This window comes from Cydia splendana, chromosome 4, assembly GCF_910591565.1.
Source record: "Cydia splendana chromosome 4, ilCydSple1.2, whole genome shotgun sequence".
NCBI classification, from domain to species: domain Eukaryota; kingdom Metazoa; phylum Arthropoda; class Insecta; order Lepidoptera; family Tortricidae; genus Cydia; species Cydia splendana.
This window is the reverse complement of record NC_085963.1, coordinates 22,264,771-22,408,949: the sequence shown is the minus strand read 5'-3', so window position 1 is coordinate 22,408,949 and position 144,179 is coordinate 22,264,771. Positions and strand designations below refer to the sequence as shown.

The 144,179-nt window shown below is 40.0% G+C and overlaps 9 protein-coding genes and 1 long non-coding RNA gene across 11 annotated transcripts in view; 5 read left to right on the top strand and 5 right to left on the bottom strand.

The window, feature by feature from the left end:
• LOC134790235 (uncharacterized) overlaps positions 1 to 12,848 on the bottom strand; it is a 23,866-nt gene extending 11,018 nt beyond the window's left edge. The window contains exons 1-2 of one of the 2 annotated variants that reach the window (XR_010144168.1): positions 12,580 to 12,848; positions 11,334 to 11,520 (exon numbers count right to left, since the gene is read on the bottom strand). This is a non-coding gene — a long non-coding RNA (uncharacterized LOC134790235). Of the gene's footprint in view, positions 1 to 1,318; positions 1,445 to 11,333; positions 11,521 to 12,579 lie in introns of those variants that run through there. The other variant, XR_010144167.1, reaches the window with a different exon arrangement.
• A 22,441-nt stretch (positions 12,849 to 35,289) lies between these two features.
• Positions 35,290 to 60,260, top strand: LOC134790168 (integrator complex subunit 9). Its single transcript, XM_063760981.1, has 10 exons — positions 35,290 to 35,445; positions 36,261 to 36,452; positions 37,456 to 37,658; positions 38,583 to 38,815; positions 39,140 to 39,334; positions 39,785 to 40,011; positions 40,473 to 40,683; positions 41,252 to 41,432; positions 41,926 to 42,200; positions 59,564 to 60,260. The coding sequence occupies exons 1-10, from the start codon at positions 35,437 to 35,439 to the stop codon at positions 59,779 to 59,781; spliced, it is 1,944 nt and encodes a 647-aa protein (XP_063617051.1). The 5' UTR covers positions 35,290 to 35,436; the 3' UTR covers positions 59,782 to 60,260.
• Positions 60,261 to 60,496: 236 nt separating this feature from the next.
• LOC134790232 (leucine carboxyl methyltransferase 1) lies at positions 60,497 to 78,075 on the bottom strand. The gene is made up of 6 exons (XM_063761066.1): positions 77,672 to 78,075; positions 76,318 to 76,501; positions 75,569 to 75,758; positions 72,175 to 72,250; positions 65,732 to 65,872; positions 60,497 to 65,279 (listed from the first exon to the last, which is right to left on the bottom strand). Exons 1-6 carry the CDS (start codon positions 77,891 to 77,893, stop codon positions 65,127 to 65,129), a joined length of 966 nt encoding a protein of 321 aa, XP_063617136.1. The 5' UTR covers positions 77,894 to 78,075; the 3' UTR covers positions 60,497 to 65,126.
• A 693-nt stretch (positions 78,076 to 78,768) lies between these two features.
• On the top strand, positions 78,769 to 83,017 carry LOC134790199 (DNA repair protein complementing XP-A cells homolog). Its single transcript, XM_063761030.1, has 5 exons — positions 78,769 to 78,898; positions 79,224 to 79,440; positions 79,724 to 79,948; positions 80,799 to 80,961; positions 81,837 to 83,017. The coding sequence occupies exons 2-5, from the start codon at positions 79,226 to 79,228 to the stop codon at positions 82,110 to 82,112; spliced, it is 879 nt and encodes a 292-aa protein (XP_063617100.1). The 5' UTR covers positions 78,769 to 78,898; positions 79,224 to 79,225; the 3' UTR covers positions 82,113 to 83,017.
• Positions 83,018 to 84,908: 1,891 nt separating this feature from the next.
• LOC134790218 (zinc finger protein 706-like) lies at positions 84,909 to 87,550 on the bottom strand. Its single transcript, XM_063761053.1, has 3 exons — positions 87,340 to 87,550; positions 87,013 to 87,156; positions 84,909 to 85,167 (listed from the first exon to the last, which is right to left on the bottom strand). The coding sequence occupies exons 2-3, from the start codon at positions 87,154 to 87,156 to the stop codon at positions 85,078 to 85,080; spliced, it is 234 nt and encodes a 77-aa protein (XP_063617123.1). The 5' UTR covers positions 87,340 to 87,550; the 3' UTR covers positions 84,909 to 85,077.
• A 200-nt stretch (positions 87,551 to 87,750) lies between these two features.
• LOC134790112 (probable malonyl-CoA-acyl carrier protein transacylase, mitochondrial) lies at positions 87,751 to 93,738 on the top strand. The gene is made up of 6 exons (XM_063760895.1): positions 87,751 to 87,813; positions 87,933 to 88,272; positions 89,250 to 89,520; positions 90,119 to 90,253; positions 91,897 to 92,124; positions 93,461 to 93,738. Exons 2-6 carry the CDS (start codon positions 87,953 to 87,955, stop codon positions 93,650 to 93,652), a joined length of 1,146 nt encoding a protein of 381 aa, XP_063616965.1. The 5' UTR covers positions 87,751 to 87,813; positions 87,933 to 87,952; the 3' UTR covers positions 93,653 to 93,738.
• Positions 93,739 to 94,558: 820 nt separating this feature from the next.
• On the bottom strand, positions 94,559 to 113,706 carry LOC134790226 (very long-chain specific acyl-CoA dehydrogenase, mitochondrial). Its single transcript, XM_063761060.1, has 12 exons — positions 113,368 to 113,706; positions 108,679 to 108,883; positions 107,690 to 107,839; positions 106,580 to 106,767; positions 105,880 to 106,018; positions 104,026 to 104,184; positions 100,499 to 100,645; positions 99,179 to 99,295; positions 98,222 to 98,390; positions 97,086 to 97,345; positions 96,384 to 96,531; positions 94,559 to 95,674 (listed from the first exon to the last, which is right to left on the bottom strand). Exons 1-12 carry the CDS (start codon positions 113,448 to 113,450, stop codon positions 95,544 to 95,546), a joined length of 1,896 nt encoding a protein of 631 aa, XP_063617130.1. The 5' UTR covers positions 113,451 to 113,706; the 3' UTR covers positions 94,559 to 95,543.
• A 348-nt stretch (positions 113,707 to 114,054) lies between these two features.
• Positions 114,055 to 119,856, top strand: LOC134790185 (protein ABHD1). The gene is made up of 6 exons (XM_063761012.1): positions 114,055 to 114,314; positions 115,602 to 115,775; positions 116,777 to 116,983; positions 117,498 to 117,702; positions 118,659 to 118,942; positions 119,350 to 119,856. The coding sequence occupies exons 1-6, from the start codon at positions 114,210 to 114,212 to the stop codon at positions 119,620 to 119,622; spliced, it is 1,248 nt and encodes a 415-aa protein (XP_063617082.1). The 5' UTR covers positions 114,055 to 114,209; the 3' UTR covers positions 119,623 to 119,856.
• Positions 119,857 to 124,448: 4,592 nt separating this feature from the next.
• Positions 124,449 to 132,593, bottom strand: LOC134790111 (alpha- and gamma-adaptin-binding protein p34-like). The gene is made up of 5 exons (XM_063760894.1): positions 132,428 to 132,593; positions 132,094 to 132,293; positions 130,966 to 131,251; positions 130,501 to 130,623; positions 124,449 to 124,931 (listed from the first exon to the last, which is right to left on the bottom strand). The coding sequence occupies exons 1-5, from the start codon at positions 132,501 to 132,503 to the stop codon at positions 124,834 to 124,836; spliced, it is 783 nt and encodes a 260-aa protein (XP_063616964.1). The 5' UTR covers positions 132,504 to 132,593; the 3' UTR covers positions 124,449 to 124,833.
• Positions 132,594 to 132,881: 288 nt separating this feature from the next.
• On the top strand, positions 132,882 to 134,248 carry LOC134790110 (ubiquitin-conjugating enzyme E2 N). The gene has a single exon (XM_063760892.1). The coding sequence runs from the start codon at positions 133,100 to 133,102 to the stop codon at positions 133,553 to 133,555; it is 456 nt and encodes a 151-aa protein (XP_063616962.1). The 5' UTR covers positions 132,882 to 133,099; the 3' UTR covers positions 133,556 to 134,248.
• The last annotated feature ends 9,931 nt before the right edge of the window (positions 134,249 to 144,179 follow it).

Below are 144,179 nucleotides of genomic sequence, written 5' to 3'. Positions count from 1 at the left end.
AGGCTTTGCCCGTGTGGAATTTGGTCAATGTCTCTTCCTTCGTCTCTCCCCACCCGGGAGGATATAAATAATAAATAATTAAAAGCCTAAGCCCAAACACCTATTAAATACTTGTCATGGACAAGTTCCCTACACACACAATTAGGTTGCTTTGTTTCATCACAGAGTTCCTATGGCCACCTGCTGTCTCCATCATCAGATCAGTTCGACAGTACCATAATATTATTGTATTGTCATCAGAACTACATACAGCTGCCAATTTTCATGACGCTACGATCCTTGGAAGATGGTTAAATTAGTTACCTTAGATTCCATTACATAGTTAGTTACATACAGGTCGACCTAATAAAAGCTTTTAAAAAAAATACTATCATCATTCAGGCCTTTAACATCTTGACAGATGATTTATGCAGCGTCTGTAAGCGAGGAACAATGTCTCTCGTGGCTGTATAAGCCAATGCGGGACCGGCATTTGCGACTGCATTTGTGGCAGTTGAAGCTGGGAGCCATGTCGGCATCATCAGGTGGATTGTGCCTCTTTACGCGTTTTCGGGAAATGTTTCATGAAACCATTCTTTGTCGTGGAAAAAATATACTATAAGTACCTGTATATAAAAGATTTGAAAATCTTTGGACATACCTACTGTACAGTAAATAATAATCGTATTTACTTTATTCCTCTTCAACTCGATACCTCCACCCTTTCCCGAGATAAAGGGTCTTGACATACAGACGGACGGACGGACAGACGGACGGATGGACAGACGGAAAGACAGATAGACACACGGACGGACGGACTCACAGACGGACAGACGGACAGACGGACAGACGGACGGACGGAAAACGAATTGATCCTTAAAGAGTCCCGTTTTTTCCTTTTGAGGTACCGGACCCTAAAAAATTACTTCTGCTTATCATAGCACTCTTCCTTTGGACATACTGTATACCTAGTAAATAATAATACTCGTATTTACTTTATTCCTCTTCAACTCGATACCTCCACCCGTTCCCGAGATCAAGGGTCTTGACAGACGGACGGACGGACGGACGGACGGATACACGGATAGACGGACGGATAGACCCACCGACAGGCGGACGGACAACGAAGTGATACCTAAAGGGTCCCGTTTTTTCATATCTGTAGTTAATGCAAATGCTCTATTTGTCAAAGTAAATAAAATCTCTTCACACGATCAGGGTTTTGGGGGACAAAAACATGGAAATAACTTGGGTGCGCATGTTTTGGATAGATAACGAAATCCTAAAATACAGGCGGATAACACAAACAACCTACACCATATCATATTTAAGCAAATACCTTAATTAGTACATTTTATGTTGTTATGTTACTCTTGCGTAGGTATTTATTCATACTTTAGTAGCTTTCTATAAATAAGATCACTATTTTTTCTCTTGACATGTTTATTTTACTATTCGAAAAACATGACAGCGTCAAATATTTAAAAGTCGAAAAAAGTATATAATTACGTAAAAAGGCTTAAGATAATAGGGGATATTACTGCAATGTTCTGCCGCCAGAGTGCAGCACTACCGACTCAGTAAATTCATAGACTAACTTATACATACTGTGCCTTAATTAAACTGTTTTTGACAAGTTTTCACAGACATTAAAATATGACATTGATGCATCAAGGCGGTTTGTTAACAAGGGCTTACGGGTAAACGCGAAAATCGAAATTTAGTTATCTGCCTCTTTATCGCTCGAATCCTCGAATATGCAAGAGTGATAGAGAGATTAGATAACGAAATTTCGATTTTCTTGTTTCGCGGTAGGCCATGTGATTGACGTGACGTGTGATGTGTCAATGTGGTTTGTTTACTGTATGTGCCACAAAGGTGCCACCTACGCAGAGCTTTGCCTAATATTCCCTATTAAGAAAAAACCGGACAAGTGCGAGTCGGACTCGCCCACCGAGGGTTCCGTACTTTTTAGTATTTCTTGTTATAGCGGCAACAGAAATACATCATCTGTGAAAATTTCAACTGCCTAGCTATCACGGTTCATGAGATACAGCCTGGTGACAGACGGGCGGACGGACGGACAGCGGAGTCTTAGTAAAGGGTCCCGTTTTTACCCTTTGGGTACGGAACCCTAAAAAAAGTAAAACCGACTTCAAGCCTTCATCAGCAGTTCCACTTTATCAAATGGCACTTTGTAACTGTAAATGCTTAGTTATTTAGTTGATGAAAATACAAAACTCGCTGTATGTATGCTTATAAGGTTTGAGGAGTTCCCTCAATCCCTCATGGAACCTATCATCAGACTAAACCTTGATAAAAATGTTCTTTATAAATCTTACGGGCTTAGTAAACTTAACCAAGAGTACAAATCGCCAAAGTGAACTATGCATCGTTAAAGAGTTCCGTTTTAATCATCGTCAGCAGTTCCATTTCGTTAATTGTCACTTTAACTGATATAAATAAAAACTGAATGTAAATACCTACTTGCTTTATTGATGAAAACACAAAAAACGCTATATGTATGCCTATAAGATTCGAAGAGTTCCGTGGATTCCTCATGGATCCCATCATCAGAACTGGGATAAAAACGGGACCAACTTGGAACTATGTATATACTTCCAAACAAAAAACTAATTTTCCAAATCGGTTCACCACCACCAACCGGTTGAACTTGTAACCTAAGTAGAGGTTTACAAAATTAAATATACTTAAGGTCACTGTAGGCAAGACCGGCATATTTTTTTTTCACTTTGGAGTGATCTAGTTCCGTTAATTATTAACCTACATTAACGCTTGTAATCGCATACGATGAAGTATTTAATAACTAGTAGTTCGCCCCGAACTGAGAAATCGCGGTTAACCAAAAATTATATAGCGATTGACTTTGTTGCACCTACTTAGGTACTCGTATAGTGACATAAAATAATAGAAAATAAATGAGGGCGCCAGTTTCTACGTAACTGTCACATTTTTGACGTAAAATGCTTACACATGGCAACAATTTAGTATGGACATTTTTGAGTTCCATTTTATTTAATTTCTACTATTTTATGTCGCACTATAGGCGGCAACTGACAGATTTAAGCAAAGAGTAGTATGTATAATATAGTTGGTCAAGCAGATCTTGTCAGTAGAAAAAGGCGGCAAATTTGAAAAATGTAGGCGCGAAGGGATATCGTCCGATACAAAATTTGAATTTCACGCCTTTTTCTACTGACAAGATTTGCTTGACCATCTATATATAGAACAAAATTTGAAAAATGTAGGCGCGAAGGGATATCGTCTGATACAAAATTTGAATTTCACGCCTTTTTCTACTGACAAGATTTGCTTGACCGTCTATATACAGGGTGACCTTAGCCATTGGACAAACCCTGCTATCCCACGTAGGGTTACTTCTCAGAAATGCTCTAACGGTTATTATTATTTTAATCATGGTCTAATAAAACATGGTCTTCTATTCTCAGAGTGACACGGGCCTACGTCACAATAACATTGCCACTTTATTTCAACATAACATGTTACATGGGTACATCATAGCTATGGTTAATACGTTAAAATATTTCTTTATAATTTTATAATTTTCATTTATAATGTATTTTATCTTAAATTTTACAATAACACGTCAATTTTAATTATTCGTTAGCAATATCTTCCGATTCACGAAAGAAATTTCAGACGTTCGGGTAATTCTGTTTACATTACTGGCAAAACAGGATAGCGCTGTCACATTTGACAATTCGGATCTAGATAACTTCATGCCCTGACCGTCATCCTTGTCGAACGCGTGTTAATTGTTATTAATCATTGGCAGTGCTTTTGGCATTTTTTTTGAAAATGTGCGACAATGATGACATTTGTCAAAAGTCAGAATCTTATTAATGTCATACTTAAATAAAAAAGATAATCAAAACGGTCCAAGAAGGTTTTATACTATTTATTACCTCAGGAGCTATTAACACAGAGGTTGCTCCAAAGTAAAAAAATTGTAATTTGTTAATTTATTCGTAACCGCTACACCGATTGTTATGATACTTTGTATACTGGTTCTATATACCCTGATGCATATGTACATTTCGGCTCTGTCCAATGGCTAGGGACACCCTGTATAGGACAAAGAGACCTTCTCGTGGAACTTTTTTGCATCAATTTTGAAGCGCCATCTGTAATTCTTAACCAGAAACATCAACGTCAATATCAGGGGTGAAGGGGCATAAATAGCGTCTAAGGACCTATGTTGCGAACGTAAAAAACTTCGACTTTGAAGAAAGGCTTCAGGATATTTATTAATACACGAAAACAGGTACTTTTAACTTGACTGTTGATGTAAATAAAATACCTATCATACACGGCTGGAATAACACACAATTGACCACGAAACACAATTGAACGCAGCACAGGTTGTGAATCTACCCGCCCTGATTTTTTCTGAATTTTCTGATAATAAAGTTCTCAGCAACTGTGATGGCGTATGAAAACTTTGTTTCTTTTAACATTGTAAAACTGAAAGTATTTTTATTTATATGAATTATGTCGTAGTACAGACTATAAATACGGTGTTATAATATTTTGAGTTTTATTCGACAAAGTTGTTTTTTTGTGACAATTGCCTCCATGGCAAGTATGGCAACGCGATAAATAATCTGTTCTATCAGATGTTTATTTGTTTGTTTCATGCCCTGGATACAAGACTTTTAAGACGTTCTGACGAAATAAAGTGAAGCCATATTAACAAAAAAAAGTTTAGCGTTAAGTAATATAGATGGCGCTATTTTTTCGAATAAAGGGCTTTGTATACGGCTGTCCCTCCCCTGGACTTAAGTCACCACCATAGAGATAAAAATAAACTGTATCTGTGCTAACCTGAAACATTTCCTGTCAAATGTCAAATACTTATGTTTATTTTATTTTTATCTTGCTAATTATTCCATAATGGTAAATTTAAAAACGATATTATAAAAGTGTAAACCAAGCACTTTCATTTGATACTAAACTCGACCATGTTTCTTGCAATTAAAATGACCAGAATAGCAAGACCTCTTACAAACAGCTTTTTGGCGATCTAAGCTCTTCTAGCTCAATAACCCCTTGATCGGGCCTGCTCATAATTTAATGACTAAAATATAATGCCCTCGACTACACGTTTACCTAATTTCATTTAAATTAGAACAAATTTACTTAAGTTATTGAGTATCAAACTATCTTCTGCCAGTTCAGCTTAAAAACATCGAAATGCCAGGACGTAGCCAGCCGCGTGTTCAAAGTCGAATGTAAGTACTTCGCTTCGCTCGCTCGTTCGATTAATAGTTTAGCTTTAGTGACAGATCATTTCAAACACAAATTAAGCAAAAACAATAGTTTTTTTTTTAATTTGGCGAGTAGACGGACTTCCCGTGCAGTTTAAGGGAAGTCCGTCTAGTAATGATATCAGCCAATCTATGGGTGCGTATATTATGTTCGTAGTCAAATTCCTAAAAGGAACGAATCAAGACAATGAAAAGTGTACTTTAAACTTGTTAATATGGGGTGTAGATTAGAAATAAACACCATTTTTCTAATACAAAGGCAAGTCGCCCATATACTACGAAAATGGGGTGGTAAACTTTTTTTGGCAAATAATTACACGTAGGTAATTATTTTTTTGATTTCCGAAATAAAGGATCAATAGTCATTTAAACTGAATTTCAATCGTTTCTTTTAATTTACTGAGATCAAAATTTAATAAAGTACCTAACACCATGCGAAAAGGATTCAGGCATCAACTCGTCACACCAAAATTTTGTTATAACCTGTCACACCGCCAAAAGCGAAATTATTTGATTCAATTCGTCACAAGTAAATTGAGTTCTCAAAAAAAAGTCACATCATCAGCATCATCACAAAAACGTCAGCGTCAGTCATTAAGTCACATCATAGTTTTGTAGCTATTGGTCACACGGCAAATCTGTTCCTATTCGTCATCCCGTCAAACAGTTCTAACTGGTCACAAGCAGGACTGAAAGGCCGTCGTGCGCAGTGATCGATTCTAACCTATGCCTAACCAGGCCTATGTTTCAACCCTCCCCAATTTATCGATATCGATAAAATACGCAAGCATGTAGCATACTACACTATTTAAGTCTGTTACAGGGCTCGGAAACCGTTCTCAACGCTCAAACCGGTTTCGTTCATTTGCCCGGGAACGAAATGGATTTCGTTTCCGTTTGCGGTTACCGGTTAAAGAACTGTTCTTTTGAAATAACGGTTTACACTAATTACGTTCTCGTTTCGTTCTTGAGGAACGAAATAAACCGGTTAAATTGAAAACGTCGCAGCAAGATAAAATGAGTATTATTATTTGTAACCGGCAGAATATCAGTGCTTTCCTCGAAAAAGCGAAGCGTATCGCTGCGTAGGAATCCTTTTGCGTCCTGCAGTACGCTGTGTGCGCCGAAATATGTGTTTTTTGTTTATTGTTTTTTTATTACTTTTCTACTTATTAATTAATTAGTGCATGTTTGTTACATGTTTTTCCTGTTTGTTAATAAATAATAGTTTCAGATGTTTTATTTTATAATTTTATTTAATATTTTTTTTTATAGCAGCTTTAGAATGATTATATTGATTATAGAAGAAGGTATTATTAATTATTTTTATTATTGATTAAAATCAACCAATTATTTATTTATACAAGAAAACTAATCAGTTTCATATTTGCCACCATCAATTAGCCCATCTGCTTGAAAATTAAAAAAAAAACCGGCCAAGTGCGAGTCAGACTCGCGTTGCAAGGGTTCCGTTCGTACATTAGAAATGTAACATTACACAATTTTTAACAATGTATTTTTTATGTGAAACGTGAGTGAAAAACCCGTAGGGTCGGATCAAAAACGAAGTAATTAAGTCCGACTCACGCTGGACTGCACATTTCTAATAGATTTTCCTGTCATCTAATAGGTAAAGAACTATTTTATGAATTTTTTCAAAAGTTTAGACCCAGTAGTGTCGGAGATAAAGGGAGGAATGGTCAGTTTTTGCCTATTTACTTGAATAACTTCTAAAATGTTTATCCTAAAATTATAAAAAAAATATATTTGGATTCTCACAACTTTTATTTGATACATATCAACACGATTTAGTTTGAACTTTTTTATTTTTAAATTTTCTCATTGACCCCCTAAAAGTGGCCCCCATGTTTAGTTAAGGTATCATAGTGGTTATCCGGGTCAAGGTCCGGGTCCGAGTCCGAGTCCGAGTCCGGGTCCGAGTCCGGGTCTGAGTGCGAGTCCGAGGCCGGGTCCGAGTCCGGGTCCGAGTCCGGGTCCGAGTCCAAGTCCGGGTTCAAGTCCGGGTCCGAGTGCGGTTCCGACTCCGAGTCCGAGTCATGGTCCGGTTCCGAGTCCGGGTCTGAGTTCGGTTCCGAGTCCGGGTTCGTGTCCGGGTCCGAGTCCGGGTCCGAGTTCGGTTCCGAGTCCGAGTCCGGGTCCGAGTCCGAGTCCGGGTCCGAGTTCGGGTCCGAGTCCGGGTCCGAGTCCGATTCCGAGCTCGGGTCTGAGTCCGAGTCCGGGTCCGAGTCCAAGTCCGGGTTCAAGTCCGGGTCCGAGTGCGGTTCCGACTCCGAGTCCGAGTCATGGTCCGGTTCCGAGTCCGGGTCCGAGTTCGGTTCCGAGTCCGGGTTCGTGTCCGGTTCCGAGTCCGGGTCCGAGTTCGGTTCCGAGTCCGAGTCCGGGTCCGAGTCCGGGTCCGAGTCCGAGTTCGGGTCCGAGTCCGGGTCCGAGTCCGGTTCCGAGCTCGGGTCTGAGTCCGAGTCCGAGGCCGGGTCCGAGTCCGGGGTCCGAGTCCGGGTCCGAGTCCAAGTCCGGGTTCAAGTCCGGGTCCGAGTGCGGTTCCGACTCCGAGTCCGAGTCATGGTCCGGTTCCGAGTCCGGGTCCGAGTTCGGTTCCGAGTCCGGGTTCGTGTCCGGGTCCGAGTCCGGGTCCGAGTTCGGTTCCGAGTCCGAGTCCGGGTCCGAGTCCGGGTCCGAGCCCGAGTCCGGGTCCGAGTTCGGGTCCGAGTCCGGGTCCGAGTCCGGTTCCGAGCTCGGGTCTGAGTCCGAGTCCGAGGCCGGGTCCGAGTCCGGGTCCGAGTCCAAGTCCGAGTTCAAGTCCGGGTCCGAGTGCGGTTCCGACTCCGAGTCCGAGTCATGGTCCGGTTCCGGGTCCGTGTCCGGGTCCGAGTCCGGGTCCGAGTCCGGGTCCGGGTCCAAGTCCGGGGTCCGAGTCCGGGTCCGAATCCGGATCCGAGTCCAGGTCCGGGTCCAGGTCCGAACCGGATCCGGGTATGAGTCCGGTTCTGGTTTCGCGTCCGGGTCGCAGTCCAAGTCAAAATCGAAATTCGAAATCACCAAACGTGAACTATGCGTCGTTAAAGAGTTCTGTTCTAGTCATCATCAGCAGTTCCACTTCATCAAATGCGACAGTTTTTAATGAAAATGCTCGATTTTCTGATGTAAATACAAAAATCTCTATACGCATGCCGAGTCCGAGTCCGAGTCCGAGTCCGGGTCCGAGTCCGGGTCTGAGTCCGAGTCCGAGGCCGGGTCCGAGTCCGGGTCCGAGTTCGGTTCCGAGTCCGAGTCCGGGTCCGAGTTCGGGTCCGAGTCCGGGTCCGAGTCCGGTTCCGAGCTCGGGTCTGAGTCCGAGTCCGAGGCCGGGTCCGAGTCCGGGTCCGAGTCCGGGTCCGAGTCCAAGTCCGGGTTCAAGTCCGGGTCCGAGTGCGGTTCCGACTCCGAGTCCGAGTCATGGTCCGGTTCCGAGTCCAGGTCCGAGTTCGGTTCCGAGTCCGGGTTCGTGTCCGGGTCCGAGTCCGGGTCCGAGTTCGGTTCCGAGTCCGAGTCCGGGTCCGAGTCCGGGTCCGAGTCCAAGTCCGGGTCCGAGTTCGGGTCCGAGTCCGGGTCCGGGTCCGAGTCCGGTTCCGAGCTCGGGTCTGAGTCCGAGTCCGGGTCCGAGTCCAAGTCCGGTTTCAAGTCCGGGTCCGAGTGCGGTTCCGACTCCGAGTCCGAGTCATGGTCCGGTTCCGGGTCCGTGTCCGGGTCCGAGTCCGGGTCCGAGTCCGGGTCCGAGTCCGGGTCCGAGTACGGGGTCCGAGTCCGGGTCCGAATCCGGATCCGAGTCCAGGTCCGGGTCCAGGTCCGAACCGGATCCGGGTATGAGTCCGGTTCTGGTTTCGCGTCCGGGTCGCAGTCCAAGTCAAAATCGAAATTCGAAATCACCAAACGTGAACTATGCGTCGTTAAAGAGTTCTGTTCTAGTCATCATCAGCAGTTCCACTTCATCAAATGCGACAGTTTTTAATGAAAATGCTTGATTTTCTGATGTAAATACAAAAATCTCTATACGCATGCCTTTAAGATTTGAAGAGTTCCCTCGATTCCTCATGGATCCCGTCATCAGAACTCGAGCTTGACAAAAATGTGGCTTAAAAACTTAACTTGCTTAACAAACATAACGAAGACGACAAATCGCCAAACGTGAACTATGCGTCGTTGAAGAGTTCCGTTCTGATCATCATCAGCAGTTCCACTTCATCAAATGTCACTTTTTTGGATGTATATGCTTATTTTGTTGATAAAAACCCAAAAATCACTATATGTATGCCCTTAAGATTTGAGGAGTTCCCTCGATTCCTCATGGATCCCATCATCAGAACTGGGTTTTGACAAAAACGGGACCAATCTGTATGCATATACGTACAATCATAAAATAATTTTCAAAATCGGTCCAGTAATTAATAAGTAATGACGGAGATATGGAGTAACAAACATTAAAAAAAACATACAATCGAATTGATAACCTCCTCCTTTGGGATTTGGAACTCGGTTAAAAAGGATTAACAAAATTCAAAATGAATATCTATAGACAATAAATAATTTGCACGCCAGCGTGTCAGCATTGTTTGCTTAATTACGTCCACCAACATTTCATATTCTTTTTAATTTGCATACAAAATGCAAGGAGGAGAGGAGGAGAAGCTGATAATACAATTCAGAGCGTTATATCCTTTCAGACTAGGATTATCAAAAAATGTGTACCCACTTATTTTACTCACAGTTGTCAGAATCGAAATTATCGGTCTCTTCTTCATTGAAAAATGGTTGACTGTCCGGAATATATTTACAACTTTGTGAATCCATTTTAAATGTAACAAAACACCACCAACACCAACAGTCAAAACTCACACGCCCAAAAAGTATAAATAAGAAAAACTGGGCAAGTGCGAGTCGGACTCGCGCACCAAGGGTTCCGTACAATAATGCAAAAAAAAAAAAAACGAAAAAAAAATGCAAAAAAAAACGGTTACCCATTCAAGTACTGACCACGCCCGACGTTGCTTAACTTTGGTCAAAAATCACGTTTGTTGTATGGGAGCCCCATTTAAATCTTTATTTTATTCTGTTTTTAGTATTTGTTGTTATAGCGGCAACAGAAATACATCATCTGTGAAAATTTCAACTGTCTAGCTATCACGGTTCGTGAGATACAGCCTGGTGACAGACAGACGGACGGACGGACGGACGGACGGACGGACGGTCGGACGGACGGACGGACAGCGAAGTCTTAGTAATAGTTTTACCCTTTGGGTACGGAACCCTAAAAATAAACAATTCAGTCAGCAAGCAGCACCGTCAAGTCAACATCGAGATCGAGTACTTAGAGCGGGTAGCCGGATAATGTATTAATATTGTAGACGGCTGAGATTAACCGGTATTATATCGATCCTCGAGAACGAAAACATTTGGTTCTCTCAACTAACCGGTTAGAAGAGAGAACTAAATTTTAAAGTTCGCGTTCCATCAATTAACCGGTTTATTAATGAACGAAATAATATAACGGTTTATGAACGATATTAACCGGTATATCAATACCGGTTCCGAGCCCTGGACTCTGTTATGTTGGTACTATTGTTCTTTGACAGTTCTTTGTCGTACATGTTGGTATGGTTGGAGAACCAAACTCACACACAGACTGACAAAAACTGATTCCAGTCGCTAGTATGGAAGTCCCGTCTCTTAAAACGTAGTGATTAGGTATCTCTTTGATGTTGACGGGCTTGCCTTGTAGACGGACTTGCCCACAGTGACCTTCCCTTCATTATCTTATAGTTTTGAGTAAAATTGCTGTGACATATTATGGACAGACAGACAGATGCATGACGAAACTGTTAGTGTTCCGTTTTTGCCATTATTGCTACGGAACCCTAAACTTACAGTGCTTAGTAAATTTCAACTACCTATTATCGACAAACAAAATATTTTTCCCAATAAGTATGTAGTTTATTTTTTGTAACTGTTAGACAATTCGTGTAATGAGCTTAATAGTAAATATTTACTTACTCTTTTTTTTTACTTTGAGAGCGCACCACCGACATTCTTAGTGGTGAACGTATTCGCTGTGGCCGAAAACGTGTTTGTAGATGATTGATTATCTTAAATCGCTACTTTAAAATTTTGTTACATTCCCACAGCCATCGGAAATTTCTTCTCTTTTATTTAAACTTTAGATTTTCACGCGTTCCTGAAACTGAAAAAATCTGTACACATGAACACTGAAGAACGTGGGATTGATGGAAGAAAATAATGCCAAAACCTGACAAACTGAAATCTAAATTTGTACAATGTAGCAAAATGCATTGGGCACTACAGTTTGTTGATGGCTAACTACCTATATTCCATAATATAAATATCCAGAGAGGAAAATGGGGACTACGTTTGTATGGAGAACCGGTCATCCCCTTTCCTCTTAATAACTTAATATGCTTCGGCACATGATTACACATATTTATATATGTAGGTACGTGCATTGTATTTCCATATCTTCCAAGCGGAAAGCCAGACGGTGCTTGCTGGATATTGGTTTCTGAAATCTTCGAAAGAGTCTTGGGTCATATGGAAATAAAGCTCATTGTATAATATTCTCCTTTTTCTGAACGTGTCCACCAAAGTGGATGTTCGTCCCATTACCTAGAGCATTACCAGAAGCATATAGGTATAAAGGCCAGCGCAAACCGGCGGAGCGCAGCGCAGATCACCGAGGAGGATTTACGCCGCGCAGCGCTCACCGGCGAGGTGAAATCCCCCGCGATATCGCGAGCGCGCACAGCCCAAGCGCTGGCGGCCGGCGCACCAGAGAGCACTTCGGCGCAGGCCGGGAAATGCCGCGGCATGCCGCCGCGTGTACTCTATCACAAGGGATTAGTGACTAATATGCACGAGTTCTCCCCCGTCGTCCCGGCGCTACTCCGGCGCACGCCGCGGGAGGCCTCGGCGCATGCCGGGGGATGCCGCGGCATGCCGGCGCCTACCGCCGCGGTATCCTCTAACGTGCTCCTCGATGCCACGGAGTAACAATCCTCCGTGATGCTCCGAAGTCGGCCTCAAAGCATTTAAATTTATACCTGAAGGTAATTGAAATAGGGAAGAAAATACATTGATAATTTTAAAGTGATCTGCGCTGCGCTCCGCCGGTTTGCGCCTCTACGGGCCCCCAGGTTTCTACGGGCTCTGGTCGTGGTAGGTGCAGCATGCGTGGGCCAGGCAAGCCGAGTGAATTATGTACCTATTTTACCTTAACTTTGTTCACCTGTGTATCCTTTCCAAGATAATCATCTTTTTTAAGATGTAACCCGTATAATTGGTATATCATTTTACGTACAACGTATCAGCATTGCGATACAGCGAGGAAATGCCGCCAGCATCCTGGGTACAATGCCTCAAGGGCCTATTTTAGATTTAAGCTAGTTATTAATTTAGTTTAGTAGTACCACTGTATATATATTGTATGTAAATAAATGATTCTATAATAAATGATACTTTACATATTCAGCATTTTTTTCTTGGATATTAAATTCTTTACTTCGATTGACGTGTTTATTATTTTCGTTACTATGACAGCGTTAATATTAAAAAAAAAAATTATAACGTGAAGGTTGAGTACGCAGGTGATAGTACAGTGACATTAGAACTCACACAAGCAAGAACCACCAACGACGATTTAAATGAATATCATAAACATTTAAATACTAACTTTTTGGCGTTTATCGTGCGTACTTCGTCTTTGCGGAAAAATTACCACAAACAATGGGCCTACCGTGAAACACAAAATTCCAAATTTTGTTAACTGCCTCTCTATCACTCTTGCATATCCGAGCGATAGAGTGGCAGATAAAGAAATTTCGATTTTCGGGTTTCGCCGCAAGCCCTCTGTAAACAAACCGCCTTGATCCATCAATGTTATATAGTTGGTCAAACCAATTTATCAGTCAGTAAGAACCGGGAAAACTATAGTCGTCCTTTTCTTTTGGATGCTAGTACTAGTGTAATGTGTAAGACAAAGATAGTATGATTGTCTCTGTATACGATTGAAATGAGACAGTCCTTTGAAAAAACTATATTTATTCGGAACATCTGTGAAAACTTGATTACTTATGTATGCAAATTTTCAGCTTCATTGAACATCCGGGAAGTGGGTCTTTAGGTTTGATTGTTACAAACAGACAACGGGACGGGTGAAAGTGAAACTACATAAAAACTTGTAAAAATGTGGCTTTTAGTTCAATTTAGTCCAATTTCTATTGGAATTTCTGATGAAAACGTCCTTATTGCACTTGAAGCATAAAGACGTTGCCCTTATTTTATGGAAAGCCACAAATAACAACCAATTCGAGCCTACTAGGTGGCAAAATACGAGTAGGTTAAATACACGAGTCTAATCAAATAAGGATTTAACTATTTAGCCAAATATTCTTTATTGTGTTATCCCGGCATAATTGCCACGGCTCATAAGAGAGAGCCTGGGGTCTACTTGACAACTAATCCCAATAATGGGCGTAGGCACCAGTTTTTACGAAAGCGACTGCCTTCTGACCTTCCAACCCAGAGGGTAAACTAGGCCTTATTGAGATCTAGGCTTTATTGTGCCAAAGTTACCTACTCGTAAGTCTCGTAACACAAACAATAAGTTTCACAGAACAAAATTACTTACATATAGGTACCTAAACAAGTAAACATATTACTTTTCTAATAAAAGGACTGAAGTGTAGTGCTGCGAAGACGGTATTTTAATGATATATGGATATTATACATGGTAAAAGAAGTAGGCATATTTTGCGTGGTCTGACGCACCTGGCCGGTGTTTCCCGATTTTCTGTCAATGTCTGTGAAGACCTTTCTTCACAAAATACCTAAAATGAATAATAAGTAAAGTTTTAAATTAATCTAAAACTCTCCAGTTTGCTATTCATTCAAACTGAGAAAATCCAAATTTCTAAGTCGGTATACGACCGGTGTCTTATATGCCATTGAAAATTCAACATTAATAACAACTAATTAGGCATAGCGTCCAATGTAGAGTATGGCACAGGCACTAGTTCTTACGAATTTTACCTGAATTTATTAATCAAAGGAGCTGATGTAAAAGTGAGTTGGGAAAGTTGGCAGCTAGTCGCCGAAGCTCCGGTTTCCTCGAGATTAGCCCCTAAGCCTGCACCTAACATACCCTGGCTCATGGCTTAGGGCTTTTAGCTTGCTGTTGTGACAATTAAAAATTTTATAAAAGAAAGCTAGTCTAACAACAAAATAAATGCTTATTTTCAGGCATTCTTCACTATCTCTCCCTGCCATCTAACCCAGAGGGGAAAAATATATACCTTATAGTAGCTACTCCGTCTTCCTCGTGATATTTTACTTCACCGAAAAGCAATCGGTTAAGATAGTTACAACAAGTTCATTGTTAATAATAGCCGGGGTTAGGACCCACGACCATTGGTTTACAAATCAAACTTTTTACCTATATCATTTGTAAGTATGTTTATAATAAATCTGTTTTCTTTTTGCCATTTTGGAGTATATGTATTGCTTTATGATATTTGTCAATTATTTTTTTAATCGTAGACAATTGTCACAGTCATGTTCGTTTTCATGATAGATCTACACCCACGCAACCACACGCAACTGCATGTCATGTTCTTGCGGTTTATTTTTATAACGCCAAGATGCTAACTCCATCTTGCGTCCAGTAGAAGAATCAAAATATTGTAGAAAAATAAGAATGCAGTTTACTCTATGCCGTAGGATCCCCTTTTGAATGTCATAAATCCAAATATGGCGGCCATACCCATCGACAAAAAAGTCTAGTGATGATGTGATTTCATTGACAGTTACGATCGCACGCTGTCAAATGCAACAACTTGCGATCCATTGCGATCCTAACTAGAGCTGGGACACGTTGGCAAAATGCGTACCAAAAGTACGTTTCTATGAAAATACCAGTTTTACGTGTACCACCCCAAATAGGCAATTTAAGTGTTTACCGTACTTAAGCGTCTTACAAATAAGGGTTATTTATGCAAATATCGACTTTTCATTAGTAGGGATCCGACGTATCGTGACGTTTTGAGTCAAGGCCATTAATCAAATGACATATTAACAATGTAAAAATTATTTCCATTATTTTTTGATCCAACAGATACCCGTACGACTGTCAGTTAACAAAAAAATATTTTACTTAAAGTAAAGGTAAGAATGGAGGTACGAGGTGTTGGCAACTTCATATTTGTTATATTTTGAAAATTAAAGTCCGTGCTTTTAAATACTCGACAAACAAAAAGTCGTCCATTAAGAAAAACCTGTCCCAAAAACTATTTCAGTACAACGCCCCACCTCTAGTGAGGATATAGTTCACTGACAGATGGCAAGTGTACGCAATTCGACAAGTGACGAATTATCCGCGTCAACTGGATATTCCATCGAAACGTCAAATGTGCCTTCTGGAATTGGCCCCCTGACTTCGGTCAAACTCGGCTCCGCTCGGCTCAGCATTGCTCCGAGCAATTATTAGGGTTGGCACCACTTGACTTCCTTTTGCGTACACGACCACAGATAAGATAATCACTTGATTTTTGACAACCCTAAATAGCCGAAAGGGATAGTGCCATATATTAGAAAGAGACAGCATGATTCGACCCTGAACCGCTGTCAAACTTCGTTTTTGTAGGAAGTTTCCTTTCTGTACGGCAGTACTATTAATTATTCTGTGGTACTACCTAGGGTAGGGGCGGTATCCCGAACGAAAGTAACGAAACAAATCCAACCGTTTATCGAATGACTATAAAAACACTCTGTATCTTTAGGTACTTAAATAAAAGTAAACAAATAATTTGTACGTGTGTTCGGGTAGTTATAACATTTATTGTTTAACCAACCAAATACAAAACGACCTGGATCTGTCACTGAACTGACTGACTTTAACTTTAACCTACATTGTATGAAAATCGAACCACCTTAAGAAGCCAATTGAGGGTAGATTTTGTTTACTCTTTTTTATATGCCTAAAGATACAGACTATAGTATCAGATTTACCCGCAATGTAGACTTGAATATTAGAGTATTTAGTATATTATTAGGTAAAGCTAAGCTGTGGACGTAGTGAAGTTGGCCGCATGCATTACACAATAGACGCGTATCGAGCTGAGACTTGGTTTACACATACATAACTTAAGCAGTTGTCCAGCTATGAATGCAAGTACATGAGCATTTGAGAAGAGAGCGAAGTGAAAGAAAATAATCGTTTATTTCAATTCAGTGATTCATATCGTTGTCAACACATTTGACATATGTACAGCCAGCAAAACTATTAGCTCTTAGCACCCCTGCATACATTTTTGTTGACTGTATCTAAGAAGTGAGCTGGAAACCTCACAACTTAAAACGGAGATGCGGCAGACCTTAAACAAGACAAAACCGGTCCTAGTGGAAAAACAGCAGGAAAAATTGCCTATAAATGCTAAACAGCGGTCATGATTATTATCCTATCCTACTTATACCTGCTACAACTGAGGGATGAAGAGAGATGCAGATATAGAGGCCGTCTAAGATAATTCTGCACACAAAGTGCTTTGGTTGGTGCAAACTTAGCGCAGACGAACTCTATTAAAACTTGATCTAACAAACATTGTTTAAATACCTCATTTAAAGCCTAAATTACGCATCTGGATGACACATTTTACACTGGTTCGACTCGCCAGCACTCAGTAACCGTAGAGAATTACACGACCCTTCTTTTACAGGTGCGGTTTTACTAACCATAGACAAAGGATTAGCGGCTCGGGGCCAGTTACAGATCGAAAGACTATACCTACCTCAGTTAACCTTTATTAGAAACCAGTGTAACTACCCTACTTCTCTAAAACAACCTATTTACAAAAAAGCGGGTGGACCTAATGAAATCTTGCATTATACTGCACTAAAACTAGTCATATTGTACCTTAGTCAAAACTTTAATAAATGACGTCAAATAAAAGACCAACGCCTGCTTTTCATATTCATGTGTGATCACTGTGAGCTCGGCGCTCGTAGCCTCCAGCGCGATGATACAGTATATTAATGATATTACGTTTCGTATGTTAATTCGAGCGACTCGCTTCATTAATATTACAGGCTACGTACTGATGTTTTATACGCGTAATACGACGGGGAATCAAAAGGGAATATGCTGAGAAAATATTGATTTAACTGCGGTGTTTTTAAAACGGATGTGAAGCAACCGTATACAAACAGTAAAAATATTCGGTTTACTGGAACATTTTTGTGGTAAAATGTTACCTACTCATTTTCCGATTTCGTAGCATTTAACTTTGTTTTTAGGGTGGTTTTATCATTTCGCTCCTAAAAAAATCATGTTATTCAAATTTTTCGGCCCAAAATGGCGCTAACAGCAACACATGACACATGAAACAGTGAAGGTAAGTATCAGTTAATTAGTAGAACTAGTAGGTTTCTTTGTAGTAGGTTTTTTGCGACAGCAAAATTGATACATTACCTAGTAATATTACTTATTATCAGAGGTCGGCGAAGGTGAGCTATTTGCCTTATAATATATAAAGTAAATAGATCACCCTCGCCGACCTCTGCTTATTATGGTGGGCGTGTGTGAAATGTAAGAACCTTTTCACATTGTCCGATCGGATATCGGGTATCGGATGATCGTTGAAGAAAAGTCTCCTCCTACTCCTTTGTAGTCGTATCCGATATCCGATATCAGATCGAACAATGTGAAAACGCTCTAAGGGACAAGCCTCAGGATCCTCCTGACTTAGCGCGAAAAATCAATTCCAAATAACTGTGCTTTATGCAAAATATAATGTAGTGCATAATTATTTTCCTTCGTATTTTTACTGAAACGTACGAACGTGTCTTGCTATTTCAGTCAGTCACGGTAGAAAAAATACTGACGCTGATTGAAGTAGCATGACAAATACGAACGTTTCCGATAAAATACGAAGGAAAACAATTATGCACTACATCTGTACTTGTCTCTGTCCCATTGGACTCTGGCAACCGAATTTCTATATCATTGATCGCACAATGTCCAGCGACGCCGACACCACGGCGCTTCCAAGCAATTACGCCTAGATTTACACGCTGCCCGAAATTTAATAACGACCATTAGCCAATCCGGGGATGAAATTATGCAAACAAGTTGTTGTTTATTTGTTTACGGGGGAGTTATGTAAGATGGCGAAGTTCGCCGGATAAGTTTAAATAGAGCCCGGGGCGACAAAAAACAGAATAAGTTAAGAGGGGGCTAACGGAAAATTGTAGTTAGAGCTCCGCACAAATCTGTTCGCGGTGGTCTTATGGGATCACTTTCGGTCTTGAAAATCGGTTAAATGCGTTTTTCTCAGACTGTTTCATGTAGGTACCTAAAATTTGGAACAGTTATTTATATTGAACTTCGAAGGTTCTGCCTGTAACTTCGTCTGCGTGGAATAATGATGACGACTGATAAAAACAATTATAGAATTGTTGTTAAGGCACAGAATAAATAATAGTACTAGGTACAGAAGACTCACTCTCTAACAAAACGCGTCTGTTACGATCAGGACAGATATGGCCGCTAGGTGGCGATAGCGCCACGCGCGGCTTATGGCTAACCACCAAAATTGGTGTGGAACGGATGTACTTGTAGCAAAGCGACGAAATCCCGGAGTGAGCCACGCCTGGTTAAGGACATAGGTCCTCGCCCGAGCCTCAAACTAACTCCGTATCGTGAAAAGGACAGGCAGGCAAGTAATGAGTAATTGTGTCTAAATTACATACGCATTTATAATATTAGTAGGAATTTTACAGAGCGTTTAAATCAAGGGCTAATGCCATGATAAAAATCACATAAAAACTAAACCTTAAAATATTAAATATGCCTTGATATTATATAGAATATAATCACGAAAACACGTCTTATTTTTATTTATTTTTAGATGTATATCATATTACTTCGTGATAAAGCCAAAGGATCTGGCGAATAACATTTTAAACAGAAGCATAGGTACTTCCAGAATTATTGAGGTAAAACGTTAAAACCCGCGCGATCGCCAAATCTTCCGTCACAAATTTCGCGCGGCGCGACATATCTTTTGTCCCCTTCTAATTTCCTGGCTTTACGCCCCCTCTTAAGGGTAAGTGCAATGCAAGTGGAAAGCGCATTGTCACCTGCAGGAGTTGTCGGAATAAGTTAAGGAAATCTGTCTAGTAAATACTTGCTGATAGCAGAGAGGATATATATGATAGCAATCAGTTTTATGTTTAACAAACAGACTCAAGAATAAATCAAATTATTTTATTAAATATTTTTGGATTTGTGTTTCAAGTAGTCACACTACCCGGTTACCGGGTGGCATAGTGGTCACGGCGTTAGCCGCGTAAGGTACAAACGCCAGTTCAATTCCGGCCTCGGCCACCCGAGGGCTTGGTCTTTTTTTAGTCATCATCATCTTCCTCGCGTTGTCCCGGCATTTTGCCACGGTTCATGGGAGCCCAGGGTCCGCTTGGCAACTAATCCCAAGAATTGGCGTAGGCACTAGCTTTTACGAAAGCGACTGTCATCTGACCTTCCATTCCAACCCAGAGGGTAAACTAGGCCTTATTGAAATTAGTCCGGTTTCCTCACGATGTTTTCCTTCACCGAAAAGCGACCTTCAAGTGGTTTTTTTTAGTATTATGACATTAATGTTAACTCAGGTGTATACCTACTGGCTGTTTGTAAACATTGCTATATTATTGCGTATTTTACCCTTGAGGCCTACTTGCAGAATATTTTTTTAATTAGATTTATTTAAGCAGCAATTTTATTCGTTTAATCCGTCCTAATTTAAGCAGGAGTGGCAGCAGTGTAAAGACAAAAGCGCCAACATTTACACCGTATTTAACCACACACGAGCGTGTTGAAAGGCAATGGATCATCCCCAAACGTGTAGCTACTATGATATTTGAGGTAATAAGTTCCGTAGAGTTGGGATTACGCGAGCCGTTCGCGATCTCTGCCTGAATTATAATCGCTTTACTAGCACAGGCGAGCTTTTGGCTGGGATGAACAAGTATTTTTAGACTCTATCTTCATTTAGTTGTGACTGTTATTTGAATGTCGTAGTTGGCTAAATATTTAAATAAAAGGAACAAAAAATCCGACAAAACCATCTACAGATGTAGTGCATAATTATTTTCCGTCGTATTTCAGTCAGTCTCGGTACAAAAAGTACTGACATTGACTGAACTAAGCATGACAAATACGAACATTTCCGAGAAAAATACGATGGAAAACAATTATGCACTACATCCGTGCCGCTTCTTTTGCTCTACGCGACAGCATTTCCATCCACCACTTAAGATGTTTGGCAGTCCTCAAATGTGCGTTTCTCCAAAAACCTCCCGCCTCTCAAACCTAAACTGTATAATGAACGGCCATCTCAAATTCCGGCAAAGCACTTGCAACCCCTCTGTTGCAGATGTCCATGGGCAGGGTCAGGTGAATTTTCTGGTCATTTGCCTTCTAATATCATGAAAAATATTGCATAAAATCCGCGTAGCAGAGCCATGGAGCACGCCATGCTCGGTATCAAGCTTCAAGATCGAGTAAAGAATGTCGAGATCCGTCGCCGCACCAAGGTGCATGACGTGGCTTGTGTCACTACCAAACTAAAATGGAATTGGGCGGAACATCTTGCTAGGCAGAGTGCAGATGGCAGGTGAAATAAATGTTAACAGAATGGTGGCCGCTTTCGGATGAAAGAATAATAAGCGCCTGGAGTCCGTTGGCTCGTTGGGTGGACGACATTCGGAAGATTGCGGGCGACTTTTGGATGAGATTGGCTCAGAACCGGGATAAGTGGCTTACTCGAAGAGAGGCCTATGCTCAGCAGTGGGCGATAAAAGGATATGACGATGATTGCCGCCGCTCGCCTATCCTCGGTAAGCTTTGCCATCGAGCACCAGCCCTGTTTTACGAGGGATCAGTCCCTTCCGGATTTCGCCACAATGGAGATCAATTATGATTTCGGTCGTTTATCGTGAGGGTGCCGGTAACTTTGCCAGATATTAATATATGTTAAGGATTTTAATAGTAACATTTGTTGTAATACCCGGTAAAGCGGTTACTAGGTCAAAGATGTTCATCTTGTAGCCGGGCATTTTCATTTTAACTTGACAAAACTGACGGTCAATGTCAAATTCCATACAGTGATAATGATAAAGATAAATTTATAGTGATAAAGCGCGACTTAAGTCGTGTTTCAGTAACGTCTAGCCGTTACATTCCTGACAAAATGTATGGAATTTGACATTGACCGTCAGTTTTGTAACGATTGCTAACCGGCCGTTAAAGGTGCACAGTTAAGTGAAAATGCCCAGGCGGCTTAGCACGGTCGCGTTTTTATCCCTTGTCACCATGCCTGTCACGTTCTAACAAGTATGTAAGTGCGAAAGGGACGCGCATAGTGATAGTCGATAAAAATGGAACCGTGCTGAGCCCGCAGTCGGTAAACTCGCAGTAAATTAAAATTTGGTTATTATATTAAAAACATGTAGGTACACAATTGAACTTATAAGATATCATTACGTGAGCCATAAACAAATAAAAGATCGTTACTGGCCTTAACGTCCATGAATTCCATCCACGGAACCGAACGATGAATAATATATACAAGCTATGTTGGCTACGGGTGAAAACTAAAAACTAGTGCCTACGCCAATTCTTGGGATTATACCGGGTGTTTCCTATAACAGGAGTAATAAATGAAACCGTAGGCTGTACCCCTCAAACTGACCAACATTTGTTCAGCAACTTTTATAAAAAACGTATGTTTTGAGTTTTATAATACCTATAAATCCTAAATATACCACTTTAAAGTTTATCCTAAGACGCAATGTATTGCAAATTTTGTTATGTTTAAAGCTTGACAAGCAACGTCAAATACACTGATGTCAGCGAACATTGAAAATAAAATAATTAGGGCGAGCGAAGCGAGCCCTATCACTAATCGACGAACTATGCATTCTTGTGGTACACTTTACGGAAAAACTACTGCACTGTTAGGTTTGAAATTAAACATAGTAATTTAAATTCATGTCTAGATGTGTTATCAAACATAAAAATATCATTTAATAAACCTAAAAAAATAAAATAAAGTAATAACACTTTGTATTACTACTAGCGCCATCTGTTGGCAAAATGATGAATTAACATTCGTGCTAATGTTAATTATTTCTTTCTCTAACAGATGGCGTTAGTAATGTCTAAATAAATAAATATTGGACATTCTTATACAAATTGACTACTTAAGAAGGCTTGTGTTGTGGGTATTCAGACAATACGATACCTATGTGGTGTTTTCAAGTTCAATAATGTCGATGGCGCTTACGCCATTAACAACGTGGAATAGAATAACAAAGTGGGTACAATTTTGGATTCAACCCACCTCGCTTCACTTGGTTTGATTCCCATTTTAGCAATTAAGTTTTTGTGAATACCTACTAGAACAATCAATCTTGCTGTATATTTACTGCGGAGGTCAATTTACTCGTATGTTTTGTGACGCTGACGATGTGATGATCAGTCATGTTGTGTTAGCAAACTTAAATCGGGTAATTTTTAGTTCGAGATACAGTTTTGGCGCCATTCATTTATTACGTAAGACGATTTTGGGGTGGAGGGGGTCGAACATATCTTATTTTTTCTTACAAGGGGGTGGGAGGGGGTTTTCATAGTTCTTAAGTAAGGTCACAAAGATGCGATATTTTTTTTTTCTATGAAATTATGACGTTTAAAATAATACTTCCACACTCTATGCTATCAAACACGGTGCAGAGTTAGCTTAAACGAGCTCAAGTACCTTTGTGCAGGTACAAATAAACATTCATAAAAATATTTTTTTGAAAATAAATTATATTGGTGGCTGGACGGGGTCAGCCTATTCTTATTATTTCTTACATAGGGTGGGAGGGGGTCAAAAGCTGGCAAAAATTGTCATACGTAATTAATGAATGGCGCCTTTAGTGTTACTATTGCTTGGAACTGCTAAAATTATAAATAAAGATAAGCATAATTAATACAAACTTCAGTGACTTAGGGCCGATACAGACAGACTACAACCCGACTGCAACTTGTATGGGAACTGCACGCCAATCGAAACATCGGCGTGCAGTTCAGCAAAATGACCCAGTACCCTGGCAGTACCTAGTGGAATTCAGGTTTGGTGTAACAAAGGCACATTATGGTTTGGTCATCCGACTCATCTTGATGAGCACTTAGGAGAGTAGTACCCAAGATAGAGCCGATGCCGAACCCTGGCAGTACCTAGTGGAGCTCGGGTTTGATGCAACATACATAGACACACGCTGTTTTGGACATCCGACTCGTCATGATGTTGGGAGAACAGTACCCAAGATAGAACTCATGCTGAACCCTGGCAGTACCTAGTGGAACTCAGGTTTGTTGCAACATAGGCACACGCTGTTTTGGCCATCCGACTCGTCTTGATGAGCACTTAGGAGATTAGTACCCAAGATAGAGCTGATGCTAAACCCTGGCTGTACCTAGTGGAACTCAGGTTTGGTGCAACATAGGCACACGCTGTTTTGGTCATCTGACACGTCTTAATGAGAACTTGGAAGAGCAGTACCCAAGATAGAGCTGATGCTGGACCCTGGCTGTACCTAGTGGAACTGTGTGTGTTAGTTTATGTGCGGAGCAGCGTGATTACCGCCAGTAGGTGTCCAGACGGGATAGTTTTTCGATCAATTGTGTGGAGTGGACGCAAAAATAAATTCAAGAACATTGGCTCGCTGACCCAACATTATGTAGGAAAGCCAGTTGGTTCCTTACAAAAAGTACTGGGCGACCGTGTAGGATGTAATGCACTTATGAAATTGTATATTACGTGTGGATGATATTGGCAATTTGATTTTGTCGTCTGGACACGTTTTTAAAGGACAAAGTAAAAGCTGTAACAGACAGGCGTACCGGACAGCAACCGGTTCGGTACGTTAAGGTAGAAAACCTCCGCGAGCCCTTACAAAGCTCTGCTTTTTGCTAGTATTATATTACAACCATTTATATACATACAATATATGTATATACAGTGGTACTACTAAACGAAATTAATAACTAGCTTAAATCTAAAATAGGCCCCTGAGGCATTGTACCAAGGATGCTGGCGGCATTTCCTCGCTGTATCGCAATGCTGATACGTTGTGCGAGGTATTTAAATAATATTTAATTTGAATGAAAAAGACAAATTTTAAAGATTTCATAATTTTTAAAAGTTGATAATCAAAAGTTATATCGTTTGAGGAGTACAATATATATATGGTTTAATTATTTGCCCGTGTTACAAACATCCGGTATAGTTGTCAAGCGGACCCCAGGGTCCCATGAGCCGTGGCAAAATCCGGGACAACGCGAGGAAGATGTTGATAATATGGAATGCATTTATAAAGTGGGTATAGGCTCTTTTACAGCTGTGTGTACTTACACGGCTCAAGTTACACTAGCCTAGCTGTAGGTATCGTTTAGTGAATAGGCAGTCTGCAGCGGACGCACCGAGCTTTAATTCACCGTTGTTGCTTTAATTCAATCGTAGATGCAGCTGAAGGCAGAATTAAGCGTTCGTTAGCGACTGAATTAAGACATTTAAATTGCAGTTTTTAGCGCGCGTCTACTGCGGGGTATGGTGGTATAAAGCGAGGTTTATAATAAACTTGGTTTTGAGGGTTCCGTAGACAGGGACACTTACCTATGCCATGTCCGTCCGAGGCTTTTTTTTTTCTTTTTAAATATTAGGGGACATCTTACACAGATCAACCTAGCCCCAAACTAAGCAAAGCTTGTACTATGGGTGCTAGGCGACGATATACCTACTTATATAGATAAATACATACTTATATACATAGAAAACACCCATGACTCAGGAACAAATATTAGTGTTCATCACACAAATAAATGGACTGGGATTCGAACCCAAGACCATCGGCTTCGCAGGCAGGGTCACTATCCACTAGGCCAGACCGGTCGTCAAACCGCGGTCGCTTTGCTCCGTGATCGTTAGTGTGAGCTGTAATTAGGCATGGATATTATAATTCAATCATGCCGACAAAGTACCTAGGTACTTAAAATATTAAACTGGAAAAAAGTAGTTCCCCTACGCGTAAAGTAGGGATGACATTTGTTTTTTTCACTCCAACCCTATACTGTGGGATAATGTTTGATAGGTCTTTCAAAACGAACTCTTCAAAAACCATGTTTTGATCCAATGAATATTTTCTTAAATAATCGACCCGAACGAAAAAAGAAATGCGTAGGTACCTTCCCATTTTGTAACTTAAAATGTGAAATAGTTTAGACATTATAGATAGGTGTCCCTTTTTGCTTTACATAACGACAGTTTCCAGTAAAATAAGTAAAGAAAATGTATACGACTGTAGACTAGTTTATACCGCATCACTATGCAGAACGCGTGCTCACGGCACTTCGCGGCTTAGTCCCATATCCCATCTCGGGCTGTTCTCGACCCTTACTGAGCCTTTCGTCTCGGGTTAACTTATCAAATAGGACCTTGGCCCTGGACTGATGCTGAAATCCTTAACTATGTCCAGTTAATCAAGGTTAAGGTTTATATAACCATTGGAACTACTTATGTAACTGCCTTTTTCATTTACGTCTAACGACAGTTTCCAGTAAAATAAGTAAAGAAAACGTATACGACTGTAGACTAGGTTAAACCGCATCACTATGCAGAACGCGTGCTCACGGCACTTCGCGGCTTAGTCCCATCCCATCCCGGGCTGTTCTCGACCCTTACTGAGCCTTTCGTCTCGGGTTAACTTATCAAATAGGACCTTGGCCCTGGACAGATGCTGAAATCCTTAATGTCCAGTTAATCAAGGTTTATATTACTATTGGAACTACTTATGTAACTGCCTTTTTCATTTACGTCTAATGACAGTTTCCAGTAAAATAAGTAAAGAAAACGTATACGACTGTAGACTAGTTTATACCGCATCACTATGAAGATCGAGTGAGGAATGTTGAGATCCGACGTCGCACAACTGGAGTCAAGTGGAGCTGGGCGGGACATGTTGCCAGGCAGAGTGATGGCAGGTGGGTCAAAATGTTAACGGAATGGTGGCCGCTTACCGACGAAAGGAGTGCCTGGCGTCCGTTGGCTCGTTGGGTGGATGACATCCGGAAGACTGCGGGTCACTTTTGGATGAGATTGGCTCGGGACCGGGATAAGTGGCGTACTCGAAGAGAGGCCTATGCTCAGCAGTGGGCGATAAAAGGCTGATATGATGATGATGATGTGACTATGCAGAACGCGTGCTCACGGCACTTCGCGGCTTAGTGTCATCCCACCCCGGGCTGTTCTCGACCCTTACTGAGCCTTTCGCCTCGGGTTAACTTATCAAATAGGACCTTGGCCCTGGACAGATGCTGAAATCCGAGGTAGAGTTAAGTCTCAGGACTACAGTAAGATATTATTAAAATATTTTTTCTCAACTAATTCAGGATAAGTACCTAATAAGTAGTCTTCTTTACATAAATTTAGAAAGCCCATCCAAAATCACACGGAATCTTCTTTAATTAGGAAAAGATTCAAGTGCTTTTAAGTTGCGCCTGAATGAGGCTCGTAATAGGACTTAACAAAGGCTAAAAGACTCGAAACTTTAGTAGAATCGAGTTCTTCGAGCCCTGGGTATTATACTTACACTGACCTCTAAGTAGTAACCAGTCAACGGAATAAATAGGAACCGAAGTTTCATATTAACGAATATTAAGTAGGCAGTTGATACTTCAGAGCCCCTATTGTATATACATTTTATTCGATAGCGTGACGAGTTGCGTTATGTCTATTTTTGTATGGGATTTTGAACAGAGCGCCAAGCGGGACGTTTTGGAAACTCAAAATCCTATACAAAATGACACTTAACGCAAACGCGTACGTCACGTCATGCTATCGAATGAAATTTACATTAGGGGTACAACTTTTGAAGTTCAAGTTATGTAAGGAACGAGTCGAAAGAGGTGTGAATTAGACGGCTCAGTGTGCGAGCTCATAAGTTACCCGCGTAGTCGTGATAACGCAGTGGTTGAAGGCACTTCTTCAAATTATGCGGTGAGCGGAGATTAGGAAGGGTTGCAAGACTTCAAGGGTTTTCTTGATATGTCAGAAATTTCAGTGTCAGGATCACTGTGATTTGTATAATGGCACTAAGACTTGAATAGCCTAGTAGTATGTAAAGTAATGTTTTGGTGGGTAAAACCAGGTAAAACCTAAAGCTTTATTTAAAGCTCAGAGTAATAATATGAAGCGTTTCGGAATTTGGAGGCTCGATAATCATACAACTCGGACCCTATATTTTTGTTATTGTTCTAAATACAATGTTCTCATTTAGTTAATAGTTAGTAGGGACCCTCGGTCGGTCGATCCCTTCGGTCGTATTTCAATTTATCGCCACTCGTTACGAATTTCCTACTTTTCACACTTGTATCGTAATGTACTATTAGACTATTACCCTTTCTTAAATCAAATTGATATTAACATCACAAAATTATACCTACCAAGTCAGTTTTACTATTTCTCCAAAATTGTATCTAACTAAGTAAAAGTAGTTATTGGTCACCCTAATACTTACACCTTACACACATTACCGTAACTAGTTATACGAGTAATGTTAGCGACATATTCTCAACAGGTAAATCATATGTCGCTATTAACTTGGCATCAAAAATGTCGCAATTCTCACATGTTATCACTGAACCAAATCCAGCATACCAAATTCTCTATACAAGCCGTCATGAACTTATGATCCCGCTGCGCACTGGAAGAGTAATACTAATGGCAGCGAAAATTGCGGGGGCAGCCGAGATTTCCCGGGGGCACGGCGCGATTTCGGCTGACATCTGATGCCTCCGACAAATCGCGATGCTCAGGGTAGGTTGGAGCTTCATGCTTTTCAATTAAAGTGGAAGTCTTTATTCTTCAAATATTGCAATGCATTTATGAATGTCAGAAACTACCACCGTTTTAACCCTACATCACAGTCCCGAGGAATTGCAAGAAACTCGGCAGAATTTTTTTTTAATAATTATCATAATACTAGTTTTCTACACAAACTCAGCCCAACCGTATACATTCAGTGTTGGGAGCATTCCCTCGAAATCTTGAAGTCGGTTAAAAACAACAGCTTGATTGTCCAATCTACCCAATCTTCCTACCTTTGGACCAATTATTAAACCTGAACTAAACAATGTTATCCTCCTGAGACCCAGAAGCAATTGTTTTGTTTTTGAAATTGGAACCCTTAGTTATGTTACACAATAAGTTAATCTGAGCTCAGAACTTACCTAATACTCGTATATTATATAATTTCAAAACTCACCTGCCCCGTGTATACCGCGTGCCATAGAATAACATCTCAACGTTTACACATTGTCATGAAAGATGCACACAATCCCTGCAACCGCTAATTGATGGGACGGATACCAAATTAACGTCTTCCGCTGAATTCATTACGCGTGATTAATGTTCCTCCCTTCATCCCACTCTCCCCCCTCTCAAAGTTTGTTGTTTCTAAATATTTCCCAATAATAAATGGGAGGTGCAAACTGCTTTTGCGAAGTCTTGGGGAGAAAATCAACATAGTGCTCAATGCTGTTGCAACTTTTAACTTTAGCTTTTAGTTACAATACAAGTATTGTACTTTTTAAATACATAAATAATAAGTTTCTGTTGAAATTATACACGAAATCTACAACATTTATGAGCATTTACGGGCATTTAAATAGGTACATACACACATAGTTTTGATTAAAAATAGAAAAAATCGTGCGTTATCTTCCATGTAATTTTTTTCTTGTTTTCATAAACATATGAGTTCGTCTAAGCTAAATCTGCACCAACTTTAACAGAACAAAGTGTGGGCCATTGTGGCTAAGGCTAGCTGGCACAGAGTACAATGTCACGCTGTACGCAGCGTATGGTGTAAACTGAAGACAGCCTTAATGCGGAGTCTATGTGTAGCAGTCTGGTTGCGGTAACGGTCAGTCGGCCGCTTATAACAAATCGCGTTGTAAATGAGGGCCGTAACTCAGGGTATTGATGGAAGATGTAGGGTACAGGCGATAGCGGATGAGGATATGGCTAAGGCTAGCTGGCACATCAGAATACAATGCAGTACTGAACGCAGTGTATGGTGTTGAGCGACGAAGACAGACTTAATGCGGAGTCTATGTGTAGCAGTCTGGTTGCGGTAACGGTCAGTCGGCCGCTTATAACAAATCGCGTTGTAAATGAGCGCCGTAACTCAGGGTATTGATGGAAGATGTAGGGTACAGGCGATAGCGGGTGAGGATATTGATAAAACCGGTAAGGCCCCATTTAGACGGTTCAAGCGAATTTCGTTACATTTACATTGCGTTAAGTATTTAGTCGATCGACTCAATTCATTGTACTCTGTAGTTAGAAATGTATGGAATATTCAGATGGAATATTGCATGCAAGTTGTTGAACCGTGTAAATAGGGATTCAGGCTAGCTCTGTATAGGCCATGCAAAATTATCTCTTCTGCACCCGAAAGTATACATGAGCCTATTCTGGTGCCTTACGTAGTCTAAAACTGGTCGGATGTAATTTTCAAGTGAGAGTGAACCTGGAGACGTGACGTCAACAGTGTGGCTTTAGGGGGCCATGGGGCTAAGAAGTCAAGCTTCCCCTCCCCCCCTCCTTCCACCCCTACGTTCCCAACAATCTGCAACTAAACCTATGGTAGGTTTTCAGACCCGCCGTCGGAGCTTTGAACTTGGACCAACGCCTGCGGCTCATGGCTCGGAAGAAGCACTGTTTGGTGACAGAACAGATAGAGCTGCCAAACCTTAGCGGGGATGAGACACGCTTCAGCTTATTATGTCGCCGAAGCTTTAAACTCGGACCAACGCTTGAGGCTCATGGCTCGGAAGAAGCACTGTTTGTTGACGGAGCAGATCGTTTGATGACAACCCTTAGTGGGGATGAGACACGCTTCAGCTTATGGGTCGCCGAAGCTTTAAACTTGGACTAACGCCGGCAGCTTATGGCTCGGAAGAAACACTGTTTGTTGACGGAGCAGATCGTTTGCTGCCAAACCTTAGCGGACACAGGGCACGCCCAGCTTATGGGATGGGAGTCGTGGTCGGACCATAAAGGATGACTCTCGTTAGACCGGGCCGTGTCCGGGCCGGAGCTTCCGGCGCATCGTTTTCTATGGAAAGCATCACGTGATCGCCTGTCATGTCATAGAAAGTAGCTGGAGGGTCCGGTCCGGACACGGCCCGGTCTAACGTGAGTCATCCTTAATATACATATATAGATTTTGATCATTTCATAAAATGCCATTCTAGAATTGATAACTTCATGATATTGTTAGATTAGGTTTGACTGTTTCATGATGCGGCCAACCGATCATTTCATGAAATGATTGCCACATCATGAAATGATTAATCCCACCCAAAACATTTTCATGTAAAATGTTGCTAAGACGAAACCGCGCGGCTCTCACTATCAAAAAGTTATGATCTCTTGTAGAGCCAAGCTTCTAACTCTACACGCCCTAACTTCACATTCACAAGCTCTAGTCAAAATATGTGACTTGGCCAATTTTTGAAGTGAATTATTCTTTAGTGGCGCTGTGCACTTTTTGTGATGGGGAAAAAATGTTAAACTCGCGACAGCGTAAGACGTAAGACGCTTCGTAAGACGGACACGTGACCTGATCGAAAAACTGTTACAATGTCATTGAGTTTTCAAATCTGCCGGCACTCCCGGAGTGCAACCCGTTGTTTTTTATTTGCCGGTTTGCATTCCCGATGACACGCGCTCTGAGGACCTACCGCGAACCACGTTCGACTCTCTCTCTCTGTCACACTTGTAAATTCGTACGTAAGTGTGACAGGGAGGCAACACGTCGAACGTGGATCTGGGTAGGCCCTCAAAGTGCATATTAGGGCTCGCAAAGGAGAGAACCCAACTCATCTCTATTCAAAATGTATGATTATGACTCATAACGCTGCATGAAACATAAGATTACAGGACCCGTGGTATAATAAATATGGCGGAGTCCCCGAGCAACTGAATTTTGAGGATTGCTTAATGTAAAGACTGTTCGTGTCGAGAGTTGCAAATTGTTGTTATTCCAATTAAGTATGTGGTAACGCATTAAAGGATAAACTTACCCGAAATTGAGGGCTTGAAGGCTTAATATTCAGACTGAAGTCTTTAACTCTGCATAAAAGACTAGGTACTTATATAGGGACCGTGCGCGTTGGAGGGTCTGCCATCTTGTGAATAGGGGATATAACTGCAATGTTCTGCCGCCAGAGTGCAGCACTACCGACTCAGTAAATTCATAGACTAACTTATACATACTGTGCCTTAAACTGTTTTTGGACAAGTTTTCACAGACAATAAAATATGACATTGATGCATCAAGGCGGTTTGTTAACAAGGGCCTACCGGTAAACGCGAAAATCTAAATTTAGTTATCTGCCTCTTTATCGCTCGAATATGCAAGAGTGATAGAGAGATTAGATAACGATATTTCGATTTTCTTGTTTCGCGGAAGGCCATGTGATTGACGTGACGTGTGATGTGTCAATGTGGTTTGTTTACTGTATGTGCCACAAAGGTGCCACCTAGGCAGAGCTTTGCCTAATATTCCCTATTGAATCGGAAACATATATATGCACATTGTTTATTGTTTATTAATTAAGTTGACAATTGTACCTTAACAGCTAAAGCCACAGCGGCACATGTACGTTGCCAAAGCAAGTGCTACCATCTACCGTTCTCTTAGGTACGTTTCATTGTGCATAGTAGGTTTTGCCATCTTGTGGGCTAAATCGGAAGCATAGACGTCACATTTACGCCTCGCGCCAAAAATTTGACGGCTCCTATGCTGCCCCCTATAGTTCATGCACGCCCCCTATACTCATTTTGTATTGAACTGCGTGTTTTGTCCATGTGGACCAAATGTGGACGCTAGATGAGATTGACAATCAAATTGCCAATTTAACTTCTGATCTTAGCAATTTAATTGTGTCTTAGAACGCCCACTTTGTGATTTGCAATATCCATAATCATTTACAGCAAGGATGTCTAAATCTCGGTTCTTTGTTTCCAGAAGAGGATCTGCATTACGGCGAACAATAAGCGTTTCACCCGCGTTTTGAATCAAAACAATGAAACGCGCGAAAACGTGAGACTTTTGTTCCTGACAGAAAAGCAGAGGGGCTACCGCGTACGTTCGAAGTGTTGCCTCTCTATCGCACTTGTAAATTCGTACGTAAACGTGATAGGGAGGCAACACGTCGAACGTGGGTCGCGGTAGGCCCTCTGGGTCTTGGAAATGCAGCTGGTTGGTTAGGGTGGTATTCCATCTGTCCAATCTCATTGCGTCTCACTCTCTCATTAACCAAAATGTGAGACAAAATACACATTGGACAGGTGGAATACCACCCTTACGAATAAGCATATACTTGAACCTTCGTATTCACGTATCTCTATCTAATTCTTACTAATGTTATAAATAAGAACGCAAGTCGGTCACCCTGTTACCTCTTCATGCTTAAACCGCTGAACCGATTTAGATGAAATTTGGTATGGAGAATTGGAGATTGGAGATATCCCGGGAAAGGGCATAGGATAGTTTTTGTCACGGAAATCATCATTTCACGAAGACACGGGCAGAAACTATTAACTACTCTATCTATACAGAAGTATAGAGGGCCTACCGTGAACACCGAAGTTCGCAAATTGCGGGCATCTTTCTCTGTCACTCTAAATACCTACGCCTTAATTGAAGTAAAAGAGAAAGCTGCCCGCAATTTGCGAACTTCAGTGTTCGCGGTAATCGCGGTAGGCCTTCAGTAGCGACATTTCCGCGCGCTAACAAGTCACCGCGACTTTAATCGAGTTTTTGTATCGGCTCGGAATACATTTACATTTTTGCGGAACTGCGATTTGCAATTTGCTAACTTTTTATACGGTCCACCGGGCTGGAGAATCGCAGTAGGTAAGCTTTTAACTTACAGTGTTACTGTGGGTCATATTATGGAAGCAAGATTTGAACCAGTTTTCACTTTTCAGTGTGGGTTATTTGAAAAATTAAAAAATGCCCCCAAACGCGCATTCTAGCGTTGAAAATTAGCGTTTTTGCGTCCGCACATCGTGATTCGATCGGTCACAATCTTACAGATGTTATTTTCACGGAAACGTACGTATGTACTTGCTATTTCATTCAGTCTCGGTAGAAAAAGTACAGAGGTTGTCTGAAATAGCATGACAAATACGATGGAAAACAATTATGCAATACTGGTAAGTACAGTCGAATCAAGTGCATGAGATTGGCAAAAAATTGTCTCGTCTGAACTGGTCTTTAAGGACGGACTTTATACGACACGGCTGTTTAAAGTTTTTACAGGCAGCCAGCGATAAATTATTTTATCAAAAATGAAGTTCATGACACAAAAAACTATAATTTTGAGTCGTACCTAGTGTGGAATCGAGGATACGGAGATTATAAGTATTATAACAGCTGTAGGTATAGTATTCATTCGTTTCTATGAAACTATGTACTTACCCTATGTTTGTAGTACATAGTTAACTTAGTTACTAGATATTACTTATTCTGTGACGAAACCAAAATATCTCACAAATGAAACCGACCTGGATAAACAACGATACAAATTGTGCTTTTGAATAATTCACGCGGAAATCCGACGGCGCACCGAGGCAATGCCAAACATTAAGCGAGACATTTGTAGAATTGTAGCTATTCTAGTCTAGATTAACTAGCTAGACGTTGTAAGGATGGAGTGGATTGAAATTGAGTAGTAAGGTCGAGTTTGCAAACATTTTTACAAGCCATAGGCATACGTATAAAGATATGCGTGTAGGTAAATATAATTTTGGAACGTTAGCTTGTTAAGATATTTGTGGTTGCTAATTAAGTAATTGCCTTTGCACACGGCGATACTTTTTATGGAATGCATGACCAATGCATATCATCACTAGAATTATAAAACAAAGTCCTCCATCGCGTCTGTCTGATTCTGTGTTTGTATGTTTGTTCGCGATAAACTCAAAAACTATTTACTGAACGGATTTTCATCTATCAATATCAATAGAATGATTCTTGAGGAAGGTTTAGGTGTATAATTTGTTAACCTGTGCGAAGCCGGGGCGGGTCGCTAGTTATAATATAAAATCGAACAAGTTGAGTTACAGACGCCATTATGCAAAAAATATAAAGATGGTCAAGCAAATCTTGTCAGTAGTAAAAAGGCGCGAAATTCAAATTTTCTATGAGACGATATCCCTTCGCGCCTATAGTTTGTGCGGAAAGAGAAGAGTCGTGAAATGTATTGGGCCTCATACATTCCACAACTCTTCTCTTTCCGCACAAACTATACAGTTTTCAAATTTACCGCCTTTTTCTACTGACAAGATCTGTTTGACCACCTTTCTACCCGAAATAATTTAAATAATGACTTAAAATCAAATATACTGTATGTGTATACGCATTGTGTGATCATAATTTGTAAAACATTCGTAAATAAAGATACAAAATTTTATTTTGTACACTTTCTTTACTCCCAAAGGCTTTCACAGCTTTTTCTTTACTCCCAAAGGCCCAAAGGAGCGTTCGGATTTTTTATAATCGGGGTAATATCCGAAAGTTACCCAAACAACGCTTACACACTGTCATCAGTGTCACTGTCAACTGAACTGACATTGACGTTTCATACAAAACACTGCGGGCGCTTTTTATAGAATAAAAACCGCGTATTATACATAAAATATAAGGGTCTGCTCAAGTTTAAAGAGCGCCTTTTCAATTGTTAGCTATTTGCTTATATATTGCAATGGCAAACGCTGCAACTTAAAGCAAAATCTATTGTTTTTGGACGTGGCTCCCGGCAAAGACGCATTCTGGGATTGCGACATCTAAGTATTTAACCTAGCCTATCTGTATCGGGAATGATCTCAAGATGAACTAAACTTACTGCTGTAAAGCTTTAAGTTTCAAGGAGTGTTATTTTTGTATTTTTTTTAGGTTAAAGACTTTTGTTCCGATCATGAAGTTGGTAAGTTTATTTTTGAGTTTGTCTGCCTCTGATAACTTCACTCTCTACTTCTAATCTAATCTAAAGAAGATATTTTGGGTTGGATCGTAAAATAAGTCGCCTTATTTGAGGATAACTGACGCTGTGAGGGGTTGTTTTGCGTTGTTTTAAATTGATTTAAAGCAATTTTAGCTGCCGCAAATAAGTTTTTTTTTTTGGGTGATCATTGAATATTATCTAGAACGCAAAATCACTAGTGTAATATTTTGCCTATATCCCTTATAGTCTACATCGCGAACGGTCTAGAACGCAAAATTACCACTTTTTTATATCACTAGAGTTAGCTTCATTAGTTATCTTCAAATGGCCGAAGGCCAAACAGCACAGAATAGGTCGTCGACATCGCTAACGTAAAGATAAAACGACGAAAATGATGTAGGCATTTTGCATTCTGGATTCGCGATGTAGACTAAAAGTGATATAGGCAAAATATTACACCAGTCATTTTGTGTTCTAGATGGTCTGCGAATAACCCATTCTTTGGCACTGTCATAACCTCAAATTATAACTATTAAATTATGAATAATTGACAAACCAAGCATTTCCGCGGGGGGAAAGTTGGAGGAGGGGCCCCCCCTCCCACCCCCCCTCCATCCCATCTTTCTATTAAGGCAACTTATTTTAAGATTTTTACCTATTCTGCTGTGCTATATAATTTTTTTTTTCACTCTGAAGCAAAACTGGTTTGACCCTTGTACCTTAAAACCCTTCCAAAACAAATAACTATTGTTAGTGATAAAAATGTAAGAATTAATAATATTTGTTTGTTATTACAGTATTGCCTAAGCAGTGATGCGGCGAAGCCATGCTTCGTCCTATCATTCAAGGAGCTACTCATTATGCTGGACTGCGGGCTGTCAGCACATTCTGTGCTGAACTTCTTGCCGCTGCCTCCAGTACCGTCAGCGAGGCTTGCCAGTCTGCCTTCGTACACTCCACCGCATATTACTGATCCACTTCTAGAAGGGGTGAGTTACTTTGAAGTACATAAATGGTAATTTCTTAGACACACAAACCGGCCACTAAAAAAATATTTCATACAATAGAAGCTACTCTTATACTCTCATTTTAAAATATCATGGTTAAATTACATTAAATTTGTCTGGTACTAATTTTTGTTGCTTAAAAATTGTTGTACAAAGAAAATAGAGACATTAATACTTGAATGAGACTGGTAGAGAATGGCTAAAAGTGCCATGTCTAACCTCAAAAAGTTGTGGAAGAATCGAGGTATATGCCTTGGTACCAAGGTACATTTAGTGCGGGCACTGGTATTCTCCATCTTTATGTATGGTGCAGAAACCTGGTGCATCAAAAGCTTGGACAAGAGCAAAATCTAAGCTTTCAAGATGTGGTGTTGGAGAAAGATGTTAAGAATACCATGGACCACAATGAGAACAAATGAGTCCATTCTGAGAGAACTAAAAATCACCAAACGACTCTCAACAATCTGCCAGGAGAGGGCTCTTAGATTCTTTGGGCACATAATGCGGTCGCCACAGCACAGCCTCGAACGTGACATCATACTGGGGCAAGTTGAGGGCAAGCGCGCTAGAGGAAGAGTCCCTGCAAGATGGTCGGATTCCATGAAACAAGCATGTGGTTCCATGCAGAGGGCAGCCCACATAGCCCTTGTTCGCGATAAATGGAGGGATGGATAGTGGAGGGAGGGATAGTTGTTGGTATGATCCTCAGTCATGTCATGAGGGAACAACGAAGAAGAAGAAGAGGTAGAGAATGCCTTCTGGCATTAAGTTCGCCTTTTGTACAATTTGTACTGTGCAATAAAGTTTAAATAGATAAATAAATAAATGAGAGTGTAACTTTGATGAGTAGAAAACTGTGTGATATGTGTATTTAAACCTTGACAAAAATATTTCAACTCACGTCTCACAGTCTCTCTCAACGCGTCACAAACAGATACACAAAGTTATTCAAGCTCAATTTACAGAACATTTATTCTTTTTCTAGGAGCTAAAAGAATGTTGCGGCCGCGTGTTCGTAGATTCAGCTCCGGAGTGGGCCCCACCGCTGGATAAAGTTGTAGATTTCGCACAGCTGGATGTGCTGCTGGTGTCCAACTACACCTGCATGCTCGCGCTGCCGTTCATTGTGGATACACCCGGGTTTAAAGGGCAGGTGCTGGCTACGGAGCCGACTTTGCAGATTGGGAGGTAATGGCCTTACAACTTGACTTAGGTTTGTGACATCACAAAAACTTCCGCTGGTTCCTAAATAGGAGGCTGATGTTGGGGGCTGTCCATAAATTACGTCATCGATTTTTGATGATTTTCGACCCCCCCCCCCTATAATCATCCAAAAATCATGCTTCAAATGACCCCATTTCCTCCTACTTCATGCTACCGTCATCCGATGTCCAGACCCCCCCCCCCCCCCTAATTTGACGTAATTTATGAATAGCCCCTTGGGACCAAGTCTAGTGTTTATTTAATTTTACTCACAGATCATAATATATAAACCCGCACACAACACAATCTTGGATCTCATAATGTCAGGTTAAGGTTGGTACATAAAGAAAGTTTATATTATAAGGTCGTGAATGAAACCTAGATGGCTACCAGGGATGTTGCGAATATTCGCATCCGCATCTGCATAAAATCGATGCGGAGCTTAATGCGGATGCGGATGTCGAACTAGTCGGTACAGGAACGTCTTAGCGGCGGCTTAAGTGCTATGTAATTTCGTCATTACCTATAACGAAATCGTCTAGATCCAGAAAAGTCGGCCAAGTTACTGTTTATTAAATATAACGCACCTATATTCTTGCTAAAATACTAAACTATTCGTTTTTTTTTAATAAAAAATACTAAATGTAATATTTGACGTCTTTTTAAGTACCTAATCTTGACATCCGCATCCGCGGATGTGAGCCTCTAAATATCTGCATCCGCGGATGTCAAAAAATCTGGGCTACCACGAACATCGACTTTTAAACAATGTCTATCTCCATTTCTATTGCCCATTTACTCGTAAATTAGCGAAGCTCGTAGCTGGAATAACGTTAACATAAATAGATACAAAGGACTTCCCATGGCGAAAATTCAGATACCTTTCTAATTGTTTCTGTTTCTCATCAGATTCTACCTCGAAGAGCTCTCCGAATGGCTGTCAAACTGCAGCTCCGGCGCCGCAGCGAAGCGCTGGAAGGAACTCCTTCACGTTCTACCACCACCACTGGCCCACGCTTCTCGCCCTCGAGCTTGGCGTCGCCTGTACTCCGCAGAGGCGTTACAACGGGCGTTGGCAAGAGTACGGGTCGTGGGATATGATGAACGAGTGGATATTTATGGCGCTTTGGATGCTACCCCAGGTATGATTTGAAAATGTTGGTTTAAAAGATTTGATGCCCTAAGCTGCCTTTATTAGACCATGCATTGCCTTTTTTTGGTATAATCGATCAGATTCAATCGATTGGTGAGATTGCAAGAGTACAGGTTGTTGATTTTCATGTACGACTCTATTTTTATGGCGCTTTGGATGCCACACCAGGTAGGAATGACTTTAGGTTCTTTATGTTAACTTTATTTTTGATGTTTCCAAACATTGGTCTTTCTGACATAGCTTACCGCTTATATCAGTGAAATTTCCGGGCCGTTCATCATAACATATCGGTAAATTAATTCCTCCTTTTCAGTGTCATCTGGTTTCTGTCTCGGCTCCGCAAACTGGGTACTACGCTCAGCGCACGAAAAAGTAGCTTACGTCAGCGGTTCATCTACTCTGACAACGCACCCTCGACCGATCAACCAGGCCGCATTACGTGGGGCAGATCTGCTTCTATTGGCTGCACTCACACAGACTCCTGCGCATAACCCAGACAACATGCTTGGTAAGTAATAACTCACTACTATGATAGAAAACTGCACGAAGCCATGCGCTTAGCGGGGAACAGAACCCTATGGAGGAACCAGGCGGCCTAGCCAAGGTGACAATCGCTATCGCTTTGCTATCGAATCGCTTTGTGTCTCTCTATCACTCTTCCATATTAGTGTGACAGTGACAGTTGCGTTTCGTTCGCTACGGAGCGTTAGCGATTGGCATGTTGTCTACGGGGCCTGGTCTTCAACAGAAGGATATGATGTCACGATCCTCAGTATTGAGGGACCGACTGAAGAAGAATGGTAGAAAAATTGGTGTAAGTTAGTGGTATCAACTTCCTTACAAAATGGCATAGGTAACCGGCTCATCTACTCTGACAACGCTTGCCCGATCAACCGAATATAGATTTTGTAAAAAAATTAAAAGCCTATATATTCTGACTAATGCTTTTCCTCGACAGGCGACTTATGCGTCCACTGCGCTACAACCCTCCGCGGCGGCGGCGGCGTTCTACTACCGGTCTACCCTTCAGGCGTCCTCTACGACCTGCTGGAATGTCTCGGAGCTCATCTAGAGGCGGCAGGCTTAGCGCACGTTCCGTTGTACGTGCTCAGTGAGGTCGCCGATGCGTCGCTGGCTTACTCCAATATACTGGCGGAGTGGGTCAGCCAGGCCAAGCAGGCTAAGGTAATGAGGGAAACAATGTGTATAGCATTCGACTACTACCGTAGACTGGTAGTAGTCGAATGCCGGCGTCCATTAGCCTTCAGGCGTCCTCTATGTCTACTCAGTACCAAACCAGTTACACCAAACCGTCTGTCACCGTTAAAGTGTTCGCAAAATTTTATTGTATGGGAAGTTTCATAGTTCTTTGCTGTGTGACGTTCATCAGTCTGTTAACTGTGGTTGGTGCAACTGGCCCTTAAACTGTCATTTATTACCTAGCTACCCTACCTACTTTAACCATCGCCACGTTCCCATATACCTTTGTTATCAGAAGATTCCAGGTTCGAATCCTGGCAGGGTCGCCATGTACGGACGGCGTTAATCAAACAACAGCTCCGATGAATATTATGATTTATTCTGATCTAATTGGGCAAGATACATGTTTTTATATGCAATGCCTGATTATATACTACATTACACAGGTATATTTGCCCGAAGAACCGTTTCCTCACGCGGCCCTCGCCCGCGGAGGCCGCCTCCGACACGCCCGGAGGCTCCACGACGACGCCTTCAGCCGGGACTTCCGGCAGCCGTGCGTCGTGTTCGCCGGACACCCGAGTCTGAGATTCGGCGCTGCTGTACATCTTGTGGAGCTGTGGGCGCAGAATCCTATGCACGCTGTTATATTTACTGGTACACACACTTTATTAGGGTATTCCACCTGTCCAATGTATATTTTGTCTCACATTTTGCTTAATTAGAGAGTGAGACGCAATGACATTGGACAAATATATTGGACAGATGGAATACCACCCTTAGGTACAAACTCTAGGATTATGTAGCCTGGGTCGGCCGTGACGTGGCTCTTAGTCGACTTCCGGAGTCCCGACATGGCTATTGTGCTTTTCTTCTGCTTATGAAGTTGATTTCGATATCACTGGCAGTCATTTCATCGTCAAATAAAAGTGCAGTTGTGAAGGGTGCCGCAGATGCTTTGTATGTGTATGCAATTCGCGCGCTCCGAACGTCGATCTTCACCCGAGCTTCTAATATGATGTGAGGCGCCCTTTTTATAAGAGCAGGCTTCGCCCGACCTTACGATATGAAGGCGCCGCAGACGCCCTGTATGTGAGAGAGCACAGAGCGCGCTCCGAATGTCGACCTTATGGTATGAAGGGCGCAGCAAGCGCTCTATATGTGTGTGAGAACAGGCGAAGAGATTCCAAGGCCATTGATTGATAGATAAACTGTTTGTCCACAGAGCCTGATTTCCCGTACTTAGAAGCGCTGGCACCGTTCCAACCGCTCGCCATGAAGGCGTTTCACTGCCCCATCGACACGTCCCTCAACTACAGCCAGGCTAACAAACTAGTCCGAGAGCTGCGGCCTCGAGAGCTGGCGTTACCGGAGCAGTATGCCGCCCCTACTGCGGGGCCTGCCAGGTATTTTTACGCGTCTCGGTTTTGGTTTAGGCAAAAAACTTAAGTGGCAGTGGGCGGGGCACATTGCACGTAGAACCGATGGCCATTGGGGCCGAAAGGTTCTCGAGTGGCGACCACGTACCGGAAGGCGCAGCGTGGGTAGACCCCCCCACAGGGTAGACTGGTGACCTGGTAAAGGTCGCGGGAGTCCGCTGGATGCAAGACCGGTCATTGTGGCACTCTGGGGGAGGCCTATGTCCAGCAGTGTACGTCATGTGGCTGATATGATGATGTAGGTACAGTCATCTACATAGAGGTGACCCCCGCTGTATAGAAGTTTCTTTGTAAAGGCAGGACAGCCTGTTCTTTACGGGTTCTCAATCGATTCTCGAGTTTTCTTCAGTACACCTGCATGAAATAAGATCTTTTTATAACAATTGTGACAAAAAAACGACCTATTAACGAACAATACAAAGTCGTTCGCGGGAGTTTTGATTTGATTCGCATGTTTCAGACCGCACATCAGCGCCGACGTGCCCACCGTGGTGCTGCGCCGCGGCGGCGCGCGGGCCGTGGGGCTGCGCCGCCGCGCCGCCCGCGGCATCCTCGCCGGCGCGCTGGCGCAGGCCTTGCAGCCGAGGCAACTACGGCCGGGGCTTAGGGCGGCGCCTCTACAAGCTCTACTGGCGCTAAGAGATTCGAGGCTAGAGTTGCAGCCTGTGGAACCGATTCCGAGGCTGCCTGGGGACGCACCGCCGGAACCGGCAAGATTGGAATGGGGAGATTTAGGTAAGCGTTTTTGTAAATGAGTCGGTAATACGCGGGAATTTGTGTGGAAGGAATGTTCACAGTATTTGACATCTATTCGCTGTCGTTGGCACCTTCTAGATAAGCTTTTTTTAGGGTTCCGTACCCAAAGGGTAAAACGGGACCCTATTACTAAGACTTCGCTGTCCGTCCGTCCGTCCGTCCGTCCGTCCGTCCGTCTGTCTGTCACCAGGCTGTATCTCACGAACCGTGATAGCTAGACAGTTGAAATTTTCACAGATGATGTATTTCTGTTGCCGCTATAACAACAAATACTAAAAACAGAATAAAATAAAGATTTAAATGGGGCTCCCATACAACAAACGTGATTTTTGTCCAAAGTTAAGCAACGTCGGGAGTGGTCAGTACTTGGATGGGTGACCGTTTTTTTTTTTGCTTTTTTTTTCGTTTTTTTTTATTATTTATTTTGATTTATTTACATCGATACAGCTTGAATAAAGAATAACGTTCGTAAGCGACATCAGTAGGAAAGTAGTCGATTCAGCAACTATAGGCCTTTTGGATTAGAAAGGAAACGTTCCGAATAAACGACCGTTTTTAGGGTTCCGTACCCAAAGGGTAAAACGGGACCCTATTACTAAGACTTCGCTGTCCGTCCGTCCGTCCGTCCGTCCGTCCGTCCGTCCGTCCGTCTGTCACCAGGCTGTATCTCACGAACCGTGATAGCTAGACAGTTGAAATTTTCACAGATGATGTATTTCTGTTGCCGCTATAACAACAAATACTAAAAACAGAATAAAATAAAGATTTAAATGGGGCTCCCATACAACAAACGTGATTTTTGACCAAAGTTAAGCAACGTCGGGAGTGGTCAGTACTTGGATGGGTGACCTTGGGTAGAATAAAATAAAGATTTAAGTGGGGCTCCCAAACAAGGGGCCGGTATATGAGGTTTTCGATTTAGATCTCACTTTGTAACCATAATTCGTTCAATAAATGTTAACTCGCTTAAAATGAAAAATGAAAAAAGTTTACAGACTCATCTTTAGTTATGTATACCTATGTATCAAATGTTTTATAAAGTACCTATAAAAAGCAATGTTTTATTTCGATTAGGTCTACATTTTGTGCATATTGCATATCTGAAGTATTTTCGTACTAAACTTGAAGCTTTCGTTGAAACTAAATAAAATAATTATTCCAAATGTACAGTCGCCTGCAATGTATGTTACACAACGAAGGCCGCAAAAATATCTGACACGATCTTATTTGTAGACCTATAAGACCATGTCACATACGTAGCTTGTTCCATAAGTCTTGCAAAAGTGTAACTTCTTATTAAGCTTTTTCAAAATAATAACCATCACTGTTTATACACTTATGCATGCGTTCAAACCATGTATCAAACAGGATCTTCCACCGCTCCTCTGTGACACTGGCGCAGGCTTCATCCCATGCACTCAATAGTTCGTCATCAGTCGCAAACCGTCGTTTTTTTAACTGGCTCTTGATCAGCGGGAAGAGACCAAAATCGCACGGTGCAAGGTCGGGGCTATAAGACGGGTGGTCCAGCACAGTAAACCCCGATTGCTTCAAAAACTCCTGAGTAGTCCTGAGTTCTGAGCGCTCGATGAGCAGGAGCATTATCATGGTGGAAGTGCCAACTGCCCAGTTGAGAGTTTGGCCGCACTTTCTTCAGCTCGCAGAGGACTTGAGGCAAGCAAACCTCAGTGTACCAGGTAGCATTGACAGTCTTCTCCTTGTCTAGTACAACTCTAGCTACAATGCCGTTTACTCCGAAGAAAACTGCGATCATTCTTTTTTTAACTGACCTTTGTTGTTTGACCTGTGTTGGAGTTGGCTCGTCCTCGAACACCCAGATTTTCGATTTTGATTTACTTGGAACGTCAAAATAGTAGAGCCAAGTTTCATCTCCAGTCACGATTGAGTTAACATCCTTAGATCGGCCCGAGTCGTACTTTTTCAGCATTTTCTTGCACCACTCTACGCGCGCCTTGCGCTGACTGTCGTTGAGACTGTGAGGGACCCAGAGAGAACATAACTTTTTAACTTTTAGGTCTTCGTGTAAAATTGAATTAAGTGTTGATGCACTGATGTTGAGATTCGTTGAGAATCTCCTCAATCTGTCTGCACGTAATTCGCCTATTAATAGTTATCAGTTTTCTAACAGCGTCTATGTTTTCTTGGGTCCTGCTTGTAATGGGTCGGCCCGGTCTTTCGTCGTCGTCTAAATTATATTTGCCTCTTTGGAATTCCTTGTACCACCTGAATACGGTAGAAAGGGAAGGGCACTCTTTACCAAAGGCACCGAACATTCGTGGCACTCTTGGTAAGATAATCCACGTTTGAAATTGTAATAGAAAATCACTCTGTACTCGCGGTTGCCGAGACAACCATTTTCACTAATGTTTCGATCTATTTACCGAATATCACTGCTAGCAAGCTCAACAAATACATCATGTAAGAACTTGTTATTAGTGGCAGATAACCATACGCTCAGTCATACATGTCAAAACTTGTTAGATTCCTTCCATTGCAAGACTTATGGAACAGCCTACGTATTTTTGCGGCCTTCGAAGAGTAGGTACCGTCATTATCACCAACTTTGCCCGCTTATTTTTTAAAACGAATTTCTCAAAAAACTTCACATCATATGACTTTTTTTGCTCAGCACGTCCATTGTGATCAAACGCATCAGTTTATTTGAAAAAAAAATATTTTTTTATCGTGTTTTTACCCATTTTTTTGCGTTTTAGAGGGCGGGCAAAGATATCCGGGGTTTTTGCCAACATTGCCCACATCAATTTGGTATTCAAATACAGCTCGTATGATGATGATGTCTAAGGATCACTTAAAGGTTTTGGGCAATCCTACCATTCCCTGTTAATAACTTAGCACATAAGTGTAAAAACTTTTAAATAAATTTGCTGGGCAATGTTGCCTACCCGTTTTTGCCCATTTCCAAATAAGGCTCGCCTAAGCATTTTACAAAGGCTAGGGTTGTCACTTTTGAGAAAATCTGTTACAATAGTTTAATAATATGATTTTTGTTGTGTTTTTCATTCGTTAACGGGATAAAACATCTAAATAAAGGATAATAAGACAAATAAATACAGTATATATTTATAAACTTATTTTAGTGTACAAACATAACCTTCTTTTACTTGCGAAGTTGGGTAAATTAGATGAAAGTGACAACCCTAATCCGTTTTTGGTGGTGGGCAATGTTGGTATGGATGCCAAATTACCGGATTACTTTGCCCACCGCTAAAACTTTTGTGTATTTAGGCCTTTTTAGTTTAAATCTCAATAGACATAATCTATGCTTCATGTGTTATAACGCAAACCCGGAAATATTTGTCAAAGGGTTCTCAATTTTTTCTACTTGCATTCATTATTTATAAATTTTTTGCCCGCCGAAATATACCCTATATTAGGCAACTCGCTCAAACTCAAAATTCCCAAGTCAAGTTATGCACAAGTTTGGTATATAGTTTTGTCAGAAATATAACCTATTTTCTACTAAAAATAGCAGGGTGGCCATAACTATTATAATTTTTTCTACATTAACGAATTTGTTTAAAATTGTCGTTTTGGGCAAAGTTTCCCTGGAGGCAAAGTTGGCGCTAGTGACGTAACATATTATTGCAGGTGACTGTACATAAATGTTTCGGTGATTTTGAGATTATTTTCCAGGTTAGTTTACTAACAATCAAGTTATGCAGATACCGATTTCGTGAACGTATAAGTAGTTTAGTACCGCTATTGTTTAGCGATACCGATTATTTTTGAAGGTAAAACTGTACCGGTTGAAATATAAAGATATTAAAATTACAGCAGGGACAACCATTTTTTATAGGTGTACCTAAACCATCATTGGCCGAGCGTTAGCAAAGGTCTACGTTTCAGCTTGGGCAAAAATGCTTTTGTATGTTCTCCTTTGCAGATCACATTTCTCAACTGATTCTCGTGAAAATTTGTAAGCAGGTTCGATAGACCTATTCTGTTTCGCTTTATCCGCCAAAATGGAATTGCCACCCTGCTGAAACTTTATTTATTTAAATTCCTATTGAATGGATTTTACACCTTATGAAAAACCGTATAGAGTAGTAAATAACATTTTACATCTGACTTAATGACATCTTGTTTTATTCGCTTTAATTGTACAAAAAGCGTATCTCGACAAAGCAATATTAGGTAATAAAACAGTCAACAATCAAATGAATTAAATAGGTACGTCACGTGTGACATGAACAGACAAGGAAAGCAAGATTAAATGCATTGTTTCTTTTTCATCTTTCAATGGAACGCTTTTACCCTCAAAGGAGGCTAGTGGTCAATACTAAACTAAAAGTCCAATCTTAAAAAAACGTGATGGGTCACTGACCTGTCCCAGTAAAGTGAGGTAGTGTGCGTGAAGTGCGCTTGTGTGTGAAATGGGGTAAATTGACAGAATCTGAAATTTTACCCACCGCTACCGTCGCCTTAAGCAACGTCGGGCGGAGTCAGTACTTGGATGGGTGACCGTTTTTATAGATAATGGTACGGAACCCTTCGTTTGCGAGTCCGACTCGCACTTGGCCGGTTTTTTAAATCTACTCTACTCATGTACCTATTTCTACTTATGTACCTATTTCACTAAACACAATATCTATATGATGCTTCCAATACGACCACTTCTGGGGCATCATTGTGTTACCAGACAATTCCTATATGTTATTGCAAAGACATAATAAGTGGCTATAGTTACTTGAAATAAATGTTTTCATTCATTCATTCAGAATGGTTCATTTACAAGTATTGCTGTCAATACAATGGCGTCCATGTATACTCCGGGCAGGTATTCTGTACAATATCATATTTCCATTTATAGTCGTTCGATTTGTAGCTGGCCCCAAATGGCTAATCCTTTGTCTATTGGGGCATTTCATATGAAGCGGACAGGAAAAAAAAAGTGAGGTTCCCGAATTTGTTTATATTTGGTTTAGTTCTTCTTCTAGTAGGTATAAAACCGGACGCCAAATATTTTTTATATATGACGTTTATTTTAAAAATTATGAGGTTTTCAAAAATTACCGTAATTGAAATTCCGATTTTTTGAAACTCGAATATTGAATAATTAAAATATATAACTTATTATTAAACCAAGCGTTTTGTATAGAATTTTTCATGACCTTTCAGCGAAGAAATCAATTTTGAAAAATAAAAAATAAATAATGGTTAAAACCGGAAGTAAACTTTTCGAAACCATTTTTCGAAAACTTTGACCAGTTTTTTTTTTATTTTTTTCATCTCAAAATATAGCCCTAAGTATGTACAAAATACACTAGAAGTTGTAGAATGGGATCTCCATTGGTTAAGACAATAGGTCAATAAATGTACATACGTGTCGCCCTGAGTGCGACGTACCGTACTGGTATATAGTAGAGATGTGCGCCGATGGCAAAATCATCGGCGGCGGCGTCCGATGATTTTTTGATCGGCGGCGGCGGCGTGATCGGCGTGAAATCGGCGTGGCATAATTTTTGATATTGCATGAGAATGTGGCTGTAGAAACTCTACATTAAAGCTTTCTGAGTATTTACTAGGCTATCCAAAACATAATATGAGTGTTTTCTAAATTATTGTCGAAAATTATATCCCATCACGTCACTTGGCATTTGGCAACCATTTCTTACTAACCTTAGAATAAAGATGTCATCGTTTTCGAAAGTAAACGCCAGGTTGATTCGCTCAACAGAATGTCTTTGAAGTGTCCCGCGTCGCATGGCACTTGCAGGTGAAAACCCGCGTGTCTTCAGACCTACATACTGCGAGCGACTGCCCAAAGATTTGATAGACGAGCCATCAAACGTAAAATCGCTTGAAAAACTAAATACATTGTATTTCATAAAAGAGTTTTATGGAATATTAAGGTCTACTTTGTTTTCTTTACTGGTAGCTTAGTGATGACCCTTGGTGATTTAAGTTCCTATAAGTGTAATTGCTTAACCTGACTTTTATAATTTTGATTGAAATATATATTGTTAAGTAAAGAAGCCGATAATCACGATAAATGACTAAGAATTGATTGCGTGTTGATTGTTTTAAAATTAAATGAAATCAAACCATATCTATCATATGATGACCCTTATGCGTGTCACCAGCATCACACGAGATATCATAAAATACGCAATTATAATCGTAGTGAATGCTGGCTGGAGATTCTAAGAAGAAAATAGCATTTTTATGTCCTAGGATATGCATACCTGCAATTTTCTTGACTTTAGTTCACTGATTAAATTGACAATCAAGAGACTAAAACAAATTGCGTTCTACAAAAAAAGCTGTGCGATAAAATATCAAATAATAACCTGTGATCCAGAAACTAGATCTTGTTTAAATTAACGCTAAATCGTTATCACAGCTAACACCGCAACGACAAAAATGATGCTAATTTGAATGAAAATGAATGAAAAATATTTATTTCGAGCAACTATGGACTCATACAGATTTGTTAGTAGACTTACGTTCCTAATGTTAGTACCTAATTAACTATTACAATATATATACACTGCTGGAAACATGCATTTCGCAGCAGTGTCTCATATACGGGCAGTCAAGTCTGTCCGCTATCACACACAGGATAGGGTTGGGGCTGGCCCGCACCCGGCGCACCAGGGATGTGCATCGTTTGCGCATAGTCGCATAAAAGCAGTCCACGCGTGCTTCTGCGAACATCCCTGATGCGCTGCAGAAACGAGGCAGCCCCATCAATACCCGGAACGCGTTGTTGTATTGGATCCGGAGGGCCCCGTAGGCCCGCTGGGTATAGAACCTCCATAGGCTGCACGTATACAGGGAAGTACAGTACGTTTTAAATAAGGTAAGTTTTACCTCCCTTGTACATCGCGCAAACCTACGGGAAATCATGTTTGCCCTAACCGACAGAGCCCTCCGTTCTCGTTCTACGTCCAGATTGTCCTTTAAGTCAGACGTAACAATATGACCTAAATATTTGAAGCTCCCCACCCTCTCTAGTGGAATACCATTTAGATATATGGGAGGAACCTCATTAACCCTATTTTTGCCGGGGTCAAATACCATAAAATTACTTTTAGTTACATTGTATTTAAGTCCGTGTTCATAGGCGTATTTCTCACATACGTGTAACAATTGTCGTAAGCCACAAGCCGATGCGCTGAGCAAAACCATGTCGTCCGCATAGCTTATATTGTTTACGCACACTGCGTCTATATAGCAGCCGACATGCATCTTACCCAGCGCCTCGAGTAATCCATTTACGTACAGATTGAAGAGTGTGGGCGAGGTCAATCCGCCCTGCCTCACTCCACACTCCAACCTGTACGGGTCCGACAGTGTACCAGCCCATCTAACGCTATTGACCTGGCCCCCATACCAGTACTTAAGTATGCGAACTGTCTCAGAGGGTAGTTTAATAGCTTCCAGCTTCTTCCATAATACATCGTAGGAGACCAGGTCAAAAGCCCTAGAAAGGTCTAAGAAGGCAGCATAGACTGGCGTTTTCCTATCCACGTAATATTTGACAGTATACTTAAGGCACAGTATCGCACTCTCAGTGGATAGCCCAGGTCTAAATCCAAACTGATTATGGTTAAGGTGCACGTACTTATTTAACTGTGCGTTAAGCAAACTGTCAAATACCTTTGCTACAATGGTCGCAAGGGAAATAGGTCTATAGTTAGTGGAATCGGATAAGTCACCAGTTTTATTTTTAACGACCGGCACTACGATAGTCTTCATTAAGTCCTCAGGTAGGTAGCAGTGTCTAACGCACAACGTATAAAACATCGCTAGCGTCCTTGAGATATGAGGACCCGCATATTGAAGATGCTCAATGCTGAGGCCATCATGCCCCGGGGACTTGCCGCGGGAAATCGAGCGAATAGCTTTAGCTACTTCCTTAGCCGTATAACGAGGTCCAACCGGTTCCGTGATGGCCTCAGCACTGTTCATCTCCTGCGATGGTCCAAGAGGCGATTTTACAACGAATTGTTCCTTAAAGTTGTTAGCGATGTCTTTTAAATCGCTTTTGCCTCCAACGCTTACAGGACAGCCAGGCCGAAGCTTTGTGTTATTGGTAGCCTTCCAAAAAGCTCGGAAATCTTTTTTGGAGTGTTGCGACGCTATATAATCCATTTTAATTTGAGTTTCGTGATCTTGACACCATTTAAGGCGAGATTTGAAGATTTTACGCGTTTCACACATCTCGTTAAATAAATTTCCATGTGAGGGTCTACCATTAATAATCCACTCTTGAAACTTCAGTCTCGCTGCCCCATGAGCGCCCTTGACATGTCGATTCCATCCCACCACCCGATTTTTAGACTTTCGTTTCCTACTTTTACAACTGGCAATAGCCGCCGCGCATAACACTGACACAATATTCTTGTATAATTGATTAATTATTGTTCTATGGCTAGTTTCATTGCAGTACTTATCTGCGCAAAGTCTAAACTCAGATGGAAAGTCAATACATTTTAATCCTTTACTACATTCGTCACTGTAGCGAGCTACCTGATCCGCCCCTCTCTCCCCCCATACCACACGTTGATTATGAATACTAGGTAAATTGACTAATCTAGGTGTTATTAAGCATAGATCACATTCTAGCATAAGGGGAAAGTGATCAGACCATGTAACATCATATTTGACATACACATTACATATTGATGACATAACAGATTGTGTTATAAGGCAATGATCCAGCCAACGCTTACAATGATGCGCTTCACTTATGAAGGTATAGGTCTGCGAGTCAACACCTAACTTTTTTACATCGATGCAACACCATCCCAGTTCATTACAGTGGTTAATTAGTTCATAATTTGGTTCACTGGCAAATAATAAGCGAAAAAGCATAAGGATCTTCAAATTATATGTCTGATACTATCTACTCACTACGCAAAAGCCAATAAGATATGTAGGTATCAAAATTTCCCACGCCGATTATACGCCGGTCAAATTTATCGGCGGCGGCGGCGTGGAAAAATCGTCGGCGGCGGCGGCGCGGCGGCGCGGCGCACATGTCTAGTATATAGCAGCTGTTAGGCGATATATGAAGTTAAGATGTCTGCCATCTTTTAGCAGTGAGAAGAACTAGTTACGTATGCAAGAAAGAGATGGCAGTATGACGCCACGCCATTTTGATTTTCCGTTATTGTTTTAGTTGTTACTGTGACCTTGCTGTGAATTGTGCACATTTTACGACACTTAACAATTTAATTATGGCTCCGTACGGATATCGATGTAATAATCCGTTTCGTTTAGTAAATCATCGAGAGACTAAAAATTTAAGAAAAGTTTCTATGTGCTTAGTGCAAAAGTGGGGCTGTCCACCAAATGTGTATGTGTGTCCCATATAACCATTCCAGTCGCAGAATCACAAAGTGGTAACTAAATGTCAGATGTGTCGTAACAGAGTCCACACAATGTGTCTAGAATTGTTTCGAAACAAAGTGTCGTCGCCGTGTCTACACTTTTCCGTAACAAGGTGTCGACACATTTGTGTGCACTTTGCGTGCGGTTTGCGACTAAATCTGACAGCAAATTTGTGACAGCAAATGTCAATATAAAATACCTCTTGAAAACCAAGGTTTGTCAAACTACTATTAGTGTCTCGTGTGCTCGTAATTCTAGTAAGTCATCATGGGCAATGCAAATGATAATAATCGACCGAAACCATATAAACACCCAACACCCGTCAACCTTTTACAGAAAAGTTTTTAAAGAAATTCAATAAGCTACTTAGGTCAGGCAACGAATGCTCTAAAAGTTGTAGAGGGAAATGCTCGGAACACAATTTTTGACTCCGTAACTCGATCGGTTTGACAAGTTAGGAGGTGAACATATCAAAAGTCCCCGGCCGTAGCACTTGAGCGGGGGGGAGAGAGGGGGCTTTGAAGGTCCCATTTTCCCGTTTTTCGATTATATCTCGGAAACTATGCATCTCAGCGACATGGCCACTTATACAAAATGAAAGTTAATTTAATTTGTTACAAGTTTATTCAGTCAATTTTTTCGATATGTTGAATAGTTTTTGAGATATCCGCTCTTGAAAGTTTATTTAGGGCTCTCAATTTTATCTTGATATATCTATATCAGTGAAGGTGCTAGGCCGTGTTTGGTATCGTTTTCGTATAAATCTGGGGTGCTGAATCCATTTAAGATATCACATTGACACCATTCCACAAAATAAAAATAAATCTTTTTAGGGTTCCGTACCTCAAAAGGAAAAAAACGGAACCCTTATAGGATCACTCGTGCGTCTGTATGTATGTCCGTCTGAATACACAAAATAGTTCTTTACCTATAGATGACAGGAAAACCTATTAGAAATGTGCAGTCAAGCGCGAGTCGGACTTAATGTACGGAACCCTTAATACGCGAGTCCGACTCGCACTTGGCCGGTTTTTTTGAAACTCTTCTTGACGCTTAACCGCTGAACCGATTTCGTTGAAATTTGGTATAGAAATAGTTTGCGTCCCGGAACAGGACATAGGATAGATCTTATAACCAAAATCATCTTTTGAAGGTGTGAAAAGTGGCGTGGAAATTTATACGGGAAATCAATAACCGCTGAACCGATTTATATGAAATTTGGGATGGTCTACATCTTTGATTTAGTTAAAAATGATGAAAAAACATGACTTCAAACCTAAACTTAAACAGTATTAACTTCAAAAAGTCAATTCTGAATTCCCCCCTACACCTCATTTCACATCTTTAAAGGATGATTTTTGAGATAACTTATTATATCCTGTCTCGGGACTCAAAATATATGTGTACCAAATTTAAATTAAAACTGTTCAGCAGTTTAAGCGTGAAGAGGAGTTTAAAAGAAAGTATTTTAATAAGTTTATATGTTTTTACTTCGGAATGGTGTCAATGTGATACCTTAACTAAATTTGGTACTGCGAATTTATACGAAAACGATACCAAACATGGCCTCATAGCTTTACTGTTGTAGAAGTCAAAATAAAATTGAGAGCCCTAAATTCTTATTACTTGGCCAAACTTGTGTAGAAGGAAAAGGTAAAATAAAAGTCTTCGGCAGGAATATAAGACACAAATATTTTTTTTTTTTGCGTTACTATTTCATTCATCAAATATAAACATACCTTGATTATACTATTCTAGTGAGATCCTCATAGATAAACAAAAACATTTACTTAAGAAATTACAAGGTCGAAATGTCGCGGAACTTGTGAGAGTAATATGTGAAAAATAAAAACTTTTATGACAAAAAAAATCTGGACACAATTTAAGAATCACCCAATTGCGTCGAGGAATCATCTGTATTTTTGCTTGTTTCATTACCTCCTCGCTTCTTTTTTGTCCTTTGTATTCTGTAGCAATTTGTTAGATCTGAAAATAAAGATAACTTGCGTCGTCACGGATGTCGATTTATAGGTTTTAGGGAGTGCAGAATTCGAAAACGATGATCATTTTATAATCCAAGATGGCGGCTACGTATTTTGTCATAAAAGTGGAATCCAAAATAGTCATCATTTTCGAAATCTGCGCCCCCTAAAACCTATAAAACGATATCCATGACGACTTTTATGACATAGTGCATTGCCGCCATTTTGAAATTGAAAATGTTATCATTTTCGAAATCTGCGCCCCCTAAAACCTATAAAACGACATCCATGACGACTTTTATGACATAGTGCATGGCCGCCATCTTGGAATCCAAAATAGTCATCATTTTCGAAATCTGCGCCCCCTAAAACCTATAAAACGATATCCATGACGACTTTTATGACATAGTGCATTGCCGCCATTTTTAAATTGAAAATGTTATCATTTTCGAAATCTGCGCCCCCCAAAACCTATAAAACGACACCCATGACGACTTTTATGACATAGTGCATGGCCGCCATTTTGGATTCCAAAATGGTCATCATTTTCGAAAGCGGGGCCCCCTAAAACCTATAAAACGACATACATGACGACTTTTATGACATAGTGCATGGCCGCCATCTTGGAATCCAAAATGGTCATCATTTTCGAAATCTGCGCCCCCTAAAACCTATAAAACGACACCCATGACGACTTTTATGACATAGTGCATGGCCGCCATTTTGGAATCCAAAATGGTTATCATTTTCTAAATCTGCGCCCCCCAAAACCTATAAAACGACACCCATGACGACTTTTATGACATAGTGCATGGCCGCCATTTTGGATTTCAAAATGGTCATCATTTTCTAAATCGGGGCCCCCTAAAACCTATAAAACGACATCCATGACGACTTTTATGGCATAGTGCATGGCCGCCATTTTGGATTCCAAAATGGTCATCATTTTCAAAATTGGGGCCCCCTAAAACGTATAAAATGACACCCATGACGACTTTTATGACACAGTGCATGGCCGCCATTTCGGATTCCAAAATGGTCATTATTTTCGAAATCGGCACTCCCTAAAACCTATACCGGGTGTGGCCTGTAACATGAGCAAAAAATTAAACTGTAGGCTGTACTCCTCATACTGACCAACATTTGTTCAGCTACTTTCAAAAATTACTTGGGGTTTGATTTTTAATACACTTTAAAGTTTCTTCTTAGACGCAATGTATTGCGAATTTTGTTATGTTTAAGGCGTGACAAGCAACGTCAATCACAATGATATGGCGTGGCGATGGCGTCCATTGAAAATTATATTTATTTTGTATGAAAAATAGGGAGTCTAAATACTTCATAATTTTTAAAAGTTGTAGAACAAAAGTGTCACCGTTTGAGGAGTACAATCTATGTTTTAATTATTTGCTCGTGTTACAGGCCACACCGTGTATATCGACACTCATCTCGACTTTTATGACAAAGTGTTTTGCTACCATCTGCATGCAAGACATTTCTATTATTTTTACGGACAAAAATGGCCCCCTGTCAACTTTCAATCGAGATTTAATCGATAATTTATTCGATTAATATTCAGATTAATTCAATTTCAATCTATGTTAGGTCGACTAAACTAATCGCGATTAAAATTTGAGAATTAACTTTTTTTATTCCATTAATTAGTCGAATAAACAGTTAATCGATTAATGCCCATCTCTGACCACGGCATTTTTACACTTTGAGAATATCTGAAAACAAATCAACACAAGGAGCCATTTTGCAAATCCAGTAACATACCAGTAACTTTGTTATTACTTTTGACAGCGCGTGTCATGTGTCAACACAGAGTCGACACAAAGTCGAAACATTGCAACTACTTTGTGACTGCAATATTTCTCAGCCTTAAACCATATTTATACATCATAATTAACAAGTTTCGTAGTATGTAAAGCGTTATTTCTGTTATTTAAGTATAGTATACGCATCGAAGTACTAAAAATGCTTCAAATAATATAGTTATGAACACAGGCACTGAGAAGTAAACAATTTCATTTCCGGCTAAACTAAAACAATGTGGTGGCGCGTTGATTATATTAATTATTTAATTAAATAATGTTGATTAGATTATACACTTAGTTTATCAAATCACTCGAGCAGTTTAATTCCCCATAATAATTTAAGTCCTATTGTAATATAAATGCAAACAATATATAATTACGTCTTGTAATCCGTTTTAGAGATGGCGTATTAATGTCACTTATTTTTATTTAAGTATTTTTCCATCTGACAGTTTCCATTTGACAGGAACAAAATGAACGAACGAACGAATGATTTTGGCATAAAGTAGTCGCAAACCCGAAACAATGTGTGCACACGGCGACCACACTTTATGTCACTTTGTGTCATGTGTCGACCCTTCCCCATTTCTGGTAACTGTGTCGACACGGCGACGACTCTGCGACTGGAATTGTGACCGAAACAGACGGTGTCGACACAAGATGTGTCAACACCGCGTCGTAACGGCGACTGGAAATGGTTGTATGGGGTGCATCTTGTAGGAAACGACTTTTAAATGAATCACCTCCTCCAGTAGCTACAGCTCCAGCAGCTCCAGCAGCAGTAGCAGTAGCAAACATAATTCCACTCAAACTGATACAAACCATGGTATAATAATATACTCCGCCTGGTACTCCATTCCCGTCTTTTCTAGGTCACCTAACTGACACGGGCTTACGTCATCATGCGACAGCGCTATATGATAATATGCGATAGCGCTATATATAGCGGCCATGTTGTTGTGACGTAGCCCCGTGTCACTCTGGGAATGGAAGACCATGTTTTATTAGACTATGATACAAACATAGAAAGTGAAGAAATTTTACAGCAATTAAAGGAGAAATGTAATGATCCGTCGACGTCTATTTCCATGAAAACTATGATTTTGACAGTAGCACCAAAATGTCTTCTCGGAGATAAAAACATTTTACCATATTTTCGACTCGAATGGTATGGTTTCACTTTAAAAAAAATACTGTAGTATTGCTGTAGTAGCTACGAATTGACAACTCCTTTCTTAAAGAAGTATTTTATCGTCAAGTGTCAAACTTAGACAATAAATAAGTATAGATGGTCAAGCAAATCTTGTCAGTAGAAAAAGGCGCGAAATTCAAATTTTCTATGGGACGATATCCCTTCGCGCCTACATTTTTCAAATTTGCCGCCTTTTTCTACTAACAAGATCTGCTTGACCAACTTTTATATGTTCTACGAGAATGATCGCTTTCTATTATAACTGTCACAGGCAGCCGTTCTTTCAAACCTCCGAGTTCCAAACCGTAGAGGATATATATGTTAATATATTTATTTAGCCCGCTTATTGTACTAAAATAATATACTATGCAGGGTGGCCCATTTAGATCGGTCAGTATGGGAAAATCTGAAACTATAAGATATACACCGATCTCTTCTTAGGAACCATGTCATCGATTTTAGTAACAATAAAAACTGCATACATACATTAAAAAAAATGTGTACTCAGCTCGGGAATCGAACCCCGAACGTTTTGAAAAATAAAACTCAGACTATTTCTATTTAGATATCGATTGTGTAGGTAGCAGTAAATGTTACTATGAAACACACACATGATGTCTGAAATGGATAAAATGCGCAGCGCTGTGCACTTTTTGAGGTGGGGAAAGAATGATAAACTCGAGACAGCGTAAGGCGTAACGCGTAAGGCGTCTCTCCTCTCTTTCTACCGCGCCGCAAAAATGTATGCCTGAGCCTGCTGTTTCGTTTTTATTCACCAAAGAACTTTAGTCCTAACGTATCATAATCAGGTCAATTATTTAAAACTGGACTTTTATATTAAGCAATAAAGCTCAATGTTCTAATCTTGTACGGGCTGTAATACGAGGATCTCACAGTTACATTAATAACTTTATATCACTCAAATATAATTCAAAGCTACATCTTGATGAAATCGCTAATAAAAGTGAACTCTAGTACTGGTGAATAAAACTCAAAATACCATGACCAAATATGGGGCATTATCTATGAAAAGGGACCTTATTGTCGATGGCGCTTACGCCGCACAGCGTCGCGCGGCATTGTATTTATATCGGAGCATCGTTAATAATGGCGTAAGCGCCATCGACAATAAGGTCCCTTTTCATAGATAACGTCACATATATTTAGATGCGAGGTCTGCAAGGTAATTCTTTACAATTTTTATTCGAATTTTAAACAATTAACGCTACACATTTGAATTTCTAATTTTAAATAAGCTCACTGACCAGTAATTTCGGAACTAAAGTTTTTCAATAAAAAGGAGGATGGGTCAATTATACATAGGTAGTGCTGCAGACATTTTGGACTAGTCATTGAGTTTTCACTTCTGTTGGCTCTCCCGGAGTGCAACCCGTTGTTATTTTTTTAAATGTATGAATGCAGTTTTTCTTGTTACTAAAATCGATGACATGGTTCCTAAGAAGAGATCGGTGTATGTCTTATAGTTTTAGATTTTCCCATACTGACCGATCTAAATGGGCCACCCTGTATATAGTACCTACTAAAATACGATGCTCCGAATCGATCAAAGAACGAAGGAGAAAATAATTGAATTGAAACGTAACACGTTCACTGTCCCAATCTGACATGTAAACCTTATGGCTTTGTAATAGAGGTTAGCCGTGGCCCCACGTGAGGAGCACGGGCAGTAAAGGTGTTAAACTAAACATATCCAACTATAAGTCCTCTCTTTATTTTGTTGGTTGGACTCATGATCCGCAAGAACGGTGTGCCTCCTCTTCTATAGATGTAGGTATTCGTGCGATAAAAACATCACTGCCATGCATATACGTAATATGCTAACTGTTGACCAAAGGAATGACGAATTTTGTTTTTACAACTTAGCAGAGAGGATAGAGTATACGGAGTTATAATGGAGTTATATATCTTTGAACTTTTTGTTAGTATAACCTAGCAGTAAACATCAAATGGCATTCCGCACAGGAGTAATCTAAGGAACGCCCACTGCGGGTTCAAACCTACAACGTCCTGTTAGAAAGTCGTACATACGCTACATGTCACATATCTTCAAAAATTATATAAACTAATGCGAAATTAACATAAAACCAGAAGACACAAATTAATAATAGAAATGAAACCCAAAAAAAAAGCTGTAATCTCGGTGCGTGCGACTGAGATTTGAACCCGCGGTCTCTGCTTTGAAAAGCAAACGCTCGTTACTGAGACCACAACGTGCCTTGACAATTGGCTCTAAATTCGGCTTCAGTTAGCTTTCGCTATGTGTCATTCGGTTTGACGATTGTGATAAAAGAAATAGTTTGCAGTAAGTTGACCGAGAAGCCCCTGTCAATGTCAAATGGTTGAAGAGCAAAACTTGAGATAGATGTATGTGATGACAAGACTGTTCTGCTTTCGATGATTGTCAAAACGCTTTACTTGTAATTAGCATGGCTATTTTTCATTCAATATTCGACCATACTTGTATGCTTTTAACGTCTATTTTTCCATATTGTTCAGATATATTTGACACGTTGACCGCTTAGATACCAGTGGTTTTTTGGCAGCTAAGGTATCAATGACTTGTTGTAAGTGTAGAAATTAATGAATAGCGACTGTTAAGATATTTGTGACACGTTGAGCGCTCACAAGTAAGTACTACCATGACAGCCAACAACTTTTTGACAGTTTAAACGTTTACCTCTCTTTGAGCACCTGCGGGCTCAGCACGGTTCCATTTTTATCGACTATCACTATGCGCGTCCCTTTCGCACTTACATACTTGTTAGAACGTGACAGGCATGGTGACAAGGGATAAAAACGCGACCGTGCTAAGCCGCCTGGAGTGTATAGCGACTTCTGCTGCTGACTGTATTAGCACGTGCGGTTTTACTAAACAATAGACAAAGGATTAGCCGTTCGGGGCCAGCTACAAATCGAACGACTATACATTCGTATTTATGTGTTCAGACGTGGAGCGGCTAGTCCTCGAGCTGGCGCGCGAGGGGCTGGGCTCGGCGCGCGTGGAGCCGGCGGCGGGCGGCGGGCGCGCCGTGCACCTGGCGCGCCACGACACGCTGGTGGTGGCGGAGCGCGGCAGCACGCACGTCTTCTGCGAGGCCCGGGCCCGTCCGCACGTCCGGCTCAAGCTGAGGAAGGCGCTCGCGGCCTGTTTGAATCACTTGTAATGCTAAACACTTACTAACCTTACAGGATATAACCAAACCGAGACGCCGGGTCTGTAATTTTCGATACAAAATAGTCTGCCGATTTATGCGGGAGCGGGGCAGGTCAAATGTATACGTAACGTAAGGGGAACGCCGGCTAACGGCTCCTCGGTTTGGTTATATCCTCTAAGTTACTGACATCTGCCGCCCCGAGATACGGTTGTAGATGTGCGAGCCCCCACATATGTTGTACGAGGCGACAGCGAGATTCGATCACCTACAAGGCTGGAACTTATTTCCTACCTCCTACGCAATCACCCGTGTCTTGTAACGCGTGAACAAAAACACATGTGAGGTGAAAGTGGCGTAAGGATGGTATTCCACCTTCCAATTTCTTTGTCCTATGTGCATTGCTTCTCACTCTCTCATTAAACAAAATAAGAGACGCAAATACACATTGCACAAGATATTAGACAAATAGAATAATCTCCATCCTAAGGCGTTCACTGCCTTTTTGAATCATCTATAAATCATTCTACCACTGAAGAGTTATGACGAATTCTACATTACTTTTATAACTTCATCGATAAAATAACTTTCCTTGACAAAGTTTGAGTGAATATTGTAATTCATAAGGTAATATTAAGCAGAATAAAATTTCAGTAAAATAAATCTCGTTTTAATAACTATCGACATCTCACTTAGAACGATTGAAACAAGAAATGAAACAAACAGCTGCGTTAATATTGCATTTATACCATAAATAAATATTTTAACACTTATACATTACGTAATAAGTAATAATAAAACCAACTAAAATAGTGTTGTGATAACAAACGGCCGCGCGAGCTGGCAACAGCGCAAATAAATACGTACCATCGTCTACTGTTAACACTTTCACCGCTAAAGACGGGAGCTAATGCGTGCGGGTGTAGCACAATATCAACCTTCGTGTATTCCGATATGGTTTACAATGACACGCCGCGCGCGATAACGCAAGCGTTTAACCTTTGGAGACCCATCGGCTCCCTGGGTAGCCAGCATCCAAATCGCATTTTGAATTAAAATAAAATACAAGGTTCTAAATTTAAAACTGCAATAATGTCAAGGGGGTCTCGAAAGGTTAACCCTTTACCAGGCTGACAGTTTGAAAATGACAATCGAATGTCAGTCTTACTTATCGAAAATAGAACACTTGTTTAAAGTGACGTATGTGGGAAATATGTATCCCTCAGCCTGGTAAAGGGTTAACTGAATTTCGTACGTCCTTTCAGCAGATGATTTGTTAAAAAAATTATAAAGTAAAAAAAAATAAAAACAAGTTGCCGTGACAATTTTCTCTCGCCTTGTAAATTAAAAATTATAAGTAATAGAAATTACTTCGGGTAAACTCATTTAAAATTGTTGTATCATTAATTATGCAGTCAAACTACTTAAAATCTTAAGGTAATTTTTTTTTTTACATTATATGCTAATCCAGTAACTTTGTCGAATTTTGTAACCTGGCTCTTTTGCGTCAAATCCGGTAGTTCTGATTTTTTGCAGACTTGTTTATGATGTTGGCCCAATGAATAATCCAAGTTTGTGACTTCGAGCGCCGAACGCAACTTTGTCAACCCTGTCAACTTTAAAAACGCCCTAGGAAGTTACTATCAAAAACTAGTACTTTAGGGTTATAATCGCCCAAATCTAAAAAAAAATGCGGTTTACTCGATTTTTGACAAAGTTGCGTTCGGCGCTCGAGGTCACAAACTTGGATTATTCATTGGGCCAACATCATAAACAAGTCTGCAAAAAATCAGAACTACCGGATTTGACGCAAACGCAAAATGTATAATTTTACTGTAAATATTATGTAGGTACGTGTTTGTTTTAGATTTTAATACATATTTGAAATATAGTGCGACATAAAATAGTTGAAATTAAATAAAATGGAAATGGAACTAAAAAATCCATACTAAATTGTTGCCATGTTTAAGCATTTTACGTCAAAAATGTGACAGTTACGAAGTGACGCCCTCAATAATTTTCTACAATTTCTTGTCGGACTACTGTTTTTCTTTTGGTATGATGACTCTGTAATTTTTTAATTTAAATTAACACTTTCAAACAATACACAGCGAAGTGTGTTGCGGGCATTACACTCATATCAATTTATTGCTCATCAGCTACCCATCGCACTCTGTTACATAAGTAAGAGTGAGACAGAAACAGCTCGCGCGGCGCGTTTTCGACAATTTACACCTACTGAATTACCGCCTACGGTGCCGCCATAGCGGCCGCTCATATCATATCACCCTTGCTTTTGACTAATATAGCTCTCGCAGTTTAGAGAGAGGCGAGTGACACGAAATAATAAATGGTATACACACGGATATAGAGTTAGACCAATATAAGTCTGCAACGATTTTGATAGCACATGCAGTGCAAGTGATATTTTAAACAACAAACTTGTATGAAATTATGACGTACAAATAATAACACTTCCTTTTTTTGGTCTAACTCTAACTATAGGCTGTATCTTTAGGGATTTAAAAAATAGTAAACAAAATCTACCCTCAAATGGCTTCTTAAGCGAGTTGAGGGTAGATGAAAACATTACATGATCAAATAATGTAGGTTAAAGGCAGGTCGTTCAGTGACAGATCCAGGCGGTTTTGTATTAGGTTAGTTAATCAATAAATGTTATAACTACCCGAAAATGTACAAATTATTTGTTTATTTTTATTTAAGTACCTAAAGATACAGAGTATAGTATGAATATAAGAATTATGGCGCCTAAGTATTATATTATTAGTGGTATTTCAAAGATTGCATATACTCGAGAGTGACCGGTTGGCGTGGAAGTTATGGCGATCGCCACGAAAGTTGAAGAAGCCCTTTATTTAGTATATGACATTTTCAGTTTACAAAAATTATGAATTTAAATTACGTTGATAGTTAAGATAGTTTCATATATGTGTGTGGCCTCTCTGTATAATGCGATAGCTATGTAAATTTTAACCAAAAGGTACCAATATTCAGTGACACAAGACACTACTAGCACAAAGCAAAAATATATATATTGAAAAGTGGTACCTTTTGAACAAGTACAGAGAGTATTTGCACATAAGGCATTCGTCCCTCTCGCACTTACATACTCGCTAGAAAGAGACGCAGTCGATGAAGCGACATCACACTGGTACATTAGAATAAAATGTCAACCGGAGATGAAAGTTGAACCAAAAATACTGTGATTTATGGTGTTGAAATGTAAAAAAAAAAATCTATTACTATCTATATCGAAATAGTAATACCGTAGTATCTTCTTAGTAGTTTGTGGTAATACCCTTCCAGACAATACAATTTTACGTACAATCTGACTAGATTGGCAATCGATTGCTTCGGCGCGGATGGAAAATGAGATTGATTAAGACCCTGTATTTATGCGTCTTTCTAAACCATTTTTGACTATGTTGTGACCTGTATGTTGATATAAATATTACATCTTTGATTCAACTTTCTAGCCTAGTCACAGATTATATAATAGTTGGCCTAGTGCTAATCTGACCGGCATCACAATCGACATGGTAATTACAGTGCTTCAAATTCTTAACTACACAATTTACTTTTTTGTGGACAGTTTTTAAGTGGGCGTATAGTCCGGGTCTATAGAAATTGCTGATGATGTCAATAAATTAGTTTAGTATCCGGCATGTCTTCAGAAAGTATTTTCACTATTATCGTTAACCTTTTGACCACCAAAAGACGTCAAATAGGTCGCATTGCCTCGGGCGAGGCACGTCTCCACCGACCGAACTGCTTCGCGCGGCAATACGATATTAATAATAATTTATATTGTTTTTAGAGGTGAATTTGTGAGGTATGCATGAGGTGGGCATTAGAGAGTACTTGTAAATTATTGTATGTACATCTTCAGCCATTTTCATTTACCCCGACTACCCGACAGTTTAGTCTGTTAGTAACATACAATTTCGATTTTTGATATGGATATTTATCTTACGCTACTGTCTTGGCGTTCCAAGATTACAAGTACAATTACATTTAAAGCCCTATTCGACCGGGTTTTCAAATTTAAGTACTGTTGGCTAGATTATGCCGCCCCCGCACACGATAGAATTTTGACAATAGATTTAGCAAATACACATGAATCATCGACAACTATAATTATACATTTAAAATGTAGGATGATATAATGTGATACTTAAATAAGTAAATCTGTGTATGAGGGGCCTAACCTAAAATTCGGCAGTAAGAGAACATGTAAACGGCCCGATCAAATTGGCACGATTCGTACGATTGCAAGTTTAAGTAAGAAAATACAATTAGTTAAATAAAATACCAAACGAGGTAAAACATCACACGAGGAGCCGCGTTCGCGGTATTTATACACAACACAACTCTATAGACACTGTCTCTCTTGAACTGTAGTGTACAGAAAGAGATAGTGTGTAATAGAAGGACGAGTAGGTTTAGATGTCGAGTCTCAAGTCGTGAAATAGGGAATAGGGAAAATTTAGAGCATGCACCCGAGAAAATATCAATAAGCTATGTAAAAAAATATCGTTATTAACAAAACTATCCCAGTATAAAAATATTTACTAACATTCCGTCAAAATATACAAATTTAAGTCGCAAAATAATTGACCCTCCTATTTCAACATTTAGTACCTTATTAATTTGTGATAAGGTTCAGAATGTCTACACATTGTACGACTTATTCAGATTGTATTTTCTCGGGTTAAAATTTGGTAGTGTGTATGCGCTCTAATCGTCATGCTGCCGCCGCCTTCATACAATGATGCCTCTAAAGTCTAATGACTTAGGAATATAGGCAAACAAATTGCCTCGGGAGGCAACAGTGAGCGCACAGTGCGTGTGTTACTATTGCAGGTAAGTCCAGGTCTACGCGTTAAGGTCGATATCAGCAAACAAGCCTCGGGAGGCAACAGTGAGCGCGTAGTGCGCGTGTAACTGTTGCAAGTCAAATCCAGGTCTACGCGTTAAGGTCGATATGAGCAATCAAATTGCCTCAGGAGGTGACAGTGAGCGTGTATTGCGCGTGTAACTATTGCAGGTCAAGTCCAGCTCTACGCGTTAAGGTCGATATGAGCAATCAAATCGCCTCGGGAGGCAACAGTGAGCGCGTAGTGCGTGTGTAACTGTTGTAGGTCAAGTCCAGGTCTACGCGTTAAGGTCGATATCGGCAAACAAGCCTCGGGAGGTGACAGTGAGCCCGTAATGCGCAATTAACTATTGCAGGTCAAGTCCAGGTCTACGCGTTAAGGTCGATATCGGCAAACAAGCCTCGGGAGGTGACAGTGAGCGCGTAGTGCACGTGTAGCTATTGCAGGTCAAGTCCAGGTCTACGCGTTAAGGTCTATGTCGGCGAACAGATCGCCTCGGGAGGCGACAGTAAGCGCATAGTGCGCGTGTAATTGTTGTAGTAGTTCACACTCGTCCAATGGTTCTAGGGCTTCGACGCGGGCGCGCTCTTCTTCGCTTAGCGAGCGCCATACCTGTAAAGATGCATTTTTTTTTTTTAATCAACAGTAGTACCTAATAATTATATCGACCAATCAAAATCAAAACTCAAAGGGATAAGTTCGCCTTTGTACTTCTTGCTAATTGTATGTTATTTTTAATATGCCTTTTTGTACAATAAAGAGTTTACTACTACTACTAAAATCATTGTTCATTAGCTACTACAAGAAATACCCATACCTACCTAAATTGTGTTTTTATATTATCTCGGGTTCTAAAATAGCAGTTCCAACTGCCACTTTAGTATCTAGGCTATACGAGTAAAAATTGGTTACCCAGTTTGATGTTAAAAGATTGTAAACAATACAAAATAATACTTATGGAATAAATTATCCGCGCGACCAAGTTGCCAGGTTCCATATCAATCGCGAACGAACCTTATCACTAGGTCACTTGGCCCACTATCTCTCGTGCCGGTGGTACGCACCGTGTCCATGTCCCAGCCCTTGGCGGCGTCGTAGCCGGCGGCGCGCAGGCGCGCGGCGGCGGCGCCCGGCGCGTCCATGTGCCGCGCGCCCACCTCGCCGCAGCCGCGCGCCACCAGGTTGCGGATCATCACCTCGCCGAACTGCGTATACCAATTATTCTCATTGTTTTTTCTATGGTAGGGGAGCCCGAGAGGGGATTTTTGTGTTTACTCGAGCGCGTCAGATTAAGATATGAATGATATCTTGCTACCCCGTGTAGTCTACCTTTACCCCTTTTAGCCATCTATGTTGAGCCCTTGGTTGGTGGGGGGGTTCAACAAATTGTTAGGCAGATTGTGGATTTGGTCATATTAGTCCAAATTAACGCTATAATTATGCTATTACTAAATCTGATAATTATTTGCACGTATTTCCTTAATCTGACGGTTACAATGTAAAAATTAGGCGTCAAACTTGTGTTCGTCAGATTAAGAAAATGCCTACAAATAAGTGTTATATTAAGTTATAGAAAAAATATAGCATTAACGTGGACAAAAACGACCAAACCCACAAACTGCTTAACGATTTGTTAACCCTCCACCAACCTCCCGAAATTTAAAAAAATTGTAGACGCTTTCCGGCTCGCTGGAAAAAAAACTTTATATAACTTTTTTTTCTTATTATCATCTAATATTTCGATTCCAATAAGTCTGTATGACGCTCGAGTAAACCCCGATTTAGTATCGTGGGCTCCCCTACTACTATTTGAATTTCAATTTTTAATTTAGGGCTGTGAAATAAACTGCAGCACCTAAGGTAAGGATAAGATAAGAATATCGCTTGTATGGAATTACTCATACTGTCTGTCTTGGCCCGAGCAAAATAAACTTTGTTATAGTCCGGTGGCCGGCTGCATGAAACAAACCTCATCAAAAAATAGAATATACCTACCCTGTAGAGGTACCTGACATTTAGTAGCTTCCAACGCACTTGGTCGGCCTAGGCTTAACCTGGCAGATTTTGTACAAATGGCAAAAACGTTGGACAAAAATTCATCAAAAAAAACCTCATCGAAAAATAGAATGAAACTTGTATGGTAGGATACCTGACCTTGAGGAAAGTAAAAAAAAATTGGTCGGCCTCACCTTAGCCTGGCAGTTTTTGCAGTCCGACCAGATTTATTGGGTCACGTGAGAGCTACAATTTACCTCATCGAAAAATAGAATGAAACAAACGGATTATAATAGCTAAAATAAGCCTGTTGACGTATGTCTTGGTCGGCCTCACCTTAACCTGGCAGTTTTTGCAGTCCGACCAAATTTATAAAAAAATCATCAAAAATTTTTTATCGAAAAATCGTATGAAACTGGTATGGTACGATGGCTGCCTATGAGGACAGTAAAAAAAAAGTGGTCGGCCAAATCCTGTGTTGGCAGGTTCCTGTGTCCGACCAATTTTGTGGTACCACGTGAGAGCTACAATTTTACCTCATCGAAAAATAGAATGAAACAAACGGATTATAATAGCTAAAATAAGCCTGTTGACGTATGTCTTGGTCGGCCTCACCTTAACCTGGCAGTTTTTGCAATCCGACCAAATTTATAAAAAAAACATCAAATTTTTTTTATCGAAAAATCGTATGAAACTTGTATGGTACGATAGCTGCCTTTGAGGACAGTAAAAAAAAGTGGTTGGCCAAATCCTGTGTTGGCAGGTTCCTGTGTCCGACCAATTTTGTGGTACCACGTGAGAGCTACAATTTACCTCATCGAAAAACAGAATGAAACAAACGGATTATAATAGCTAAAATAAGCCTGTTGACTTATGTCTTGGTCGGCCTCACCTTAACCTGGCAGTTTTTGCAGTCCGACCAAATTTATAAAAAAATAATCAAAATTTTTTTATAAAAAAATCGTATGAAACTTGTATGGTACGATAGCTGCCTTTGAGGTCAGTAAAAAAAAAGTGGTTGGCCAAATCCTGTGTTGGCAGGTTCCTGTGTCCGACCAATTTTGTGGTACCACGTGAGAGCTACAATTTACCTCATCGAAAAATAGAATGAAACAAACGGATTATAATAGCTAAAATAAGCCTGTTGACGTATGTCTTGGTCGGCCTCACCTTAACCGGGCAGTTTTTGCAGTCCGACCAAATTTATAAAAAAATCATCAAACAATTTTTTTATCGAAAAATCGTATGAAACTTGTATGGTACGATAGCTGCCTTTGAGGACAGTAAAAAAAAAGTGGTCAGCCAAATCCTGTGTTGGCAGGTTCCTGTGTCCGACCAATTTTGTGGTACCACGTGAGAGCTACAATTTACCTCATCGAAAAATAGAATGTAACAAACGGATTATAATACCTAAAATAAACATGTTGACGTATGGCTTGGTCGGCCTCACCGTAGCCTGGCAGTTTTTGCAGTCCGGCCAAATTTGTGGTACCACGTGACAGCTACAATTTACCTCATCGAAAATAGGATGAAAAAAAAACGGATTATAACAGCTAAAATAAACCTATTGACGTATGGCTTGTTACGGACGGCTTTCATAAATTCAATGTGGCAGTGTGCGGCAGAATCCACTGGCATCAAATTTGATGCAACACATTGTGGCTGGACATTAAGAGATGAAATGTATAAGATCAAATGGTTTGAAGGACACATAACGCCTTTGCGAGTCGAAGAAATAACAATAGATAAGTCGGAGTCTGGGGAAAGTTCGTCAGACTTCGACTCCGAAGATGATTATGATTAACAGTAATTATTAACAATAAAAGGGTTATTCCCACTAGTTACCACCAGGTTCTTATCAGTGGTAACTACTGGGAATTATTTTCCCACCTTTTACCACTGGTAACTACTGGGAAAAAAAATTCCTAGTAGTTACCACCAACTCGGTTTGGTGGTACCTACTGGGAATTTTTATTCCCAGTAGTTACCACTGGTAAAAGGTGGGAATTTCTTTTCTACAAACCGAGCTTCGAAGGAGAAATGATACAGTTGATGGAAAAAAGGCTGATTTGATGCAAAGATAATCACTTAATATATGTGAGGTTATCTTGTGTATTTTACCGTTTATTAAAATTTTGGAAGGCTCACGTGCAGTTTTTCCTCTTATATTACAAGTGTTCGATTGAAAACTAAGCTTGGGTGTATATAAAAAAAAAAAAAAAAAAAAAAACCTGGATCACCTGCATGTACAAGAAGGCGTTTCATATACGCCCGCCCATCAGATAGGTACACAAAGTCATGATGGGTATGGAATACAGCATGTGTGGCCAAGCCATTATGCCCTAAATTATGTACTACTTCGTTAAAACTCAGCTTACCTGTGTATTTACTCTTTCCAAAATATTTATCTTCCTTAAAATGCAGCCTACACAAACGGTCTTTGTCATTTGCCTTAGTTTTTGGTACTCAAAGATTTTTCTCACCGATTTATGCATATCGGGTCCTTGGAAAAAAAGGGAGATCCTATAGGTATATTTCCACAATTTGTCGCACACTATTGCAGTATTGTGGAGAAAAAAAAACATACAACCGAATTGATAACCTTCTCCTTTGGGATTTGGAAGTCGGTTAAAAAAGGAGAATGTTTACAATTTATTGGAAACAATGTATGTGATTTGACAGTGACAGCAACTCCACTATGGAGGCGCCACCTGGCGTGATAAAATGTCAGTTATGCCTCCTCATTCTATCTGTAGTGGAAAAGTAGGATATACGATTCAAAACTTGTCAAAAATCGATGAAAACCTTTTTATTTTTGACATCTGTGAGACATCATCTCAACGTAAGTGTTACTCTGAAACCACGTCAGTAGTTAGAAAACGTTATTTAGATATTAGATTGATTTATGAATAAAATTTGAACTGAATGTTTTCTTTTTTTAAAGCCCTCTAAGACCTCCATGGACTCATTTACTTATGACTTTTTTCAGTTAGCATTATTAAGTTAAGTTCAAGCTGCGAAGAAACCATATTTTCAATATAGAAATTATTATTCTTTATTTTAATGTGGTCGGACTGCAAAAACTGCCTGGCTAAGGTGAGGCCGACCAAGACATATGTCAACAGGCTTATTTTAGCTATTATAATCCGTTTGTTTCATTCTATTTTTCGATGAGGTAAATTGTAGCTCTCACGTGGTACCACAAAATTGGTCGGACACAGGAACCTGCCAACACAGGATTTGGCCGACCACTTTTTTTTTACTGTCCTCAAAGGCAGCTATTGTACCATACAAGTTTCATACGATTTTGCGATAAAAAAATTTTGATGATTTTTGTATAAATTTGGTCGGACTGCAAAAACTGCCAGGTTAAGGTGAGGCCGACCAAGACATACGTCAACAGGCTTATTTTAGCTATTATAATCCGTTTGTTTCATTCTATTTTTCGATGAGGTAAATTGTAGCTCTCACGTGGTACCACAAAATTGGTCGGACACAGGAACCTGCCAACACAAGATTTGGCCAACCACTTTTTTTTTACTGTCCTCAAAGGCAGCTATCGTACCATACAAGTTTCATACGATTTTTCGATAAAAAAATTTGGATGTTTTTTTTATAAATTTGGTCGGACTGCAAAAACTGCCTGGCTAAGGTGAGGCCGACCAAGACATATGTCAACAGGCTTATTTTAGCTGTTATAATCCGTTTGTTTCATTCTATTTTTCGATGAGGTAAATTGTAGCTCTCACGTGGTACCACAAAATTGGTCGGACACAGGAACCTGCCAACACAGGATTTGGCCAACCACTTTTTTTTTACTGTCCTCAAAGGCAGCTATTGTACCATACAAGTTTCATACGATTTTGCGATAAAAATTTTTTGATGATTTTTGTATAAATTTGGTCGGACTGCAAAAACTGCCAGGTTAAGGTGAGGCCGACCAAGACATACGTCAACAGGCTTATTTTAGCTATTATAATCCGTTTGTTTCATTCTATTTTTCGATGAGGTAAATTGTAGCTCTCACGTGGTACCACAAAATTGGTCGGACACAGGAACCTGCCAACACAAGATTTGGCCAACCACTTTTTTTTTACTGTCCTCAAAGGCAGCTATCGTACCATACAAGTTTCATACGATTTTTCGATAAAAAATTTTTGATGTTTTTTTTATAAATTTGGTCGGACTGCAAAAACTGCCAGGTTAAGGTGAGGCCGACCAAGATATACGTCAACAGGCTTATTTTAGCTATTATAATCCGTTTGTTTCATTCTATTTTTCGATGAGGTAAAATTGTAGCTCTCACGTGGTACCACAAAATTGGTCGGACACAGGAACCTGCCAACACAGGATTTGGCCGACCACTTTTCTTTTACTGTCCTCAAAGGCAGCCATCGTACCATACCAGTTTCATACGATTTTTCGATAAAAAATTTTTGATGATTTTTTTATAAATTTGGTCGGACTGCAAAAACTGCCAGGTTAAGGTGAGGCCGACCAAGACATACGTCAACAGGCTTATTTTAGCTATTATAATCCGTTTGTTTCATTCTATTTTTCGATGAGGTAAATTGTAGCTCTCACGTGACCCAATAAATCTGGTCGGACTGCAAAAACTGCCAGGCTAAGGTGAGGCCGACCACTTTTTTTTTACTGTCCTCAAGGTCAGGTATACTACCATACAAGTTTCATTCTATTTTTCGATGAGGTTTTTTTTGATGAATTTTTGTCCAACGTTTTTGCCATTTGTACAATATCTGCCAGGTTAAGCCTAGGCCGACCAAGTGCGTTGGAAGCTACTAAATGTCAGGTACCTCTACAGGGTAGGTATATTCTATTTTTTGATAAGGTTTGTTTCATGCAGCCGGCCACCGGACTATTAGTCTTACCCACCTTACCTTATACATAATATTCTTAATCCATAAAACACATTCTTCATGGCGTTCTGGACTAAACTTTGTATAATTTTCATTATACAATACTTTAGTGAACTATAATATTTGAGCAATTATTTTTAACTGACTTTCAATGAGTTTTTTCACGAAAAAATTGCATCACAAATGATATCGTACATAAGTTCCAAAAAACTCATTGGTACGAGCCGGGCTTTGAACCCGCAAGCTACGATCGAAAGTCGCACGCTCTTACTACTAAGCTACCAGCGCTCCTGACTCCTGATACTCCTTATCAGATTGCATGAAGGTTGATAATAGACTGTAGCCGCGAACATCAGTTGACGTCTTTAGCCGTCATCATCATCATCACTGCTGGACATAGGCACGCCATTAAACACAATTTGCGGCAACTCTAATCCAGCTCTTGCCAGTCGCCTTGCGAAAGTCATCGCTCCATCTAGTTTGAGGGCGCCCTACGTTTGCCGATGCGCGGTCTCCACTCGAGAACTCGTCTACCCCAACGGTTAGCGGTGCCCCTGCCACTTCAGCTTCCTAATCCAGCTAATTGCTTTGGCAGTCGAAGAGATAAAACTGAAACATTATTCTTGATAACTTGCCTTGTCGTCTAGGTTGCACTGTTCATACACCACGAGCACCTGCTTTGGGAACTGCTGCGCCAGAAGTCGGAGTAATCTGTAGAGAAGAGTAAGTCTGATCAGAAGCGGTAACATGGTCACCATGGTAACTTGCCATGCGTCACTTTCGCACTTATATATTTGTTAGAAAGTGCCGGCATGACAAATGATAAAGAGCCGACCGTCTTAGCCATACAGGACCACTCAAATTTCAAGGTTTGGGTAACTTATGGCAAACAGGAGTGACGACGCATCACAAATAATTTGTAGGGAATCCGGAGAGGCTGGTAGGAAATGAGTTTTTTAGACACTTCGCCCCCATAACCCGGTATTCCGTCCTTTTGCCAAAAAAAATTCAAAAGTCTAATTTTGTAAATTTTTTTCAAATTCTCAACACAACATATTATATTTGGTAGAATTATTCTAAAAATCGTTTCGGCAATATGAGCATACTGAATCGCGTCATATTTCAAATTTCAAAATTATTTATTTCATGTGATTTACACAGATAGCTATACACTACAATAAACATACAAGAAATACACATAAACACAACATATACACATTAAAATTGACAAATAGATACAACACAGTGGTAGCCAAACTCTTAATTTTTGCTACCACTGTATCACACTTGTAGGCGAATGTAGTCCCTCACATAGATATGAGCGCCGCGCCGGCGCGCCGCCGCCGCCGACTAAATTTTCGCGCCGCCGCCGCCGACGCTGCGCTATCGGCGTGGCATCGGCGTGACCTTGTTAGATACTACTACTTTCAGAATCAGATTATATATATTTTATCTAGTTTAGATCTTTAACGGCGCCACTCCGAAATAGCTTATAGACATTTAAAAGGTATTTTAGGTCCATATAATTCAAAAATATCGATGGTAAATTCAAACTTTTCTGTCTGGTAGACCACGGCAACAAAATTACTAATTTTGTCAGCTGGTTAGCTCATCCGTCATTCACCGCGAGTTTAACCATTGCAAGCATGGTTGAATCTTTATTAGGTGTAAAAAGGGTTTTTTTTTTCAAGATATTAAGCGTTTTCACGTCCAAAGGTCCGGCCGTTGGCTTCGTACGGAAGGGCGTCGGAAACGGAATCGGGTCTCATTTAAACTTTGCTATTGTTCAAATTTCAAGGTTTGCTCTCTCGCAGCTCAATCTTTGGTATCGCATCACTCGCATGAAAGTAAGCCGCTATATGAATCTCCAAGTCTTTAGCCCTATTCAAAGCTCAACTATCGGCCTCGCTTTTAAAATGCTTGGCCATTGGTTCTTGTCCAATCTTAGCTCCACTGCAGCACGGCCCTTGGCCTCGCACGAATGCGCCTACAGGAAAGCTCAAGGTCTTTAACACTGTGGCCTCGGTCTTTATCGGTCTTCGGACTTGCTTACACTGGACCACTAATTCAATTCCAAGCTCGATCTGCTCTCTTGCAGCTTGGCCTTCGGCCTGGCACAGAAGCGCGCCGCAATCGGTACTCCAGGCATTCGGCCGTCTGCCAAGCTCACACTTGGCGTTCGATTATAAGCTGTATGTTTACCGGCAGCTCACTACTCTCACTAGGTGGAGCTCGACCTTGGGCCTCACTTTTTGACATAAATCGGTTTTGTTGGGTTGATATTGGTTAATGACGGAGCTTGATTTTCCTCACTTCGGCTCTTTGGACTGTCGTCAAGACGTTTCCCTGATACAGTGAATCCACTACTTTTTACTTAGCACAAAAGATAAGGGTCTCACAAAGATTTTCCCGCCAAGATTAAGACCGCCTCTGATGCCGCACGATACCGTTTATACTATATAATTTTTTTTACCGTACCTTTATTCAATAAATTATCCTTAAAATTAAAAAATGCACTTATTTTATAACTTCCTTACAGCAAAAACATGTTTTACGGTAAAATTTTTATCACATACACGCGAGCTCGACTCCCTATAACCCATCCTTACGTCATAGAGGGCAAGCCTTTGAAACGCGTCAATGAAATTAAAGACTTAGGAACATGGTTTGATACTCAGCTCACATTTAATAACCACATTACAATAACCTGTAACGAAGCCCGCAGATGCCTGGGATTCGTCATGCGTCAAGCGAAACTATTTAATAATAAGCATGCTATGACTGTACTCTATAACGCCTTCGTTCGAAGTAAACTAGAAACAAACGCAGTTATTTGGAGTCCCCATGAAAAACAGTACACGGTTCTAATAGAGAAAGTCCAAAAATCATTCATAAGGTTCCTCTATAAGAAGTTATATGGCTTTTATCCCCTTCTTTATCCCACCCTATTCGTTTTAGGTATGGTAGATTATATATCCTTAGAGTCACGCAGAAATATGTACTTAATAAAATATTTTTTTCAATTAATTCGGGGACAAGTAACAAACCCACCATTATTACTACAAATAAGCCTGCGGGTTCCCCGTCTCTCCGCGAAACAGCTACGGCCCCGTAGCCGTGGTCTCTTTGCTGTACCTCCAGGTCGGACGCGCCTGCTTGCTACGTCCCCTCTTCACCAGGCTTTAACGTTGCTTAACAACATCTTGGACAGCGATAACGACCTAGATATTTTTTTCACGACGGAGTCTAAATTTCTAGGCGCATCAAATCGGTACATCGAATCAATCGTTACCACTAGCTCCATTACCTAATATGCTATAATAAGTATTCGCTGGAAATATTTGACATTGCTTATGTACGACTGACTTAATTTTAATTTTAATAAATTGCCCATATTGTGCTGCTTGACTTTACCCGAATTTGTATTTTTATGACTTTGTACTATAATTGTAATTCCTCGATTTATTTATATCCATGACATTTAATTAATTATTGCAATTCCTTGATTTATTTATATACATGACATTTAATTAATTATTGCAATCCCACGGTTTAATTATCCTTCAATGACATTTAATCAATTATTTTACTCCCTTGATCTCTTTTATGTAATAACGTCATACTCCTAATGTAATGTCAGTAATGTGTTATAGATTTAAATCGAATGTAGTTACTTATAATATATTCACTCACTTATTTATTCGAATAATGCATGTTGCTAGCTATTAAGTAATGTAATTCCAATTAGCACGTAAGGTTGAACTGTAAGTGTTAATTGTATGCAACAAATAAACAAATAAACAAATAAACAAATTTTGGTTTGAATTCTTTTTTCATTAATCAAAGATGTTTCAAGGCCACGCCGCCGATTCGCCGCCGCCGCCGAGCGAATTTGACCGGCGCGCCGCCGCCGGCTAAGTGCCTATCGGCGCTCATATGGCCTCACAGTGGAGCATTATGGGACAGTCTGGTTTTTCCGCTATCATTCTCAATATGGTTAGCCACGACATTTTAAAGACGTTACGATACCTGTTAGCTGCATCCTCCCTGAGATACACCAGCACGCATTCAGCTAGCACTAGTGTCGGCGCGTCTGGTCGCGCGCCGGCGGCGGTGAGGGCGCGCAGCACGCCGGGCTCGTCGCGCAGGTCCACGCCGCACAGGTGGTAGCCATCGGCGTGCAAGTCGGCGCCGCCGGCGCGGATGGCTACTTCGCCGTCTACGGAAGATATAAACATTGTTGGTTGCACATTAAACTGCATACACACTATTCAATAAAAATATTTTTTTTTTTGGTCTCCAAAAACTTTTAACAAAAAAGAACCAACTGCAGAAAACAAAATGCCATTAACAATTGATAGAAAAAAGCCTTACCATCTTTCACATTTAAAAGTTTCACTTTCTACTTCTTTTTCTTAAGGAACAAAATGCTATTTAACAGGAATTCCCATCTCAAAAACCGGCAACGCAAGTACTCTCTCTCTGGTGTTGCGGGCATGGCGGTAATCGCTCACCATCAGGCGATTTGTCTGCTTGTTTGCCTCTTATATCATAAAAAAAGAAATACTTCACCCATGGTATAATAATATACTCCGCCTGGTACTCTCTTGCCGTCTTTTCTAGGTCACCTGACTGACACAAGCCTACGTCATCATGCGACAGCGCTATATGATAATATGCTATAGCGCTATACAAAGTGGCAATGTTATTGTGACGTAGGCTTGTGTCACTCTGGGAACCATGGGGACCATGTTTTATTAGACTATGACTTCACCTACCTTCATTAGTGATTTTCTCTAGCAGCTGCTTATTTCGCTTTATAATCTGGCACTTCTTGGCGGTGACCGTAGGAAAGTCCAGCTCAATGAAGTTACCGACTGCCTGTGTGACGTCACGGAGTCTCCAGAATAGTGTGTCGAAGCCACAGCCGAGGTTCAGCACTTGGCACTTGCTGTCACATCGCTGTAAGTAACAAATACATGTAAATATTGTGCGCAGTTAAATTATGTAAATAAATGGGGTTGGCAACTGTTAAACGTTTGCATAGATAGCCTAGGCGCCATCATAGCTTTCCCATGTCTCTAGTTTTTTTCTATGTGGCTTAAAGGGCATAAAATTCCAAATAAAAAAACCAGAATTTGACACAATTCTAAGGATTGACAGACAAAGCTATGCTGGCACCATCTGTAAAATACTTTGGGAACAAATTATTTATTTTATGGACCAGAACTTCAGTCATATCTGGAAAATCAAACAATTTCCAAGTAAATTTCCAAAGAATCCATACATAGATTCTAGTACTGGACGTAGTTTAGGGAAAAGGATCCAATCCACAAAAATCTGTTAGTAAATTTTGAACTTTCTGTCAAACGGAAAAGTTATTCATTTAAATGACAAATTTTAGAGGATGGATCCTTTTCGCTAAACTGCATCCTACTATAGTTTTTTTCTGTCAAGTAAGTAGATAATATCATGTTTATCTGAAAATTTTAGGGAATGCTGTTATAGCAAACATTATGTGTTATGGAATACATAGTTGGAAAATACAAATGACATTGAGTGGAGAAAGAGAGGGGAAGCCTTTGCCAAGAAGTGAGATGCTAAAATATGCTGTTATAAATACAGGCAACCCAACATAAATGTTTTTCCGTTCAAAGCATCAAATAAATATTTGTGTCTGTCCTTGCATCCTTGCCAAGATTGCACAAAGGTGTAATTAGGACAATATGAAGTCATGAAAGTGTCAAAAATGAGGAACAAAGTCAAAAATGAAGAACATAATAATCATTTAACCGTGGGGCTTAGTCGATTTGTGTAAAAAATGTCCTATAATATTTATTTATTTATTTCAATTAAATAATAATAGTTATAATAAAATAATATCCATTTCCTGTTTGGAAAGTAACAGCAACACTAATTATCTGTTAATGAAGTACTATTATTAAATACGTTCATGACATATCAAAGGCCATTCTTATTAGCAAGGCAGTGACAATTTACAGAATATTACAATATGCACATACATAGATAAGGATAAGTATGTCTGATAAGAATCCAAAACATGTCTTGCTTTTCAAGGGAACATATACATCACATGTAAGTTAAGCAGGAGCTGTACTTGTGCAGCATTACCTCGAGAAACTGATGGATGAACATCTCTACAGCGCGCACCCGCGCATAGTATCCACGGTGGATCTCCGGCGCCCTGCGCTCGGCGCGAGGGCGCGAGAACAGGCGCACATAAGGGTCGCTCCAGTACCCCAGCTCTACAGCACCCCGCTTGCACTCCGTCGCGTCCGAATTCGTCGCCGCCACCGCCTCGTCTTCCTCAGACCACGACACCAGTTTATTCATGGCGCTACCATCCCCCGCCGCATTCCAGCGCGCCAGCTCGGCGCTCGACAGCTGCCGGCACCCGCCGACTTAGACGGCTAGTCTTCTAGCGCTGTAAGGAAGCCTCAAAAGCTTCGGCAGAGCGTTTTCAAAGTGAGTAAATTAGCGAAACAATCTGACAGCTAAATCACCAGAATGACAGAACACCCTTTCCACAGATAAGGTAAAAGGCTGCATGCCGCATTGTCTGATTCATGTGATTTAGAAAATGCTGATAATTACTGTGATATTGGCATACTTGAACATAGGACAAGATTTGTCCCGTTTAATATTCTTCTACTTCATTTTTTAAAATGCCTGTTATCACATTCTGTGTCTCTTTCTAACAAATTGTTAAGGCCCCTGTACACAATGGGCCAGCGCCGGCCAGTCCAAGGAACGCAGCCATGCGGTAGAATGAGATAGCAATATCACTTGCTCCCTCTAACGCATAAATGCGTCCCCCAGACTGGCCCACGCTGGTCCATTGTGTACAGGGGCCTTTAGTAATAGAGACAAATCGAGATTATTATAATATACAGGTACGGTCAAATGTGAGTCGATCTTTTATATCTACTTTTTTCAAATTGGTCTTTTTTTTCTATTTACAAAGTTTGCTGTTTGCATTGCAATGCAACAAAAAAATGTAATTGCTTCAAGTTACATTTATTTTGTTTCAATCGGAACCCTTTGCCTGCTATGGAACCCCCATGTCAATATGCGTAGGCTTTGCTTCATTGTTTGTTTTTTTTTTATGATCGCTCATGTCGTGAATGAAAAAAAAATCATGCCGTGAAGCCGTGAATGACAAGTACTTCATCTTCAAATTGTTTAGCCTATACCTCGATTTTTTGTGGGGTTCAACATCGCATCATCGCATGTAAAATTTAATATCGAACTGGCTTGGCGCCAAATAAATATTTACATGTGCTTACAAAAATCAGGTTACTGAGGAAAATAGAGCCACTGCTTTATCAAGAACACCAGGTAAACAATAAACCGTATACGATTTAACTAACGGTTGGTGAGAGTAATAAAATTATGGTTGACTACGATCTGTCTCACATTGCAAGAAAAAGTACGCTCCATAGAAGATTAGTTTTCATTATTAGGACAAAATAACTTAAATATATATTATAAGTTTGATATATATTTTATTTGTTCAACTGTTTTGATAAATGATCAGAGCGAGTATCCGGGTCCACACAGAGCGAGCATCGCGCGAATGCTCGCTCTATGTGGACCCGGCTAATAATAATTTAAACATTTGTTAAGAATATTGTTGTTTTTAAATCAAATTTATTCTTGTCAGGTATGGCGAGCACCTGTGAGCTGCCTCGCAGTGAAAATATCCCCGTGGACTCAGATGTGCCCACAAATGCAGGAGACACCTCAAATACCAGCGACACCAGCACCAGTGATACTAGTTCGGGTACCACACTGACTGCAGCTCAGCGGGCTCGTATAGAGCGACAGCGGCAGAAGGCACGCGCTCTGCACGATGCGCGACTTATTAAACTTCATCCTGCGTTAGTAATCACATAAGCTGTGTTCCTATTCTGCGTAGTAAAATGACTTTGCGATTAGGCAGAGTTTATTAACCAATCATCCTGACTGTACAGTCAAGTGTAAAAAAATATTGGTGCACAAATCATCTCAAAAATATGTCCCATAGCTCTTATGTCAGCGTATTAAGAACGGGACATATTTTTGAGTAAGTTGTCTACACCCAAATTTTTACACTTGACTGAACAAATGTCTAGAATGTTTTCACTTGATGAAGTTGTAACAATAAATTTTGTTTCCCCGCAGCGTTAAAGAAGCGGTATCCTCTTCAGTAGCTGGCACCCGTGCTCGCGACACAGGCGGCGGCTTCCTTCTAGAGGAAGATGAGCCTGAGACCAAGATCAAGAAGGTCCAAGCACCAGCCCCAGTGGTCCATGAGAGTGAGCAGCCACACTGCTTGGAGTGTGACAAACCGTTCCCCATGTCTTACCTGTTTGACACGTTCGACTACAGCGTGTGTGATGAGTGCAGGTAAGCAATGAATCCCTCTTCGAATGCTCCAGGACTCATTAGATAGTAAGGCCACAAGGACCAACTTTGACTTAGCATCATTATTCATTAACATGTTACATAGAGTTAGTGTCTCTTATATCTTAAATAGCCATATAGTAGTAAGTTTTCTTGTGACCCAAGATCCGGGGACCAGTATTAGTTAGACCAAGCTTAGTTGGCAGCGATTTTGATAACCCAGACTGTGCAAGTGTTATTTAAACGTCATAATTCTACCAACTTAGCTTGGTCTCGTCTATGTATTTTTGCCACCATAAATGTTGTGTTGACTTGTGAAAGAGTGCTTGAGGCCAACTTGCTGAATATTTTTTTAATAAAAAAACAACGGGTTGCACTCTGGGAGTGCCGGCAGATGTGAAAACTCAGTATTCACTTCAAAAATATTCATAACAGCGCCATCTAGTGCAAAATGTCTGCAGCACTATGTATAATTGAGGTTAACGCCATCTAGCGTTATTTCGTCGCATTACTTGAAACCCCTAAGCACATCACTGTTAGTACTCGAGTTATATTGTACAAATAATTAGAGGGAAACTCACTAGATGGCATTTAAATCAAAAAAGAAAAACTCAATGACATTGTAACAGTTTTTCGATCAGGTCACGTGTCCGTCTTACGAATCTTACCTGTCGCGAGTTTAACATTTTTTCCCCATCACAAAAAGTGCACAGCGCCACTAAAGAAGTTTTCACTTCAAAAATGCTTTTATTAAAGCAAGAAAAAGAAAGATATAGTCATGAAACTGTGTATCAATTACACGGTCCATTACAAATGGCAGCACTCCTAGCTTTAACAATCTCATCATTCACAGGAATGATGAGACCCACTCGCTCATAACCCGCACGGAGGCCAAGACGGAGTTCCTGTTGAAAGACTGCGACCTGGATAAGCGGCCGCCGCCGCTGCGCTGTATAAGACGTCGCAACCCACACAAGGCTCACTACAGCGACATGCGGCTCTATCTGCGGGCTCAGGTACAGGTCCTTAACCCTTTACCAGGCTGACATTTTAAAAAATGACAATCAGTTTCATTTATTTTTTAATCAAATGTCAGTCTTACTCATCGAAAATAGAACACATATATTTGAAGTGCCGTATGTGGGAAATATATATCCTTTAGCCTGGTAAAGGGTAAGTTTACCACATTTCTAATTTCTACGCAGTTCAATATCAAGGGGCTGACGGCAAATTCCTTGAAAAAGGGGTAAAGGTCGCCCACGGAGGCTACCCGTTGAAAAGGAGGCATCAGCTGGACTTGGCTGGACGCAGCTGGAGGAGGCCGCGCAGGACCGTGAATTATGGAAATCTGATGAGGGACAACAGGATAACATCATCTACTCCAGCGGTCGGCAACCAGCGGCCCGCGAGCCTCCCTGGCTATTTTGTATGTAATATTGACAAATGACAATGTCTGATAAAGTCATAAATATTAGCAGACTACACAATATGGGACTTAATCGCGTATTTAAGTTTTAAGTCCCGTTGTGTAGTCTGATAATGTTTAATAATCGTGAAAGTTTAAATCAGTGTAAAGTCATAAATATTAACAAAGTGCGGCCCGCGTCCACTTCGTTATCTGATGTGGCCCTTGGCTGCTAAAAGGTTGCCGACCGCTGATCTACTCAGTTGGCTGAGTAACATTGTTCCAGTGTTAGTGTATGGGTGCCAATAGAACTCCATTTCCACCGGATTGCCTCATTTTCAGACAGTTGACCAATTTTATTTTTCCTCCCTCCCTCAAGGATCTGCACAACTACCGATGCACTGCCCTCATCCGTTCTCTACTACCTTTTTGGTCGTTTCCTTGGCTTGACTAATTTTTTAATTTTTAATTTTTTCTTTTTTCTAGGTGGAGGCACGCGCACTAGAAGTCTGGGGCAGCGAGGAAGCCTTAGAGGCCGAACACGAAGCGCGCGAAAAACGCCGCGAAAAAGCCCAAGAGACCAGCACGAAACGGAAACTGCGCGAACTTCGCATGGCGGCCCGTTCGTCGCTCTTCGAAGGAAGGAAGGCCATACATGGCCATACGCATGAGTGGGGGGAGGAGACGTATGACGAGGACAGCGATAGTTATAGTAGAGTGTGTAAGACGTGCGGACATACAGAGACTTATGAGAAGATGTAGGTTTTAATAGTTGTAGTGTGTTATTTAAAGCTGCCTTAGGTGATCTTAACATTAAATGCAGCTCTGATCGTTATGTACCACCGCCCACACCGTTAACTGTCCATCGGTAAACCTTATTCATCATCATCAGATATGATAAGCCAGAGGACGTCCACTGCTGGACATAGGCCTCCCCCAGAGAGTGCCACAATGACCGGTCTTGCGCCACCCGCATCCAGCGGACTCCCGCGACCTTTACCAGGTCGTCAGTCCACCTTGTGGGGGGTCTACCCACGCTGCGCCTTCCGGTACGTGGTCGCCACTCGAGAACCTTTCCGCCCCAACGGCCATCGGTTCTACGGGCAATGTGCCCGCCCACTGCCACTTAAGTTTAGCGATTCGGAGGGCTACATCGGTTACTTTGGTTCTGCTGCGGATGGCCTCATTTCTGATGCGATCACGCAGAGAGACTCCAAGCATAGCCCTCTCCATTGCCCTTTGGGTAACTTTGAGCCTTCTTATGAGGCAGGCACACCCTTAAACCTAAAGTTAAAAGTGTTGCTGTTTGTACATACGTCGCTTTGTCTCGCTCACAGACCGGACCGGCGTGCGAATCATCTTCTGTGTGATAATGTTACAAAATTGTGAAATGTAGTATTGGGATCCCATTTATAAGCAAATTTTATCGGCATCGAAGCCTCAGTGGATTAGTATTAAACATTAAAATAAGTGTTGTATGGCATTTGATCAATTTTAAATGAAAAATGTGCACTGCCATTGTTGTAATAGGTAGTAATAATAATTTAATTTAATGAAAAATGCCTGATTTACCACAGTTACCTGTATAGATATAAATCATGATTTGTTTACTTACCTTCAATGTATTTATAAGCATAAAGTATAATTTTATTAATTCGAACCTTTTATTACTTTTTATTTTTACATCAACGTTCAAGTTGTCCAATCGCCAAGTGAAATGCAACCTTAAGTAGAAGCATTACAGCTGCTATTAGATTTTCTCGCTGGCGGGATATTTAGTAGTCTAATGGGTCGGTCGGTCTTGGGTTCGACGACGGTGCCGCCCTTCCACACATCGATTGAAACCCCTTTTCTACCCTACCTATGTATTATCTAATCCTTTGCCTATGTATTAGTTATGATTGTTATAATAAATGCTTGATATGTTTTTAATAGTCTAATAGTAAACACAAATGGGTAATTTTTGATTGATGTGTTTATATTTAAAATCCTAACTAAATTTAATCAAATCTACCAAAGCTGTCACTTTCCTTGTTGTGATTGGCTGTTTGAAACTAAACGAAATAAATAAATGTTTAGTGGTTCAGTTTGTTTTTATTAACTATATCAATGAGCATCACATTTTTTCTGGAAAGTAAATAGATTTAACGTTATTTAATTAGGATTTTAAATTTAGCTTTTATTATAAACACATAATTTACACCTTAGGGTGGTATTCCATCTGTCCAATATCTTGGTCCAATATGTATTTTGTCTCACAATTTGCATAATGAGAGAGTGAGACGCACTGAGATTGGACAGGTAGAATACCACCCATACACATTTTGTTTAGATTAAAATTCTTCCTCGCACACTTTACTTTTGCCTAAAAACATCACCATGAGACGTTTATACGCCTTCAGCTGTCGGTACTTTGTGAACCACCATTATAGCCAAAGCAAAAACAGTGCATCTTCATAGCAAATGTTGTTAATGCCAGATTGGTGAAACTTAAGTCGTTCTAATACAAATACATTAATAATGCTAATAAAGTTTATGCACGTTCAATTGTTCAAGTTAACGCTGTGAAGTCTCTTGACGTAAAGCAATACCTTTCCATGTTTCTACGTAGGTATTAAATGAGTGTGACGAATTTGCTGATAAGAAGTGCGAGTACGAAAAACGAACACTTTCAAACTTATTTACATTTAGACTCGATTAAGTCTCGTTTTAGTAAATAAATCAACCTTTTAACCGCCGTAGACTGATATATAAGACATACAAAATCGGGCTAATTTTGCCGCGGTCTTCAAGACAAAACTTCGTCCCGCTGGCGACACGAGGACGCTCGATGAGAAATTCTATGGCGGTTAAACATTGACATAGATATTTATGGACTGGCCTTACGGGCACTAAAAAACCGGGCAAGTGCGAGTCGGACTCGCGCACGAAGGGTTCCGTAGCATAATGCAAAAAAAAAAAACAAAAAAAAGCAAAAAAAAAAAACGGTCACCCATCCAAATACTGACCACTCCCGACGTTGCTTAACTTTGGCCAAAAATCACGTTTGTTGTATGGGAGCCCCATTTAAATCTTTATTTTATTCTGTTTTTAGTATTTGTTGTTATAGCGGCAACAGAAATACATCATCTGTGAAAATTTCAACTGTCTAGCTATCACGGTTCGTGAGATACAGCCTGGTGACAGACGGACGGACGGACGGACGGACGGACGGACGGACGGACGGACGGACGGACGGACGGACGGACGGACAGCGAAGTCTTAGTAATAGGGTCCCGTTTTACCCTTTGGGTACGGAACCCTAAAAATGGTACTAGTTCAGCGGTGTTACTCACGAATTCCAGCCAATCGTGCAGTCTAACGCAACTAGTTGCGACCAATAGCGCGCGTGATGCGAACTCATCAACCAATCGCGTTGTAGCGGTGTCACAACGCTGTACTGGCCCCTGTCATGCCTCATTATTATTGCCCGTTAAGCCAGTCCCTAGATATCTATGTCAATGCGGTTAAAAGGTTAAGATGTCATGTTGCATGTAATTTTTAAATAAAATTCTCATAAAAAAAGATTGTATAATTTATTCTAGCCGGGAGCTGGGGGCTTGGCTCGAGTCATGTACATTGTACGAGAACAAATACGAGTGAAGTTTGTCTAGACGGTAACAAATATTTTTTACAAATCTTAAGAATTAAATAAGTGTTTTAAAACTAAATGCTGAGAAATGCAGTGTTAGATGGCCTTTAGGTCTTCGGGGAGCTCGTTCTTGGGATGCTTATTCTCGAAGTGCTGCTTGTAGGTTTTTGGGTCTGGCATCTGAGCCTGGAAATGAAATGTAAAATTTAAAAAAAAAATAATTTACAATCAAAATTCATATCTTGTCAACTGGGAAAGGTGTATGTGATGGTAAAGGGAGGGGAGCCAGAGGACATTAAATTTATCAATAGGTATACATATTTTTTCCTTTTTCAATTACAATAAGGCAGTGGTTCCCAAAGAGTTGACTGGGCTACGGCCCACCTAATAAAAACCCACCCACCAATGGGTTGCGACCCATAGTTTGCGAAATGCTGCAATAAGGTGAATAAGGTATATTATTATAGCTGGTCATGCAGATCTTGTCAGTAGAAAAAGGCGGCAAATTCGAAAAATGTAAGCACGAAGGGATATCGTCTCATAGAAAATTTGAATTTCGCGCCTTTTTCTACTGACAAGATCTGCTTGACCAGCTATATTTTAATGCTCCGAAGTTCTGGAGTCTTAGAAAGATTAATGTCATTAATAGTCTATGTAAATATCATTAATAACATCCAATAACATAACACAGCTGCCAGAATAATAAATATTCACAAATTGCCATTACAAACAGCCTGAACAAATATTCTGAGCTCACTTGTTTATATTTCATTATAATAATATCATAATGACATTACTGACACTATTCCATTGTCAATTAAATTGATAATACTTGTGTAATCTTTTTGGTTTAACATTTGGGTGGATGAATTTTGGTCACTCATAAATAATTTCTCAATTTGAATTGTCATGATCATGTCTCCTGGGTAACTTTTTAATAGGGGCAGGGCACCCATATGACTTAATTCCTAATTAATAACTAGGTTAGCTAATTTTCAGACATTTGAGCCATTTTCTTTATAGCTCATGGAGAAATGGAAAGATTGGAAAGCCAATCTCCGCATTGTTTAAGAATATAATTTAAAGGCCTCTTTAAAACAATGGATATAATATAATATAACAACAACAACAATACATATAAATAATAATAATATAATATAATTTTAATTAAAGCATGCTACCATCTAAGTATGTATAGTAGACAGATTAACAAATAAATCCCATTAACCCATTTTATTAGATCCACAAAATAAAGTTTATTACATTTGAGATAATAGATAATTATCCTAATTACCAGAGGTTGAGGAATTACTAAGTAGTCTTTATTACAAGATAACAGTAGGCATTAAAAGGTAAACAAGATAATGACTTGAGAATATGTATTATTAATGTTTGTAAATAAATTTTATAGGCTATGGCACACTCTTTGTGGTTTTATCTGCTTTCACATATTGCAATACTAAATAATAACTTCTAGATTGTAAGTTAGTTATTCACAATTAGAAGTTCTAGTATTTGTGAAGAGACAGACAAGACCACCTCAAGATGTTATAAAATAAATATGTACATACAAATAAATACATATAAATAAATACATAAGATTTTATTAAATCGAGGGATTATTTATTAAAAATACTTAATTTCCAGATAATTGTCAAAGCTTGCAGGATTGAAATGGAATAAAAAAAAAGATTGAAAGACTAATCAGTTATTTTAAAGTACAATTTTAATTTGTCTGGAAATGATTGAAATTGCAATGGAATACCTTTCTTTAAGCAGCAGGGCAGCTAGTGCATAAACTGCTGGTGAGGGTCCATCTGTACAACCTCGTCAGCCTTAGACATTACTAGCTTCGCACGGGTTAACAAATTGTACACCAAAACCTTCCTCAAGAATCACTCTATTGATAGGTGAAAACTGCATGAAAATCTTTTCAGTTGTTTTTGAGTTTATCGCGAACAAACAGACAGACGCAGCGCGGGACTTTGTTTTATAAGGTGTAGTGATTTCTAGAGAAGTAGTGAAAGTTACCTTGCATAGCACACAGACGTGTACGAGAGCCTTTTGCGCGGCCTTCTTCTGGTCGGTGGCGCTGTGCCCCTGCTGCTTCTTCATCTTCGACTGTTTCTCCGCCGCCTTCGCCTGCGACTGGATCTTCTGCTGTCCGCGAGCCATCTGCAATCAAACAAATAGCATAGCTTTGGTCAGACCATTGTCACTTCGACTCTGTGCTTAACTGTGACAGACATTACGAACAAATAAAAGTAACGTATAACACGTTCCCGGACAAATTCCGATTGTTGTGCATCTAATGCCACGTAACTGCATTTTACAAGATATGGTTAAAACGTGGTTTACCTTTGAGGGAAAGCTGTGTCCGGTGGTAATGAACTCGGAACTGTAAACTAGGCGCTTTGCACCTGTTTAAAACCCTTATTTATTTTAGAGCGTAGTCTCGCCAGACGCTTAGCTCGTAAATGTGATAAGAATCGGGGCAGAAAAATAATACTGGAGAAAAGAATCTCGGAGATTACCTACAAATCACATCACAAAATTTAGACAATGGTAGATGACAGCATCGCCAGGCGACGAATAAGTTCCGCTTACGTTTAAAACCGCCCGAAAAAATAAACAAATGTATGTCAAATAAATTGAACTCAAATAGTCATCAAATAGTGATGTAAAATGTGCGAATAATTACAAATCTGCCGTTTGAGATGCGTTTGAGTGAACTAACAAAAAAAAGTTAAAAAAACGCCTCAAAGCTGTCAGAACTTAGAAGGGTGAATGTTTGTGCAAAAGTTTTATGAAGTTTTCTCTACAAATACCACGGTAAATTAAGGTTTTAGCTTTTTATATGAATAATATTTATCTATTGTAATAAATCATCCAGTTACGAATTAACCATATTTATCGAAATAACACGATAACAACTGTGATTCTACTTTTAGGTTAAGTTTGTATCGTACGGATGCTCTGTGCGAGGCGGGTATGGAGCGCTGGCTCACTCCGCCGAGGCCTGGCCAGCGGTGACGACAGTCCCCTAAAGCGGCTACTTGACGGCGCTGCGACGTACGGGGAGCCGGCTGCGCAGGGCGAGGGCGAATTGCGATGGGCCACGCAACCTTATGCGCGCCGCGGTCCTGAGGCGCCGGTACGACGGGTCGAGCCTGCAGATACTACGGTGCTTCTGTTCCCGGGACAAGGCTCGCAGCGCGTTGGCATGGGCCGCAAGTTAGCGCACTTGCCTGCTGCAAGAGACCTTTACGAACTTGCTTCAAAAATACTGAAGTGCGTACCATCTCCTCAACACTGGAAATGTATTTTAAAGCATAATATGTTATGTTAACCAACAGAATTTTATGACCTGACTTTTATTGCTTAAATTTGCATGTACAACATGCTGGCAAATTTAATTTTTAAAAGATATTTGCAAAACCAAGCCTGTGACAATTAGCAGTCTACTATTAGAAGAGGGTAAGAGTTGCATCATGCATAATAGAAGTGTAATTAATTTTATGAATATATTTATTGCTTGAATAAAGTTATTCTAACTATAATTGTTATTAGGTGAATTGAAAAATAAATGTCTTTAGACAATAGGGGATATTACGCGAAGGAGGAGGTGCTACTACCACTATCCGTCACAATGTGGGGGTCTACCGCGAAATAAGAAAAATCGAAATTTTGTTATCTAACCTCTCTGTCACTAATTTTAATTTTTAACAAGCAGAAACGTCTGTGAACGATGCTATTAAGCTTAGAATAAATTTAAAAGTGGAAAAATTACTGTCCTGGGCGAGACCTGAACTCACGGTAGATGTCGCTAAGGGTCCCCTTGACCCGTAATATGGTGGAAAGATTTGCTGGCTACGGATGGGGTCTTGGTAGCCACCAGCCATGGATGGCGGAGCAACTGGAGTGTCGATCCGGAGGCCGTGAGTTCAGGACCCGCCCAGGTCAGTAATTTTTCCACTTTTAAATTTATTCTAAGCTCTCTATCACTCTTGCATATTCGAGCGATAAAGAGGCAGATAGCTAAATGTCGATTTTCGCGTGTCCCTTGTTAACAAACCGCCTTGATGCATCAATATCATATATTATTGTCTGTGAAAACTTGTCTAAAAATAGTTTAAGGCACAGTATGTATAAGTTAATCTATGGTTTACTAGAAGAGCTAGTGCTGCACTCTGGCGGCAGAACATTGTAGTAATATCCCCTATTATATTCAATTTTATTGATCTATTAGAATGATTTCTTTTTTACAGATGGGATGTCTGGCGCGTGTGCACCGAAGGCCCAGCGGACGAGCTGAACGCGCGCTGCCAGCCGGCCATCGTGGTGACGTCCCTGGCCGCGCTGGAGGCGCTGCGCGACACGCGGCCGGCGGCGCTGGGGCGCGCGCGGGCGGCGGCGGGGTTCTCGCTCGGGGAGCTCGCGGCGCTCGCGTGGGCGGGCGCGCTGCCGCTGGAGCGCGCGCTGCGGCTGGCCGAGATACGGCAGACCGCTATGGCGGCCGCGGCGAAGGAACGTCCTCAGGTATGGTAAAGATTAAAAGCACGGATAAAACATGCTTATATACCGCGTCTACCTTAACTCTAAATTACCATTTTCAGGTACTCGGGTAGACGCCAGAGCTAGCCCTGTTTCTATTTTTGACTTATAATCTATTGAGTGGAAATATTTGCTGTCCATGGATGAGATCCTGATAGCTCAGATGGCAGAGCACTGGGATGGTGATCCAGCGGTCGTGAGTTCAAGTCTCACCAAAGACAGTAAATCTTTCCACTTTTAAATTTTATTCTAAGCTTATTTGCTGATGACTAGTATAAACCAAATATAATGACTTCCCATATTGGCTGATGGAATAAATTCTTTACTTACTTAAAGAAAAACTATTAATAAGGTCGAGGAAAACCTCAAAAACGATGGGCAGACGACATGATACAACTAGCTGGAAAGTACTGGATGGAAACAGCAAAAAACAGAAAGAAATGGAAGGGTAAATAGGAGGCTTTCACCCAGCAGGGATCAATGCAATCAAAAGTGCAGCCAATCTAACATAAAATAACGTAAAGCACTGAGCAAATAAAGCTATAATAATAATAATTAATAATCGTGTCAAATTTGTCCGCAGGCTTTGCTAACAGTATGGCTGGCCGCTGACGCTAACCTGCCCCACGCAATGCTCCGCGCAAGAGAGCATGCTGAAACACAGGGCCTGTCCGACCCTGTGTGTCAGGTTGCCAACTATTTATACCCACACTGCAAGGTAATTCCTATGAGAATGACTTAACAAACTACAACCATATTATATTGCAATAAGGATTACACTGGTCAGTACACTGTGTCTATGGTTCCTACAAAACTCTAGGAATAAAGACTGTAAAGTCTGTACCTACCTCATCGTCATCTTTCTCGTGCTATCCTGCCATTTTCCCACGGCTCATGGGAGCCTGGGGTCCGCTTGTCAACTAATCCTAAGAATTGGCGTAGGCACTAGTCGACTGCCATTTGACCTTCCAACCCAGAGAGGAAACTAGGCCTTATGTGGATTAGTCCGGTTTCCTCACGATGTTTGTACCTACCTATTTAAAATAAAATAATTAACTCAATACTGTTAATTTACTTTAGTTCCACAATTCTAAAGACGACATAAGTAAATGTATAGACTTTTTTTATTGTGGTGTAGCATTATCAATATTATCATAGCTCCTGACCATAGACTTATAATATATAAAGACGGTGTCTCAGCGAGCTGTCACTGTTGCCACTTTTGTTTAGTGTACGATTAACAATGTGGCCCACCTTGCTGTAGCCATGTCGATAAAGTCATATCGATAAACTATCGACATTTCTTGCAATTTTAATTTTACTTCAAAGGCTTAACGATACCTAAAATGAACAAAAACGCTTTTATTCTTTATTGTGGTTATCAGATCACAATTTTATAGTCACGCCCCAGCAGGGAACCAAGGGAAAGTTCGGATATTTAATTAAAATACATAAATACCTCCTAAAATAGGTGTTCCGCAATAATTGAATTATATTATTATATTATAATATATTCATTATCCATTAGCATTTCAATTATGTTTATGTTTAACGAAGATATTGAAGCTTCAATTAATCTCTATTTCGTTCCGCTGTGTAGCGTCTATCGATATATAACATGATTAAAATCGACTTTTCACATCCCTAAAAGAGCACACATATACGCTTTTACGCACACATATACAGCCTGGGCGCATCAAGAAAGGCAACACTTGATTTGAAGTTCATCTTGTCAACAGTATGGTTGTCCCTTTTTGACAAACGGCATTTTTAAAAGAGCGAGGAGAGAGAAATGATACTAGTTGCTGCGCCGTGAAAGAGAACAGAAAACGTTGGGCCCTTGCTCCTGACGGTTTTTTTATTTATAATAACATCTAATAAACTATCTTCTGACAAAGTATGAAACGGGAGGCGATGAAAAAAATTATTCTATTTATATACATGTTTCAGTGGCTGCCATTCCTCAACCCACCAACGGAGCGCCAGCTGACGTCCATGGGGGATCATCATACATAGCCCTTAACCAATATACGAGTTATCGCCGGGAAGGTGATTGGTCATGGAAATCTGTTCGTGGCTCGCGGTCCATAAAGATTTCTTGTAATTTGTGTCCATGGGCGGCGGTAATCGCTTACCATCAGGCGATCCGTCTGCTCGTTTGACTCCTATGTCATAAAAAAATATATTTTAAGTTTTGATCTATTTAAGTTCTGTTCATCAACCACAACCAATTTGCAACCAATAGACTGATGAACGCAAATTTTGTGAACGACTTTACGATTTCTGACGGTCTGGTGCAACCGGGCCATATATCCTAAATGATAATCCATGTTTTTATTATTTCTTTTGTTTTAAAACAAGGTAGTCGGCGGCGATGAAGAAGCTTTAAAATTCCTCGAAAAACGCGGCGCAGAATTCGGCATTCGGCGTTCAGCGCGCGTCGCTGGTGCGGCCGGCGCCTTCCATACTCCTCTGATGGCGCCCGTTACTAATATACTGAAAGAAGCGCTAATGTCTTGTGAGGTGGAGGCGCCTAGAGTTAAAGTGGTGTCCGCTGTGGATGCCAAACCTTATAGCGACGCTAGAGCGGTGAGTTTCATTTATGTTATTAGTGAAACCTAACAGGTAAATAAACAATACTCTTTTTATGACGCTTATTGACCGAAGCGAAGCGAAGGTCTACGTTTTGACTCGGGCATTTTGCTTTCGTATGTCCGGATGTTCTCCTCTACAGGTCGCAATTCTTAACCGATTCTCGTGAAATTTTGTGACCGAATTTTATGACTAAATAAAATTTTTTTGTCAATCCGGTTTTTGGAAATTTTTAAAAATGGCGGAGTCGTGATACCTGGCGCCTAAACAAATAGTCGTATCGATATCATAAGACTTTTTTCTTTTTGAGACATGTTTACAGAGTTAATAGCAAAAAATGCAGAAAAAAATTATCGCTGGTTTAGGCGGTATTTAGATATTTAATTTTAACTAATTTTAATTTGAGAAGGAGTAGCTAAATTTCGTCAACCCATCTAAGAACTATTTGGCTCAGTTTGTAAACGTTCGCTTTTTCTGTTTGCACAGAGGGTCTGGGTTCGATCCCCAGTAATTGTATGCTGGGATATTATAACTTTTTGTATTTTTTTACACATAAATTTCGTATTGTTTTTCTTTAATTTACTATACACCGTGTTTTTATTGAATTCCGTTAACTTCGGGGTATAGTTAAGTACGTTTATAAGAACTAAATGGCATAGTTAATTTTCAAAAAAAAAATTTTTTTTTGTTTTCTTTTTTGTTTTTTTTTTGTTTAAAAAGTAATTAAATGTAGCATATAGCGTTGTTGTAACACGGGCATTACATTTAACTCAACCAAACAATTGAAATCTGTGACATATCAATGTCATTTCGTACATCAATCGACCGAGATTGTACTTAAGTTTAGTAGCAAATGTATGAACTCATTCTAAACACTAATCAATATGTAAGCCGGCCCTAAGGCAAGTGTACACGCTTGTAGAGGCCTTATAGTAAAAAAAACAATTATGGATTATTTCCGAAATGGACTTAATTAGAACATCGGTGTCTTTGAGAAAGTTACTTGATTTAAGCTCAGGAATGCACCCTTGAAATTAACGGAAATCAAAAAAAACACGGTGTATTTAAAGCTCTTAGCACCATGTTATTTCAAGCTCTGCTCGCGAGGTCTACAGCTCACAGAGCCACTAGTTACTAATGTATTGAAAGAAGCATTGAAATAGTGCGAGACTTAAGCGCCTAGAGTTAAAGTAGCGTCAGCTGTAAATGCCAAACTTTAATTTATATTATACTAGTGAAACCTAGCAGTAGATATACAATAGTCCTCTGATGGCGCCCATTACTAATGTACTCAGATTTATTCTAGTCCAGTATTTATTTATTTTGTCCTCAGGTACGAAAAACGCTAGCGAAACACGCAGCGTCCCCGCAGCGTTGGGAACAAACGCTCCACGCGCTATACGCGCGGCCGCAAGGCGAGCGCTTCCCGCTCACCGTGGCGCTCGGCCCCGGCACGGCGCTCCGAGCCACGCTTAAACAAGTCAACGCTAAGGCGTGGGACTCCTCCATACAGATCGATGTGTAGACTGACGGTAGCTACTTTAGTAAGGTGTAAATATAGTTGTAAGATATACTGTTACATTTTGAAATAAAATGTGTTAAATCAAGAAAGTATTTAGTTATCATTACAAGCCTCTTCAAGAAGCTAGATTGCTTTTCTTACTGTTATGCTGTTTTAGGTACTAATGGTACAGTCAGCTTCATTATAATAGGTAGCATCCAAAGTATTCAAATATTTCGGTACACCATATTATTTGTATGGCGTACCGAACTATGAATACTTTGGATGCTACCTACTATACGACGCTGACTGTACTATGTATTATTTCATTTAGTGACAGCAACAAAGTATTAGGTATAGTCCGACAAGAAATTGCAGAAAATTATTGAGGGCGCCACTTCCTACGTCACATTTTTGACGTAGAATGCTTAAACTTAAACATGGCAACAATTTACTATGGAAATTTAACATGTTAAGTTTTCTTTCCATTATCATCTTGACTAAGCATTATGTGTATGGAAGGTAGAGTAGACTTCAACCCCCGCGAAAAAAGGAAATCCTAAATTGTTAATGTCAACTTCTGAAATTTTTAAATAAAATTTCAAATAACTGACAGCGCACTTCACTCAGTCAATAAGGTCTAAATTTATGCTAGGTCCGGGTGCTACCCTAGCGCCACCGGAGAGATTTCGAACTATTATTTCAGCTGACTGCTGGACACTTTTACAACCGTCTTACCATAAAGGATAGCTCTCCTTTACTTCTACACTCCATAGTTATGTGAAACTCAATAGCCGCAAAAGAAAGAAGTAAAAGAGTATCATTTAGTATTTGGCCTTTGCAGGTATCCTGCATACATTTTAACTTCATTTAGATTTTCAGCAAATCTAAAGACAGATTCTTCAAAAGGTATGAAATAAAACAACAACATATACTTAAAAATATACTATTTAAAAATAAATATAACTGTCAAAAATTATACTATACAATGTACATTCACATTTACATGATTGGGTCATTCGGCAGAGTTGAAAACACCCATACCCAAAAAGGGTCGGTCGTCCGAATGTTTTGTGCAATCAAAAAGATTATACAGTCGAACACATGATTTATTAGGCTAACTTATACTAATAGGACGTTTAGAGGTCGCTTAGGGGTTTTTAAGATCTTGACACTGTTTTCTTAGCATTTATTAAGGCTGTGGGAGTTTTATTAAGACTGATTTTGGGTTATTTGAGTTTAATCTTGTACAGTCAGTGCATAAGAGTATTGATTTTATAATTATGCATAAGAGAGATGCATGTTTCATAATGTTGAGTATGTTTATATTGTCTTTTAATAGTTTTCTTTGGCAAGGTCTATCATTGTAGTTACGTTTGGCTCGGTCTTGGCATAGACATATAGGCCGACCCAAATAATCTCTATTTAGCTGCCCCATCAACCCTTTGAACGTCACGCTTACGTGCGGCGCGTCATCTGGAACCTTGTCCGAATGTACGGTCACACGGGATTGTTATACCATTTAGGGTTCTTTGGAAATTCTATAGCGTAAGTATTGAACAACCATTTTGGGAGCATTCCACGGGCTGTCCCGTAAAAACGCATTTTATTTCCTGTGTTGCGTCTTTTTTTCGGCATTTAATGCAGGCGATTATTTTTCTGTGCATATTTTTTACCATTTGTCGTAGAAAAGGAAAGTCTTATACCTAAAAATCTTCGGAAAATTCGCGTTTGTACGGGACAAACGTTAGACCCCGTAGGACCCTAAATGGCTCAACAATCGTGGAGCGTGATGGTACGAAGGGTGATATCGGGTTATAGCCACGCGCGTCTGTTGACGTCTTTAGCGGCCAAAAGGTACTTCAATTACTCACAACACTCGACTGACTGATTTCTACGGACGTCCCTTTTAGGTCTACAAGTTAAGCGGGTTAATGCTGGGCTGGCCGGAGTTCTCGGCGACGGCGCGTCCTAATGCGCCGAGCCTCGCGTACTGCTGTAGTGACGGGGCATCTTTCGCCGCGGCCAGCAGTCCGGGTACTCTGCCTATAAATCATTAAAAATACTTTAATTACCAAAACACAAAAACATTAAGGTGCAGGGGGACAATTTCGACTGCGGAATAATTTCAACTAATCGAAATATCTTCCATGTTTTACATTATTAACTAGAGTCACACAACACATCTTTTTCCCTATCTGCTATTACCTCAAACCTCAACTGCTAGATGGCGGCAGTTGCGCCAACCCCACAATTAGGACCACAACTCGAGTATTTAAGAATATTTATAATTATTAACCTTTGGGGTGTTTTTGGGTTATTATAGTATAAAATAGCGTAGAATAGAGCTTTATTGTGCTGCTGGATTCGTAGCATTTTACAAATAAAATTGTACATATGTGTGGTGACCTCATGCACTATGTAAACGCTTCGGAATGCTGTGTCTGTGTAGTCTGTGATGGTATGTAAACATTATAGGAAGACGAATATAGACATAGACTAGGAATCGTCTAGACGGAGCTTAGAACAATTATTTCATGAAACCGATGCTGCCAAAAATACAAGGGGTGCGGGGGACGAGGTGAGCGAGTCCCGTGCCGTGATTGGTCCGTTCAAAGACACGAGCGTCACACAAAGACACTTGACTCGAAAATGGAGTAAAAATACCGTGGCAGAGGGGGTAGCGCTACTATGCTCAGTCTGGAGGATGTCTTGTCTGTGAATATATGTAGATCTATTATTTGCTGGTATGTACCTAGGGCGTCATGTGCCCAGGCCTCGGCGAGCTTGATCTCGTGTCCGGCGGACGGCAGCCCGAGCTTGGCGGCGCGCGACGCGCGGGACAGCACCACGGCCGTCGTGTACACGTCGATGGCGGCCGACGCTAGGCGGTTGAGGACGAACTGTGAACGGGGAATGTAGGATTTATTTAAAATTTCTGGTGGAACTGTAGATATGTCCGATTCCAAATCGAGTGTGGCATGTTTTCTTCGTAAAACTGAATTTGTGATAGCATAATACTGCGATGTACCCACAATAGAATTTAACTTCCAAGACTCAACAGAAATCAATTACAAAACAAACGAAAAATATCCAAAAATAGCTTATACGAACTTTGACAGCAATGAATGATAGACTACCGATTTAAACTTTCACAATTTGTAGTCATTTTTATTTACTAAACGGCGGGTTTAAAGCTTAATTTTACGCGATTAAGTCCCGTTTTAGTAAATAATAACAATGACAGACATTGACATATCGCTAATAACAATAATATAATTTTACAACCTGTCACTGGTCGGAGTCGGCCGTACGCAACTAATTTGCCCCTAAAGGACTGATGTTAGCAGTTTTGAGTGTACACCGAAGACTAAACATTATGGAGCGACCGTTCTGTCTCAGGACAGCCCCTACACTTAGAATAAAGGCATCCACAAGTATTACCAACGGTTTTTACCTGTTCATCCACAACCTTCCTCCCGTACTTGACCAACGTTGACTCAATAGTCTGTCCATACGCATCCACACACTTCGCCAACTCCCTAGAAGCTGGGCGTAGTTGATCCGCCACCAGAGGGCTGATGTCGGCGGTGGAGGTGAGGCCGACGACGCGGCCGGCGCGCTTGCCGGCCTCGCTGAAGATGAGGCCGAGATTGGCGGTGGGGTTCTTGAAGGCGCGCTGGAGCTCTTGGAGGTGGGAGCCGGCGAATTGGATGCCTGCAGACAGAAACACGCGGGATTAATTCACCTTTTAAACAAGCAAACTAGATACAGATAGATGTAAAAAATAGTGACCAAGACAGTTTATTCACCTGGGCGCCACAATGTCACACGTAAACAAATTCAAATACAAAATATATTTATTTCATAACTTGATATTACAGAGGGGCAGTACAGTGATCCCCACACTAGGCTTAGCCTGTGACGTGGGGATCTAAGCGAAATACAAATTATTATTAAAGCTACTACATTAAAATGAAAACTAAGATTTTTTATTAAATGACTGATCCAACTTAGTACAAAAAGACTTAAGTCGGTTAAAAAGGTCTTAGTAAGTGAAAGTGTTTATGTGAAGTTATGTGTGTATGTATGTATGAATTAGTTATGTGTGTGTAACAGATACGTCTCTTCCTTCTTGCATGGGAAGTAATAAACTGGGACAAAAATAAACCGGCTGTCTATATGTTTAAAGTTAGAATCATCTCTAATGGTTCCTTTATAATACTATAGTCGAAGCACGCAAAGTTTTCATGCCAAGTGCTACGTCAAGTATGGCGCTATTGCGGCATAATACGTAAGCTTTCGTAGTGTCACTGCCAAGTCAGTACAGGCTTAGCGTGGTCGGAGTCTGACTTTTTGTAAACCTTATTCCAACGAGATAAAGTCTGTCAATGGTCAATTTAGTGTGTTGTTCTTACCCGTCAATGCGACAAAGAGACGCAAGATGTCGTTGGTGCCCTCAAAAATACGGAAGATCCTCAGGTCACGGAGCACACGCTCCAATCCAGTGCCCTTCATGAAGCCCATACCGCCGAGGATTTGTTCGGTTCTAAACCTTATACCAACGAGATAAGGCCTATCATTAGTCAATACCTGTCAATGCGACGAAGAGACGCAAGATGTCGTTGGTGCCCTCAAAGATACGGAAGATCCTCAGGTCGCGGAGCACACGCTCCAATCCAGTGCCCTTCATGAAGCCCATACCGCCGAGGATTTGGATGGCTTCGTCTACCACCGTCCACGCTGAATCTGATGCGAACACCTAGAGACAGACATTGGAATTGGAACAAAAATTATTACTATAAATCGAGTCCATGTAACTTGCCCTAGCCCTGCCCAAATCTTATAAAGCTTATAGTCTGTTATTTAAAAAAGAGTAAACAAAATCTACCCTCAAATGGCTCCTTAAGCCAGTTGAGGGTAGATGAAAACATTACATAATAAATAAATATTAGGGGTCATCTTACACAGATCAACCTAGCCCCAAACTAAGCAAAGCTTGTACTATGGGTGCTAGGAGACGATATACATACTTATATAGATAAATACATACTTATATACATAGAAAACACCCATGACTCAGGAACAAATATTAGTGTTCATCACACAAATAAATGCCCTTACTGGGATTCGAACCCAGGACCATCGGCTTCGCAGGCAGGGTCACTATCCACTAGGCCAGACCGGTCGTCGTACATGATCAAATAATGTACATATGTTAAAGTCAGGTCGTTCAGTGACAGATCCAGGTGGTTTTGTATTTGGTTGGTTAATCAATAAATGTTATAACTACCCGAAAATGTACAAATTATTTGATTACTTTTATTTAAGTACCTAAAGATATAGAGTATAGATTCTGGCCAGCGGGACGTGTCAAATAAATGCTATTATTATTAATAAAAAGTTACTATGAAATGGCTACGTGTTTGATAGAGAAAATTGACACGCATAAACAATTATTACAAATTATTTTCGTTTTCTACGAGCGCGATAATGATGTGTTATAACATAACAGATTATTTGTATCAGGCAAATGCTTTGTGAATATACCTTGCTGATGGCAGCCTCGAGGTGGTAGTCCTTAGCGCCGGTATCCATGTTACCGGACACCATGTACGCGAGCGACTCCGTCACGTATTGGAGCATCGCCATACGAGCCAGCTTTTCCTGAAATGAAACAGGTTCATGGTCACAACATGCCACTTTAAAATCATGAAGGGAGAAATGACTTTGAGGGTTGAACATATCGTCTTAGACTCTGTCTCCTAAAAATCACTGCAATCAATCCACTACATTTTTGGAGTGAAAACTTCTTTAGCGGCGCTGAGCACTTTTTGTGATGGGGAAAAAATGTTAAACTCGCGAGAGCGCGTAAGACGTAAGACGTGACGTCACGTGTGACGGACACTGTTACAATGTCATTGAGTTTTACTTTTTTGATTTAAATGCCATCTAGTGAGTTTCCCTCAAACTGGTACTAATATAACTCTAGTACTCACAGTGATGTGCTTAGGAGTTTCAAGTAATGCGACGAAATAACGCTAGATGGCGTTAACCTCAATTATACATAGTGCTGCAGACATTTTGCACTAGATGGCGCTGTTATTAATATTTTGAGTTACAATGTCATTGAGTTTTGACTTCTGCCGGCACTCCCGGAGTGCAACCCGTTGTTTTTTTATCAATTAGGAACGCCTATACTGAAGTACCAGTTGCGTGATGGTATAGTAGAGTGGTTAAACCTTTGTGTACAGTCACCTGCAACAATATGTTACACAACGAAGGCCGCAAAAATATCTGACACGATCTTATTTGTAGAGCCATACGCCATAAGAGGTCACATATTATTGCGGCCTGCGAAGAGTAACATATTATTGCACTGTACGCTGATAAACTGACAAAACATACCTGAATAGCACTAAACTCCATGAGTTTTTTTTGCGGCGGTAAACGGTGTGTCAGTTAAAGTTGATCCCATACCAAAGAGTAAGAGTGAGAGAGAGAGTGTGTTGTAAGTGACATACCTGGATGGTACCGAACTCGATAAGCTTCTTGCCGAATTGCACGCGCGTGGCGGTGTGTTCAGCAGCCTGCTTGATGGCGGCGTGCTGCGTGCCGGCTAAAGCGGCGCCCATACCGAAGCGACCATTATAATATGGTGTTGTAGAGCGGTTACACCGTTGTATAAGCGACATACCTGGATGGTACCGAACTCGATAAGCTTCTTGCCGAATTGCACGCGCGTGGCGGTGTGTTCAGCAGCCTGCTTGATGGCGGCGTGCTGCGTGCCGGCTAAAGCGGCGCCCATACCGAAGCGACCATTATAATATGGTGTTGTAGAGCGGTTACACCGTTGTATAAGCGACATACCTGGATGGTACCGAACTCGATAAGCTTCTTGCCGAACTGCACGCGAGTGGCGGCGTGTTCAGCAGCCTGCTTGATGGCCGCGCGCTGTGTGCCGGCCAGAGCGGCGCCCATACCGAAACGGCCGTTGTTCAGGATGTTCATCGCAACCTGATAATACAATAAACACGATTACATTACACGTGGGATTTAATAATTGTATATAAAACGAACCAGATTGTAGTATGTTTTCGTAGAGTCATGAAAAGGGCGTTGTTTTTACAGCGTAAAGTCGTATCTCGAATACCAGCAGTATTCAAATTAGTGATATTTAGTTATTAATTGTATTGTGATATGCCTATTATGTAATTTTTTTCAATTATTTCAATTTGACATTTTATATTTATTTAAATTTACGATTATGATGGCAGCATGCGCAGCATATAGAAGAAGCTATCAGCAGCATACGCATATAGCGATAAAGCTGTTTGCGTTCAAATCCGCATAAATATTCAAAGTCTTAACTGTAAATACGATTATAATATTTGGTACATATAGCATAAGATTTTATATATGTATAGATAGAAATAGGGTATTTTCCAAATCCGGTTCTAAATCAATTATTCTATTGAAGTCAGACCGAGATACGTTTGGAACGATTTTGGTAGCACACGCAGTGCAAGTGTTATTTTAAACGTCAAACTTCTATGAAATTATGTATGGGATCCAATACATTCTACTACTCTTCTCTTTCCACACAGACTCTAACTAGGTATATTATCTAAATTTAATCTTCAGACACCCTTATCATCTCCGTATCCGGAAATACGTCTACAATGCGGTAATGAAACTAATGAATGTATTATCGCATTATGATACAACGTATCAATTGGCAATAAGTCAACAACTGCGATTACACAATCATACCTACTGTTGTGTAATCTAAATTACTATAAACTTAGCCAATCAAATAAAAGTATAAAACAAATCTTGATAAGTTTAAGGCAGCTGGAATTCAACGTAAAATTTTATAGTATTTTTTTTTCTTTATTGAAAGAGCTTTGTCACTGAGTGACGATGTCGCTCTGTATATACAGATGGTCAAGCAAATCTTGTCAGTAGAAAAAGGCGCGAAATTCAAATTTACTATGAGACGATATCCCTTCGCGCCTACATTTTACAAATTTGCCGCCTTTTTCTACTGACAAGATCTGGTTGACCAACTTTACAACATAAATCTAATCGTCTACTTAAACCTACATTTACCAGCTTATAAATTAAGTTTGCAGCCTCTGACAGCGGCTGGGATAATATATAATGACATTTTTTTTTATGATATAGGAAGCAAACGAGCAGACGGATCACCTGATGGTAAGCGATTACCGCCGCCCATGGACACCCGCAACACTAGAGGGGTTGCAAGCGCGTTGCCGGCCTTTAAGATGGGAACAACAATCCACAAATACATCCACCAATCTTTAAAAAAAAATTACATCTTCAATCTCTCGGCGAACTGATTCGTTGCGAACACATTCCATTAGGATGTGATAGACTTTATATTATTTTATAATTATTATAGGACGTAGCAGGATCCGCATAATCTAATCTTTGTACGTAAATCCCTATTTATATTAAAAATGTAAAAGTAACTCTTATCTGTCTGTTACCTTTTCAAACTTGAAACGATGAACCGATTTCGATTGAGTTTACATAATAGAAATCGTCACTTAAGGACAGTGGAAATTACCATGGTAGTAGAAATTCTACGCAAAAATTTCAGTAAGGTAAACTTAGTACAATCGTGTGTTAAAATAGGCCTTAGTTAAAATAGACAAATGGTCGCATTATTATTATTTGGGTATTTGCGACGTGTATCTATGCTCATGCTACGGCAAGTACGGCAATTATGACTAATATAATGAGGGCAATTCATTATCTAACGACGTTTCATTAGTTAATAAGTGATGCAGATGTTGTAATCTAGATCTTTCGGGAATTTTAAGCTTACTCATTCGATTGGTACGTAAGTATTTCACAAACTTGTCAAATAAACATTTAGCTTGAAGCTTTTGAAGGCTACTTTTTAGGCATATTTGGGCGTTTTCAGAAATAAATATCGAAAACCCGATTCTCACAGATCCCGGTGTTTTTGGGTTCTTTCAACTCAGAATCACTAGCATATTCAATTCTGATGATAAAATAAAATGTCCCAAAAATTTGTATGAAAATTGTACATTCCACTACGTCACGCACATACAAGTGAAAATTTTTTTCATACTAAAACGTGACGTAATGGAATGGACATTTTGGGACATCTTTTTTTAATGGTGGGATGGAGAATGCTGTCGATTCTGAGTAGAATGAGCCCAAGAACTTCCAGATGTGAAAGAATCAGGTTTTCAATATTTATTTCTGAAAACGCCCATTTTCATTTAAAACGATCCTTACGTAAAGGGCCGGTAAAAACGGACTGCAACTTGTAGTTGGTGTGCAGTTCTCATATAAATTGCAGTCAGGTTGCAGTTCGTCTGTATCGGCCCTAACGTTCATGTTAACATCAAGCAAGAGGGCTCTGGGCTCTGTTCTGGAGACCTCGACTGGGAAGCCGAAGGGACGGAAAACCACGAGCCAGATGGTCGGACGACATTAGAAAGACCGCAGGGCCGACCTGGCATAGAACCGCCGCATACAGAACAACATGGAAATCCATGAAAGAGGCATATGTTCAGCAGTGGACGCAAATATGCTGAGAAGAAGAGAAGAAGAAGAGAAGAGGGCTCTTGAAGGTTCAGTTTCATACAGCGCGATGACTCCCCGCAGGCGATAAAACTACTAGTGAAACTCATAATCTTGAATACATTATCTTTTTCCTTCTTCAATGTTCACTTACCTTCAACTCCAGAATTTCTGGACCAGCTGAAGATTTAGACTCAGTCACGCCTGAGTTGGTTGCCTTTTTTACTTTTTTATAGTTCGTTTTTTTAGCATTAGAAAGAAGGTAAGCGATCTTGACATGTCTTTTAATAGAATAACGCTTTTTAAAAATCAGTAACTATTACATACGAAAGCAGAAGAATATAAATGATCGTATTCGACTAATAGTTGTTACATATTTGCCGTGACTTATTTTTAAAACGTGTTTTTCAATTAAAAGACACATCAAGATTGTTTACCCTATTTCTAATGCTAAAAAAACGAACTAAGGTAAACGTACTGGTGCTCGACGCGATCCCAGTACATGTCATCTTGAAAGTTAAGTCATTGTCAATAGAGGTGACAGCAAGGTGTCATCTATTGGGCATTAGCATGTCGAGCACTAGTACGTTTACCTTATCGCTATAACCTCAGAGCTATACTCTGATTGTCGTGTTGTGTTGAACTAATGTTACCTTGAATCCGTTGCCGACGCCTCCCAACACGTTTTCATTGGGAACGGGAACGTCCACGTAGTACACCTCAGTTGTGTTGGAGAACTTGATGCCCATCTTGTTTTCCTACCCAAGACGCTTGAAGTAGCTGTATGGTGACATGTCAATAGAATGTAAACTGACCTTGAATCCGTTGCCGACGCCTCCCAACACGTTTTCATTGGGAATGGGAACGTCTTCGTAGTACACCTCAGTGGTGTTGGAGCACTTGATACCCATCTTATTTTCCGGAGGGCCGGATGACACGCCGCCGAAGGAGCGCTCCACGATGAACGCTGTCACCTGTCAAAGTCAAATGTAAATATTAGGATTTATACCAAATTTATACATTGAGATATTCTCTAGCCTCCCAGCTGAGCTAGCACATGAGGCGCGACAGTATCTCGCCCGCGAGAGACTACCCGTCCCTTTTTAATTAATACAATTAGAAAAAGGTCCACCATTCCACCCTATTTTCAATATTTATTTTGACAAATCAAAATGACATTTTTCTCTGCAAGTTTTGACGTGTGAGCGGAAGGATATAAACTCTAGTTAAAAACAGTATCTACTTAAAAACATAAAAAAAATGTATAACATAATTAGATCTGCTCCCTCGAATTTAAATACAGTAGGTACATCCCTTTGCTGAATTTATTCATACATGAGTTTCGAAAAAGTTTGGGGTTCCTTGCAAAAAATCAATTTAGTCGAATGGTCCCTTATCACGGTAAGATTAAAAACTTGAACTTCAACGCTATAATAAGAGATAGCTTATATATTAGGAGCCAAGCCCGAAAAAAGTAATTCATTTGATTTATTAATCCGATCCCCCATTAATTTTCATCTTTATCATTTCGGAACACTTTGCATAGTAAATAGAAATGTATTAAAATATTTGACCTAGAAAGAAACGCTTAGAACTAATAATAGACGTTGACATTGAACAATTCATACATCGAATTCAAAAAACACGTATTTGTACTATGGACTTCGGAATCGGTGCCAATTCTCGAACCGGACTTAATAGATAAAATTATTATTGTATCTACGTTAGTTTCGCTGTGTTTGTATTTGCATAGTAGTTTTAAAATAAGATAACAATGATAACATATCGGTCGTTTCTTTTGTTAATGTATAGTTTGTGAGACTTTTATGTCTGGAAGTATTTATTTCTTTTACCTACTTGCTTCGATTTCTACTTTTCTACCAATGATACTCGAGGGTACCAGCATTTTTTGTTCTAAATGCCAATGCGTATTTGTGCGTCTGTCTGTAAAAAGGTCTGCGGTTTTCGGTAAAGGATTATTCGTGACACACTTAAGTATAGTCAGCAGAAGAAGTTGCTAAGCGGACGATGTGTTCAAAATGACCTTGACGCGACTTTATTGTTAAGAGAATAAGAGCGTGACAAGGTAATTTTGAACACCTCGCCCGCATAGCAACTTCTGCTGCTGACTGTATATACAAGTTTTAAATAGATTTAAACTTTTTCACTGTTATGATTTTGTCATTTAAAATATAAATTTTACGTTTTGTCATCTGCAATTAATAGTTACCTTACCGACGGTCTATCCTTCAGATCTTGGAGCCGATCAGCTTCCAACCAATGGGCTGCTCGCGTCCTGTTTAAATGTCATGTTACAGCTCACACTAGTCCGTACCTTGTCGACGGTCTTCCCGTCCTTCTGGACAGGTGTCTGCGCGAACACGGTCATGACCTCGGCGGTCCCACCGTTGCTGATCCAGATCTTGGAGCCGTTCAGCTTCCAACCAATGGGCTGCTCGCATCCTGTTTACATGTCATGTTACAGCTCACACTAGTCCTTACCTTGTCGACGGTCTTCCCGTCCTTCTGAACAGGTGTCTGCGCGAACACGGTCATGACCTCGGCGGTCCCACCGTTGCTGATCCAGATCTTGGAGCCGTTCAGCTTCCAACCATCGGGCTGCTCGCGTCCTGTTTACATGTCATGTTACAGCTGACACTAGTTCGTACCTTGTCGACGGTCTTCCCGTCCTTCTGGACAGGTGTCTGCGCGAACACGGTCATAACCTCGGCGGTCCCACCGTTGCTGATCCAGATCTTGGAACCGTTCAGCTTCCACGAGCCGTCGGGTTGCTGGACTGCACGCGTCCTGTTTACAAATTACAATTTATATTATAGTTCGTTTTATTAGCATTATAAAAAAAGTAAACAATCTTGACATGTCTTTTAATTGAAAAACAATTTTTAAAAATAAGTCACGGCAAATATTCTGCTGCTTTCATAAATAATAGTTACTGATATTTAAAAATCGTTTTTTAATTAAAAGACATGTCAAGATAACTTACCTTCTTCTAAAAAAAACGAACTATAATGTGATTTAGCTGAGACATATTTCAAGAATAATTTCCCATCTTTTTTTGGGTAAGAGCGACTCGCGAACATACCAACAATCCAATTCATAAGATGCATCCTAGTATGCCAAGTTCAAGAGCAGGGGAATCACAGAGGATTCATATATAGAAACTTTGGAAAAATTACTATTGCTACTAAGACTAAAAGTGGTTTTGCGCCGCGTGGTATAGAGAGAGATTATGAATAGACCACAAGCGAGATTGGATCATTAAATGGATTCTTACTATATCAAACCTTCACCTTTTTTAATCCTACCCCAATATCAGAATATTATTGAATCAGTAGATTTTTGACTTACTTGATGGAACCAGCATCAGACCCTGAAGACGGCTCAGTGAGGCAGAACGCAGCGTACTCCCCACCAGTTACCCTGGGGAGGTACTTCTGCTTCTGTTCTGGAGTACCGAACAACAGAATACCCTTGAAGCCGATGGACTGGTGAGCTCCGAGCGTGATGCCCACACCCAGGTCGTGAGCACCGACGATCTAGGTAAAATAGACGACGGTCATTATCATCTATCAACCTAGATATTATTCTGTACGTAGACGTGTAAATGGGCGTTTTCAGAAATAAATATCGAAAACCCGATTTTCACAGATCCCGGTGTTTTTGGGTTCTTTTAACTCAGAATCACTAGCATATTCAATTCTGATGAAAAATAAAATGTACAAAAATTTGTATGGAAATTGTACATTCCACTACGTCACGCACATACAAGTGAAAAAAAATTTCATACTAAAACGTGACGTAATGGAATGGACATTTTGGGACATCCTTTTTTAATGGTGGGATGGAGAATGCTGTCGATTCTGAGTAGAATGAGCCCAAGAACGTCCAGATGAAAAAGAATCAGGTTTTCAATATTTATTTCTGAAAACGCCCAAATGCGTCCGGGCGTATTTACTGAATAAAATTCATAGTGGGCGTAACATTTTTATCCTCTCTCCACTTTTCTACTTTGTTTTCTACACTGTTGTACTTAGGTACACTGTACTGTGTGTGTGTGTGTGTGTGCAGCACGAGGCCGCACTGGCAGGGTCGCCATGTAACGTGTGGCGTCAATTGATACAACTTGTTGGTTGAAAGTATGATTTAATTCTGAAATATGATCCTTAACCTACGGAATATACGGACAGATTGTGTGAAGGTGTATGTGCACACCACAGCCGGACGCATAAAGGTTCCGTCACAGAGGCGCGTTTTCCGGGCGGGGCGTGAGCGTTTTATATGTAAAAGCGGCGCGCCCCGCTCACGCCCCGCCCGGAAAACGCGCCTGTGTGACGAAGCCTTAAGTGTAAACTCTGATTACAGTGATTACTTAGAATAAGTAGGTATAAACGACGATAACTTGTCAACAAAAGTTTGAGTATTTTATTGTTCTGGTTAATATACCCAGTAGACACTTACCTCAACGAGACGAGCGTACTGTGTGTTGCTAAGACCGAGACCGCCAAGCTCACAAGGCACCTGCAGACCGAAGGCACCGAGGTCCCAAAGACCGGCAAGCGTGTTCGGCTCGATCTTCGCGTCATTGTCGTTCTTCGCGGGGTCGTTGACCTGTGCACCGATAAAGTGCGTGCCATTATAAGATACATACATATATATGTAGAATAGAATAGAATCATTTATTGCATATCACAAACCAGTTTTAAAGGTGGTACATATTATTGGGTTAGTTTAAGTGACGCCCTGTAAGAACGCAGCAACGTATACCTATAATACAGTTAACTTAAAATATACATATACATATATCAAATATTGAATTATGAGACATCCTAGTATGTGAAAGACATGCATACTTCTATTATGCATACAAACTTCTATGCAGGGGTGATACCTTATCTCTGCAGCTGACTGTACAATAAACTGCAAACAAGTGTCTAGAGTCGGACCAAAAAAAGTCTGCAGCGGATTTGATAACCCACACAGTGCAAGTGTCATTTATACGTCATAATTTCATAGAAGTTTGACGTTTAAAAATTTTAAAATAACACTTGCACTGCGTGGGCTATCAAATCCGCTGCAGACTATTCTTGGTCTGACTCTATGTGCCGGGGGGCAGTTATCGCTGCAGCTTACTGTACTTTTATTCTATTTTCATGTTTCATAATTAAATAATAATAATGTGTTGTAAAGCGAAGTTTATTTAAAAAAGTATGACATCTAAGATTCTTTAGGAAAAATAAATCGAGTATATCCCGCAAACTAAACTACTTATTGAAAACAAAGAACACTGCAATTTTTCTTTATACTATTATGGTGGTAAATAAGCATAGAATCCGACGGAATGCGGCTAACGTAGCATATGTTCGTGTGTAACAGCAGGTACGTGCGGTTCAACAAACTGTACACTCCCTTTTTTGCAAAAAAAAACAATAAAGTTTGTCCAAACATACCTCTTGGAAGAACTTCTCAACCGGTGGCACAAGCTCAGATAACACCTGTCTCTGGTCCTCAGCCAGCGGCTCAGGGTACGGGAACACTGTGGAGGTCTCTAGGGCTCCTCGGAACAGGTTCAATGTGAATGAGTCGCTTGACCGTGGTCCGGGACGCTCCTTCTGAGCTGCCTTTGTTGCCTCTGTGCGGCGCCCGCCATCATTACTAGAGCAAATAATTTTTGTTGATATTTATGCTTATTTTAAGGGACAAAAAGGTTCAAGGCAGGCAGTAGGTCTAATTTTACACTCAGTGTGCGACTTTTAGAGAGGAGTCTTAGATATGACCAGTGATCGGCAGGACGGTGCCACACCACACCACGGGATACCGAACAAAAATCTTAATATGTGTCGTTTTCAAGCAAAAGGTACCACTTTGTTGCTTACCTTAAAAACGAAATTTGCTTGTATCTGTATACAAATAACTTGTTGAAGCATCCTTATGGAAACGAGACGGACTTTAGAGCCGGAGCGATAACGGCGCGCGCGCGCCGTGTGCATACCCCCGCCACTAACTCAATATTCATACAACCGGTGACCGAAACCGAAACCATAAAAATTATAAGGCAGCTCAAAAATAAAAATAGTTTTGGTGTCGATGAAATACCGCCCGTACTTATAAAACTGTGTGCATTAGAGTTAGCACAGCCACTGACAAAACTGATAAACCAGTCATTTAATCAAGGAATATTCCCGGACTTACTTAAAATATCCATTATTAAACCTATATTTAAAAACGGTGACGTAACCAATCCAAACCAATATCGACCTATCGCACTCTTACCAACCGTGTCAAAAATATTCGAAAGATGATAAATCGAGTCTACAAGTTTTTCGAAAAGTTCAACATCTTAGATAAAAATCAATACGGATTTAGGAAAAACCACTCAACAACACTAGCGGTTTATCAATATATACAGAGCATCTTAGGTCATATAGACAATAGAACATATAGTATAGGACTTTTACTGGATATGACAAAAGCGTATGAAAAAGTATCACACGAAATCTTACTCTGTAAATTGTACGGGATGGGTATACGCGGCACTACATATAATTGGTTCAAATCGTACCTCGGAAACCGTAAGCAATGCGTACAAGTAGACCACTTCGATGAGGACCGCGAGGAATTAAAGACCGTGACGTCAAATTTGCGTCATACTACTTGTTCAATACCCCAAGGAAGCGTTTGTGGATGCCTACTATTTCTGGCATATATTAATGACCTGCCAAAAATACTCAACACAGACACAACCTGCGTTATGTTTGCTGACGACGTCTCTCTATTGTTTAATTGCAATAACAGCTCCGAATGTACATCACAACTTCAGAACATTTTTAGTTCCGTACAGAAATGGCTCGGTGAACATAACTTGGAAATTAACTTGGAAAAGACCAAAATCATACAATTTAAGCCCACACAAAAAAAGCCATTGGAACTAAGTTTAGACACTGCCACATGTAATATAGAAGAGGTCGCGGAATTCAATTTGTTAGGTATAACCATAGATTCCGGTATGAATTGGAAGACCCACATACAAAACATAAAAACGAAAATGTCAAAATTTGTATATGCCCTAAGCATACTAAAAAAGAACACAAATTACGAGTGTGCATTATCCGCATATTACGCATACGCGTACGCATGGCTTCGGTATGCTGTAGTCCTTTGGGGTGATAGTGTCGAGGCCGAACAGCTTTTTATAATGCAGAAAAAGTGTATTCGAATTTTGGCGAATGTGCGTATACCAGATAGCTGCCGTCCGTACTTTGTTCGTTACAAACTTTTAACACTGCCCTGCATCTATATATTGCAAGCTGCTCTTTTTGTTCGCGAAAACCCTCATTTATTTGAACTAAAACAGGATAAGCAAACAACTAGAGCACAGTACAGGAACAAATTGCAGTTACCCAAAACGAACTTACAAATGTGTAAAAATGGTCCACATTACAAATGTATCCAAATAACTAATAAAATTCCTGACTCGATTAAGCAAGAACCACAAAATGCGATCTTTAAAAATAAATTAAAAAAATTATTACTAGATAAATGTTATTATTGTGTTAGTGACTTTTTTAATGATAATTTATAATTCTTATTTTATTATTATTTATTGTGACATTGAATTTTAAATTATTGCATGAAATGTTTTTATATTACTTTGACTATTTTTTGAAGAACTTATTAGTTAACAAGTGTTACTATAAATTGAATGATTTCTTGGAAGATAAAAATGATCACGAATGTTATTAGTTTTAATTATTACTCACTTTATTATTTTTATTATTTAACTCATTTCATTTTACCACTTATTATTAAACATTGTGTGACATAAAATTATTCTTGACATGACTATTAAATAAATTAATATTATATACCTACTTACACTACAATTTCAATGTTAATTTTAATTATCAATAATATTTCCTAGACATTCATTACTATAAAATTTTAAATTACAATCTCTTAACCATTGTTAAAAGACCTAATTTTATAATTATTATATAAATACTGTCGAATACCTAGCATAATTTAGTTCTAAGACTATTGCTGTGCCCTACCAGGGTCCATGTGAAACTCACTATTACTATGTAACACCAATGTAACAACCATGGATGCAATAAATAAATTATTATGAATTATTATGAATTATTGCTAAAAACTTAATGTATGGAATGTTATTTAATTTATCTTTTGTTGACTTTTACAATGTTACTATTATTAGACTTTTGTTTTTCTTATACACGCTAATTATACGGTAAATATATTATAATGAAATGTTTAATAGGTACTAGCTAGTAAGTTAAATGTTGTGTGCCCTAACAGGGTGTCATGAATTGGCCAACTTAACTGTAACATCTTATTATGTAATTTATGTTCATGACTACGCAATAAATGAAATATGATATGATAATATGAAAACGACAAAGTGACATCTACATATGATTCAAATGCCGTAATCTTGTTTGAAAAAGTAATTCAATACAGTGTTATTTTAAATAAGATTTTTTAAGAACTTTTGAATAATAATTCTACTCGGAAACCCACGATGTGGCACCGTCCATGCAAATCACTGGATATGCCACAGGTGTATTAAAAAAAAAATATTGACAGTAAGTAATAAGTTTTTCAACAAGATGAATAGATATTGAATAGAGTCCATCTAAGCTAACTTTGCATCGATTTGAACAGAACCCAACATTCATGATGACAGTTTGTCATTGCAAATAGAATAGAATAATTTTTATTTATAATAAAATACACATGCACAAAGGTGTCCGGTAAGCCCCAAACTAGGCTGAGTCTGCAGCCAAATGCCATGCAGAGTTAATTTAGTCTGACTCTACAAGTGTTTAAAGCTTTCTTAAGCACCATTTTGCAAGAGAGGAGATTGACTCAAAATTTATTGCTGATGCTTACCTAGTGAAATAGCATGCTTTGGTTTGGTAATACAAACAGCAACACTCCTAACTGTGCATCAGTGGACCTTTATGCCTTTTGTAATATGGTTTACAAACTGTCAGTTAACCGAGTGATGATACAAACACTAGCATAGTATTTTCTCAATGCTATATGAATTAAATGTTTTGACACACATAGTTGGATTCATTCAAAGGTTAAGTGACTTTATTTGTATTGCATGAAATGATAAACATTCACAATGGCATCAATCATTTCCATTTGAAACTTATACAATTATTAAATATTAGAGCACCAAAATAATAAAATTTATAATTATGTGAATTATTACGAATACAAATTGAAAAGATCAACAAACAAGGAAAAATAATTAAAGTAGTGGCAACTTTTCTTTATCAACTAGAGTCTGTGTGGAAAGAGAAGAGTCTAATATGGGGCCTAATATATTCTACAACTCTTCTCTTCCCAAACACACTAAGTTTGTAGAATTGTCTCAATTTGGCAGGCCTATGGTTAAAACCAAAGGGTATAGTATGTTAAAACATAGCACAACCTTAGAAATAAAATAAAAAAACCATGTATGATGATGTTACTAATAAAATAAACTCAAACAATACATTTGGATCTTGTTTTAATTTTTTACTAATTTTCTTTTTATTTGATTTGAGATGAATGATTTTTCTATTTAAAACACCATAGAATAACATTGAAAATAACTGTACTTATGCATTCATTATTATTAGGTTATTACCAGACATCATACATTTTATAGCTATTTTGGTGCAGCGGAGTGGTGTTAACGGAATTGGTATGGATAATTCCGACAGGTTAATATTAACGTAATTAACGCTAATTAATCATTAGGGTTGAAATTGTTTAAACCAATTCCGCTAACACCACTCCGCTGCACCGAAAATGCTATGAAATGTACGATGTCTGGTTATTACGTTTCATGGAATTGGCTATCATAATTAGAGGTTAATTAGTTTACATGCCAACAATTTTAATTTAAAACAAGTGAAAGTATAAAACCAAATTGTGTACGTAATATACGTAACATACTGGCTGGCGACTGTAAAGGGCAATCGAGACAAATTCCAGAGTTACGGGATCTATTTGTGGCTGTATACGGATGCCAGCAGTGATAATGGCATTGAATGGCCCTATAATAAGGTCGAGGTCCAAAGTCCAAGGTTGGTTTCCGTAGGGATCGAGGTCGGGGTACTCACTTGTAACGCGGGGTAGGACGAGCATATGCTGGTGAAGCCGCGACACAGCGGCCAGCAGAACTCAACAGCTTAGCACCCTTCATCTTCAGTCACTGACCACGGATAATGATTTCGAAGATTACGTTTGCTTGCTTAACCACTCGTTACAGTTCTGTTATATTCAGAAACAGATGTTCATCGTTCACTTAACTACAATTAATTGATTATTCTGGCTAGAGTGAGATTTTGACCTACAGAACTAAACGATAAATCATAACAAATAAAAGTATAAAAAGAACTTTGCTCTCCACCCACAACTTTTCTACTTGAAGCACTAGCACAGACTAGACTAGAGTAGAGTCATGTAGAGTAGAGAATTTTGTTCTGTGATTTATCTGCTTATCACCAAAACGTGCCGTGACGTACCCGGACACATGCCCGGACACTACTAGTGGCATGAATAATGTCAAGTTTACACGTAGAAAGTAGTTGTATTCTAATAAATTTGGTAATTTGAATAAATTAATTGCTTATTTAATAAAAATATCACTAATACTCAGCTTTATTTTTATACGAAAAGTATTTTATTATACAGCTATTGTTCTAAACTTTTACCGAGGAGTTTTTAAATATGGCTCGAACATGATCATTCACGTTTCTATTTTTTTTGACATTTATTTGACGCTGCATCGCTATGACAGTGACAGTTTGACAGTTCCGCAGTGTTTCGTATCACTGGGTGCAGTGATATGAGTGATTCACTCGAACTTATCAGTATTTAGAATAGTTATTCACATGAATAACTAACGTTGTGTTGTTTTTTATTTTGTATTTTTGTTTTTAAAGTTGTGTTTATCGACAGGATGTTGGGAATGTTTATGTACATGCTGGAAGCGCGGAAGGAGTTGCTGGTGGGCCTGTCATTATCTGTATTGTACATAACCTATTATCTAGTGGAAGTAGTCAAGGTAAAATCCATTATCTTAATAGTGTTAAGCCCTCGCCTTACACTGCGTCCCGCGGATATCGATTGAACGTTAACACTTGAAGTATATAGGAACTTTCTTATTAGTTTCATATTGCAATAAAAGTTCAGAAGTACTTTTAAAGTACTGTTACATTTTTAGTGGTTAGCGCTCCATTGCTGCCCACGCTTTCCAGTGCAGGGCATGTATTATTCAGTTATCGGGACAAACTATAGACATGAGTAATAAAAAAGTTAAAAGATTGTTCTTGAACATTCTAGACTAAAAATTTAATATAGTAGTTTTAGAACAAAATTCGCGCCTTTTCCCTTACATTTAGCATACTGAGAAAACTCCAAATTAGGAAGTATTGTGTTGAATTTAATGAAAAAGTATATATATTTTCTATATTTTTTTTGTATTTTGTACATACATTTTATTTTATTGCAACTAATTTTAAGCCAAATTAAATCAAATAAGATTTAGGACCATATATCTGTACTAGCCTTATGTGGATTAGAGACTTACCTCCTTATTCATAAAACTTTACGGGCCTGATTTAATTAAATTATGTTTTATCCCTTTCTTTTCAAATACATAAATTAAAATGACAGATAAAGACAAACGATTACTATCTAATCGAGGTTTGTAGCGCGTTTATGAATAAGGGGGTTATTTATTAAGGAAAAAAATGTAATTACATATACATTCCACCAGGACAATTTATTCATTTAATTCTAATTTTGTCATAATGTTTATGTAGAGAAATTAATGTATACCTATATTTTATTACCTACACACCTACAGCATTGACTTAATCTCTAATAATAGCCAATGACATGTGTCAGTGTTTGTACAGGTGATTGGTATGAGTTGTTGAAATTGAAGTTTTTCCTGTAACAAGTTCTACAAAAATGTGGAATAGATATTAAGATATATGTACTTATTTAAATTGGTAATATCTGGGAGACCGATCTTTCCCAGAGAGCAAAAATGCGCGTTTTCCCAGAGATAAGACCTAGCTAGATTGATTTTTCGCTCCTGAAAACCTCCATATAGCAAATTTTATCAAAATCGTTAGAGCCATTTCCGAGATCCCTGGAATATATATATATACAAGAATTGCGCGTTTCAATGTATAAGATATGATTTTTTTTAATACCAAGTATCACATAAAACATTTCTATACTTACAAACATTCCAAATTTTAATGCAATTATCAAGTGCAGATGGTCAAAAATACACAGTTTAGATTTAAAAATTCAATTGTCGGGCACATATTTTTTGCAGAGGCCATTACTAGTATGTGGTCCAGGAGCTCTAAGGTCACTTCTCGAGCGAGATGTGCCGCTACTACAAACACCGTACTGGCCAACCCCTTGGTGCGTGGAGGCGCGCTTGCAGACTGTCCTCGGCTCCATACTGCGTTCCTTGTTACTGCCACACGCGCGTTACCGGCGTGAGGTATGCATAACTCATATACATTACATGTTAAAGTCGTTTCTTTAAACGGGTTTAACCAAGCAGTGGCCACCGTCTGCGTTCGAGCGCGAATTTATCACTTGCCATCCCTCCTCACAAATCTTTAGGATACAACAAGTCCTTCGCAGTGCGTCCAGTGAAGCTGTGGAATGAGCTGCCTGTTTCGCTCAGGCAGGCACAATCGGTTGCATCGTTCAAGGAGAGGTTAAAGAAGCTATGGTTATCTGATCTGACTGATTAATTTGTCTATATTTCTATTGTATAGTTGCTTTATATCGTTCTAATTCTTTCCAATTTTTAGTGTATTTTCCCCATTCCTGTTTGTGTAATATATGTATGTTTATCCTATAAATTTTGTATGTATTTATATCCTTTATCTTTCTGGTACCTTGTTGTACAATTTGCTGCATTTGTCACCCCTTTTCACTTTCTCCTCTCATCTACTCAAAGGTTAACTGGAAGAGATCCCTCAAAGGGATAAGTTCGCCTTTGTACTTCTTACTAATTGTATGTTATTTTTAATATGTCTTTTTGTACAATAAAGAGTTTACTACTACTACTACTACTAAGACATTGTGTCCTTTAATTCATTGCAGGATTTCGGTAGTCAACCACTGCCATTAAGGCTTTATTTAGTACATTCGGACAATTAAGACAAATCGAATGCCTTTGAACGCGTTTGATCTGTAGATACTGATAAACAAAATTACCCTCCTTTGCGTTACGCTGTCGAGTAAAAAGTCGCGGTTGCGGTTGGTTGACTTCTTTGGCTGAATAGGACTTAGATCTAGGTCTAGGTCTTTTCATAAGGTCTTTGCATTTCAACTTAGCATAATTCATTTTAAATTAATATTTAGGATCTATAAGGAGCCACAGTTGTTACACTATCTACTGACAAGTTGGCATGCCAGTTTATCTGTGACTATTCTTTTATATTATTCGTGACACCCCAGACCCGTGTTCTATCTGCCTATTTGTTCCAGGTCTTACGGCTAGCAGACGGCGGGCAAGTAGCCCTAGACTGGCTAGAAAATTCAGCAGGCCCCGGCGCACCAGTATTACTCGTACTGCCGGGTCTAACGGGCGGCTCGCAGGCGGACTATGTGCGCGCGCTGTGCGCCGCCGCGAGACAGCTCGGTGCGCAGGCTGTCGTGTTCCATTATAGGGGATTGGGCGGGATCAAGCTCACGGTAAGCCACACCACAACTTACAACACAATACCTACACAACTTTAGGTATCTACTCTACAATATCTACTCTAGGTATCTAAAGAAATGGCGCTTTACGAAAGCAATTGCCACCAGTCCTTCTAATTCTAATGCAGGGAAACTAGACCTTATTGTGAATATGTACTACTTACCTACCTCATGTCACTACATACATGTTAGGCTCATAACAAACAGGGAGCAGGTAGACGGATTCAACTTCTCTTTCTGCCTCTAAAATGTCACATATTGTGGAAAAACACTTGTTTTTTTTTTATATAAACGTTTTACGAAAAGGTTATACTACTGAAATTGTAGGTATGCGCGTAACTAGCATTCGCGAACGGTACTACCGTGTCATCTAATCATCTAATGGTACACTCAAATCTGATGAATGCGCTGCTAAGCGTGTCATTCGCGAACCGTATTTCTCGTGAACAGCGGCGACCCTTTCCTGGATATGCATAAAATGGTACTATACCAATGTTTTCATTTTCAGACGCCGCGCCTCTACTGCGCCGTGAGCCACGAAGACTTGGCCGAAGTCGTGGAAGCCGTGTCCGAACGGGCCGGTGATGCACCAGTATTAGCCGTCGGCGTGTCCTTGGGTGGACTTATACTAGGACAGTACCTGGCCGCGGCGGGCGACCAAGCTAGAGTACACGCGGCGTTGGTTGTGTCTTCACCGCTTGATGTTGAGCGAGGTTAGTCACTTGTATGGAGAAGCCGTGTCCGAGCGGTGACGCGCCAGTATTAGCCGTCGGCGTGTCCTTGGGTGGACTTATATTGGGACAGTACCTGGCCGCAGCAGGCGACCAAGCTAGAGTACCTACACGCGGCGTTAGTTGTGTCTTCACCGCTAGATGTTGAGCGAGGTAAGTCCCTTGTATGTAAAAGCCGTGTCCGAGCGGTGACGCGACAGTATTAGCCTTGGGAGGACATTACTAGGCCAGTACTTAGCCGCATCGAAAGATAAGGCCAGGGTGCACGCACGTAAGTTCTTTGATACGAGCAGTACCTATAGCGAGGCAATACATATAATGAATTTAAATTATTCGATAAATTTGCAAAGAATGAGCTCATAAATTAATGTTTAGGTATGTAAGTATAACGTACGTGTGTTTTGACGTGAGTTGATACCTTATAGTGACCCCTACATTGTGAAATAAGTATCGTCAAGGACAACGGTATCCATGCGGAAAATTGAATATGTCAACACGATTGTACCTATTATCAAGCGTATAAAAACGCTTATTTATTGTCGCTTTGTGAGCGATGGTACTAATATGTGCTTCGGTTTTAAAAATATATTTTTATACAGAGTGGAAATAAATCTCAAGGCGAGCAACTTAACCGTTAAGATGGAAGCTATTTTCGTTTTCCATAAAATATACTTTAGCACAAACAAGTTTAATTGAGCACTTTTACTACGTAGCCTTGTTTTCTAGATACTAAAGATACCTTGAAGGCTATTGATCTTTATTACGAGTACGATGCTCGATCTCGATTCATCTATGTAATTTTAATTTAATTTAGTCTGTCTCTCTTTTTTTAGACTCTAACCTTTTTGACGCTAATGACGGATATATCCGTACCGTAAGCGATGTCTCGAATACCATGACATCCAAACTTGACTTCACGTCTCATATTTTCTCGACAGGCTCAGAATGCATGGAGCGCGGCCTAAACGCCCTCCTATCCCGGCACATGGCCCGCAACCTCCGCCGCACCGTGTGCTCCCACTCCCTAGTAACCGCCGGGTCCGACGAACACGCCCGGGTGGAGAAGGCCACATCGGTGCGGGCGTTCGACGCGGCGTTCACGACCGGCCATTTTGGATTCGGGAGCGTCGAGGCGTACTACCGCGCAGCTACGCTCACGGATAAATTAGGAGCTGTAAGGGTGCCGCTGCTGTGTTTATGTGCGGCTGACGACCCTTTTCAGGTAAGATACCCTGTATATATCATTTCTAAGCGGGTGGTCAATGCCCCGCGCTTTTATGACCTTTACAAAGTTACCATATTTGACTTAGGGGTGTGAACTTATCCTAGGTTTAGAATAGGAACCCTATTTTTTTTATGGAGGGTCTCCAATACTTTTACCCATAATACCTACCTATAGGTATGTTTTGTGGTAACTGAATTGTCAAACGCCAACTTTTGATAACCAGAACTTCAAATTCAGGAGACGAATTTCTCTCAATAATTTTTTCACAATGGTTGCTAGAAGTTTTTTTGCCACGTTGGTAAGCATACATTTCATCTTATTGTAAGCGGTTACCTTAACATGTGAACGATATACAGTTACGAAGTGTTGAAATATAGCTAGCCGATATTTTTTTTTCATTCCAGCCGCTCGAAGTCCTCCCGCTAGCCGAAGTCGCCGCGTCCAAGTCCGTGGCCTTAGCGGTGCCCGCGCGCGGTGGCCACATCGGGTTCCTGGAGGGCTGGTGGCCGGCGGGGCAGGACCAGTACATGGCGCGCGTCGCCGTGCAATACTTCTCCGCTTTACTCCGCAACCCCGACTTGCTCCACACACCCCCTAAGGTACAAACGCAGACTGAAAAGATTGAAACAGGCAAAAAGCAGGAAGAGGTGGAAAAGCAGGAAAAGGTAGCCTGCTGACTGTAGAGGTATTTTGACAGTATTAAAGTACAAAGGGCGCCGCTTCGGTTTTTTAGGCATGGAACGGTTTTCTAAAATATATTTACTGTATCATATAGTTATATCTAAATTGTAGATACAAGTTATATAATAGGGTGACTGTTACAGTTATTGGCCCCTACATAGTAATTAATTGGCCACTCTTAACAGACTTTTTATAAGACTTCATCTTCATTATCAGATTTCTAGTTTTGTTTTTTTCTGCCTTACCAATAATAATAGCAACCCTATTCAGATCTCAGAGTTTCCGATATTTTACAAATAGGTACTTCGAAAGCTGTTCTAAAATATCTGAATGCTGCACAAATTTTAAAACTGAAACATACCAAATAAGTTTGAGGAAATTAAACTAAATATTTATGTAGTTCATAGTCCCCCATCAAAACTTTAAACTCTAAACTAGAATGCTTTAATATAAATAATAGTTCTAGAGCAGAAAATATTTCAGTAAACCGCTCCCTCGTGCCTTATAGCCGGGCCACGACATTACGCCAAGCGGGAGCGATGAGCGATATTCTCCGCTCGTCGCTTGTCGCTGATGCCGTGGCTCGGCCTTACGCTTCGTCCGACGAGCTTCGCTCTGAAGTGCCTTCGCTCGACATGTGATATTTTTTGCCACGGCGGGATCACCCGGCTTGTAGCGTCCCTCGGAAACGCTTCGTAGTTACAGTTACAACGAGAGTTGAACACAGCGCGTCATGTATTATAAGAGTTTTCGAAATGTATTTAACCCTTTGGCGGTCACGTCATCTGACGCGCGCGGCTACAGCTCAATATCATTCGTGCATTCCGACGAGATTCACGATGACGCGCCACGCTCGATAGACGTGGCGTTCAAGGGGTTAACCAGGCATCAATCTAAGTAATATAATAAGTAGGCGTCTTTTGCTTAGCCTGAAGATCAGTTTGAAATTAGATTTTACATGAAAATTTAAGTAGACATTAGGGTGGTTCAAAAAACATTTTTTTTTATTTTCCTACGGGGCACCCCCTTATTTTGTTACACTTATTATGCTGATAAAATACACCAAGTTTCGTAATTTTATCTCAACTACAAGGGGGTGCTACAACACTTTGAAATTTTTCAAAGTTGTATGAAATCCAAAAAAAAAAGTTTTTATTATTCAGAATTTTATTTAAGTATCTGGTTTCACACTATTTGCACATGTGATTTATAAGTTTTTAAGTAGAAAAACATTTTTATTTCTATTTTTTATAATTTTTCAAAAGTAAGATTTTTTGAATTTCGCCTAAAAAAGTCATAAAAACTAGAAATAAAAATTTTTTTTTACTTAATAACTTTTAAATCACACTTTCAAATAATGTGAAAACCACTACTTACATAAAAATCTAAAAAAAAATAAAAATCTTACTTTTGAAAAATTATAAAAAATAGAAATAAAAATGTTTTTCTACTTAAAAACTTATAAATCACATGTGCAAATAGTGTGAAACCAGATACTTAAATAAAATTCTGAATAATAAATACTTTTTTTTTTGGATATCATACAACTTTGAAAAATTTCAAAGTGTTGTAGCACCCCCTTGTAGTTGAGATAAGATTACAAAACTTGGCGTATTTTGTCAACATAACAAGTGTAACAAAATGAGGGGGTGCCGCTTCTTCTAACTAGAGTTTGAATTTTTCCCATACAAACGTGAACCACCCTAGTAGACATGCCACAAAAAATTAATACTGTCATAGCTAAAATATCATATCAATCATAATATTTTATCGACTGTGTTTACTGTACAAATATCAATAGCTAAAATATCTATACAAAGTCAAGATCTAGTGAAAAAGTTGAATATTCTATCAATTCTATGTATTTTTTTGTGAAGCACATATTTACGGTAAGCTTTTGCAATACATTTCCATCAATTATACAATCCATTTCCATCAACTCTCGTTGCGACACTTATAAAAATATCAATTGAATATTATACTAATTAATTAATATATACAACGACCGTGTTGTGAGCTAAAGTTTTAAAACCGGTGCTAAATAGTGGCTTACTAGACTGACGAAACGTCGTTATCAGCACGCAATAGATTTCTTCAAATCTTTACAATTTCTGTAGTTATTATTAACCAAAGGGTTATTGGTTGTATTGTCTAAGTGGGCGTTCACCCGGGACAATTTTTTACACAATTTGATTAAATTGACAATTTGTGTAGCGTGGACGCAAAAATGAAATTGGCTCGCCGATCCCAATTGATTCGGTTGTAAGATTGTGAACGATCAAATCATGAGATGCGGACGCAAAATTGCCAATTTTCGAGGCTATACGCGTTTAGAGGCTTTTTTTTTATTTGAGCGCTGGACTCACCATAAATCTAAAATGGGTGATTAAATTTTGTACGTGTACGCTATATGAGATTGACGCCAATTTAATTTTGATCAAATCGTCATTTTGACTGTCCCGTCTGAACTGGCCTTAAGATAACAACGTGTCCCCTAGATTGACAGCCGTTTTGCGCCATATGTTTTTGGTCACTGACTTGTCAAACGTCAACTTTTGACAATCAGAGTTACCGCATAATATACGGAGCTGTATAGGGGCTATTCATAAATTACGTCATTTCAAATTAGGGGGGGGGGGTCTGGACATCGGATGACGGTAGCATGAAGTAGGAGGAAATGGGGTCATTTGAAGCATGATTTTTGGATGATTATAGGGGGGGGGGGGGGGGTCCAAAATCGTCAAAAATCGATGACGTAATTTATGGACAGCCCCTATGCGCCATCTATCTGTAAAATTGAAAGCACACATTTGTTTTAGACTATACACAATCAATGGATCTTTGTTATGAATTGTGTGGCCTGTTAAATATTTGTGCAACACCCATACACAGGATGCTGTTGTAGGCAGTGGTCTGACCGGCGGAGAGAAGCGTAGCGAGTAGCGTAAAGAAACGCATGTGTGTATAGACTGGACTAGAGTTGTGCCGTTCTCGAGAACGTTCTTCGGTTTGTATTGGGAAAGTTCGCTCGAGAATATTTCCCATAGTCAACGGAGAACGTTCTCGAAAACAGCACAACTCTAGACTGGACTGATAGAAAGTTGTAAATAAACCAATTTACCTTTATTATTCTGTGATATCGGACTTTTAAAAACAAATTGTTTCAATTTATTTTTGATATTGTTATTTATTTTTGATATCTGTTATTTATTTTTTATTAAGAATAGACATTTTTATCATATTTGCTTAGCTTTTTTGAACTTTATGTAGGTTCAGATTCAGAATATAGAAACCGCGTTGACTCTAAAAATATGGATTTAATAGAAATGCTAGAAAAACTCGCTGATCGTCTACTGTCGGACAAGTGCCACATGTTTCTTCGAAATTCAACGAACAAAAGGTTACAGATTCTCAAGTCCCGTTCGGGCTATGAGTACGCAGGTTTTTTTTAAATTGCTACATGCTTTATTACCTACATTGAAAAAAATGTTTGTATACATGAAATATCTATTTTATAAGTTCGACCCTTGATTAAAGATATGAGGTTGATTGTACCTCTTTAATTTTAGTAGCTCTGTGTATGGGGTTAAGAGATGGAAAAGCAAAAACGCTAACATTGTCAATATGCATTTCGTATAATTTAACATTAGTTCCTAGAATCACCTGACAAGCTTATATTTACAAATTTAATGTTCAATTATTATATATTTATAAATATATAACGGGTGATGTTATTGTTGTGTTACATGGATCAAATGAATTTATAATTGTTATTGATAGGTCGTGGACTGGACGCAAGCGGTGAGCGGCAAATCGAGGCCGTTGATACATTTGGTTGGCCGCTTGCGTCCAGTCCACAGCCTTATTAGCGGAGCGATCAAACAACGAGATTAAAGTTGTTTTTGCAATTGAAACAGTTATATTTGGAGTAGTGTAAGGTTAAGTTTTTATTGTATTTACATTATATTAAAATTATACATTAACATCACAATAAAGTTAGTGAGGCTTATTAATAATGATATAGCGTTCGAGTGTGCGGGTTTGGATACACCTTGTATAATCGTAGATTATATACAAGTTCCTTACATAGCTTGTAAGGCTCACCATACAAAATGTTCGTATTTTTAATTTGAACCTTGTTGTACAGTAAATTGGGATGAATTTAGTTTGTTAGAGAAAGCAATAAGACAAAAGAAATGCTACTTATTGAAATGCAGTGTACATTGTAATGCACATTGGATGGTAAAAACATTGTAAAAATATGTCAATAACCTATAAAGGTTAGGTGGGAATGGTTTTACAAATTCCTTGCTCTTAATTTATACGCGGTCTTGAAGTATAGTTGAATTATCGAGAAGATGGAATTGCATTTGTAGTGGTTGTATGCTGATAGTACAAGAAAATAGAAAATTCAAATATAGAATGCCTGTAAACAAACAATACTACTACATATGCAATTCCACGCTCTCGATGATTCAACTATATCTATAGGTATAACCTTATACCTATTAAGTAATTGTATTTCATTTACTTATTTAGATTTAAAAAAAATGGTTCCGCGTAGTCATCATAAATTCGAATACATGTTAAATTATTAAAAAAAAAACTGTACAAGCAAAAAATTTACATTTGTTTTTGGGTACATTTTATCCGCGCGAACCCGCCTCACCCGAGCGTCGCACATATCTGCGTTTGTATCGTTTTTTACAAATATACGCATACAACACGAATTCTAGCGTTTTATTACTCGCCTTAATTGGCTTACGTTTACCTAAGTACAAACAGCAACACACCTAAAACTGTACATAGGTGGACCTTATTACAAAATGCATAAGGTCCAACTATGTACAGTGTGTGTGATGGTACACAAACTGATTTGGATCGACTTCGACTTTGGTTATACATAACTACCACCAGTTTGACGCTAGCGTGAGCGCTTTCTATGCATCTCGCTCGTACTCACATATTAATGCGAGCGAGATGTATGGGGTCATCCATTAATTACATCACACGAATTTCTAGGTTGTTGACCCCTCCCCCCCTCCTTGTCACACTTGGTTGGTGGATACCGAATATTCGGCCGATGGTCAGGACGAAGATCCATCCGGCCAAACAACTATCCGTTGCATCTTACAACTGAGTATTTGCCACAGACAGCTAGGTCTCGGTAGCACAGTAGAAGCAATATCATTGTCTTCTATCAGTGTCTATAAGTCCCCATCTAAGTTCAAGTCGTGTCCCAGCGCGCGACAGAAAGCAACCACCAGTTGTTCTGCGTGTAACCTCCGAGCAGCGTCGTCGTCACCTAAAACAAATAATAATTTTTACTATAGTAACCTGGGACTTATCTGCGTAGAACTTGTATTTCCATATACCACTTCCATAGATCCACCCTCTTTCTGACCCCCGATGATCTCAATTAATCTCCATTCCATATTCCATCTTTATAGGTTCAGAGGTTTAAGAGTGAAGAGGTAACAGACAGATAGAGTTACCATCACTTTTATTGGGTTTGGAGTGGAATTCTACCAGGATTGAATAGAGTAAAACATTATTTGTGCAGACAGAAAAACGATATATATATTCATTTGTTCAAGTAAACTGACAAAATAGAAAACCACAGACAAAACAAAATAGTCGCCAGCTCGTGGCGTAAGGTTTACAACCTGATAGGTTTATATGTTCTAACACCTGCCCTTAAACCGAACAGTTTAAACCGAGATTAGAAACACAATTAAAATGTTTGTCCTTGCTTAAAGGCTTTGTCAAAACATCCGCAGGCATTTGATCAGTAGACAAGTATTCTAAGTTAATAATTTTATCACTTACGACTTGCCGCACATAATGATGTCGAATGTCTATATGTTTACTTCTACTATGGTTAATTTGACTATTGCAAATCTTCTGCGCCGACTGACTATCGTTGTATAGAGTAATGGGTAAGTATTTACCTAGGCATTCATGTAAAAAGGTCCTTATGAATGCAGCTTCCTTCGCTCCTTCACATAACCCCATGTACTCAGATTCGGTTGAAGACAAGGCAATGGTTCTTTGCTTACGACTCTCCCATGACACAGCTGAGCCGCCAATCTTGTACACATACCCTGTATACGAACGTCGGTCTAGCGGGTTGGATGCCCAATCAGCATCTACATATCCTGTAACAGAGAGTATTGACTTCTTATATTGTAAGGAATAATCCATTGTTCCTTTTAAATATCGAAGAACACGCTTCGCCGCTTTCCAGTGCGTTTCAGAATAACAGTTGTTGAACTGGCTTAATAGGCTTGCTGCATGAGCAATATCTGGTCTTGTGCACACCGCTAAATACATAATACATCCAATCAGGCTTCTGAACTTTGAGTCAGGATCAGTCTGTTCTCCCTTTTCAAATTTCAAGCCGGTCTCTAAAGGTGTGCTCACAGGCTTGCAGTCCGCCATATTAAATTGTTCTAATACTTTCTGTATGTAATTTTTCTGATCAAGAGTAATTTTATTTTTATCTTGAGTCAATCTCATGCCCAGTACATGCGTAGCACGACCAAGATCCTTCATCTCAAATATTCTCATCAGTTCTTCCTTCAGCTTTTTCTTCTCTGGTGTATCTTTACTGAAAATCAGAATGTCATCAACATATAATGCTAGTATAATGAGGTTACCACTATCATTCGATTTTATGTAAACACAAGGCTCACTGAGTGATTTTCTGAACTTGAGAACCTTCAGGGCATTATCAATTTTGTCATACCAGGCCTTTGATGCCTGTTTCAGTCCATAGACTGCTTTGTTAAGCTTGAATACGTAGTTTTCTTTACCTTTTACTTTATACCCATCTGGCTGTTCCATATACACAGTCTCCTTTAAATCACCATTAAGAAAGGCTGTCTTCACATCCATGTGATCAACTTTCATGTCTAAGTTGACTGCCAGGGCAAGTAAAGTACGTATGGTTGAGTATCTTACCACAGGAGAGTAGGTCTCATTGTAGTCTACGCCATATTCCTGGGTAAATCCTTTAGCTACAAGTCTAGCTTTGTAACGAAGTAGCTGACCTTCCAATCCAAGTTTCTTTTTGAAAATCCATTTGCATTTTACAGCTTTCTTTGCAACAGGCAATGTTGTCAATGTCCAGGCTCTGTTCTTTTCAAATGACTTGTACTCATCCGCAATTGCTTCCTTCCAATGTTCTTTTTCAGGTCCTGACAGCGCTTCATGAATTGTCTTTGGTTCAGCACCTTGACAAGCAGCTGTCATTGCAATCGCAGCATTAGCGGAGTCTGTCATTTCCTCATACTCACTGGAGCCTTGATCCGTAGTCATATCAGGATTCCAAGTGACATCGTTAGGATCATCCACAAAACTGGAACTAGAAGTGCTCGATTCATTTTCAGATACTTCAGGTACTTCCTCAATAAGATCAGCTGGCAAAGGATCTGCAGGTAAAGGTTCTGCATTTCTAGTAGTATTATCCATGCCATCACTAAGTAAATGTAACTGACCATCAGTAGTAGGATTTTGCTGATTCAGTTTTATATCTTTAAACATTTTCTCTTCAAAGAACTGTACATCTCGAGACTTAATACATTTAGACGGGTTTTGAGGGTCAATCAGTCTATATCCTTTTGATCCATCGCAATATCCCACAAATACATACATTTTGCTTTTTGCATCTAATTTCTTACGTTTTTCACTAGGGATCATTGCATAGGCAACACAGCCAAATACTCTCAAATTGGATAAATTAACTTTATTACCTGACCATAGCTCTTCAGGTGTGGTCCCTCTTACCGCCTTACTTGGTGACTTATTCTTAATGTATATTGCTGTATTCAACGCCTCGGCCCAGAACCTCGGGTCCATTCCAGCATCCTGCAGCATGCAGCGTCCTGCCTGCATAATTGTGCGGTTGGCGCGTTCCGCGACTCCATTCTGGGCTGCAGAATATGGTATGGTTGTCTGGTGCTGGATGCCGTGCTCTCTCAGAAACATCTGGAACTGTTTATTCACATATTCAGTGCCGTTATCTGAACGAATTGCTTTTTTATCTTTAAGTCAGTTTGATTCTCAACAAAACTCTTAAAGGTTTTAAATACAGACAATACTTCATCTTTACTTTTAATAAAATATCCAAAAGTCATTCTAGAATAATCATCAATGAAAGTCAAGAGATATCTACTGCCACTGAATGAGGAAACTGGCATAGGTCCCATTAAGTCAGTATGAATCAGACCAAGTTTCTCAGTAGCTCTGGTATAAGACCTTTTAGGGAATGGTAATCGACTTTGTTTCCCTTCAAGACATGCTACACACGGAGTATGTTTATCATTAGTGTAATCAATTCCACTAGCCATACCTTGTTTCAGTAAATCCATACTCCTTCTGTTCAGATGTGAAAGTCTGCGATGCCACAACTCCTGGGATGGCTTCGTTTCACACAGATTAGCAGCTTCCGGATCCCTTGAAAGAACCTCAGGCACTCGCTCACCCAAATCCTCAAAGTGACATGCCGCAGCTAGCTCGCATCCACGTGACGGTTGACTCGCCATGTCCAGTTCATAGACGCCGTTCACCTTCGTAGCACTGGCAATTACGTCTTTGCCACAGTAAATATAGCACTTTTGCTTCTTAAAAAGCACCTCAAGTCCCTTGTCTACCATCTTGCCAACGGAAATAAGATTTGTTGACAATCCCGGCACGTAAACAACGTCGCTTAGTTTCGTAGTTTCACTGTGTCCTTTTAACAACAATTCCACGGTTCCATGTCCCTCACTATGTAACTTTTCTTTATTCGCCACTGTTACTGAACGCGGAGTTTCCAAAACATAATTTTGCAATAACATTTTATCGTTTGACATGTGACTTGTAGAGCCGCTGTCAACGTAGAACGAGTTTGACTTGACGTCAACTGTCAAAGCGGTTAGCAACGTCCCGTTCCATGCTTTTTCACTCTTCTCACTGCGTTCCTTACTTTTATTGGCTTTGTTCGGACAGTTTTTCGCATAATGATTTGGTTTCTTACATATGAAGCACTTAACCTTCGATGGATGTTTGTTGACACTTTTTGTACTAGAACCCCGGTTTGTAAACATAGAACTTTCTTCGGTCTTATCGTCTCTTCGTAAATTTTCTTGTAGTAATTTACTTCTAACTGTTTCACTGCACAATGTAACGTTCGAGTTTTCCAATGCCATTATAAGTGGATCATAGTCTGGTGGTAGACCACTTAACATAATGACTGACAGGAAATCATCATCTAATGGAGAATTTATGTCTCGTAGTTGTTGATCTATATCCATGATCTTCAAGAGATACGCCTCCATATCTTTACATTGCTCTAGTTTCAATCCAAATAAAGTACGTAGCAGGCCTAGTTTTCTACATAGCCCTTTGTCTTCGTAGGCCTTTTTTAAATTGTTCCAAGCTTCGTATCCAGTCTTTGCGTTACGTACATGTGAAAACGATGACGGTTGCACCATCAGGCATATTTTTGCAAGCGTTCTCTGTTGTCGACGCTCATCGCTGATCTTGGGAACGCCGGGTGACGCTTCCTCTGTGCAATCCCATAGATTCTCGTGAATCAAATACATACGCATCGAAAACTTCCAGTTTCCATAGTTGGCTATGCCACTGAGCTTTTCGAAATTGACTGCGATCCCGGAACTCGACCCGGAAGACGAGGTCGTCGTCGGAAAATTTTCATTCGACATTTTCGAATTAATTTTGTACTTTTTGCCGAAAACTATTTACGTACTAATTAATCGCGTATCCTGGGCCCAAACCTATTGGGTTTGGAGTGGAATTCTACCAGGATTGAATAGAGTAAAACATTATTTGTGCAGACAGAAAAACGATATATATATTCATTTGTTCAAGTAAACTGACAAAATAGAAAACCACAGACAAAACAAAATAGTCGCCAGCTCGTGGCGTAAGGTTTACAACCTGATAGGTTTATATGTTCTAACAACTTTTATATTTACTGATACTACTGCAAATTGCAGAAGGTTCACAAATCTGGGAAATTTGTTTGTATACAAAGTTTTGTCGTAAAATTTGAGCGTGTCCTGAAATTTAATACAAATACAAATACAAAATCGTTTATTTGTCCAACATAGGTATGAATAGTACATAAGTACAGATCTTATAGTATTACTGTTGTATCACTATGTTGTGCCATAAGGCGTACAATTTTTTGTCATTAATGGACTGTGACTACATGCTGTGCACAGTTACCATTAATTATAGTCTAACAAAAATTCGCTTACACTATAATATGTTTTGTCAACTAAATATTTAAAAACTTTACTTTTAAAACTTGTCATATCCTCTAAATTTCTTAATTCATTCGGTATTTTATTAAAAATTTGTGGGGCCATTCCAAATATACTTTTCCTATATAATGCTGTTTTGGAAGGCATTCAATTTATTCTGTTCCTAAGACGTATACTCTTAAACTGTTGAAATAAGTGGGGATTACTTTTAACAAAAATTACAATTTCGAAAATATACAAACAAGGTAGAGTTAATAGTCCTAATTTTTTAAAATATGGTTTACATGAACCCAGTTGCTGAATTCCACACAATGATCTAATGCATCTTTTTTGCGCTTTAAACGCTACTTCTCTGTCAACTGAGTTTGCCCAAAATATAATGCCATACCTTAGTGTTGATGTTACATAGGCTTGATATGCCGTCAAAACAACTGGTTCACTAACAATCTTTCTTAAATTATATAAAACATATGAAAATTGATGGATAATGGAAGAGTCACATTCAAAATGTGAGTTTTTATTGCTGATATTGCTATGTCTATGGCCTGACCACACTCAGAACATTTGAAAGGAAATAATGTGTAAAACATGTCAAAAACTCACCTTCAGCGCGTCTTGCAGGCAGCATGGCTAGTGCGTCAGCAAATTGTTCAGCTCGTTCCACTGCGCCCGCCTCGTCAGCACCCATCCACGAACCCCACGATGAGGAGTCTGTCGATGAGTCATCTGTAAATTGTTTGTTAAGGTATTGAGAATAAATTATCTATAGATCGTGATCAGCCACAGATCACAAACCCATCAAAATAGATAAAACTTATTTTCCGGTCACGTATTTTAGTCACTAGCTTCTTAGAGGTTAGGTTGAAGCACTAGCAGCTCAGCACTGTTAGTACTTGGAAATGGAGATCTAGGCTCTCCGAAACTTAAATTCGATCAAAATTATGATTATAATTAATTTACTTTTATTAATTTTCACTCTAATGGCACTCTAAATCTTAAGGTTTTTTATCATTGTCCAATTCATCCATTGTTTGAGCCCTGTCGAAAGAGACATAGTGTATATCTTACCGTTCAAGTCAGGTGCAGGTGCTCTGACGGCTCCAGCGCGGCGCATCCCCGGCCACGCGTGCGCATGGAGCGCCTCACGCAAACGCGCTACTCCTATCGTCTCAGGGAAATCCTCATCTTGTTCGACAGCTGGCGCTAGTAACGGCACTAGTTCGTAGTGAGAAGTTCGCGCCCATGTCGCTAGGGCGGGTGGTTCGTGGTCTATTCGTGCGGCGACGAGGCGGACGGCGTTGCGGGACGCTCCTGCGGCTGCCGCGCGACGCACGCAGACGGTATCGTCTGAACACTGATGAAAAAATATTATCTTATTAAAATAACTTAATGAGAAAATATGTGGAAGCAATCCCTTAAGTTTGGTTGCAATTTACACAGTGTTTGATAAAGTGCTTGCTACAAAATTTTAAGTTTAAAATCAATGACAAACTTTTTACAATAACTTTGCTTTGTTTTATCTAAATAGGTCAAGCCACTTGAAGACATGTGCAATATTAAGAACAAAACTGTGTTGGACAAATACATTATTAGAATAAGTTGATAATGTTTTATCTTTACTTTAGAACTGTGGTAGTTGTTTAAATTAGGGTAATTTAAAAAATATCATGGCCTATTTGGCCTTCAATTTAATTCACAACTTGTAAAAACAAATATCATTGTTGTCACATGAGAGACCATGAAAGGTGCTAATGCCCAGAAGCAAGAGTAATTACAATCAAGTTTTATACAACCTATATTTCAATAATTACAGGATTTGCAGGAAGTATTGATTAATCTAAACTAGATCTTTATTTCAAATAAAACCAGACAAGTGCGAGTCGGACTGTTATAGCGGCAATAGAAATACATCATCCGTGAAAATTTCAACTGTCTAGCTATCACGGTTCATGAGATACAGCCTGGTGACAGACAGACGGACAGTAGAGTCTTCAATTTGTAGCAGCATATTATTGTAACTTTAGGCCGGAAACTTACTAAGTGCATATTAGGGCAGATATAATGCTGCATTTATTTTGGTTTTTTTTCGTACAAAGGAAAACAGAAAGGTACCTACATACAATACAGGTCAAGTAAGTTGCCATTCCATGATTTCTTAAACTTTTGACTGAAATATAAATAAATTAATCAACTAACCTCATCCTCAGTAAGGTATATAATATGTGCCTGCACATCATCCCCAGGGTCTGGTTCACAACTGTCGGCAAGGGCCCGCAAACGCACTGACGCACTGTAGTATTTGTTAGTCAGGTGCCATACGGGCGCCGAATCCTGTCCCTCGTCGCTGTCGTGTGACACGCCGTTGCATTGCGGCTCGGTGCCATCATGCATCAACTCTGAAAAATAGTCGAAAATTTATCTGCTTGTGGTGAACCTAGAACACTTTGTATTTTGTAAAAACTTAGGGGCGGTGCCTTGGGAGTTTGGTTTTGCAACACGGGACTAAACAATATTATCTTCTTTTGGTTACCTGATATTATTGCTGATGCGGAAGCAATATCAGCAGCACTGACTAATATTACAGGCAAATTATCATCTCCAGGCATGATAATTAATATTCATGCGACGACGATTTTTGAATGTCGGTTCCACTGGGTTTCCTATAGGTGATGGTTATCTACGTTATATTATTCTATTTGATTTTGCACATTTATTTAAATTAAAGTGAAAGATATAGTTTAAGATTTAAGAAATATCTGAAACTAAAACGACAACAATCTCCAATTTGTCCATGTCAAATGCATTTGACATTAGACAAACGTTCAAAAATTTGAACAATTATTCCTAGGGGTTCCATACCATAGGGGGGTTCCAAGTGTTACGGAGGAAAAATTACCGGTTTTCTATGTTGACATCACTACTTGTATTCAACACTGAACGCATCCAGTTCTATATTGCACGTGTTCTTTATGGTAAAAGTCTATAGTCTACACTACAATAAGAAAATTGAAGTATCTGTATCGCTTTTGTAGTCGCGTTTTCAGCAATATCATGGTTAAAATGCTGTTATAATTGGTTAATTCTAAAGACGTGCCTCATTAATCGTCGAAAACACGTGCAGTGGAAAGACAATTAGATATTTTATACAATTATATGATTACTTGCTTTCATTTGACAAATTGCGCTAGACCGCATATTTAAAATGGCAGCTTTACCACGTAGAATAATCAAAGAGACACAGCGATTGATGCAGGAGCCCGTGCCCGGAATCAGTGCGGTGCCCAGCGACACGAACGCTCGCTACTTCCACGTAATCGTCACGGGTCCAGAGGACTCGCCATTTGAAGGTGGACTGTTTAAATTAGAATTATTCCTGCCGGAGGACTACCCCATGTCGGCGCCTAAGGTTAGGTTTATAACGAAAATATATCACCCTAACATAGATCGGCTAGGTCGTATATGCTTGGATATACTCAAGGATAAGTGGTCGCCGGCGCTGCAGATACGCACGGTGCTGCTGTCGATCCAGGCGCTGCTGTCGGCGCCGAACCCCGACGACCCGCTGGCCAACGACGTCGCCGAGCTGTGGAAGGTGAACGAGAGCGAGGCCATCCGGAACGCCAAGGAGTGGACGCGGAGATACGCCATGGACAACTGAGCGCGCGCGCCGCAGTGCCTCCCACTCGCGACCCGGGTGGATGAAACTAACAAATATATCATGTTTTAAGAGTGCAAGTTATGTTAAACACCCTAGACCGAGTAACTTGTGAAGAGACAATTGTGGAAATTTTATTATTAGTGGGAGGGCCGCGCTCGGTGCGGGCCGCCCCAGGTTATCCTCTCGCATTTCTATGTAGCCTCGCCCTTATTTCTCTTGAGCGGAGCTCCGGTCGCCCCGTTCACACGTAGCTTCGTTACGATACTAGGTACGCATATTTTTTTACCGTCATCAATGAAAATATCAAAAAAATTTACTTGGAGACTTAAATGTATATATTTCATGGTTATCAAATTTGGTTAATTTTATACAAAGAATAGTGTGTATCGTCACAAAGTTGAATGTCTTTGTAAGTGTCTTGTCTACGGCCACAAGTGCAACCCGCAATATGCTTGATACATTATATTTGTGTTAGCTGTAACTACTGGATCTCTAGAGATACTGATATTTCATTTCCTTCCCGCTGGAAGAATTTTAAGCATTATTTTCACTGATACAGCTCCATCAACATGATTTCACTATGGATTTTTTGTGTACTATTATTATATCTTGTATAAAAGTTATCATTGAATTGTATTTATGTAATTAATTTGGCTTTGTGAGCAAACTTCAGAATACATAATATACAAAATTGATTAATATTTTATTTATATTCATTCCTTTCACCTCATATGATTCCATGTATATATGTATGTATATCTGTATTATAATAACATTATCTGGCCTAACATCTTAGGAAAGAAAACTGGACCTAAGGAAGTAATTAGTCTTGACAGTATTTAAAGTAATGTAAGTAAATTTTATCTATATGATTTGAATTACTTTTAGTAAAAAAGGATTGTATTAAGTAAATAACTCATTCTTTGTTGAATAGCAGTCCAAGGACAGGCTTGTGGTAAAAAGAACAAACAAGTTTTCTTTCATTTATTTTTTGTAACATGGAATAATTTGATATGTCTGGGAAGCAAAGTGTTGGTTAAGTATAATAAATATAGACCATAATTTATTGAAGGATTCATTTATTTTGTAGACAGTACCTACTTCCTTATTTGTGTTGCAAACAATGAATTTTGTAGCTTGTCTCTCCATCTCTATAACTTGTCATATTAGAGTCAGAGTTTCAAAGTTCCTGATTGGCTGCTAATGTTTGAGTTTGCATCATAGCTTAAAGTCATTATAAAATTGTCTTAACCTCGTAAGACCCACCATATAAAGTTTTCGAATTTTTAAATTGAAATCTTTTACTTCTTTTGTTTTTTACTTTTCAATAAGTAAATTAGAACCAATTTCGTTTGTTTTAAAAAGCAATGAAACAAAAGAAATGCTACTTTATTTGGTTCATGAAAGGTTCAAATTAGATTCCACGAATATGTACATTGTAATGTACATTTAGTCTCAGGAGGTTGGTCGTTTTGTCGCATAAATAGTGTTTAGTTTTTAAGTTTATAATATATATATATGTATGTTAGTCTGTAAGGTATTTGTAATATGGGCCTTGTTGCCTGATTTAAATTTTAAATAAATAAATAAATACTAAATTGCGATATATACTTAAATATAAAATTTAATAGACATATCATTATAAATCATACAGCTGATACATCTTTCCCTACTTTTTTTAAAATGGCTTTTACGTAGCCAGCGTCATGGTTATTTATGAGACGTGACGCTTACTTATTTGTTATGGGCAATAGTACCTATAGGTGAATGTTTTTTTTGTCAACAAACACAATTTAACACATTGCCACTAAGTGCTACGGGTTACGCTCGTAGCGCGTAGCCACGTCTTTGCCGTATGTAGCGCGTAGTCGCTACGAACAGTGTACCCGACAGTCGGGTTCTTGGCCCCGAATGTGTTAAATGTGCCAGACATTTTTTTTTATTTAGTTTTCATACCAGTAGCATATGGAAGCTTGAAATAGGGTTATCACATGCGCCTTTAAGCCTACTTTCTTTCATGATGCAAGGATATTATCATCTATACTTCCAACTACGTCTTATTTGTGAACCACAATATTTTAACTGAGGTCAACTCTTTGACCTCTCCTATTAATGGTGGACTACTATATACATATACCTACTGATAGATTCGTCGAAGTACTTTTCTACCTACTTTTAATGGTTACGTGTTACGTTCAACCAAAGAAAAGAACGAAATTCTCAATAGAATCCTTTATAGCGTTAAATGGCTGCCGTGTGGGAGCAGTTACGTAGATGGAATCCTATTCGACTCGTCAAATGCCAGGGCGTGACATGACTAACCAATTTGAAATAGTGTAGAGACTTGGCCAAGCTGGAGCTAGTTTGACTTAATAGAAAAGGTTTTACTGAAATATAGGAAAAGTTAGACTTATATCGACCGGGATATGAACCGTGATTACCTTTTCAAACTTTTTCTCGGTTTTTTTTTCTTTTACCCGGTCGATATACCTAAGTCTAGTCTAGTGAAACTAACCGTGAATCATTCAAAACTGTTGTTGTAGGAAAAGTTTTCAACTGTTGGCATGCCAGGGGGAATCGGGATCTATAGGTAGTCACTGATAGGTAGAGTTGCCATACGTCCGTATATACGGGACTGTCACCGTATTTAAGTATAACGTCCCGTATTTTACCGGTCCCGTTTTTGTCACGTATTTTGACGACCAGTCTGGCCTAGTGGGTAGTGACCCTGCCTATGAAGCCGATGGTCCCGGGTTCGAATCCTGGTAAGGGCATTTATTTGTATGATGATACAGATATTTTTGTTCCTGAGTCATGGTTGTTTTCTATGTACATATTTAAGTATGTATTTATATATATTTGACGACCGGTCTGGTCTAGTGGATAGTGACCCTGTCTGCTAAGCCGATGGTCCTGGGTTCGAATCCCAGTAAGGGCATTTACTTGTGTGATGAACACTAATATTTGTTCCTGAGTCATGGTTGTTTTCTATGTATATAAGTATGTATTTATCTATACAAGTATGTATATCGTCGCCTAGTACCCATAGTACAAGCCTTGCTTAGTTTGGGGCTAGGTTTGATCTGTGTAAGATGTCCCCAATATTTATTTATTTATATTATATAATATCGTTATCTGAGTACCCATAACACAAGCCTTCTTGAGCTTACCGTGGGGCTTAGTCAATTTGTGTAAAAATGTCCTATAATATTTATTTATTTATTTATTAATAGCGCTCTAGAATACCACTGTCCCTTATCAGTTCCGACTAATTATGGCAACCCTACTGATAGGTATCTGTAGACAGTCAAAAAGTTACTTGTCCTTGCAACAAAGTCCTGGAGGCCTAGCCAAGATGCCAATCGTTTACGCTAGCGAACGAAACGCTAATGTCTCCTTCGCACTAATATGGAAGAGTGATAGAGAGATTACCATTTCGATCGCTACAGCGGCGCGATTGGCATCTTGGCTAGGCATCCAGAATCTATTTTGTTTGTTTATCGCCAACCTTGCCTATCTGACCTGATAGCATTTGATCTCTGGTTCCTAATCTCAATGCAATGACCGATATTGATAGTGACGTCATAACAATGGATGCGCCAATATAGATGCTGTTTATGGCGCGACGTAGGCAAACGAGCACACGAGCCGTTAGTTAAGAGCGCTCTTACAAGAAAAGTCGAAATAATGCAAAATTGATGATACTAGTCGACGAAATTCAGGACTTTGCGCTCATCATTAGAAACAATGAGTACTTGTTCCAGTAAAAGCGTCTACTTATCTTTATAAATATCGTTGTAAATATTAGAAAAAGGACTTATTAAATTAGTAATGATTTTTTTTCTGATGGTCGTTTCCGAAAAACCCCGTGAAGCACTGAATGGCGAGCTCTTATTTGGAAATGTTGAGAATTTTACTCTGCTAAACCTGGCTATTTTGTATTACTAATACCCTGTACTTTAGGCATATCAAACTATATTTTTCCTACATACCTTTGAGAAAGAGAAAATCAAAGTAAAACGAACTCGATTTTCTCTCCGAAACAAGTGTCAATTCCTACGAAAATCTACTTAATATCGAAGTCATTTTCATACTCAAGCAATCTGCAACGTTTGCTTATACTGTTGGTATACATTAGTGTTTATGAAATTCTACTATAATTTTTTGGCAATTTTTTGAAAACTACTCTATATTACCGATGACGCGCGCTGCGCCAGCTCAGTGCCGCGGCAGAGCTTGTAGAGGCAGGACGTGTGTCGGTCGGCTCCGCACATTTTCAACGGCGACGACGAGGTTTTTTATCATTGTGTGCGACGGGCGCCGTGTAAAACGCTATACTGTGTGCGTGTAAACCGCAACGAGAGACTTTGATCCTAGCACTGTTTTTATAGTATTATAATTTATAATGGTACAGTTTAATAAACTACCGGACAGGATTAAAAATATTTGAAACGACCTGACATTCTATATGTATTTATTTGACTCAAGATAGTACTCAGGGTCTGATGATGGAGCCGGAAGGTGGTCACCGGTACCAATCAACCATGCAACTAAACCACTTCGTGTTTAGGCTCGTTTTATTCATCTCAACAAGATCTTTGACACAAGATAGTACTCAGGGTCTGATGATGGAGCCGGAAGGTGGTCACCGGTACCAATCAACCATGCAACTAAACCACTTCGTGTTTGGGTTCGTTTGATTCGGCTCAACAAGATCTTTGACTTAAGATAGTACTCAGGGTCTGATGATGGAGCCGGAAGGTGGTCACCAGTACCAATCAACAATGCAACTAAACCACTTCGTGTTTAGGCTCCTTTTATTCGTCTCAACAAGATCTTTGACTTAAGATAGTACTCAGGGTCTGATGATGGAGCCGGAAGGTGGTCACCGGTACCAATCAACCATGCAACTAAACCACTTCGTGTTTGGGCTCGTTTGATTCGTCTCAACAAGATCTTTGGCACAAGATAATACTCAGGGTCTGATGATGGAGCCGGAAGGTGGTCACCGGTACCAATCAACCATGCAACTAAACCACTTCGTGTTTAGGCTCGTTTGATTCGTCTCAACAAGATCTTTGACACAAGATAGTACTCAGGGTCTGATGATGGAGCCGGCAGGTGGTCACCGGTACCAATCAACCATGCCACTAAACCACTTCGTGTTTAGGCTCGTTTTATTCGTTTCTATAAGATCTTTGACACAAGATAGTACTCAGGGTCTGATGTTGGAGCCGGAAGGTGGTCACCGGTACCAATCAACCATGCAACTAAACCACTTCGTGTTTAGGCTCGTTTGATTCGTCTCAACAAGACCTTGGACACAAGATAGTACTCAGGATCTGATGATGGAGCTGGAAGGTGGCCACGGGTACCAGTCTACCATGTAACTGAACCACTTCGTGTTTGGGCTCGTTTGATTTGTCGCAACAAGATCTTTGACACAAGGTAGTACTGAGGGTCTGATGATGGATCCGGAAGGTGGTGACCGGTACCAATCAACCATGCAACTAAACCACTTCGTGTTTGGCTTCGTTCGATTTGTCGCAACAAGATCTTTGACACAAGTTAGTACTCAGGGTCTGATGATGGAGCTGGACTGTGGCCACGGGTACCAGTCTACCATGTAACTGAACCACTTCGTGTTTGGGCTCGTTTGATTTGTCGCAACAAGATCTTTGACACAAGGTAGTACTGAGGGTCTGATGATGGATCCGGAAGGTGGTCACCGGTACCAATCAACCATGCAACTACACCACTTCGTGTTTGGCTTCGTTCGATTCGTCGCAACAAGATCTTTGACACAAGTTAGTACTCAGGGTCTGATGATGGAGCTGGACTGTGGCCACGGGTACCAGTCTACCATGTAACTGAACCACTTCGTGTTTGGGCTCGTTTGATTCGTCGCAATAAGATGTTTGACACAAGATACTACTCAGGGTCTGATGATGGAGCTGATGATGATAGACAGGTACCCGTCGCCACCTTCGCGCTCCATCATCAGACTCTGAGTACTACCTTGTGTCAAAGATCTTGTTGAAACGAATAAAACGAGCCTAAACACGAAGTGGTTTAGTTGCATGGTTGATTGATACCGGTGACCACCTTCCAGCTCCATCATCAGACTCTGAGTATCACCTAGTGTCAAAGATCTTGTTGAGACGAATCAAACGATCCTAAACACGATGTGGTTTAGTTGCATGGTTGATTGGTAATGGTACCTTCCAGCTCCATCATCAGACCCTGAGTACTGTCTTGTGTCAAAGATCTTGTTGAGACGAATCAAACGAGCCCAAACACGAAGTTGTTTAGTTACATGATAGACTGGTACCCGTGGCCACCTTCCAGCTCCATCATCAGACCCTGTGTATCTTCAGTGTCAAAGATCTTGTTGAGACGAATCAAACGAGCCTAATCATGTTACTACTATCCGTGACCACCTTAATCATCATCAGATCCTCAGTACCAGTTCGTTTTTAAACCCTCGTTGATACAAACTTTACAACCTATAGGTACCAAATGCAATGACGAAACATGTAAATAAGCGAGTAGGTACCTATAATTTCTTTCGAGTAATATACCTTCATAAGTACGAGTATGGGGCTATTCATAAATTACGTCGTTTCAAATGGGAGGAGTGGGGGGGGGGGGGGGGTCTGGACATCGGATGATGGTAACATGACGTAGGAGGAAACAGATTCATCCGAAGCTTGATTTTTGGATGATTTGAGGGGGGGGGGGTAGGGTTGCCAGATGGTCGGGATTTGGCGGGATTCTCCCGATTTTTAGCATGTGTTCCCGATTCCCGACGAAGCGAAAATTGTCCCGAAAAACAGCTTCACGTTATAAAACAATAATTTCAAGTTCCGAACTGTCGTCGAGCGAGCGAGCGACCCGCGTCGAGCCGCTCGCCGCAGCGAATTTTTGTTTGTTTGTTCATGATCTCAAAGAAATCATACTATAGACGGTCAAGCAAATCTTGTCAGTAAAAAAAAACGCGAAATTCAAATTTTCTATGGGACGATATCCCTTCGCGCCTACATTTTTCAAATTTGCCGCCTTTTTCTACTGACAAGATCTGCTTGACCAAGTATATTTTTATATAAAAAACGTCTATGGGCAGAGCAGCTGACGTAGTGCCAATAATGTAAAATATCGTTGTTTTTAATAAAATTACTTTAATTTGAATGTTTTTTTTTTATCCCGACCAAAAAGAATAGATAGTATAGAGGGGTCCTGTCATTGTAAATTTTGTAGTCACTGTAAATTTACTGCCATCTATCGACACACGACTAAAACTCAAAATGAAAACGTATAGAGTTATCAAAACATGTATATATATGGATAAATGATTTTATTATTTTTATATCATTTTGATCCATGTTCATTCACTGATATCTATGTGTTAAAATTGTTAAATATGAAACGGTGTCGTCACGCCATCTAGCCGAGGATAGGCTAAAGGTGTGTGCGCCATCTATTCGAGAATGACTTTTGCTTCAATTCCGAGGCACGTTTTTTCCTTAGACTTTATTCGTCTTATACGAAGTTAAATATGTTTTTGTCCCGACTTAAGTCCCAAAATCCCGAAAAAATGATATTTTTTCCCGATAATAGCGCCTTTAGATCTGGCGGGGGGGGGGGGGGGGGGGGGGTCAAAAATCGTCAAAAATAGATGACGTAATTTATGAACAGCCCCTATGTACATTTGCACTGCATTTAGTATTTTCGTACTTACCAAATAACAGTTTTAGAACTTTAAAAGTTAAGTACAGTTAGTGTTGTTATGGTTGATTTCAATATGCTTCGCGAAGGATCAAGAATGTTTAATCCATCATTGTAGTGCGAGTGTGGTAGAAGGGATCGGCGTACTGAGCTCGCACGGCCTGCCGCAGCGCGTAAAATACCTAAACTCGCTCAACGCCGAAATGTAATAGCGCTCTTAAGAAGCTTATTTTACCCCGGCCACACACACGAGTGGTATGGGAAGTATGCAGATGGCCTACCGCGAACCACGTTCGACGTGTTGCCTCCTTGTCACACTTACGTACGAATTTACAAGTGCGACAGTGAGGCAACACGTCGAACGTGGTTCGCGGTTGGCCCTCCGGGCAGTATGGCGGCCGACGAAGAGTAGCGCGGCCACACTACGTCTCTGCTTACTTCCCATGCATTGACGTATAATATCTAAGGACGGGCCTTACGGGCACTGGTTCAGCGGTGTCACTCACGAATTCGAGCCAATCGTGCAGTCTAACGCAACTAGTTGCGACCAATCGCGGGCGTGATGCGAACTCATCGACCAATCGCGTTGTAGCAGTGTCACACCGCTGTACTCGGCCAATACTGGCCAATACTGGGCAATACTGGTACTGGCGTAGGTATTTCAGTATGCAGCCTCTCGTCTAGTGTTTGGTGGGCCCTATTTAACAGAGAACCTGTAGATCGTCTCTTTTCATCTAAAGGCCTCGATCAGATCGCGTTGGCTCGCGAGCCAACCCGGTATCCATTGCGCGCGGCTGCCTCGCGAGCCAATGTTCGATAGTTTGCCGCGCAATATGGAGACAGGCCTTTACATTCACTACCTATGTCTTATTACACCGCCCTAAGTTAGGGTGGTAAAAGTATTCCACCTAATCCAATTTCTTTGTCCAATGTGTATTGCGTCTCAAATTTTGCTTTAATGACAAAAGACGCACTGACATTGGACGAATAAATTGGACAGGTCGAATACCACCCTTAGGGTAAGGGTCCCTGAAAAATGGGTATTGTAATAAATTTTTAATTGTATTCTTACGCGTCTACCCACAGCTGCTTCTATACGGCTGCCAATAAAGCTTCCAGACAAGGTGACCTTGCTGTTTGAAACGGTTTGTAACTAAGTTGCGTAATTCGCTCTGAAAAGGGCTCCCCACTCACCTTTGCAACTAAGCACATGTAATTTTCGATAGATTGCGGTGAGTACCTAATTGAACTTTTTTATATACTTATAAAAAAGTATAAGTATTAGTACTTAAGTATTAGATTAGATGGTATTAAGGTTCCGGGCGGGGCGTAGCGTTTTATATGTAAAAGCGGCGCCCTCGCCCCCAAAATGCGCCTGTGTGACGGAGCCTTTAGATACCTTATACCCAATCATTGTAAAGGCCCCAGTACACAATGGGCCATCGCCGGCCACTCCAAGGGACGCATTTATGCGTTAGGGGGAGCAAGTGATATTGCTATCTCATTCTACCGCATGGCTGCGTCCCTTGGAGTGGCCGGCGATGGCCCATTGTGTACTGGGGCCTTAAAAAGTTTTTAAGCAAGGTACAGTCACCTGACTGACCTGCAATAAAATGTTACACAACGAAGGCCGCAAAAATATCTAACAGCCCTAACAGGATCCTATTTGAAGAGCCACAAGAGCGTGTCACATATTTTTGCGGCCTCGAAGAGTAACATATTATTGCAGGTGACTAACAACTAGAGATGCCCCGAATAGTGAATTTGGCCGAATACCGAATATTCGGCCCCTCTCTCGGCCGAATACCGAATATTCGGCGACCGAATATTCGGCATGTCATGCGAACATTTTGAGTCACAATGATTATGAAAACTGTTCGCCAACAAAGCACAACGTTTGCTAAGACATATTTTATGTTGAACAGAATTAATTAATTTAGTTAGAGTCAATCAAATTAGACTCATGATAAAAATAAAATATTTTGTAATCAACGAATGCTCAAAAACGTGCCTTCGTATTTAAGTATGTACTTCCCAAGAATACATTTTAAACTAGTGGCTCTGTGAGCTGTAGACCTCGCGAGCAGAGTTTAAAACTGAATAAATGTATGGTTCCGTTGTTTTGAAGAATTTAGAGAATCTAATTTGACCATAAAAACTTAACTATCAATTGCTTACAAAATTCGGGAATTGGTTTAGATATGCGACCTGTAGAGTAGAACATATGGACATACGAAACAATTTTTGGCTAACAGGCCAATTCAAACTTACACTGATATCAGAAAGACATCTATCTAACTGATGTCATTTAGTTATCGTGCATTTCACTCGTTCTTGTCCGTACATGTATTGGCGCAAGCGAGACGCACGATGACTACTAAATAACATGATAAAAATATCATCCCGATGTCAGTGTACGGTCCATGCCCCTTAAGTATACACGTCGCCATACTAATTGTATAGAAAAGTGGATAGAGTTAGACCAAGAAAAGTCTGCAGAGATTTTGACAGCACACGCAGTTCCAATGTTATTTGTGCCAGTGTCAAAATCTCTGCAGACTTTTCTTGGTCTAACTCTACTTATGTTAGGAAACCAACATTACCTTTGAATTAACCTGTAAACTGCAACTAAGAAGCTTCGTGCGCGAGTGTGGCCCATAATTTCCGAAAATCATTTTTTCTTCGAGGCAATTACTCCGTTCTCATATTTTGCGTTGCCCATAATTTCCCGAAATCATTCATTCTCGGTAGCAATTACTCCGTTCCCATGTTTTCCCAATGGTTTTCTTCCGCAATCGCCTATTTTTAATATTTTTAAATTAATCTTTTCCTTATAGGTTTCGTTCTTTTAAATATCTAGGATAATATTTTCTTGTGTAGTAATTATATTTGTTACTTG

Excerpts from the sequence above, each read along its gene's own strand:
- LOC134790112 (XM_063760895.1), top strand. The coding sequence starts at position 87,953 with ATGCTCTGTGCGAGGCGGGTATGGAGCGCTGGCTCACTCCGCCGAGGC. Across the intron at positions 89,521-90,118 it reads CGGCGAAGGAACGTCCTCAG|GCTTTGCTAACAGTATGGCT; the intron begins GTATGGTAAAGA and ends ATTTGTCCGCAG. Across the intron at positions 90,254-91,896 it reads ATTTATACCCACACTGCAAG|GTAGTCGGCGGCGATGAAGA; the intron begins GTAATTCCTATG and ends TTTTAAAACAAG.
- LOC134790226 (XM_063761060.1), bottom strand. The coding sequence starts at position 113,450 with ATGAAGGGTGCTAAGCTGTTGAGTTCTGCTGGCCGCTGTGTCGCGGCT. Across the intron at positions 106,019-106,579 it reads TCTGATGCTGGTTCCATCAA|GACGCGTGCAGTCCAGCAAC; the intron begins GTAAGTCAAAAA and ends ATTTGTAAACAG. Across the intron at positions 104,185-105,879 it reads ACGGGAAGACCGTCGACAAG|GTGACAGCGTTCATCGTGGA; the intron begins GTACGAACTAGT and ends TGACTTTGACAG.
- LOC134790168 (XM_063760981.1), top strand. Across the intron at positions 40,012-40,472 it reads GCCAGGCCAAGCAGGCTAAG|GTATATTTGCCCGAAGAACC; the intron begins GTAATGAGGGAA and ends TACATTACACAG. Across the intron at positions 40,684-41,251 it reads GCACGCTGTTATATTTACTG|AGCCTGATTTCCCGTACTTA; the intron begins GTACACACACTT and ends GTTTGTCCACAG.
- LOC134790232 (XM_063761066.1), bottom strand. The coding sequence starts at position 77,893 with ATGAATAAACTGGTGTCGTGGTCTGAGGAAGACGAGGCGGTGGCGGCG. Across the intron at positions 75,759-76,317 it reads AGAGAAAATCACTAATGAAG|ACGGCGAAGTAGCCATCCGC; the intron begins GTAGGTGAAGTC and ends TATCTTCCGTAG. Across the intron at positions 72,251-75,568 it reads AGGGAGGATGCAGCTAACAG|ATTACTCCGACTTCTGGCGC; the intron begins GTATCGTAACGT and ends TCTTCTCTACAG.
- LOC134790111 (XM_063760894.1), bottom strand. The coding sequence starts at position 132,503 with ATGCCTGGAGATGATAATTTGCCTGTAATATTAGTCAGTGCTGCTGAT. Across the intron at positions 130,624-130,965 it reads ACCTGCACCTGACTTGAACG|ATGACTCATCGACAGACTCC; the intron begins GTAAGATATACA and ends AACAATTTACAG. Across the intron at positions 124,932-130,500 it reads GCCTGCAAGACGCGCTGAAG|GTGACGACGACGCTGCTCGG; the intron begins GTGAGTTTTTGA and ends TATTTGTTTTAG.
- LOC134790218 (XM_063761053.1), bottom strand. The coding sequence starts at position 87,156 with ATGGCTCGCGGACAGCAGAAGATCCAGTCGCAGGCGAAGGCGGCGGAG. Across the intron at positions 85,168-87,012 it reads ACGTCTGTGTGCTATGCAAG|GCTCAGATGCCAGACCCAAA; the intron begins GTAACTTTCACT and ends TTTCATTTCCAG.
- LOC134790199 (XM_063761030.1), top strand. The coding sequence starts at position 79,226 with ATGGCGAGCACCTGTGAGCTGCCTCGCAGTGAAAATATCCCCGTGGAC. Across the intron at positions 79,441-79,723 it reads CTTATTAAACTTCATCCTGC|CGTTAAAGAAGCGGTATCCT; the intron begins GTTAGTAATCAC and ends GTTTCCCCGCAG. Across the intron at positions 80,962-81,836 it reads GGCTCTATCTGCGGGCTCAG|GTGGAGGCACGCGCACTAGA; the intron begins GTACAGGTCCTT and ends TCTTTTTTCTAG.
- LOC134790185 (XM_063761012.1), top strand. The coding sequence starts at position 114,210 with ATGTTGGGAATGTTTATGTACATGCTGGAAGCGCGGAAGGAGTTGCTG. Across the intron at positions 115,776-116,776 it reads ACGCGCGTTACCGGCGTGAG|GTCTTACGGCTAGCAGACGG; the intron begins GTATGCATAACT and ends TATTTGTTCCAG. Across the intron at positions 116,984-117,497 it reads TGGGCGGGATCAAGCTCACG|ACGCCGCGCCTCTACTGCGC; the intron begins GTAAGCCACACC and ends TTTCATTTTCAG.
- LOC134790110 (XM_063760892.1), top strand. The coding sequence starts at position 133,100 with ATGGCAGCTTTACCACGTAGAATAATCAAAGAGACACAGCGATTGATG.